At 41.9% G+C, this 144,179-nt stretch overlaps 1 protein-coding gene and 1 non-coding gene across 2 annotated transcripts; one reads left to right on the top strand and one right to left on the bottom strand.

The window, feature by feature from the left end:
* The first annotated feature begins 32,240 nt into the window (after nucleotides 1-32,240).
* On the top strand, nucleotides 32,241-32,315 carry Trnat-ugu. Its single transcript has one exon. It is a non-coding gene; the product is annotated as a tRNA-Thr (tRNA).
* Nucleotides 32,316-37,786: 5,471 nt separating this feature from the next.
* Nucleotides 37,787-126,058, bottom strand: LOC124619455. The gene is made up of 7 exons (XM_047145851.1): nucleotides 125,951-126,058; nucleotides 99,477-99,575; nucleotides 84,298-84,404; nucleotides 72,249-72,424; nucleotides 60,589-60,911; nucleotides 50,370-50,423; nucleotides 37,787-38,945 (listed from the first exon to the last, which is right to left on the bottom strand). The coding sequence occupies exons 2-7, from the start codon at nucleotides 99,561-99,563 to the stop codon at nucleotides 38,874-38,876; spliced, it is 819 nt and encodes a 272-aa protein (XP_047001807.1). The 5' UTR covers nucleotides 99,564-99,575; nucleotides 125,951-126,058; the 3' UTR covers nucleotides 37,787-38,873.
* Between the last annotated feature and the right edge of the window lie 18,121 nt (nucleotides 126,059-144,179).

Genomic DNA, 144,179 nt, shown 5'->3' with positions numbered 1-144,179 from the left:
TCCCCCAGGAAATAGCGAGATATTCATATTCTAACATGATAATCCGTCACACCTAGGAAAATGGCGGGAAAAATGCACTTGTCTTTATTATTTAACCTGTTTCAAGCATGTGTGTTCGCCACTGAGTCTGGACTCCAACTGGCTTAATTGATATCGTCGCCACCAGGAAGCGCCACCGTTATGTCAGATCATGACGCAAGTACAGTCATTCAAGATGGCTGCACGTGGTGTGTTCACCGCGAGCTCCAGACCCCAACTGGCTTAGTTCATATCGGTGCCACCAGAGGGCGCTCTCCTGATGACAGATCATGACGGAAGTTCAGTCATTCAAGATGGCTGCACCCGATGTATCCACCACGAGCTCCAGAGCTCAAGTGGTTTAGTTCATATTGTCAACACCAGAGGATGCCACCGCGATATTGGGTGATGACGCAAGATCGTGTGCTCTCTCTCGCGCGTGCGCTATAATCGGACACGCGCCTCGCCACCGGCTCTCGGTCAGAGTCTGTGTTCAGTGATACATATACTCCATCACTAAATAAATTGCTCCCAAATAAATAAAGTACACTCCTTCCCCTCTCCATCAGCCTAGTGCAGGCTGAGTCCTTATACCACCGCCCCTAGGAAGAGGTAGCAGTCTGGCGACTTAGGTTGGTGGTGCTGAGCTTCGTTTACAGCAATTTTCTTATGTTGGTAGCGAAAGTGCAAGTGAACTTTCTTTACTGCCAGAATTCAAGCTGGAGCCAGTTCCTAGGAAGAGGTGGCGGTCTGGACCTTGAAAAGTAGTTGAAACTAGGTAGTTGAACACCTTTTCATACCTGTATGACGTCGAATGACGTGGCCAATAGGAGTGCCGAATTCTAGGGGTGAGGGGTGCTGGGTCGTGAATGAACACTGCGCTGATAGTGGGAAAATGTGGAACTTCTCATTTCATCGTTGAATAGTGAAATTGTAAATTTAATTATTGAATATGATTAAAATTGAAATCTAATTAAGTACTTAGGTAATTGATAGGTTAGATGCGCAATGTGGGTGTTACTTTAGTTAGTATGTTTACAAAAGACTATGTCCTACGTGTGTATGGAGGTGGTGGTCGTGGGTGTGTGACCTAAGTGGTCGGATGCCTGTGTCTGGTTATAAGGTGCACACGCGCGAGAGAGCAGACAATCTTGCGTCATCACCCGACATCGCGGTGGCATCCTCTGGTGTTGACGATATGAACTAAACCACTTGAGCTCTGGAGCTCGTGGTGGATACGTCGGTTGCAGCCATGTTGAATAGCTGAACTTGCGTCATGATCTGACATCAGGAGAGCGCCCTCTGGTGGCATCGATATGAACTAAGCCAGTTGGGGTCTGGAGCTCGCGGTGAACACACCACGTGCAGCCATCTTGAATAACTGGTCTTGTGTCATAATCTGATGTCACAGTGGCGCTCTCTGGTGGTGACGATATCAAGTAAGCCAGTTGGAGTCCAGACTCAGTAGCGAACACACATGGTTGAAACTGGTTAAATAATAAAGGCAAGTGCATTTTCCCGCCATTTTCCTAGGTGTGACGGATTATCATGTTGGAACTTGAACTTCTCACCATTTTTCTGGGGCAGGGGGCGTGGCACTTTCCTGCCAAAATTCATACCTCCTGCCAAAATCTGCCATCTTGAATGACGTCACGGCCGCCATCTTGGATAACGCTGCTTTGTGCTAGAAACGGTGTAGTTCCAATACTCATATCCTCTTGAGACCTGATGACTGATGTGATGGAGATAGAGTTTTCTGTTCTGCCATCAAATTGTCAGCTTTTGCCCTCACAATACTTGTGGTCCATTTGATTGGACGGTATGGTGCAGCCATCTGGCAATCTCTTGGCGCCAAGTTGTTGACGACGTGTTACAATGGAAGGTTAGTACTCCTTCGCTATTGTGTGTTTTTCGAAAGTTATTTCATGAAAATATGTACCTGCATGTTTCTTTACTTATGGTTACAAAATAATAATGTCCACTGTAAGGGACGCTGTGACTTACTGCTACATCGTAGGGATCAGTGGGGATTATAGCCGCAAATATACATTTCTTGTTTTGCTTGTTGCAAAATGGCATTATCGGACGCTTTAGTATTTCTTTTTTGCAAGCAAAGTAGGTACTATCTTAATGCAGTCATTTTCCAGAACAATAATGAAGTAATGGTTACCAAGAACAGTCCATCTGACAGCAGACAAAGTGCTTGCAAATCATGAATGTGGATCGTTGACCAGATGGTAAGACTAATTTCTATTGTAAGAGATGGTCAGAGAAAGATGGGGGATTCATTCAGGTTCCCCGTCCAGAAGTAATCAACTACTAAAATAAAAAAAAAGATGGTAGAATGAAGAAAAACCAGTCCAAAGTTCCAAATTTTACGCTTTTATTGATGACTAGTATATACATGTACCCGCTGTAATTGTTCGTTGCACTTTTTTCATATCTTTATCAATGCAATTTTCGACTATGTTTCGATGATCTGAAAATAGGTCTCGGCGCGCAACTAGGCATCGAGTGAATAAAAGAGGAAAATTTGCACTTTGGGCTGTTTTTCCGTTCTACTGATTAACGGAAGTTGCTGATCCACAGCTACTCCAGCATGCTGAAAGATAGTATGAAATTGGGTGCCATAGTCCTGATTGACAGGCTCATGGGTTTTTAAAGTATCTGCACTGGAAACAGAAACTGGACTGTAAAACTGTTTTCCCTTTATAGATCTGGGAATTCTGAGTCAAAGAAGAGTATCCTTCAGTATCTCGATTTCAAACTAAGAATTGCAGAGTGTTTGCTAAGTTGCCAGGAGGAACAACGTTCTAATGAAGAAGATGAGGACTGGACTCCTGACAGGCGAAGACTGTTGTCCTTAAAATCGCGTTCAGATACTGTTGCCCACTTGTCAGAAATATTTGAGCTGAAAAATAGCATGAGATTCAGAGCGCTGGCTGCACGAAGAAATCAAAACAAAGTGCCAAAGCTGTTCAGCTTTCCTCTAACATCGCAGAAGATCTGTTTCTCTACCATCAGAAATAAAATTGTCACAGTTTATGTCCTTTTTTAAAAAAATCGTAAGCGGAATATGATACAAGTGATATCTGCCTAACAAGACTGTACTCGTAGTTTGTTAAGTAAATTATCAATAAAGTACTTTTTTAGATTTTTCGTTATCTTTCTAATGCTTACTTATAGGTCACCATGACCCAGCGTCCATTGTGTGGACACTCCTGAATAGCATGACTGTTTTTTTTACATTATAAGGTTTTTCTGATTTCCCTTTCCCTATCTGCTGTTTGACGGTACGTAAGATCAGTTTAAAACAAATTCATGATGACTGCCGCCAGGCTTCGGGAGACTACAGAGCTGTTCCCATTATGTTTAGCTTCCGAGGACAGAGCCTGTTATCAAGAACTCGAGAACTTAGTGTGAGGTAATGCAATACTCAAAGATAAAAGAACTTTGTACACAAAGAATATTTGATTATCTCATCCCAGAATGTGTGTGGTACTCTCGAGACAGAAACTATTTTGTAGAGTCACACTTCTCACATTTTTTCACTGAATGTTCGATAGTATACTTTTGATGTGTATAAATATGTGGTAAATGATGTATAACTTGATCAAAGAATATATGAAGTGACTGGTGGTTTGCTTGTACATGCTACTGAATCACCCCTAGTGACTCATATTTCTTCTGAAAATGGAAAGTTGTAGTTGCAAGTACTTCTAATGACAACGTTGCACATGTGACGCTATACCTTTCCATCTTTGTCGTACACACACACACACACACACACACACACACACACACACACACACACATTATAAGGTGAAAGGGTAATTTTTAACACCTAACTTAATTTTTATGTCGAGAACTCAATTCTACTATTCAAACCGATGAATTTGATTCCCCAAAAGCCACACTTTGCTTAGAGACAAGTTATTTGCATAGTACAGAGAATAATTAATTCATGCATGGCTCATATGAACTCGATACTAACAAAATCAACCTAATTTGGGTGCTGATAGACAAGTGGCACTTCTGTAGTAGTGGACTGAAGTGTAAGCGAGGCTTCGCAGCCCACCCGGGCACAGCGACACGGAACTCAACTTAGGAAAGCCAAAAGCCAGTGACCTATGGCCAGGGGAGATCACATGGGGAAGCGACGCATGGACCGCCACTGGCATTTTTGGCCGAGAAAACTGCATAACGCTGAGTCACCGTTGGACGAATCTTCTGACGCACACCTGAGCTAAAGTAAACAACTTCACGCAGCACGGGATTCGATTGGCATTGCCGCGGAGTTGTATAGGCTGGCGGCATGACGTCAGCGTGCGCTTGGATCATGAGCTATAAATAGCTGCTGACGCAACCTCGCGCATTCATTATATGAATAGCATCATTCTAGAATGGGTCGCCGTCGCAGACGTATGCTGGTCTATAAAGATTTGTTGAATATTTCTGGCACTTTTGGTTCCGTTCCAGCGCCAGGTACCAGTAAGAAGGTATCCAATCTGAAGAAGATTGCGAGTATATCTGTATTGTCAGGTCCTAAATACTTTTTAGGTCTAAAATTGAATTTTTCTATTGGTAAATCATCTGAATCTAGTAGTATAGGTAATGGTTGGATTACATTCGCTGCTGTTGTTTGTCATGATGCTTCTAGGACTGGATTGGAAAGTTTTACATCTCGTAAAGTTTTGGCATTTCGTACTGTACATTTGTCCGAAATTATTGTTATTAATGAAGGTTCTTATTTAGTAAAAAAATGGGTCAAATGGCTCTGAGCACTATGGGACTTAACATCAATGGTCATCAGTCCCCTAGAACTTAGAACTACTTAAACCTAACTAACCTAAGGACAGCACACAACACCCAGCCATCACGAGGCAGAGAAAATCCCTGACCCCGCCGGGAATCGAACCCAGTAACCCGGGCGTGGGAAGCGAGAACGCTACCGCACGACCACGAGATGCGGGCTCTTATTTAGTACCTTATGGTTCATTGCCTCTTAATTGTAGGTCTAGGCGTAAGATTAATTCCGACGAAAAAATTTATATTTGGTCAAAAATAAGTGGTACATCTAATATGGAAGATTGTAAATTTGTTGGTGATTGTATGGTCTATTATCATTAATAAAAACTACACATTGATCTCAAAGGAGAACATAGCCCTCCCATTTACACGGAAACGTAAGAACACAGAAAGTTCGTCATCGGACTTGACATAAACAATATTCATGTGACAGTCACATGTAAAGGGCGCGAGACCCACACCTACTCTGCAAAACAAAAAGGTTCACAAGGCGTCGATACGTCCGCCGCCGACACACGCCACACACTATCACGGCCGCCCTTATCGCCGCAGTCTGCACATGGTTAATACTGCGTTGCTCAGGCCCTAAGTGTGGGAGTCACGAGAGTGTGTTCACTTCAGATGTGTTCTAGACTGGAAATTATTTGCGTAGTTTTTTTTTTCATTACCTCGTGTCCATGTTAGCCACATACTGCGCGTGTGTTCTTGGCTTTTAAATCAGAGAAAGCCATTCGGCAGATAGACGATACTGTCCAACCACAATAGAACAGTCAGTGTCAAGTCAATTGTGTGGTTTTATAACACTATAGTGTGACATTTTTCGGGTGTTTTTTGTGTTCAGTGAGCTTGAAATTAAATTAGTATTTGTTTTTCTCTCGAGGGTCCGCTAGTGCAGAATTGTTTTGGTAAATTTTCTTGGGTTTATCTTGCTTGATGTTAGGTTCATTAAGATTTTCTTGTGTTATTTACGGGCTCTTCCTAACTACATATGATTTTCCTTTATCGCCAAAAAAGCAACCTGAACACACTGTGTGCAATGAATATTATAATAAAAATATTTAATACAAATAGTAGTTTGTTTGATTGATCTAAAGTAGAGGTTCCCACTACCTCTTTTACATATTTTACGTCATGTATAACAGCTATTATTCTGATGTCTAAACTTCACTGTGTTTGGGATTTCCTTACCTGGCAGGCCCTGGGTTCACAGGCACTTTGAACTTGTCAGAGCTACCTGTGCGTGGTAAGTGGTAAGAACAGGTAATGTCAAACGGGGCGAGTACGTTAGAACACACAAACACACACACACACGGATAATTATTGATTGGCGACTCCATAGAGTGTTCAGTTATTGTGATCGTTTCATAGCTTTGCTTACTGATAATAACTTGATACCAGTGCCTATGAGTTTAATTTGTACACCACAGCACTGAAGATGGTCACTATGTGATTGAAAATCGATTTTGCTGTCAATAAACCATCAATATTACGGCCAACGCTGATCTTCTTTCCAGTAAACACACGGATAAACTCTTGTTCCCTCGGCAGAACACTACAGCTGCCATCAGCAAAACGAATGGAGTCAAATGACGTCAAATTTTGTATAGAACAATAGTTTCGACGATGTTCGTCTATATTTTTTTGTGATTTAAAAAGAACTCAAGTGAATGCATTGCAGAGAACGCTTTTACGTGGCAAGATAATGAACGAGCGTTATTTCAGAAATCAAAACAAAAGTAGGTCTTTCTGTAATACAGGATGCATTTGTTTGTACTGCGCTGACACCGATCGAAGTCTTCTCCAACTTTTTTTTGTACAGTCCGTATGGCATTGTACAGAAAACTGGAACATGGGATGAAGGTTTTGTACCCTTGATAGACGACTGTACATCTGTTACTGTGCGACTGTACGCTCCATATAGTTAATAATCCTTAAATCTCAATTCAGTAGGCTTGACTTTGATTTTCCATCTGTCTAACGAAATTCAGAGTAATTTCGTGTTTCTTTGTTCAGTAAGCTACAGGAGATGTGTCTATGTCTGTATCAAAATCGAAGGTATCTTTGTTTCACGTAATTGCCTTGTTGACGAAACATGCAGTCGTTCCCCTTGCCAAAAAGCGATGTGGTACTACATAAAATTTCTTTCTCTTCTATGTAACTGTAATAACAATAGTGGAAGTATTAACATGAAAGTCAAATGGGTGCAATGGCGTTATAATAGCTTCTTGTTATTCAGATAACTATCTTAACATAAATGTACATTAATCGTGAAATTTGTAGGTCTTCTAAGAATAATGCACTGGCAAGTTACTTACTGTTCGTTACCTACGGTTCGTTTGGGTACGATGGTGCTTTGAACAAGTGCAAGACATACAGACAGACATGTTACTTAAAGTAAATTTCCTTACGAAAGTGTCTTAAATGTTTTTCACGAAACTTTCTTATCCTCAATGCCGTTCATAAATCTTCCGAAAAGTGTGACATACTGGTGTAACGGATATTAACGTTGATATATCCTACATGACCGTGGATTTCAAACGCCGCATGAAAGGAATTTCAGACGCCATAGAGAATTTTGAAAAGAGAATATATCACTACACAAATTTCGTTTAAATGACTACAAACAGAGACAAGTTTCACTCGGTGAAAGATTTTAAATTCACACACACACACACACACACACACACACACACACACACACACACACACACACACACACACACACACACGTATGCACACTATCATAATCACACTTATTTCCTGTGCTATGGTGTCAGGGATTAACAGAAGCGTCCAGAATGTGAAAGTGCAAAGTATGTGTAGCTGACGCTGCACACAGAACCCTTGAAACGTCCAACACATGATTCTGGAAGCAACAATATGGCTGCTGATTTTTATCGAGTGTATTTCTTTATGTGTTACTTAGATAAGAATGTGAATCATTATCTCTTTGTCTAGTGATGCAGCCCCCACATATCCTATTAAAGAAAATAACTACCAACAAATTATTTGCTTATCACTGAAACGAAAATTGAAATGTTAGTGTATCTTCATCCTTCCAATGACGGGTGAGTAGATTTTCCTACAATGTGATTTTGTGAAGGTCAATAACAATCGAGATATAGAGCCCATCGAAAGAGTTGATTTGCAGTACTGAGTTCTGCTGTTTAGAAAGTATCACACTTTTCTTAATGTTACAGCCAAGGAAACAGTCACAGCATTGACAATAGGTGAGAATAGTTAGGAAGCAAATAGCTGCTGAACGAAATACCATCATGTTTACCGTAGGTCTTCAGACAAAGAAAGGAAAAGTACCCGTCCCGTTTCTAAATAATTATTCATGAACATCACGTACAAACAAGGAAATAAAACAGGGAGATTACGTAAGCTGTCGATATGTACATAAGCACAGTTTGTGCGGACGTTAAGAAATTTGTTCGCTCGTTTTTTTTTGTTATCTTATTTAATAATTCCGAGTGGTTTGATGCCGTACCTTCTCTCTCACGCTAAAACAATTTATTGCTGGATAAAGGGATTTGTGGAAAGGGAAGGAAGAGTTATTATTGTCATGCAAGGAAATTAATTATTTGTTTACTTATTATTTGTTTGTGTTTCTGTATTAAAAAACAATAACCCCCCCCCTTTTCAGAAGTGTCTGATGCAGCTGCAAAGTATCATAACAAATTTAAATATGGAGAAATATTGCATTACCTTCTCTGTCTACATGTATCAGTCTTGTGTACAGTGCAAAATTTAAATTCTTGTACCAAAGAACTGAGTTGAACCATCAGATTGTTAGTGATAGCGAAGGCAGACCCTTATAAACACATATAATAATGAAGCGGTGAAAGGGCGCTTTCCATAACTTCCAAATCAGAGAGGGACTAGCATGATAATTTCTACACTATTATTCTTTAAGGTAGAAATTATAAAATTCACGTTATCCACAGAAGTCCTTCTCGACTTCGGCCTACCATTATCAGGAGACGAAAGAGTTCTTCTTTTGGGGAAAACATCATGGCCTGAGTGTCATAGCCAGAAGCACTACCAAGAATACACCGGAACTTCTTATGCACAGTAAGTGAGCTCTGGAAGTCGGAATGTCAGACGACACCCTCAAGAATGTTATCCTGCTTCAGCCAAGAGAATTTCAGAAATACCTGATGTGTATTTTGTTGCAGCTTCTCTAGTTCTTTCTATTCTGTGTAATTGGGTGCTTGGTGTGTGTTACGTATATATATTATCCAAAACTATGTCCTGGGTTCGACGTCACTTCCACAATCTCATACACACACACACACACACACACACACACACACACACACACACACACACACACACATACACACAAAATTTCATGTCTTCTCTTACTCTTTCTCTCTCCCACATTTGGCATATTCGTCGTCTTGTATCACATATGTAAAATTAAATTTTTTATACATTTGCAAGAAATTTTTTACCGTTTACTTACACTTTTATGACTGTCCTTCCCTGTTATACACATCCTCATTTACACATATTTGTTGTGTTTTTAGATTGCCTTAATGTTTTATGCAAATTCCATTTTAATCATATCCTACGTTTCCGCTTCATTATTCTGTGTTTCTGTCTGTTTACCTTACTCTCGTCCTATATCTTCTCGGATATATTACCAATTCAGGTTTGTTCTAATTTTGAATACAAATTCATTTGTGTTTGTCTCAGGTTTGCAATTCACTCTCTGTAACACATCTGTCTGCTCATACCACGTTCATTCATTCAGTTATTCATAGTTATTTTATGAAGACGCCAAAGTAACATGCCCGATAAGAAATCGCATGTGTATGCACGAACATAACAATTTGTGTTTTCTTAGGCAGATATCCTGTGTGTTAATCTCTCTCCTCCCCGTTTCCATCACATTCGCAATTATAAGTTCATTACAGTGACGTGAAGTACCTAATTTTTATGTGGACCCTCTCCCTCTCCTCCCGATCTTTCTCTCTCACCCATACAAAAATGCTCATAGAAGTATTTTTCCAATCTTCCACTCTTCCTTTCAGTTCAATAGAACTTCATTATTAAGAATTTCGACCCGTTTCTCTCTTCCTGTTTCATTCCCTACTTCCCATTCTTAAGGAATTTTCGCATATTTACACTGTACAGGCTGAAAGTGTGCGTCAAACACATTAAAGCTGTCTTGTTCTCGCCTTTTTCTCAGGTGACTACTAAATACCACATATTTACTCACAGTATGTGATTTTCATGACGTACTTCGTTTCCTTGAAGTCGCAGTCTCTCTTTTTATCTTGTGAATATACGCACGTTTATCTGCTACCGGAGTAACTCCTTTAATACACAGTTTCACTGATGTTGAGTCGGTCATTTTAATTCTCTTGTGTCCTGAGTGTCATTCCTCATTGAGGTGCATTTGTTTTGCAGCTGATATTTCACAATTCGCCTCCATGTTAATATCACATCATGTTAGTGACAAAACTGAAAATTTAGTTAAAATATGAATATTAAGAATTTAACATTGAATAATGCTTTTTAAGAGAGTTTAGTAACTCGGATAAAACTCGTATGAGCATGAAAAAGTGTAAAGTTGGTGCACATGACTATCTAAGGCATTGCCATTGTCTGACATTGGACTGCATAGTGTTAACTTGTATGAACCTCACTATTTGTTGAACCTTGAGACAATAGTTCTCGTAGTATACACAAAATTCCTAAAGCGTTTATGTGTATAAAGTCACTATTATACCTACGAACTCCTGTGTGAGGCAGATGATCAGCCAGCAACAAAGAATTAGCAGACCGTATGAGAATGCCTACTCTATGCTAATGAATGTATGACTGCTGTAGAGAAGACTAAAGAGAGGAAAGTCAGGTCACACCTGGACTAATTTCCTGGAACGAGTTCACGAGGAAAATCCCTGAGAGCACCTGAGAGTCAAGTCCTCAAACTTACAGGTCCATGACAGCCACATAAAGATACATGAGTAGCTACAGTTTTGTGCGGGCTCTATTTTCAACTAACAACTAAATTTCTAGAATTTATCTATCTGATGTTTGCCACAGAAATTACTGAATCACTAGCATTGGCTTTGATGCAACTTCTGTGACTGCCTCATCTGTCATCTCCGTTGTGCATTTCTCTCAAATGTATTTCTCTTCTATTGCATTTCTACATCTGCTCTCCCTCGCCCACTTGTTCGCTCACTCACTCACAGATCCAGTATCTCTATCCCTATAACGTTTTTGACGTTGAAATGAACCCTTTCAGTCTTATAAGCCAAAATTCGATCCTATATGCACCGATTTTGTGCACTCAGTTTCTCACTGAGCCTACTTTTACTGTGCACAACTCGTAACTTTTGGCCCAGTTCTTCTTCACTCTTATATTCGATCAGTATCCAAGAGGAATTTTTTTGCTCCTTGGATGAAAGGTTTTTTTCATGAGTTTTCGCTTTGAGATTACACTTTTTATCTTCCATCCATCCCAGTCTAACTACTAAATTGTTTCGTTTGAACATATGTTCTCAACATTTATGCTGCATTTAACTTTTTAAATGTTTACCTCCACAATGTCACTTTAAATTGACTTATTTCTTTCCTCTCATTTGAGAGATGGTATAAAAATCAAATGAAGATTGTAGATGAGTCGACGTAATTCGATCCCTGACAGGTGCTGGGCTTGGCAGCTTTGCAGGCCTATCTCAGCCAATAACGTAACGAGTTTCCGTAAACGTCTCTATAGCAACACTTCAGAGTTGTCACAGCTCTATAGATGGCTACTGTTTTCTCCTGCAACCTTTAGGGCTTAGCAGTTGAAAGTTGGCAACAGCGCTGAGAACTGTCAGGAATCTTCTTACGCCAATTCGACTATGGTAGGTATTACATGTAAAATGCGGTTGCGTCTGAATGACAGAAGCGTACTTATTCAAACACAGCAGAGGACAGTAACAATTTTTGGCGTAGTAAAATATCTGTCGTACCATGTTTAACCGGCACATTCTCAGGCGGGATATTATTGAACTGCACCGAGACTTTCGAAATATGGTGCCATAAATTCAGTGGAAGGTAACAAAGCTTGGAAAAATTGTTTGCAGTGCGCTATATTTCAAGGTACGAATTTCAATATGATTCACTGAATGTTAGTTGAGAATAGTGCCACGTGTTATTAACCAGATGAACAGAGTTTGTCATATGACATAATGCGAGCACACTTCTTCGGAGAGCATTTTTTGTGTGTTAATTTGTTGTATCATGATGACATATTTGTGATTGTAATGTAACAAATTAGGAGTGGAACTGCTGCACGTCATCCACTCGGAGTTTGATTCTATGGTTATTTATGGTACGGCTATTTGGAATTCATCGTTGCAGATCATCTTAGATGTCAAGAATTGAACATCCTTGGACTCGGCTGAGTAATTACTTTTATATTGAGAAATGCCATTTTCTTGATTTATAGTTCTTAACGTAGTACTTGCATTTACTTACTACTAACTAGCTCTGGTTTCGTATGGGTAGCCCTAAGTATCTATGATTGGACGACTTCTCTGGCTTAGAGGCAATGAATTATAAGCACAAACATTTTTCGTGAATCAGTATACCTCTCAGTGCAAACCATATAAGGATCTCTATAGTAGTTCCTGAGAATAGCCTCCACATGCAAACAGAAAAACGCAGCGTGGGACTTTAATTTATAATATGTATATATGAGTTTTCAATTTGGGAATTCTGTTAGGATATACGATTGTGTTGATGAATCTCCAGTTGCGACTGTAGTTACCCAAGTGTTTCTCATTTTCAGATGCATTGCGCTCCGATATTTCGCAGTGTGATGAGTAGCAGATTTGCAATTGATAATGAAATAGATATTCCCAGCAAGGAATGTTGTGTCATTAGCTACCGTGTGATGCGTATATTCTGGTGGCATCTGTAAACAAAGGCTAATATTTATAACACCGATTTTGAGATACAATGCAGTTACTGGTACTGATCCACGTGACAACAGCAGCAAAGAACCACTATATTGGTGAGATATGTGCTAGGAAAGAATTGTGATATAGCACGAAAAATTTTACTAATTGTACTAACAAAACAAAATTAGAGAGTAATACTGTCCTTACCAGGCAATACATGCGTTTGTCCTTTTTTAACATTCTCCAGTCGAGCCTCAGTGACTGCTGCCCAGGATTCATACACTTTTCCGACTTCTTTATGTGGCTCCTGTTTATAAGGCGAAGGATTCAAGCAGATCACCGTGCGTTTCGGAAATACTGGCATTGGTTTCAAAACCTTTATCGTCAATTTTGGAACCTGATTCTTCAAGCAGCCTTAGAAGTACTTCATCAGCCAAACTGAGTCCCATTTTACGATAAACTTTTGATATCGAGATAACTTCGAAAGCTCGCTGCAACAACGAATGTTATGGAAGTGATTCCGCCTGTAACATGTTTTTGAAGTTACGCACTTTGTAGAAGCAAGGACGTCCATTTAGCGGCTCTCCAAAGTACTAAAAGAGCGGAAAACTGATTTCATGCTATCAGTAATCGAAAATACTGCGCCTCCAGGTAACAACCACGACATATGCGCTCATAAATTCTTCGAGGGCCGACAGTTAGCTAAATCACAATGCACATATAGTCTCTTCGTGCTGCGACATAAATTCATTAATCATGTTAGGAGCATAAAGATAAAAAAAGACCATACCCTAAAAATCTTCAATGCAGATCTCCAGCACATTCCATTCTGAGCTGATAGTAAAGAAAAATCTGGAAAAATCAGTAAGGTGTCAAGTACTGCAATGGCGGTACCTCGCAGCGGACTCTCGGTAGCGGTACCTAGCACCAGTCTGGTGCCGCAGCTGGGTGGTCATTCTCCACTAGAGGACAATGTCATAGTTTTCGCAGCGCCAGGTGACTTTAATTCGTTATAATTCGGCCATTTTACACAAACTGTTTATGAACTGTGTACACAAACACTCCTCATGTATCAGTCTATCTCTTGGTGATAGCCGCACTGAAGTGCCTACAGTAGTTTCTGAGATTAGCCCAAACGTACAGAAAGCAGCCATGTGGTGGACTTTAATTTATATAAGTATATCGAATAGACAGAAGAAATCCTTTCCCAAGGTGGCTTCTGTCAACTCCCACTCCCAGATGATGCCCTCTCTCCCTCCTGTCAACACTGATCCTCATCTCCCTCTCCTTTCCTCTGTCCTTTCTCTGGGCTCCATATCTCCCACCCCCCTTAGTCCTGTTTTTCCCCACCTACCCTCTCTCTGCCTTACCCCCCTCCCCCTGAGTCCTTTTGCATTCCCCTCCTCTGCCTTTCCCCACTCCCTCTCGCGTCTGCCCCCCCCCCCTTTATGAGTCCTCGTCCTCCGTCAGCTCCTTCCCCCTCCCCCTCACTTCGTCTTTCCTCTCCTTCCCCTTTTCTTTCCCATCATCTGTCCAGGTTCTCCCCTGTCTGCCTTCGGCTGTGGTGTGTCATATTTGTGCTAACTTTGTAGTACAGTGTTCAAGTGAGTGTTCAGTGTTGTGCGTCTTTTTAAAGTCTTGCGAACAGAAATCACGCTGTCGCTGGGTGTGATTTTTATATCTATTGCGAGCAGAAACCAGACTGTCACCATGTTTTTTAACTGTCTGTCTATTATTTTACCTGTCTGCTTCCTGTGTATTTTATTAGCATCACCAACCCTTTGTTTTATGTTTTAAGTTCCACAATTTTCCGCCATTTTACCATTTAAGTCACCGATTTTATCGCCTGCTTTTAGTGTTTATTATCTTCATTTTTTTCTGTAGGATGAAGAACGGCGTAGTAAGCTGCTGCCAGCAGGCCCCCTTTGGGGGGAATCGAAACTCAATAAAGGAAAAAAAACAGAAAAAGGAGAATAAGAAGAAGAAGAAGAAGAAGAAGAAGAGGAGGAGGAGGAGGAGGAGGAACACATATGTATATCCGAAGGAACATTGCATCGAAATATATAGACACTGTAAAAATACAGACACTGCCCTACCGTATTTTATACCAAAGCAAGGCAGTCTGACGAGCAAAAATGACAGCTCTCCCTGAGTGGCAATAGTACGAATTGTATGCGAACACTATGGGTCGTAGACGCTAGAACATACGGAAGTTTGAGTCTGGCCGTGAGTCTTGCACGGATAGCCAAAGTAGTTAAGACGAGCGTTCGCATAAGGCGCGAATAGTGTGTTCGAGTCCATGTCAGGTACAAATTTTCATATATTGCTAGTAAATCGTACAGCCAGTGTACAATGGAATTCGAAATTTTGCGAATGCATTTCACAATTTAATACGGCTGTCAATCGTTAACAATGTGTGTTCCTTCTGACATGCATTCATGTCCGATGGTACATTGCATCGATCTGCACATACACTATAAAAGACGACACTGTTCCACCGTAATTTACATATGTTACATGAACTATTATACCGTGTATACTGACAGTAAATATACACACTGCACAATGAACAGTTTTCTATAGTAATTTCGTGTTGGACGCGTTTCCCGAAAGGGAACCATCCCCAGCGTTCTTTAACAGCTTAAACTAACGGTTATGTTTCTCTATGCTCCGTCCTTTCCGCAACATTCGTTACAGGGTGTCACGCTTCCTGGGCATTCCTGCAGCAGTGGTACCTTACCTGGCTTCTCCAGCTTGAACATACAACTCTCAACGGCAGCCGCGGCTCCCTTTCCAGCCTTATGATTTTACATTGGGCAGGTGTGTCTCCTCTCCCTCGCCTTAAGGAGGTAAATAAATTCATAAAACTTTGTCAGCATGACCAGGAAAGATTCAGAATTCACATTCATAGCAGTGGAAGTTCTAAAACATAACGAAGTAATTTTTTTACGTGTGATATTTCATCATTTTTTCACTTACTAATGGCGGCATTTGCAGCAATAGGCACACTTTTCTTCATAAGTGAGAGAGATTCTTCGATGAATTTTGCACAACATATAAACCATACTTAAAGGTGTATGAAACTCTAGAATTTTTCAAATCTATTAAAAACTGTGGTAAAAATTGAGGTGATTAACTATAAAATTTGTGTTTTGTTCTAAACATGAAGTTTAAAATATAACAGTTAATTCGTTTTTTCATCAATTAAATAAATTCTAGAGTTTGATACACCTGTGAGTGTGGTATGTATCCTGTGCAAAATTCATCGAAGAATCTCTCTAGCTTATGAAGAAAAGTGTACCTATAGCACGTAAAAAAATTTATTTTGTTATGTTTTCGAACTTCCACTGCAATGGGTGTGAATCCTAAATCCTTCCTGGTGATGCTGACAAAGTTTTATGAATTTATTTGTAAAAGTATAGACACTGGAAATTAAAATGTCCTGAGATGCCTCTCCTGTTCCAAGTCGACCCGTTTGACGTCCTACCCCCCTTAAACATTCCGCGAATAGGATGTCTCTGGTCGTCACTCTATTATAAAGTACTTAGCACTTAGTAAAAAGCGGATGCAGTGGGGAGAAGTGAATAATAAACAATCATTGCGCACGCAGATTTAAAAGTTGAACATTCAGAATGCCATGACTGTGTACTAACAAACCAATGGGCTAAACATTCGCATGGGATCGACTGGTTGGGCCGATGTTTTGCAAGGATGAATTTTTCCTTAAAATATGAGGTCATATTGGTGATGTTCTCTTGTAAGTCAAACGTAAACTACTCTATAACAAAATAAGTTCGTCTAAGCACTTAGCAGATTGGTGTACCTCCTAAACATCTCCTAAAAAAATTTCTCACTTATGATTCCTGCATGTAATATGTCCTGTTGTTCACACTTCAGAATTTTACAGATTGCAGTGACTCCTTGCAGCAGCGTCTTTGCTGTTGCGTATTTGACCGGTAGCCTTCTGCTTGACAAAATGCTCAGATATAATGTTAAAAAATATATCGGCTCAACTACTTGTTTATAGTGTAAAACACTAAGATTGACGCGTTTCGGAAGTTAAGCTTCCATCATCAGAATACTAAAAAGTAAAAGAATCTGTTAAAACTCGCTAAATTGCACCAGGCACAATAAAATTGATAATAAAATTAAAACATCGTCACTACTTCCCTTGTTGCAGCCGTGTTTTCCAAGGAGCATCTCCACATAGTCGTCAAAATATAAAAAACTCTAAAATGGTGTCGCCTATGGTGTTCAACACATGGCTCTCTCCTCTATCGTCGTAAACCGCCCGTGCGTCTTCGTTGATACCACACACCACGTAGCCAAACACGACACTGAAACGCGAGTGAGCTCACGCGCAAGTAAACAAGGAAGTCACAGAGATGCCTTTACAAACAGATAACGTATACATGTTCGAAGGACCTCATGAAATGATGGTATCCTACTAATTAATAAACATGTAGTTACTAAAAGAAACCATTGAAATGTTTGAAAAAGTTATTTGTATCGCCAGTTAGCTGTTCATTCAGTGTGTTCTCATTATCCACGTTATCTGTTTGTATAGACATCTCTGTGACTTCCTTGTTTACTTGCAACGACACGTACAGTGTCTTTCCATGTGCTCCGCTCTAGTGATGCTACGAACATTTTTGGCATCGCAATTCAGGACAATGTACTTTGCATCAACGCCAGTGACTATGCAGACAGTGTTGCCGCACTATGCGATGATTTTGCTGAACTCTTTTTCTGGTGGCCTTGGTGGTGCCACGGACTTTGCAACGCATGTTGTAGTTATAGACAGTGCCAAGCCTATTTTCCGGCGCACAAGAGTGGTACCACAGGCACTGAGCGATGCCGTAGCTGCTGAACTTAAGCATTTGCAAGACAGTGGTGTGATTGAACCTGTTTCTGCTTACCCATTGGCTTCACCTATAGTCTGTGTGAAGAAACCAAACGATCGTCTCCGTATTTGTGCCGACTTTAAGTCTACAGTAAATCACCAGACAGTGGTACTTATGCTTCCCTTACCGCGTACTGAAGATATTTTTGATAAGCTTGGTGAAAATTCTTTTCCACGATTGACTTGCGGGACGCATACTTCCAAATTCAGTTCGACGAACAGTCGCAGCGCTATTTTGTGATCAACACCCACATTGGACTGTTCAAGTTTCGCCGCCTTCTGTTCGGTTGTGTTTCGGCTGCTGCTATTTTTCAGTCTTACTTGCAGAAATTGTGTGTCACTGTCCCTGGTTGCTCTAATTATCTGGGCGATATAGTTGTGTTGGGTGGAACCCCTGACGAAAATTTGCAGAATTTGCGTGCCTTATTTACTGTACTTTCGTAGGCAGGACTCAAGTGCAACAGAGAAAAGTGCAAATTTTTCAAACTGAGATTCAGTATTTAGGACCTATGGTTAACGGACAGGGTATCCACCCCTCGCTGTCACATCTCAGTGCGATGAGAGACTTGCCAGCACCCAGGAATTTGGAAGAATTTCAGTTTGTGTTGTGCAAAATTACATATTATATTCGGTTTATACCAAATGCAGCGCAGATTGAAGCGCCTTTGCATCGCCTTCGGCGTAAGAACGTTCCTTTTGTTTGGTCTTCGGAATGTGACACTGCTTTTTTTAAGCTGAAATTTGCTTTGTTGGGTGATTGCTGATTGATTCCTTTTGATCCCTCCAAACCAATTTTGGCTGTCGATGCATCTTCTCACGGCATCAGAGCGGTTCTCTCGCACCGCATTTATTCTGTCGATCGCCCGATCGCTTTCGCATCTAAGTTACTCAATTTTGCCCAGCAAAACTATTCTCAAATCGAGAAAGAAGCTTTAGCCATTGTATACGGAGTGACAGTTTCATGATTTTTTGTACGGCCGCAAGTTCTATTTGGTCACCGAACATAAGCCTTTGACGTCATTGTTCCACCCGTCAAAGCCAGTTCCAGCTCGTACAGTACAAAAGTTGCCTCGTTGGTCTTTGTTTTCGTCTAACTAAAATTACGAAATTTTTGTTTTGGACTACGGCCCAGCATGGCAATGCTGATGGTTTGTCTCGTCTACCTATGGGTCCTGACGAAGTGTTTGATTCTTCCGAATTATCATGCATGTTTATTGATTGGCAAGATAAGGAATTAGCTGATGGTTTTCCGGTGGATTTTCGTCGCATTGCTGCCACGACAGCTGACGATGCTTCTCTGCAGATTCTTTTTCAGTATATTCGTACTCAATGGCCTCCATCTGCTATGCAGATTCGTGATCCACTTCGTTACTTTGCGCAACGTCACAACTTGTCTGTACATCACGGTGTTACCTTGTTACGAACTGACAATGATCAGTTTCGTGTGGTTGTACCTCGTTCGTTACAGTCGGAAACCCTCCGATTGCTGCATACTGGTCATTGGGGTATAGTGCGGATGAAGCAATTAGCGCGTCGTCACTGCACTTCGGTCGGCATTGATAAACACATTGAGAATTTGCTTGCTAATTGTCGCTCTTGCGCGGAGCGTCAATGTGCTTCCCGCCAGGGCTTCTTTGCGTGACCGACTCCTACTGCGCCTTGGCAGTGCATTCATATTGATTTTGCGGGTCCTTTCTGGGACACCTGCTGGTTGATAGTTATTGATGCGTAAAGCAACTTCCCTTTTGTTGTGCTATGTCTGCTACTACATCTGCCAGTACTGTTCGGGCTTTGACATGTTTTCTGCATTGAGGGCCTTCCTGAAGTTATTGTCTCCAACAATGGCCCCCAATTTGAAGCGTTCTGTGCTACTAATGGCATTCGCCATCTGATCTCAGCCTGTAACGCCGGAAATGCATATCCTCCTATTTCCATCTATTGTACTATTATTTTTTTTTCCTTGTTTTGTTACCTCAAGATATGACGTTTCTGTCTCTTTATATATTGTAATTGTTTTACTGTTTGTATATATATATTTATGCACTCATGTCGATGTATAATTGGTTTGTTTCGTAAATATTATTTGTATTTTTACGCTGGGTCTTGCCTAGGGAAAACTGCTATCGAACGATTACATCGATGGGTCGTGTGAAGAATCAAAGTGTGTAGGATCTTTGGTAGTGTTAACTCTGCCGCGTGGGGCGCGGGCAGAGAGAGGCTGGCTGGAGTAGCGAGTGGAGCAGGTGTGTTGTGTGACGCTCCCGCGAGTTGCCGCGCTTTCGGGGTTTGGCAGCATGTAATTGCGCTCGACTCGCGATGATAGTTTCTGACATGGTGTCGCGGACGGGAAGCATTAGCTGGCGCACATTAAGAGCCCGTTTCGCCTGGTGACCGTGTCGAGAAGAAGGCGCGCCAACATCCAGCTTCTGCAACTGCGACGGCCGACAATGAGTGACTGTCGCCACCTCCTCGATCGACGGCTTCAAACCTTCAATCAACCAACAAGGAAGACTAAAAGCACGTAAAGTTTCAGAACTGTATGGCAGACCTCAGCTTTTCAAATTGTTCCATTTGCCTCGCAAAACTACAGCAACTTAGCATGAACCTTTGTTGCTCATTGTCCCAATTGCATTGCCAAGCAGGGTCCCTTCCTTTTCCGAAATGAGCCCGAGGGTCGTTGAAATTCAAACGCCAGCATCATTCGATTTCACTGCTTTAATTTCAAAGTTCAGCTGGCTACAATATATAGATTGCACAAGCACAAATTAAGAGTGCGAGTTTTGTTACCATATTTTAGTTACCTGTGACTGCAGCTCAGCTTGGTACGTACTAAATTTTACTACTGTTAATTGTTCAGAATCATTTAATTCAAGTTCAAAGTTAATTCTCTTATTTCTAAATTGCGTAGATTCAAGTAGCTTTTGAAATGATTGTTGAGGTAGTCCAAGACTAACCTTATTTTACTGAATGTCAATGTGCTTCAGAAAGAAAGCTCACTATTAACTTCAGTCTCTAAATTAACTTTCGATTTTCCAGTTTTATTAATTCTTTTGCTAAATTAAGTCAGAGTGTAGCGAAATTTATTACTTCTGACAAACTTTCAGTTTTCACACTACACGTGTCAACCTTCAGTTGCCACGCTTCTAGTGCTAATTATATGTGTAATAACCTTTCTTTTTCAGTTATTATAGTAATTGTCCATAGGACTGGCGACCGTAATTTCCCCCAAATCTCAAATATCTAATTACCGCTAGTTGATTGTTAACGTAACGGCCGCACATTTACTTTCTTTATTAACTTTATCCCTATTTCAAAATTAGTTTCCACCAGTTTCACTTGCATTTTTCCTTTCATTTGGATGTAACCCTTTCCTCCCTCTTTACCGACAGATTAACTTCGGTGACGATTGCTTTTCCCAAATTTCCATTAGGTACACGCGGTTTAATTTTTCACTGTCATTAAGGTCGATAAGTCAGGGGGAGGTTACACGTGGCGACCGTGACAGGACAATCTTCGGATTTGAGGTTGTTCTGGACACGAATTTTGTATGTTGCAAATCTCGTAACGAAGTACTGGTTACGTACAGGCCGTTACGTCAGCGAGAATAAGTAGTGGGAGTAATCCTAATTATATTTGAGATTTGGCATTTATATTGAAAATTATTAAAATGAGTGAAGGCAACAATTACCAAAATTTGGTAGACTTGGATACGGAACAATCGGTCGAACAGTGGGAACGCGCACCGCGGTACCCATTGATCAGGGGCAGGCGGCGAACATGAAAGACGCGACCGCCGAAACGCAACAAAGAGCAGAAATGGAATTCCAAACTTTAGAAAATGTTTCGGAATCGGAAGTGAAAATCAAATCTGAATCCCTTGATGACGAATACGGGGGGAAAATTAAAGAGGAAGCCGCTGCGGAAGTAAAACCGGTAGTTTCCGGGAATTTAACTGATTTATTGAATGTTTTGATTAACGAAATCAAGAGTCAATCGGCCAAGCAAGAAGATCAGGCTGCCAAGCAAGAAGCTCAGTCTGAAAAATTTGAACGGATGCTAGACAATCAGAAAAAAGCTATTAACGTTGTTATCAACAATGTTGGAGTTGTTAACACAAAAGTTGATAAAATCAAGGAAGATATTGTTGTAATTAATACCGAAATCGGTAATCTTAAACAGGAAATGATAGGCGTTCAGGCGGAAATTGCGAGCATAAATACTCGTTTTAATTCTGAAATTAGCAGAATCGAGAAAAGTGTAGGAGAATCAGTTGCTCCGATCAACGAGAATAAGGTGACGGAACAAATTCAATTAGTGAAAAAAGAGGATCAAAAGAAGGTGGAAACTTTAAAGGCTTTAGTTTCCGAAGTAGGTACCAAAGTGACGAAGCAGGCTAATACCTGCGAAGAGAAAAAAAGGGAAGTAGAAACGCTTGCGACAACCACTTGCCAAGTAATTACGAGAGTGTCGGAATTAGAAAAGAAGCTTGACGAAAGACAGAGCTATGTGCCAATCTATGCACATAGTTCGGAATTGTTGACGAAAGAGGAGCGGTTCGACCCCTTGAAAAAAGGCGGTATACACGCGACGGATTACATTAAGAATTGTGAAAGAGTTTTACCCAGATCATGGACTGATGAGAGAAAAATTAATGCGATTATTGATGTGTTGGCTGGTGATGCCAAGCGTTGGGGCTTAAACCTCAACATTACGAACCTGACTTTTTGACGAATTTAAAAATTTGTTTCTGGCTGAATACTGGTCAGAGCAAAAACAGCAAAGTGTCTGGCGCGAATTTGTCGTATCGAGGCCTTTCGATGCGAATTCGCGCGGTTCGATGAAGGAGTTTTGTGAGGGCTGGATCCGCAAGTTGGAATATTTGCGTGACCGCCGCTCGGAATCCGAAATAGTCTGGGAACTCTACAAGAAGCTTCCAGATGATACAAAACGATACGTAGGAAGCAATTACAGGACAATCAATGATTTCCTGGAAAGAGTGGAGGACGAGGACAATTGGCGCAATAATCGCGACAGTGGCAGAGGCCGTGGTAACAACAACGGGTACCACAGCAACCACAACAACGATAACCATGGGAATAATGCATACCGCAACCATGGCAGCAATAACAATAATGGTTCGGATCGTAATAACAATCGGTACAATACAAATAATAACAGGAATGACGGAAACCAGTATCATACTAACGTGATACGGGCTTCACAGAATAGTAATAACGCCAGAGGGTGTGATCAGCCGCCTCAGCAGCATCCGGGGACCGTATCTGCTGGGACGAGACAGGGAAACCATTAGCCGCGCCTGTGAGGGGCCGACCGGGCGTGGAGAAATTTTGGCGGCCCAATAACAGGAGAAAACCCAGGTGTCGTCGTTATGAAAATTCCGTGTGGAATAATCAACGGCGGGAGAGTGTGCCAGTGTTAAGAGAAAGGAGTGCGCCCACAAGTAGTAGATCAGCTGTATACACGGCAGTAGAAAATACATTCACTGTCAGTGAGAACAATTTAAGTAGTGTTCCGGAAATCGATTATAAAGTGGCAGCTGTAATACCCACAGCGGAACTGGAGATTGAGTTTAAGAATGATTCGCAATTGTTGAGAGAAGATCAGATGTCGGATAACACGTCCGTCATCGAGCGAGGGGATGCAGAGAGGGATGAGGTCTGGTTAAGGCAGTTCGGTCGCTTATACGACGAACTAAGAGATTATAGGGGCCTGTACGGGAGAAGTATTTATGGAGAGCGCGGGCAGAATTTTCCGCGTCTCGTCCCACAGAAAGATAGTATTTGTGAAGTGATGGAAAGTTCTGGCCCTAACCGGCAGACTTTACCAGAAATAGTTGATGTTAATGGGGAGCACGAGCAAGATTCGTCGTGTTTCGTCCCGCAGGAGTTAGATGTTGAAGTAGTAACGGAAAGTTCTGGCCCTAACCGGCAGACTTTACCGAAAGTTATAGTGGTAGAAGCAGCCGACCCATCCGACACAAACCTCCAGTTTAAACATTGCGAGAGTATTAAGGAGAAAGTTTACGAAAATTTTAGTGATAGCCGGACACAATTGGTAGAAAAGCACATAGATTACAGCGTGTATGAGGTTAGAGCTGACATTATACAGTCAGACGATAGCAGTGTTGGTTGCGCAGATCCAGAGGAAGTAATTTCAGATGCTACTGGGCACATTCCTCCAGGTAGATTGGCAGATGAGATCAATCTGACCAAAGTGGAATCAACGAAGGTGACAATTAGTGAATTGATAGCAAAGCAACACTCACTAGTTGACGAGTTACAGGAAAAGGTTTCGGTATTGGAGGCGAAGCTAGAGACTAAGCCTCAGGGCAAACGTGTTGAAATTAAAACTGTAAGTGAACAGAGGCTGAAAAAGCCGCCAGATAAGCCGGATTTGGGATCAAAGCCGGATGGTTTTTTTCTGGAATGACTTGGATATAGACGAGGATTTACTGTGGGAAAATAAAGAAACAGTCGAGGATAAGTGTAGACGGGTAGTAGTGTCTGTTAATATGCACGACCTACAACTAAACGTGTTGATTGACACTGGTGCAGAATTGAGTGTTGTATCTGGGAAAATATTTGAGTTACTGAAAGATAGACCTGGCATCGTAGTTATGCCAGTAACAGGAGTGAAAATTATCGGTGCTACTGGGAAGGCCAGTAAACCGGTCACAAAACAGATTTTTGTCCACTTCGAGATATGTGGGGCACGATTTGAACAAGAGTTTGTCGTCGTGCCAGACTTAACTACGGAAGTAATTATCGGGTTAGATTGGCTATTAAAGTACCGTGCAGTGATTAATTGCGAAAGCAAAACTTTGACATGTACGTCACAAGATACAACAATAGTAGTTAGTTTTGACGAGGTAGGAGACGGTGTGCATAGGCAATACCAGCCTATACACATTGTTAACTGGCCAGATGCTATTGACATAGGAATGAATTTGAACTGCCGTAACGTGAGGAATCTCGGCATTGACAAAAGTGTAGAAAGTGAATTGGAAGAGATAATCAAATTCCCTCCACGGATTGACATTAGTATTGGTGTGAAAAAAGATCGTTTGCGAGAAGTAATGAAGCTAAAAGCCGATGCTCGCATACGTCGTCATGACGCTAAAGCCCGTTTTGCTAAGTTTGCAATCGGAGACTTAGTACTTGTAAAAGCTCATGAGAAATCGAGCGAGATAGACCATGAAATCTCTAAATTTAAGTTTGTTTATAATGGACCATATAAAGTCATTGGTATACCTCACACAAATACTTATTGCTTAGAGTGTCCAAGCTCTGGAAAACTATTAGGTATACGGAACATTGTAGACTTTAAATTGTACCGACCTAGGATCGATTAATACCACACAATGGGTAATTTATACAGTATGTAAGAGTGTAAGATTTAACGATTTGCTAGATTGCCATGCTTTTGACTGACCTTGGTCATTAAAGAAGTTGTAATTAATAAGTAATTGATTTTGATTAATCAATTTAATTTTAATCAATTTAATCATGATCTAATCAACTGAAAAATCCAAGCTGCTAGTTTAAGTTTTCAGCTGAGTCACAGTAGATTAAGGAATGTAAATATGATTTTGTAACTTGCTGTAAGATTTAATGAATGTGTGTTTTATTAGTCATTGCCGATGTACTTAGACGCTGTTTTAAGTTTCAGGCTAGTACATGCGTGTGATGATGGACAGTGTTGAGTTATCCAATGTGATAGTATTAAGGGACTCCTTGAGATTACTCGGGAGTGAGTTTTTCCTAAAGAATTCAGTGAAACGGACGTTCTGGAAATGCCGTTACGCAGGCGAGTGAGATCAAGCGTGCCGCACAGGCGGGCGCAACAATACTGGCGAGGCAGAGCCGCTGTCGGCTCTTGTGCCGCTGTCGGCTCTTGTGCCGCTGTCGGCATTCTTTGTACTTGCGAGTACGGAAGGCGGAATTGTTTTTCTTCCTGGACAGCTGAAAGAATTCTGCTGTTAATATTTATGTTTTTGTCGATCTGCTGTACATTATTTTCTTGTTTAGCGTTAAATAGATTCTCGTGACGAGAATATTAATTATGAAAAGGTTATATAAAATGTGTAGTCTATTTAATTATTTATTTGGGTATTTTGATCTACCTGTTTTTATGACCATGCACTTTAATTAATTTTATAAATAGTATTCCATTTATCATAGTGTTACGAATTTTAATGATTTTGGAATAGCTAAACCATTTTCTATATTTTCTATGAATTTTAATATGTTGTCAACCTGTTTTATTTTGTGCAAGATGACAAAGTGGAATAAGATTAGGAGTGTCTCCACTCAATTATTATGGTCTAAAAATTGATTTATGGTTAATTAGACGAATGCTAAATTTTGTTGATGTTTTGAGCATATGCATTTCCGCTGTTTCTTTTTTGGGACATTTTCTGAGTCTGTTTACGTTACACGAGCATCCTCAGACAATGTGGGGCACGTGTAACGCCGGAAATGCATATCCTCCTATTTCCATCTATTGTACTATTATTTTTTTTCCTTGTTTTGTTACCTCAAGATATGACGTTTCTGTCTCTTTATATATTGTAATTGTTTTACTGTTTGTATATATATATTTATGCACTCATGTCGATGTATAATTGGTTTGTTTCGTAAATATTATTTGTATTTTTACGCTGGGTCTTGCCTAGGGAAAACTGCTATCGAACGATTACATCGATGGGTCGTGTGAAGAATCAAAGTGTGTAGGATCTTTGGTAGTGTTAACTCTGCCGCGTGGGGCGCGGGCAGAGAGAGGCTGGCTGGAGTAGCGAGTGGAGCAGGTGTGTTGTGTGACGCTCCCGCGAGTTGCCGCGCTTTCGGGGTTTGGCAGCATGTAATTGCGCTCGACTCGCGATGATAGTTTCTGACATGGTGTCGCGGACGGGAAGCATTAGCTGGCGCACATTAAGAGCCCGTTTCGCCTGGTGACCGTGTCGAGAAGAAGGCGCGCCAACATCCAGCTTCTGCAACTGCGACGGCCGACAATGAGTGACTGTCGCCACCTCCTCGATCGACGGCTTCAAACCTTCAATCAACCAACGAGGAAGACTAAAACCACGTAAAGTTTCAGAACTGTATGGCAGACCTCAGCTTTTCAAATTGTTCCATTTGCCTCGCAAAACTACAGCAACTTAGCATGAACCTTTGTTGCTCATTGTCCCAATTGCATTGCCAAGCAGGGTCCCTTCCTTTTCCGAAATGAGCCCGAGGGTCGTTGAAATTCAAACGCCAGCATCATTCGATTTCACTGCTTTAATTTCAAAGTTCAGCTGGCTACAATATATAGATTGCACAAGCACAAATTAAGAGTGCGAGTTTTGTTACCGTATTTTAGTTACCTGTGGCTGCAGCTCAGCTTGGTACGTACTAAATTTTACTACTGTTAATTGTTCAAAATTATTTAATTCAAGTTCAAAGTTAATTCTCTTATTTCTAAATTGCGTAGATTCAAGTAGCTTTTGAAATGATTGTTGAGGTAGTCCAAGACTAACCTTATTTTACTGAATGTCGATGTGCTTCAGAAAGAAAGCTCACTATTAACTTCAGTCACTAAATTAACTTTCGATTTTCCAGTTTTATTAATTCTTTTGCTAAATTAAGTCAGAGTGTAGCGAAATTTATTACTTCTGACAAACTTTCAGTTTCACACAACACGTGTCAACCTTCAGTTGCCACGCTTCTAGTGCTAATTATATGTGTAATAACCTTTCTTTTTCAGTTATTATAGTAATTGTCCATAGGACTGGCGACCGTAATTTCCCCCAAATCTCAAATATCTAATTACCGCTAGTTGATTGTTAACGTAACGGCCGCACATTTACTTTCTTTATTAACTTTATCCCTATTTCAAAATTAGTTTCCACCAGTTTCACTTGCATTTTTCCTTTCATTTGGATGTAACCCTTTCCTCCCTCTTTACCGACAGATTAACTTCGGTGACGATTGCTTTTCCCAAATTTCCATTAGGTACACGCGGTTTAATTTTTCACTGTCATTAAGGTCGATAAGTGAGGGGGAGGTTACAAGCCCCGTTCCACCCCCAGTCGAACGCTGAGGCTGAATGCTTTGTGCGTACATTTAAATCGCAGACGAGCAATTTTCGTGCCACGCACTCTCACGAGTGCGCACTATGGACTTTCCTTGCTTCATATCGCTCCCAGCTGCGCGGCACCTGTTCCCCAATGGAATTACTGCGTGGCTGCGCCCATAGGTCGCTCCTGCAGCTATTGCATCCGCCGCGGCGCGATCCCACTGCTCCGCCTCGTTTTGGCTTGGCGCCGCGGGATTTGGCGTTGTATCGCGTTTTCTCTGACAGGCAGGGCTGGGAACAGGGGCGCATTCTTCGCCATCTTGGCCGTGCCTTATTTGTCATTTCTGGTCCCTCTGGCACTGTCAAGCGACATCGGAACCAGATCCGTTTGTGCTGTCCTCGGTTTTTTGCCTCTGGTTGTTTTCTGGCAGAATTGGAAGCTTCGTGGCTCCACCACCTCAGCCCACGACTCCACCAACGGCGCCTCCGACTCTCTCGCCTCCTCCACGGGCGCTCCTGCCGTCGCCGCCGCTGCCGGTCGGGTCTCCTGCACCGGACGAGCGCCTGGCTCCGCCACCACGGCCCCACCTCCGGTCGCCGCCGCCACCGCCACCGCCGCGTTGCTCCGCGAAGCCGGAACCGATGGACACTGAGGCTGCCGCCGTCGCCCATGGAGGTCGTTGCTCCACCTCCTCATCCGAGCATACCCAGTGGCGGCCCTGCGCAGGATTCCCATGGGGCGTTTTCCTCGTCCCCTTCCGAGCAATTCGGGGTTGCGGATGGGCAGCAGTCCCTGGCAGTTCCGCTGTCCTCCCCCTCAGTTGCGCCGCCCCTGAGTCTTTCCACCCGCCGTCGGAAGCCCTAGTCGACAATGGTGCGCCGTTTCAGATGGGAGGTAAGTGGTATCGATAGCTACGATGCCATGACTTAGGTACAAGTTCTTAGGTTGGCACTAGACACCGACACCGCCGACAGCGCCCTCCAGCTGGCGCTGTGCGGCTCTATGAGCGCAGCTCCAGATTCTACCCGTTTGATTCCGAGTAGACGACCAAGCAACATTGTTCCTGAATGAGATTTTCACTCTGCAGCGGAGTGTGTTCTGATATGAAACTTCCTGGCAGATTAAAACTGTGTGCCGGACCGAGACTCGAACTCGGGATCTTTGCCTTTCGCGGGAAAGTGCACTACCAACTGAGCTACCCAAGCGCGACTCACGCCCCGTCCCCACAGCTTTACTTCTGCCAGTACCTCGTCTCCTACCTTCCAAACTTAACAGAAGCTCTCCTGCGAACCTTGCAGAACTAGCACTCCTGAAAGAAAGGATATTGCCGAGACATGGCTTAGCCACAGCCTGGGGGATGTTTCCAGAATGAGATTTTTACTCTGCAGCGGAGTGTGCGCTGATATGAAATTTCCTGTCAGATTAAAACTGTCTGCCGGACCGAGGCTCGAACTCGGGACCTTTGCCTTTCGCGGGCAAGTGCTCTCTCTGTAAGCTTCGCAGGAGAGCTTCTGTAGAGTTTGGAAGGTAGGAGACGAGGTACTGGCAGAAGTAAAGCTGTGAGGACGGGGCGTGCGTCGTGCTTGGGTAGCTCAGTTGCTAGAGCACTTGCCCGCGAAAGGCAAAGGTCTTGAGTTCGAGTCTCGGTCTGGCACACAGTTTTAATCTGCCAGGAAGTTTCAACATTATTCCTATTACATAGTGGGCGAGCCACTACAGGGTTTGCCTGTGGTAGATTTGATACATCTGTCTTCGCACCTACGGGCTCATATTTACCAGAAGTTGCGTGTATGTCATTTACTAATATTCTCTATTAAATGTAGTTTTACGTTAAAAGTAGTATCGAGATTTTTATCTCACCTGCTTCTACTCGCTATCTACATTCAGCCTACCCTTCAGTTTACAGGAGCAGACCCACGTGCCGCCTTCCAGGCAGGATACAAAATGAGATTCTATGGCATATGTCTAGTAAACAAATATTTTTGAAACTTCCTGGCAGATTAAAACGCCTGCTGGACCGAGACTCGAACTCGGGACCTCTCCTGGTAGAGTACATGCACGTGAAAGGAAGTTTCATATCAGTGCATCTTCCACTGTAGAATGAAAATTTCTTTTTATAAATATTTTTAGCTTGAAATTGTTTTCAGGGAAATTGTATTTTCCTATCTCGTAGTTCTTACTACAACATAGGCGAAAAGAAAATAGAAAAGCAATCATAGTTTGACCATTTAGAGAGCAAATCGGAGAGGAACCCACTTCCAAATAGTTTATAATAATTTAAGATTTTTTCTGTTTGTTAATCATAATACCTAATATATACTGCCCAACCAATTTCCGTCAAATTATGAGCACAGTCGTGTGCTCACCTGAATACTGTTAATATTCCAGGAGCCTTAAATGACTTAAAGGTACAAAATCTGCTTCCACTTAGCTCGTTGCTTACCTGCGTCTTCTCCATTTACCAATTCCGCTAAATGACACTTTACATCACCATGACAAAATATTGTTATAACCTCGATACCTTGAACTGAGTGAATGTTTGGGATCCTTTCGTGAGGTCTTCTGATGCTATAGCGTCGATAATGATTCAGCAGATAACTCATGGACTTGTGTTAACTAGTATCTTATTTTCTGAGTTGATCCATTATAAATTATTCTGAAAGCCTGTGTCTGTGAAAAAAAATAGGTTTGCTTATGAGTAACTCATCTGAAACAAGTCACGATTTTCTTTATTTTATTTTTCGCACGACGCGTTTTGGAAAATGATTCCCGTTTTCAAGTGCGCTTTTTGTGTTTGTTATGTCATTCCTATGTGATGTTGTCGATGTGTGAGATTCTGCTTCATTTTGTTGACTAAGTTTCCTTATGGTCCATTTGTGCAGAGTATCACACACACTAAACATCACACACAACTTGTGCACTTTTAAACATCGAAAACATTTTTCATAAACAAAACAGTGACACAGGTGTTCTTACAAGAAATCAACAGAGATGACATTATAGGTCTTCCACAAAATATATGTTTTTGAACAGAGGTTATTTACCTTACCAATTTGGATCATAATTTACTGATGTCAGTTTTACAATTGTGCTTATTTCTATGTGTTACTATTTTCATTTAAGTATACTATCGAAACATCTGAAGAATTCACTGATTCGATTTCAAGTTTTCATTTAATATTTTATCTTCATATTTTCTGTAGTGTGAATATATCTCCAGTTCTTCTAGTAAATCCATTTTATGTCCTTTATTTAGTCAGTGGAGTACTTTCACATTTTGCTCCATTTTTCCAAATGGGTGTCCTGTATTGTGCACATGTGTTACTATGGCTGATGTGTGTGTGTAGCCTTTCATCTGCTCTGTGTATCTGGTGTTGAAATTTCGGACAGTTTGTCCTAGGTAGAACATGGAGCATTCGTGGCATGTGACTTGTATATTCCAGAGTCTGAGTATGGATCATGCTTACACTTTATATTGTGAATTAGTTTTTGTTGTGGTTTATTAAAGGTCAGACACCCAATTTTTACTTCATGATTTTTTTAAATATTTGCAATCTTCTGAATACAATGCCAATGTATGGGATACTAGGTATACATTTGTTTTTCTCGTTTTCTTCTGTGGTGCAGTTTGTACCTAGGCCTTTCTTCACTTTGTCTAGAATTGTGTCAACCATGGAAGCATAGTACCAATTGGCAACTGCAATCTTCTTCACTGTGTTTATTTCTTGTTGCATGTTTTCTTGGTTCAGTGGTATTTGAATTGCCCTATTTGGCATTGACTTGTATGCTGCCTGTTTATGGAATTTGGGTGACATGCAGTTGCAGGGATTGTGGTGTCAGTCATTGTGTTTTTCCTATGAATTTTGAATGTGCATGTGTTGTTGCGTCTTGTAATATTTAGGTGCAGAAAGTTGATGCTTTTATTTTGCTCATGTTCCACTGTAAATTCAATTTTCTCATGTAGATTACTGAAGTAATTTAGAATGTCTGATGTCTTAGGCATCCCCTTTCACTAACGGTAGTGTCATCTACATATCTCGTATAAAATGCAATTTTCTTTTGGCAAGGTTCTCGGCTGTTAAATAATTTTTGTTCTAAGTGATTTATGTATACGTCAGCTATTGTACCAGATATACATGATCCCATTGCTAGCCCATCTGGTTGTTTATATATGTTGCCATTGCTCATCATACTCATTACTCGTGGCAGATTAATCTACCAAGTCCCGTACGAGTTCGGGCATAGCGTGTACGTTCGCACACAAGAAGGTCAATGGCCGGGAAGCCATATTTTAACTATATATGACGGTAGTATCTGTTCCTGAAAGAACAGTTACCGTGAATGACCTTGCAGCTTTGCTAGAAATGAAATAATAATTAAATGGACACCCTAGCTGCAAACAGGCGTTGATGTACTTCATCTATTAGGCGCACTATGAATGTAGTGGTGTGGACACGTTGGGAATGTGGATCTCACGGGGAGCGTGCAAGGGATAAGTCCCTGCAGACGCACTGTCCTTTGCGCCCGCGGTGGCTCAGATGGATAGAGCGTCTGTCATGTAAGCAGGAGATCCCGGGTTCGAGTCCCGGCCGGGGCACACATTTTCAATATGTCCCCAATGAAGTACATCAACGCCTGTTTGCAGCTAGCGTGTCTATTTAATTATCATTTCATTTCTAGCAAAGCTGCAAGGTCATCCACGGTAACTGTTCTTTCAGGAACAGATACTACCGTCATATATAATGAATACTTTTCTACTCAACGATGAATTACCCCAGAATATGATGCCATACGAAAGCAGTGAATGAAAGTAGGCATAGTAAGCTAATTTACTGAGATTATCACCAAACTTTGCAATAACCCTAATAGCATACGTAGCTGAACTCAGACGTTTCAGCACAACATCAATGTGTTGCTTCCAGTTTAGCCTCTCATCAGTGGACACACCTAAAAATTTTGAAAATTCTACCTTAGCTACAGACTTCTGTTCAAAGTCTATATTTATTACTGGAGTTGTGCCATTTACTGTACAGAACTGTATATACTGTGTTTTATCAAAATTTAAAGAGAGTCTGTTTGCTGAGAACCACTTAATAATTTTGTGAAAAACATCATTTACAATTACACCACTTAGTTCTTGGTTTTTGGATGTTATTAGTATACTTGTATCATCAGCAAAAAGAGCTAACTTTGGATCTTTATCAGTGCGGAATGGTAAGTCATTAATGTATATCAAGATCAGTGAAGGACCTAAGCCCGAACCCTGTGGGACCGTGTACTTGATAGCACCCCAGTTTGAGGAATCATCTTTTGTTTTAACATTACATGAACCATTACTTCAACTTTCTGCATTTTCCAGTTAAGTATGGGTTAAACCATTTGTGCACTGCCCTCCTCAAACCATAATGATTTAGCTTATCTAAAAGAATTCCATGATTTACACATATATCCCTGACAGTACCACGACTCGAGCCTCGGTCCTCCACATGGCAGCCAGCTACATTGGCAACCGACCTTCGAATGCGGAGAGAAAGCGAGGATTATTTTAATTTGTTTGCTGGAAAATCTGACTCTGTGAACTGATGCAGCATAGTACACTTTTCCAGAGCCAGAGAGGGAACTTATTTCAACGTACAACGAATACATTCCTGTGTCCAGTGACAAGATACCCTCAGTGTATGACGTAAAGGCAGTGAAAGGAACTGCAAATGAACTGCTTGATACTTACTCTGATCATTACAACGTAGATCTCTCAAGCAACATTATCTTCGACGATAACAGATAAATTGTTTGACCAGTGTGATGTGTACAGAATTTTGAGCACAAAATTACTCTCTATGAGTGAGTAACAAAAAGTTAGGTGACAAAAGTCTTTGGATAGCGCTATGCACATGTACAGAGGGCGGTAGTACCGCGTGCAGATGGTATAAATCAGGGGTCTCCAAACTTTTTAGTACGCGGGCCACATTGACTCCTCCACGAAGTCATAAGGGCCAAGATCTACCTAGTGAAATTAAAGCAGCCTAGCACTCCATGATCACCGTAATGTAAGGCTAAAGGAAAGATGAAATCGCAAAAATCTAAGGTTGTGGGAATACCTAGTACTGAAACGAACTAAGATTTTTATTTAATTACATAATTTTGATTGGTGGACGTACCTGACCGAAATTCTGCCGTATTTTATTCTGGCGAATTTCACCAACAAAAAGGTATGTCACTGCACGTTCCTCACGAAAGCGTCCTGCGAAGTTAACGAAATCTCAAAATCATTGTTAGCAACACTATTACTGCAAGATGTAACAGAGGTAGTGTATGTCAACGCATTGTTATTTCAAGCGGCGCAGCAATAAGTTTAGTTATGTAGTTTTGTAGCAAGTAACAGAGCCAGAGCATATATTTGGTAGTTCTGTTGCGTGATTGTGTCTATGTTGCGAGTGTCTCACGAGTTTTTTAGTGTTTTATGCTCTGTACTAGTAGGTGAGACGACGAAGTGTGGGACAATTCAAAGGTTGAATTCGAAGAGATAAGGAAAATCTGAAAATCGAAACACGTATAGCACGACTTGAGTATTTTTTCACTGTATTTTTTAGTGGAACTACAGTGTAATTGTGAGTATTTAATTTAGTAATTAAAGTACCTTAAAATAAATTCATTGCAGTTTGTTTAGGCAGACTACTCCCTAGTTTTATTAGCATTAAATAGCACAATTTTATTTTCAGGTTACAGTCTTTTGTGGAGTTCTGTACAAAAAATGGAAAAGAAACGAAAGGTTGACAGTGAATGTAGAATTTTTAAAGAGCAGTGGGGATGTCAATATTTCGTGGTGGCGTCATGCAACAAACCAATTATTTGGATAGCCACAAGTTTAACCATGACCTTCCGCTTTGTGAAGATAGAGCTCCGACAATGTCGCGGTGTATTGGTTGCGATAGGCCTCGAAACTCAATTGTTGGCGGAATAGGTACCACCTCAAATATTTGGCGGGCCGGATACCGGGGATGTCCGGCCAGCTGACGCGGCCCGGTTTGCCGGCCCTCGCGGGCCAGTTTCGGCCCGCGGGCCGTAGTTTGGAGATCCCTGGTATAAATGATGGTGCTTTGGCGAAGCTGTCATTTGTAACTTAGGTGATTCATGTGAAAAGGTTTCCGTAGTGTTGTCGCTGTGAAGAGACAATCAACACTGCGCGAAATAACCGCATAAATCAATGTGGGACGTCCGACGAACGTATCCGTCGGACAGTGCGGTGAAATATGGCGTTAATGTGCTACGGCAGCAGACGACCGACGCGATTTCTTTTGCTGACAGTATGACGTCACCTACAGCGCCACTCCTAGGCTCGGGACCATATCAGTTGGACCACAGACGACTGGAAAACCGTGGATTGGTCAGATGAATCCCGATTTCAGTTGATAAGAGCTGATGATAGGGTCGGAGTGTGGCGCATACCCCACGAAGCTATGGACCCAAGTTGTCAAGAATGCGCTGTGAAAGCTGGTGGTGGCTCCTTAATACTATGGTACATGTTTACGTGGAATCGACTGGCTCCTCTGGTGCAACTTAACCGATCATTGACTGGTTGTATTCGGCTGCTTCTAGATCATTCATGGTCTTCATGTGCCCAAGCAACGATGTCATGTCACCCAACCACAATTGTTCGCAACTTGTTTGGAGAACATTCTGGACAATTCGATCGAGTGATTTCTCCGCCAGATCGCTCGCCATCAATCCCATCGAGTATTTATGTCGCATGATCGAGAGGCCAATTCGTGCACAACATCCTTCACTGTAACACTTTCGTAGTTACGTACGGCTATAGAGACAGCATGGCTCAATATCTCTTCGTAGGACTTCCAACGACTTGTTGACCATCTAGTTGCTGCACGACGCCATAAAGGAGGTGCGAGCACGGTGTTAAGAGGTAACCCAAGACTCTTGTCACGTCATTGTAGCTACACAAAAATGAAAGTAAAAGTGAAATGTCTCTCTAAATGTGTTCTTTTTCAAGTTCACTTAAAGTTGCACATTGCTTTCCACATAAAATCCTCTAACCATACCGCACCGACAAGGCACAAACTCGTTTAGGAGTTTCCTGAAATTCGGTAACGTGTTGCTATAATCACCGTTCTGTCAGACAGTGGAAAGACAGTTGACAGAATAGTTGCAGATTTATCGCAGGTGCCGGCCGCTGTGGCCGAGCGGTTCTAGGCGCTTCAGGCTAGAACCGCGCGACCACTACGGTCGCAGGTTCGAATCCTGCCTCGGGCATGGATGTGTGTGATGTCCTTAGGTTAGTTAGGTTTAAGTAGTTTTAAGTTCTAGGGGCCTGAGGACCTCAGATGTTAAGTCCCATAGTGCTCAGAGCCATTTGAACAATTTTTATCGCAGGTATGATTTATAGTTTATGTCAGTACATAGGTGTCGAAGTTCCATGCGGCTTTTCGCGGGTGATGCTGTAGTATACAGAGAAGTTGCAGCATTAGAAAATTGCAGCGAAATGCAAGAAGATTTGCAGCGGATAGACACTTGGTGCAGGGAGTGGCAACTGACCCTTAACATAGACAAATGTAATGTATTGCGAATACATAGAAAGAAGGATCCTTTATTGTATGATTATATGATAGCGGAACAAACACTGGTAGCAGTTACTTCCGTAAAATATCTGGGAGTATGCGTGAGGAACTATATGAAGTGGAATGATCATATAAAATTAATTGTTGGGAAACGGGTACCAGGTTGAGATTCATTGGGAGAGACCTTAGAAAATGTAGTCCATCAACAAAGGAGGTGGCTTACAAAACACTCGTTCGACCTATACTTGAGTATTGCTCATCAGTGTGGGATCCGTACCAGATCGGGTTGACGGAGGAGATAGAGAAGATCCAAAGAAGAGCGGCGCGTTTCGTCACAGGGTTATTTGGTAAGCGTGATAGCGTTACGGAGATGTTTAGCAAACTCAAGTGGCAGACTCTGCAAGAGAGGCGCTCTGTATCGCGGTGTAGCTTGCTATCCAGGTTTCGAGAGCGTACGTTTCTGGATGAAGTATCGAATATATTGCTTCCCCCTACTTATACCTCCCGAGGAGATCACGAATGTAAAATTAGAGTGATTCGAGCGCGCACGGAGGCTTTCCGGAAGTCGTTCTTCCCGCGAACCATACGCGACTGGAACAGGAAAGGGAGGTAATGACAGTGTCACGTAAAGTGCCCTCGGCCACACACCGTTGGGTGGCTTGCGGAGTATAAATGTAGATGTAGATGTATTATGACGATAGTTTACAACAAGTATAATATATTTTGTAGTCGCACAGTGTTGCTATTGTGGTGTACATTTGCGATGGGTTTAGAGGGGTGGGGAAAGAGAAAGATAGCTCGAAACATTAGAGTACAGCGATCCATGGTGGCACTGCCTTCAGTAATGTATGCCAGGTGGAGTTAGTTATTTGATCATTACACTGGTTGCTCTACTGGATGGATAATTTAGCAGTTTTCTGCCTTTCTTCATCTCACATCAACGGTATTTCAGGAAGTCCTTCCTATACAACAGCCTTTGATTTCTGTGTAGGAAGACATCAGGGTATTGTCTCCTGTTTCTGCCTACAGAAATGTTTCCTGAAGTTTGTCCTAACTGAAATAAATTCACCAACATTTACACACTGTGACATTGTGAATAGGAAAATGAACCCTAGAGCTCATAATAATGGTGGATTAAACTTTAATTTAGTTCCATATCATCTGAATACCTTAATTCCTGTAGGTGCAGCAATAATTATTGTTGCTGATGTGAAGTATGCTCGTGTGTCAACATCTATTTTTCTCTCTACAATAAACCTAGAGAATATACTTTTCGTTTTGGTTGTAACTGATAGTGACGTCTAAATTCCTCTTGTCTTTGTCCATTATATCAATTTGCATAGATCTAAGCACTGGGTACTGTAATGGATGTAGTACTGTGTGGTCTTGTAGCCTTATGTAGAAATATTTTACGTCTTTGGTAATCAGGAACCGAATAGGCAGGAACTAGATAAAGGAAAACTGATAAATAAATGGAAAGGGACATTAAAGGACTAAATATTTGAAGAAATTATTAATGTTAACTTTTGTAACACTCACTACACTTATTTCTTTCTTTGGAATGAATACGTTGGCCTGTGCTTTTTCTTTCTTAGGTACATAGTTTATGAAATTTCTAATACATGATTATGTGAAGTTTATGTGATAACAGGCCAAACTGCTGAGTCGTTGTGTGTATATGTAAGTTAAAACAGCTACAAACTATGAGAACTCCAGGCTGGAATATCAGCAACGTAAGGAAATGGTAGATTGCTAAGTACTGTAAAGATGACACCTTCTGGTCCGAGCTGCCAGAGATGGTGGTCGTGTGTGGCTGACATGTGCTTGCTAGTGTGAATGAATGTGTGCGTGTTTCTCTTTCTTTTTCTGACTAATGCTGAGGCCTAAAGTTAATGTGTAAGTGTCTTTTAACTCTGCCTGTCTGCAACTTAACGTGTCATCTTTACGGTAAGTAGCAATCTGTCTTTTCCTTATACTGTTAAGAAAAAGCTACAGGTGGCAATAACATCTTTCCAGATAAATATAACAATTCTGTAGGGATTCCAGTTGATATGTGACGGTTCACTAGCTCTTATGTCACTGAAAATGACTGATAATTCAACACTGTCATAATGGTTGAACGACTGATAAAATATAGTAATCGGGGAGTTCATTATGTTGCAGATATGTATCGTTGGCAAAAGGTTTGTTTGTTGTGTTACTGATGGATCAGCAGCTTTCATGTTGGACGCCGGCCATACTGGAGTCTTGGAGTCTTGAAAGGCCTAGGTTTTGGCGCTGAATGAAGTTAGAGTATGAATGTGAGAAGGGTACTGTTATTACGTGTCTGAGCACGCAGCTTTTGCGTGTACGCCTAGGAATGTACGTATTCAATTCCGGATAAAAATAGCAGTGGTTGAGCGTACAGTGTGACTCATGTAAGATTTGTCGGTGTGAGAAGAGTCGCCTCTGGGCGGTCGCTCGGCCTCAGAGCCGCACAACTCGCCCCCTGACGCGGCCCTGCCAGCTCTGAGATCCGACTGGCGTGGGAGAGTAGCGCGGATCTGCTATGGACCGCATGCTATTCCAGTCTGCGGTGCAGGTGATCAGTAAAGGACGTTGTTCCCCTTTTTCGCAGCCACAGGCAGCCGCTCTCCATGCAGAAATGGATTCTCGTCCTGTAATAGTAAAAAGTGTGACAATTAACGACTACAGATTACACTCAAAAGCCCACAAACCGGTTGGTGGAGTGCACGACCAGATGCGTCGCCACCTGTGAAGAACCCGGTCACAACATGGGCAGAATATTTCATTTACTTTGTTCACTGTAATTGAAGTAAAGTGTATGTGAATTCTAAAGACTGTGTTCTAAAGACATACCTCCAATGTGTGCAACAGCTTCAAACATCTGGCTACTTAAAAAAAATAATTTACACTACTGGCCATTAACACTGCTACACCACTAAGATGACGTGCTACAGACGCAAAATTTAACCGACAGGAAGAAGATGCTGTGATATGCAAATGATTAGCTTTTCAGAGCATTCACACAAGATTGGCGTGACATGCACAACGTGCTGACATGAGGAAAGTTGGCAACCGATTTCTCATACACAAACAGCAGTTGACCAGCGTTTCCTGGTCAAACGTTGTTGTGATGCCTCGTGTAAGGAGGAAAAATGCGTACCATCATGTTTCCGACTTTGATAAAGGTCGGATGTAGCCTATCGTGATTGTGGTTTATCGTATCGCGACACTGCTGCTTGCGTTGGTCGAGATCCATGACTGTTAGCAGAATATGGAATTGGTGGGTTCCGGAGGGTAATACGGAACGCCGTCCTGGATCCCAACGGCCTCGTATCACTAGCAGTCGGGATGACGGGCATCTTATCCGCATGGCTGTAACGGATCGTGCAGCCACGTCTCGATCCCTGAGTCAACAGATGGGGACGTTTGCAAGACAACAACCATCTGCACGAACAGTTCGACGAAGTTTGCAGCAGTATTGAGACCATGGCTGCGGTTACCCTTGACGCTGCATCACAGACAAGAGCGCCTGCGATGGTGTACTCAACGACGAACCTGGGTGCACGAATGGAAAAAAGTCATTTTTTCGGATGAATCCAGGTTCTGTTTATAGCATCATGATGGTCGCATCCGTGTTTGGCGACATCGCGGTGAACGCACATTGGAAGAGCGTATTCTTTATCGCCATACTGGCGTATCATCCGGCGTGATGGTATGGGGTGCCATTAGTAACACGTTTCGGTCACCTCTTGTTCACATTGACGGCACTTTGAACAGTGGACGTTACATTTCAGATGTGTTACGACCCGTGACTCTACCCTTCATTCGATCCCTGCGAAACCCTACATTCCAGCAGGATAATGCACGACCACATGTTGCAGGTCCTCTACGGGCCTTTCTGGATACAGAAAATGTTCGACTGCTGTCCTGGCCAGCACAATATCCAGGTCTCTCACCAATTGAAAACGTCTGGTCAATGGTGGCCGAGCAACTGGCTCGTCACAATGCGCCCGTCAATACTCTTGATGAACTGCGGTATCGTGTTGAGGCTGCATGGGCAGCTGTACCTGTACACGCCATCCAAGCTCTGTTTGACTCAATGCCCATGCGTATCAAGGCCGTTATTACGGCCAGAGGTGGTTTTTTTGGGTACTGATTCCTCAGGATCTATGCACCCAAATTGCGTGAAAATGTAATCACATGTCAATTCTAGTATAGTATATTTGTCCAATGAATACCCGTTTATCATCTGCTTTTCTTCTCGGTGTAGCAATTTTAATGTTTACTAGACAATTACTTCTGTTTTAGTCCATACTACTTTCTCTCAAAATATGGAAAGCAAAGAGCTTACAGTAGAAAGGATTTGTTTCACAGCATATAAGATTAAGTGCTCATAATTCTAAAGGTATGCGTTTTAGACTCCATGTTTACTAGACATTTTTGCTTCGAAAGGGTTGTTTCTGTCATATACCTGATTACTGACCATTCCTCCTCTGAAAATTATATTGCAAATAGATTTAGCAGTAAAGAAGTAGAAAATTAAAACGTCATACTTGATGTTGAAGTTTGGCTACAGGAACAGCGGAAAAATAGTAAGCGATAAACTTTTTGCCTCTCATAATTTTGCAAGGGGGCGTCAGCTAAAAAAAGTTCTGTAGGGACTTGAAATTATGTGTATAGTTTGTTTAAAGTCGCTAAGTGCTCTCTTTCTCAAATATTGGATGAATGAAGTCCAGCATCTGTGTGCTGCCAGATGTGGTGCATGTGGATAAACACAGATTTTTCTAAGTGTAATACTTGTCTTATTGCGTTAAAACTTTTAATATGACATTATACCTCTAAACGAGTAGGTTATTTACAGCATTTTTAATTTTTAAATTCGATCTATAACTATACGAAATATTGAAAAATCAAATTTTTGTTGCCCCTAAGCTCAAGTGGTACCGGGTTTTGGGTGCAAGGTTGAGGATTAAAGTATCTCGCCGTCTGTGACCATATCGGCTTACAGCTCAACGTGTGTGCTCTGCAGGAAACCTGCCTTGTCGCGCAGGCACCCTTCCTCGGAGATTGTTTACGCACCTCACTAGTACATCATATGTTGTGGACAAGGTATTGTCTACAGACTATCTGTTGACAACTTGACAAGCTAAATGCTAGCAGACGTCACCAGGGGCAGTCTCATCTTTCGTACAACGACGGCACTGCTATCGAGGGAACTAGATTGCATCCACGGGTCACATGTCCACCAAGCGCACGCAGGTACTCCTTCACCCGCTGCTTACTCGAGTCGTGGCTGGAGTTCCAGCAAGCAGTAAAGAAGTAGAAAATTAAAACGTCATACAGCTCCGGACCAGATGCCTGCCGTGTCCCTCGGCCCATCAGTCGGAACTTACGCCGAGCCAAGCCTGGAGCTCCCATCTGCACCAAAGGCACTAACGACGTTCCTACACCCGCGATGGTACTTCACCAAGAGACTGGTACTGCTACAGCTACAGGGCAACTTTCTGTTAATACCACAACAAAATGGCGGCGTTTGGAGTTGTGCCGTAACTAAGAAGCAAGGACTGCTGATGAATGACGACGCAGTGTATTTAGCGATGAGTCACGGATCTATCTACCACTAATAGGTAGGCTGTCTGTGGCTGAGGGAATTCCAACGGCAAAACCGCCCGTCACATACATCCATCGGCCTCAGGTGTTAACTCTCATGTGGCAGTACACTGTCGCCATTTTTCAACAGAACAGTGGTAGTCTCCACATGGCACGTTGTCTCCTTGAAATACCTGTACGATTTTCAGATACTTCAGTGGTCACAAAGATCGCCATATCTGTCCCAGACAGAACATGTGTGGGACCAGCTCGGACGTCAACTCTGCCCCAGTGCCACAGTTGAGGATATTAAGGATCAATTACAGTAGCTGTGGACCAGTTTGCCTCAGGATACAACGGCTTTATGACACCCTTCCCAGCCGAGTCACTGTGTGGATCCAGGACAGAGGGGATGGAACGTCATATTGGTAAGTGTGCTCATAGTGCCAAGTTCTCGATTTTGTAATCACTGAAATACCGTCACATACCGTGTCAACTCGTCAAGTTTGATTTAGTTTCTTACACTCCTTCAGGACGCTTCAGTTTTTTTCACACGGTATACATACGTGTCTTCTTCAATCATCTGTTGGCTGACTCATTTTAATTGGCCCGCCGTAAATCCCTCTGTGGAGCCAAGCTCTTCATCTCAGTACTTGCACCCTAACTCCTCACTTATACGTGTTCTGATATCTGCCTTCCCCTACAATTTTTGCCCTTTGTAGTACCATTTTGTATATAAGGAAAGATTAGAAACTGAATTTCTCATTTTGAAATAAGATTTCAGCATTTTTGTTTGTTTGTTTGTTGATCGTGTTATGTCTCAGCTAAGAAAAGACACGTCTATCAACACATGGTGGAACTCTACAGTAGACTGTTGTCTGTCGAAACTGTAGTTTTTAGTTGTCGACTAAATCACACTAAGTCACACGGAGGGCATTCTACGTCCTTGGCAGGACTGCCAAAGCTGCACCCTACTCTGCTCCCTCCGGAACTACCTTTTCGCAATTTTTTCTACATTTTTTACAATTTGGTAAGTAGGTATAGACAAATATGAAGATTTAAGAAATGAACTATACTGACGAAAAGTTTAGTATATAACAAACTAAACGTATCATTGTATTAAATAATATACAAACTGCATAATTTGGCAGTTTCACAAATTTATGAGTTGTTGTTAATAAGTTACTGTTCATTGGTTTTACTATAATCCACAATAAACAAGATTTTGTTTGCTTCTTTCAAATTACTAACAATGCATAAATAATAAGGAACTCCTCTGGATTATTCTGCCACGAAAATGTTGACGTTGATGAGATCTTTCTGGGATCACATTATTAACAACTCTATGAAAATTAGAATGTATGCTTAGAAAAGGTTTTTGTTTGTCGTTATGGTGGCTTCAATCTGGATAAGACGTGGGAAGTCTCTTCACGAACATTAACGTCTAGCAAGTCAGTTTTTCTCTCTATTCATTATTTTCAGTCCTTGCCTCTGAAAGTAAACCGTGCTTTTCGACTAGTGAGCCACTGAAGAAACGGGGACTTCTCAGCCGAATGCTAGGCGAGCCCCGGTAGTGAGGCATAGTGAGCCCCAAATCGGAATATTTGGCAGGGTATTTACAGTGGCGGCCTTTGCCCTACAACCAAAGAAAACTTCCCAGAAACTTTATTCAAAACCGGAAGATGGTGCTCATTTCAGATTTCGATCTGGGAAAATAAATCCCAAACAAAAAGTGTGAAAGCCTAATGTATGTATACATATACTAGCGAGACCGGCAATGCTTTAAAATTACTAAGTATATATGAGAACTGCATATACATCCTCAACTTCTCCCGTCCTCCCTCATACTTAATCCATCTCCTTCTTCCTTTCCCCCCCCCTTTCCCCCGCTCTGTGCACGACCTGCTGCCCTCTGTCTGTTTCCACTTCACATCCCTTTCTCCGCACCTCCTCTCCATCCATTTCCTACCACCACATACGTTCATTTCCTCCGCCCTTCCTCTCTCCCCATCTCCTCTTCTCCCCTCTCTTTGACCTTGAACCTTTTTTTAATTGCAATGACAAAGGAAACCTTGACTGGTAACTGAAGTTGCTTAACATAAATGGGTAAGTCCGTTGGGTTCGTTTGTATGTCGCGTGAGAGAGAGAGAGAGAGAGAGAGAGAGAGAGAGAGACAGAGATCTGGAACCCCTGGATCGGTGGGCATAGTAACTTCAGTGAAAATATTTCGAATAGTTTTTATCTGCGAAAGGGTACGGATCTGAAGTTTCACACAATTCAGATTCCATGGTAGTACTCTAATCATAAATTGATAATTCATAAACTCAACTTTCTCGTTTTCTGTAAAGCCGACTGCGAGGAAGAAAAAAAAGGAACAAGACATTGTAGTGTATACAATAATGGGAAAGAACATATTCATGGGAGAAACAATTTATCTAACGGTTTACATGCTCTGCTATTGTAGTTACAGCCATTGTTTATTACTGTATAGTGTAAAAATTTAAAATAAATCGACCAAGAACTTTGAGATTTTTGTTAACAAATTTTTTCACAAATTGCAACACCTTCTAAGCTTTCAATGGTAATGAAGGCCCTATAAGCATGATCTTGTCCGAATGCACTTCTGACTAAAAAGCGATTCTGGTAGCTAGAGTCCAAAGTTTTTGTTAACTATGCCTTTGCATTCCTGTGGAGATCTTTCCATAGCAACTTTCATCCTCTAACCAATTTTCATAAGTTTAACTTCAATAATTTTTTAATGTAATGAAATATTTTCTTAAAAATTTTCATCACCTATTGCACTGTCTTAGGGGCTGAATTTCCAGAAACTCTGAAACACGTATTTGTTTATTGTAATCTAAAAGTCCCCCCCCCCCCATTAACCATGGACCTTGCCGTTGGTGGGGAGGCTTGCGTGCCTCAGCGATCCAGATAGCCGTACCGTAGGTGCAACCACAACGGAGGGGTATCTGTTGAGAGGCCAGACAAACGTGTGGTTCCTGAAGAGGGGCAGCAGCCTTTTCAGTAGTTGCAGGGGCAACAGTCTGGATGATTGACTGATCTGGCCTTGTAGCAGTAACCAAAACGGCCTTGCTGTGCTGGTACCGCGTACGGCTGAAAGCAAGGGGAAACTACAGCCGTAATTTTTCCCGAGGGCATGCAGCTTTACTGTATGGTTAAATGATGATGGCGTCCTCTTGGGTAAAATATTCCGGAGGTAAAATATTCCACCATTTGGATCTCCGGGCGGGGACTACTCAAGAGGATGTCGTTATCAGGAGAAAGAAAACTGGCGTTCTACGGATCTGAGCGTGGAATGTCAGATCCCTTAATCGGGCAGGTAGGTTAGAAAATTTAAAAAGGGAAATGGATAGGTTAAAGTCAGATATAGTGGGAATTAGTGAAGTTCAGTGGCAGGAGGAACACGACTTTTGGTCAGGTGAATACAGGGTTATAAATACAAAATCAAATAAGGGTAATGCAGGAGTAGGTTTAATAACGAATAGGAAAATAGGAATGCGGGTAAGCTACTACAAACAGCATAGTGAACGCATTATTGTGGCCAAGATAGACACGAAGCCCATGCCTACTACAGTAGTACAAGTTTATATGCCAACTAGCTCTGCAGATGACGAAGAAATTGAAGAAATGTATGAAGAGCTAAAAGAAATTATTCAGATAGTGAAGGGAGACGAAAATTTAATAGTCATGGGTGAGTGGAATTCGTCAGTAGGAAAAGGGAGAGAAGGAAACATAGTAGATGAATATGGATTGGGGGTAAGAAATGAAAGAGGAAGCCGCCTGGTAGAATTTTGTACAGAGCACAACTTAATCATAGCTAACAGAAGAAATATTGAATTAAATTGATGAAATGAGAAAATAAAAAATGCCGTAAATGAAGCAGGCAAAAAGGAATACAAACGTCTCAAAAATGAGATCGGCAGGAAGCGCAAAATGGCTAAGCAGGGATGGCTAGAGGACAAATGTAAGGATGTTGAGGCTTATCTCACTAGGGTTAAGATAGATACTTCCTACAGGAATATTAAAGAGACCTTTGGAGAAAAGAGAGCCACTTGTATGAATATCAAGACCTCAGATGGAAACTCAATTCTAAGCAAAGAAGGGAAAGCAGAAAGGTGGAAGGAGTATATAGAGGGTCTATACAAGGGCGATGTACTTGAGGACAATATTATGGAAATGGAAGAAGATGTAGATGAAGATGAAATGGGAGATACGATACTGCGTGAAGAGTTTGACAGAGCACTGAAAGACCTGAGTCGAAACAAGGCCCCGGGAGTAGACAACATTCCATTGGAACTACTGACGGCCTTGGGAGAGCCAGTCCCGACAAAACTGTACCATCTGGTGAGCAAGATGTATGAGACCGGCGAAATACCGTTAGACTTCAAGAAGAATGTAATATTTCCAATCCCAAAGAAAGCAGGTGTTGACAGATGTGAAATTACGGAACTATCATTTTAATAAGTCACGGCTGCAAAATACTAACGCCAATTCTTTACAGACGAATGGAAAAACTGGTAGAAGCCGACCTCGGGGAAGATCAGTTTGGATTCCGTAGAAATATCGGAACACGTGAGGCAATACTGACCATACGACTTATCTTAGAAGCTAGATCAAGGAAAGGCAAACATACGTTTCTAGCATTTGTATACTTAGAGAAAGCTTTTGACAATGTTGACTGGAATACTCTTTCAAATTCTGAAGGTGGCAGGGGTAAAATACAGGGAGCGAAAAGCTATTTACAATTTGTACAGAAACCAGATGGCAGTTATAAGAGTCGAGGGACATTAAAGGGAAGCAGTGGTTGGGAAGGGAGTGAGACAGGGTTGTAGCTTCTTCCCGATGTTATTCAATCTCTATATTGAGGAAGCAGTGAAGGAAACAAAAGAAAAATTCGGAGTAGGTATTAAAATCCATGGAGAAGAAATAAAAACTTTGAGGTTCGCTGATGACATTGTAATTCTGTCAAAGACAACAAAGGACTTGGAAGAGCATTTGAATGGAATGGATAGTGTCTTGAAAGAAGGATATAAGGTGAACATCAACATAAGCAAAACGAGGATAATGGAATGTAGTCGAATTAAGCCGGGTGACGCTGAGGGAATTAGTTTAGGAAATGAGACGCTTCAAGTGGTAAAAGAGTTTTGCTATTTGGGGAGCAAAATAACTGATGATGGTCGCAGTAGAGTGGATATAAAATGTAGACTGGCAATGGCAAGGAAAGAATTTCTGAAGAAGAGAAATTTGTCAACTTAGAGAATAGATTTATGTGTCAGGAAGTCGTTTCTGAAAGTATTTGTATGGAGTGTAGCCATGTATGGTAGTGAAACATGGACGATAAATAGTTTAGACAAGAAGAGAATAGAAGCTTTAGAAATGTGATGCTACAGAAGAGTGCTGAAGATTAGATGGGTAGATCACATAACTAACGAGGAAGTATTGAAGAGGATTGGGGAGAAGAGAAGTTTGTGGCACAACTTGACTAGAAGAAGGGATCGGTTGGTAGGACATGTTCTGAGGCATCAAGGGACCACCAATTTAGTATTGTAGGGCGGCGTGGAGGGTAAAAATCGTAGAGGGAGACCAAGAGATGAATACACTAAGCAGATTCAGACGGATGTAGGTTGCAGTAGGTACTGGGAGATGAAGAAGCTTGCACAGGATAGAGTAGCATGGAGAGCTGCATCAAACCAGTCTCAGGACTGAAGACCACAACAACAACAACAACAACAACAATCTAAAAGTCAATGTCGGTGTTCATAATGAAGCTTTAAAATACTGCAGTAGTTCCTTAATAATGATATATTTTCAAGAAACGCTTTCACCCACTATTTCACTGCTGAAACATGTATTTATTTATTTCTGATCGAGAAACCAAATACCAGTTTTCATAAGTTTAGCTTCGGATTTGCTTTAATATCGGCTTTTTCTAAACACCCTTTATCCCATATATTACCTTGTACGGTTGGAGTTTCGAAAAATTCTTTCTTAAGCGGCGCCTACATTATAAGAGCCACACCTTCTCCAAATTTGAAGTTTCTGTCCTCAGTGGTTTGGGCTAGGTTGTAGAGATTTACATATTATATACAGGGCATGGGGGATATAGCTGTTGTTTCTATTGGTGACTGCGACTGTGTAACAAATAACATTACATTAGTACTTACTTCTTTTTATGACGAATAACTGTAGCTATAAATACAAGTATGTTTTTAGGTTGGTTAGTTCCTTCAAGAATAAGTGTCAAGAACAAGCCATTAATGCTTATTCTCTTCTGGACAGCAGGTTAGGTGTTGAAACGTGGATGCATGGATGCAAAACGGTTAGACTATATTGACAGGTATGGTATACCTAGTGGTGCAGTTGCGACTGTACAGGGAACATCGGATAGTGAGTTAGGTGACATATTTGTGGGAAGACACATTGCAGTGGGTTCGTACTAGTGTACCAATAATCGTAATATCTATATTGACACCCCTAACACCCTGTATATTTAAAAATATCTTCCTTATGTGTGTTTATTATAGTATCCTCTAAAATTTCAAGTGAATCGCTCAGGAAATTTTCGCGATATTTGATAACAACTTTTCCCAGTTATATATCAAGTGTATTACCATATAAAGACACCACATTGTTTAACGTTGTTACCAAAAATGAATCTACCGGTATATTAAAAAATTTGCATCCTACGTTCTTCTGGATGGTTAATAGACCACTGCGTAAAAATTTGAAGAAAATCGGTCAATTACTTATCCAGATTGTTGCTAACAACATTAAACAACAACTTGTATTTACATAGTATACAGGGTGGTCCATTGATCGTGATTGGGCCAAATATCTCACGAAATAAGCGTCAAACGAAAAAAAGTTGAGGGATATTTGCTATCGTGATCCACCGACAACGGCTGACAACATGCGTCAGCGCATTGTGAATGCATGTGCGAACATTACGGAACGCGAACAACTCGCTGTTGAGAGGAATGTCGTTACGCGTATTGCCAAATGCATTAAGGTTGACGAACATCATTTTGAGCATTTATTGCTTTAATGTGGTATTTACAGGTAATCATGCTGTAGCAGCATGCGTTCTCAGAAATGATGTTCACAAACGTACATGTATCACATTGGAATAACCGAAATAAAATGTTCAAACGTACCTACGTTCTGTACTTTAATGTAAAAAACCTGTCTGTTACCAACTGTTGGTCTCAAATTGTGAGCAATTTGTTTGTGACTATTACAGCGCCATCTATCACAAAGCGAAAAAAGTGGTCCAACTAAAACATTCATATTTCTATACGTACTACACGAATATGTCATAAAAAATGGGGGTTCCTATTTTAAAATACGCAGCTGATACCCGTTTGACCTATGGCAGCGCCATCTAACGGGCCAACCATAGCGCCATCTGGTTTCCCCCTCCAAGCTAGACGAGTTTCGTTCTTTGTAGTTTTTTCGTTTGATGCTTATTTCGTGAGATATTTGGCCCGGTCACTATCAATGTAGCACCTTGTATAGACATGTTTATGTTTATACAAGGTAAAGTTGTATTCTGTCAGCCTGGTCATTGAATTTTAACTTCACAGGTTCGCATTTCCACTCTTACACATATGAAAGCGGTCCTCAAGCTGAACAATATTCAACAAAGGGCACTGCACCGCTGTACTGATATTTGATGCAAACATAGTGACGTGAAATCTCCAGTCCCAAAGCTCACTTAAAGATGCCTGCTCGATTTTCAGCCGAAATATCGTGGCAAGAAGTCGACAACACCAGTCTGAAATATCGAAATATCATGGAATACTCATTACGCTGGGTACTTCAGGGTACGTCTATTCCATTTCCACGCAGCGTTCTAGGTATTGAAAGTTTAGTGAACATTAGTGTACTGTCTCCAAAAAACTGTAAGAAACTGAAATGATTGTGTATTTTCTTTAAAATTGGAGGTAATATGAAGAATTTTGAAACATGTTTGAAAAGGAGGAGAAGACTTTGGAGACAAACAAGGTGTGAAATAAAACTATCCGACCTGGCCATCAAGACTACTGAACGCTGATTGGTCGCCGTGTAACGACCTGTCAAATGAGTCATTAGTCGCGGCGAAGGGGCATGTGGTCAGCACGCCGCCCTTTCAGCCACTGTCGGCTTTTTGATCTTGAAGCCCTACTTTTGATTCGAGTAGCTCAGTAAGTGGAGCCTTCAGGCTGGTAGCACCTAGCCTAATCCTTTCACCAAGAACAAAATCACTGTCACTATCGGGAATCGAACGGATGTCCCCCTCCTTAGAGACACACTGTCTGCTAATCTATGGAGGCGAACTAAACATGGGGAGTGATGAAGAAAAGCAAAAACTTCGTAAGAATTTTAATTCCTTAAAACTTGGCTTTGTTCAGTTTGTAGCATTAGTTAAATTTTTCGATTCCCATGATTAAGAATATAACAGTACGTAAATTACACGGCATGCTTACCTTTTCAATGTGGTACTTCTTAGCGACCAGCGTCGGATGACGGTCTTCCACCCCCTGAAAAACGTAAACAGCGAGTCAGCTTACAAATCTCTTAAGTAATTAAAGGAGGACAGTAGAAGTTCACCACATGTCGGGTTTTCTTGCAGAAGAACAAAGAACCGATTCTCAAATATTCTGGCATCTTCACTATTAACTCCGAAAATAATTTTTAATTGTACGTGTCCTCATAAGGGAAAACATACTTACCATGAATGTAAGATGCAAAAACGAGCCTCTGACTATTCTGGAGAAGTTACATGTATGTCACACTCAAACGAACTGGATGCAATCTACTTTGTCCAAGGTGTGGTAAATACATTACTGACCAGTCAAATTGCTACACCAAGAAGATAACGTGCTACAGACGCGAAATTTTACTGACAGGAAGAAGATGCTGTGATATGCAAATGATTAGCTTTTCAGAGCATTCACACAAGTTTGGCGCCGGTGGCGACACCTACAACGTGCTGACATGAGGAAAGTTTCCAACCGATTTCTCATATACAAAAAGCAATTGACCGGCGTTGCCTGTTGAAACGTTGTTGTGATGCCTCGTGTAAGGAGGAGAAATGCGTACCATCACGTTTCCGACGTTGATAAATGTCGGATTGTAGCCTATCGCGATTGCGTTTTATCGTATCGCGACATTGCTGCTCGCGTTGGTCGAGATCCAATGACTGTTAGCAGAATATGGAATTGGTGGGTTCAGGAGGGTAATACGGAACGCCGTGCTGGATCCCAACGGCCTCGTATCACTAGCAGTCGAGATGACAGGCATCTTATCCGCATGGCTGTAACAGATCGTTCAGCCACGTCTCTATCCCTGAGTCAACAGATGGGGACGTTTGCAAGACAACAACCATCTGCACGAACAGTTCGACGACGTTTGCAGCAGCATGGACTCAGCTCGGAGACAATGGCTGCGGTTACCCTTGACGCTGCATCCCAGACAGGAGCGCCTGCAATGGTGTACTCAACGACGAACCTGGGTGCACGAGTGGAAAAAAGTCATTTTTTCGGATGAATCCAGGTTCTGTTTACAGCATCATGATGGTCGCATCCATGTTTGGCGACATCGCGGTGAACGCACATTGGAAGCGTGTAGTCGTCATCGCCATACTGGCGTATCACCCGGCGTGATGGTATGGGGTTACATTGGTTACACGTCTCGGGGACCTCTTGTTCGCATTGGCGGCACTTTGAACAGTGAACGTTACATTTCAGATGTGTTACGACCCGTGGCTCTACCCTTGATTCGGTCCCTGCGAAATCCTACATTTCAGCAGTATAATGCACGACCACATGTTGCAGGTCCTGTATGGGCCTTTCTGGATACAGAAAATGTTCGACTGCTGCCCTCACCAACGCATTCTCCAGATCTCTCACCAATTGAAAACGTCTGGTCAATGGTGGCCGAGCAACTGGCTGGTCACAATACGCCAGTCACTACTCTTGATGAACTGTGGTATCGTGTTGAAGCTGCGTGGGCAGCTGTACCTGTACATGCCATCCAAGCTCTGTTTGACTCAATGCCCATGCGTATCAAGGCCGTTATTACGGCCAGAGGTGGTTGTTCTGGGCACTGATTTCTCAGGATCTATGCACCCAAATTGCGTGAAAATGTAATCACATGTCATTTCTAGTATAATATATTTGTCCAATGAATACCCATTTATCATCTGCATTTCTTCTTGGTGTAGCAATTTTAATAGCCAGTAGTGAACATTTGGCGTCAGGTTGTTCAGATACGTAGTTTCATTGCACAAAATATTGTCGCCAGGTTGGTCCAGATACGTAGTCTCATCGTACAAAATATTGTATAACGATCAATTCGTCGTTCAGAGTGCGCTTTAGATTATGTAGAAGTAGTTCCAGGTATTAAAAACATCGTACAGCGACGACTGCATAACTATTTCTTTATTTAAAATCACCTGATTTTGCAGACTTTGCTGTCATCTTCATATTTTACAAAATCTTTGTGTTTTGAAACGCGTGCACGGAGCGAGGTGGCGCAGTGGTCATCAACCTGAACTCCCATTCGGGAGGACGACGGTTCAAGCTGTCGTCCTACCGTCCTGATTTAGGTTGTCCGTGATTTGTCTAAACCGCTTCAGGCATGGTTCCCATGAAAGGAAACTGCCGATGTCATTCCCCATCCTTCCCTAATCGACTGTGCCAATGACTTCGTTGTTTGGTCGTCTTGCCCAAATCAGTCAAGCAACCAACCGAGTTCATTTTAAGTTCGACCTCAGGCCAAGTTGTCATGCGGATAAAATACAGTTCTAACAACTTGGCGTCTGATCCAACTTAGAATGAACACGTTTCATAATAAAAAAAAATTAAGACCTAAGGACGATAGCAAAGTCTCCCGAAAGCGATTGTTTTAAGTAAAGGGATATTTATGGGTTCTTAGTTTTAGATTGTTTTTAGCAAGTATGACAGATGGATGACAGTATCGCAGAAACAGCCATAGTGCTTGGACGTTCCCATGACAACACTGTGAATGAATTGCTGCGATTCATTGCTCTATTCTCGCGGGAGTTCCGTCGTATCTACAAAAAATGCTGTACTACTCGCCGCCAAGTAACTGGAAGTAAAAAGATGCTAATTGATACATGCCAGAGACGAATATAAAGGGTTGTCAGTGGCAATTCGATTCAAACTGTTTTAGTGGATGAATGTCTAATTCAACCAGTTTTGAATGAGAACTACATGCAGTGGACACTTGGAGGCGGCTGTCTCCCAAGAGCCCATTTCTCAAACATACAGAGATACAGGAGTTGGAAAAAAAGATGGGAACACCACGAGAAATGCACTATTGAACATAAGTACAGATGCTGGCCAAGTCTGGATGTTGCACTGTTGTACCTGACTGCGAAAGACACCGATAAAAAGTTCTCAATACCTTACAAATGTCAAAAGTGGTCAGTACAGTTTCTGTATAGTTTTAAGTGCATTATGTTGACGCTACGTGGAGTCGAACGTGGGCAAATTGTTAGTACTCGTATGGTGGGTGCTTCCGTAACCAAGGCAACCGAAGTGTTTGGTGTTCAAAGAGACAGCGCTTCACAGATTTATATCGCATACATGGAAAACAGAAAAAATATCCACCGCTACGTCACAACGCGGGCGAAAGCGTTTGTTGAGTCATCGAGATGGTCGTTGGAGAGGATTGCGACAAAAAATGAGAGGAAGATAAGTGCAAGAGTAAATGCACACTAGCGACCCCTAGCAGCACCCAAACATCACGAGGGGAGCTCCCCAAGTAGAGATCTGCAGGGCGAGATGGAATTAGAAAACCAATCAGTGACGCAAATGCCTCTAAAAGGAAAACGTGGTGTCGAAGGTATAAAGCTTGAATACTGGAATAATGGAAGAAAGTCATTTGATCGGTTGAGTTTTGTTTCACATTGGTTCGAACTTCTGGCCGAGTTTACATCCCAAGAGTGAAACACGCGGTGGGTAGTTCGGTGATGAATTGGGTAGCCATATCGTGGTATTGCATGGGCTCTATGAGCACTATGCAAAGCAGACAAGAAGTAATACACGTGGTACTGAGACTACTGAATTTTGTTGTGACAGTGTAACTTGATGATAAAGTTCAAGCAGTTCCTGAATATTGAATTACTTTAATAACATGGTGACGTGAGTGAACTGCTTACTAATCCCTGTGCCTAATTTTAAACACGCTAGAGTGGTGTGTGACTTTACATGTGCGTGCAGGATGTACATTAACACTTAATTATCATGTGCAGCATTGTGTACGAAATTTTCAGGCTAGTCAGCAGTCGATAAATATTTTACCTAAGGAATGTGTTCAATGACTTTTCAAGGGAATTTAGGGGGCAATACTAGTTGATTAGGGATGCTGACACAAGAGTGATGTCGACCAGAGAAGTATCATACCCGCAGGAAGCAGGAGGTGTACTGTGCAAGAAAAGATGGAAACATTTGTAACAAGACTGTCACATATTGCTCAAGACTTTGTTTCATCTCTGTTACGATTACTTGCTATCGTTTATTGTGTGAAATTGCTACTTTCGCTTGGAACGGAGAATTATTGAATTCCTCGCAGGAAGGGAGTGAGTCTGGAATGCTCAGCAATGTACTGTTTGGTCGGGAAAAGGTTTTCACGGCGTCTCAAAATCAAGTAATGGAGGCCTTCTAGGAGGCGCCAAGTTTTCGTAGAAAGGTCCTGTCTCCCAGCATGTTATAGTGGTCAGTTCTTGCTGCCTGTTGCAACAGACATGGTTCCGCCGATCGTCACAGTATTCCCCTGTGGGTACTTGAGCATGAAATTTGCTTTTTTGTCTGCACATAAAAAAGAGCCGCTTATTGGCAATATCATGAGCGCTCATTGCTTTCCGTATGATTTAAGGACTGATAATTAAATCATGACCGTACGCTGTCGACAGGCGTTGATATACATCAACGGGGACAGTTGAAAATGTATGCCCCGACCGGGACTCGAACCCGGGATCTCCTGCTTACATGGCATACGCTCTATCCATATTTTTTTCTTTCTTTTTCAATATAGTTCATCGCGTTCGGTCTGGGTGGACGTCACAAGACATTCGTTCAAGTTGATCGTTGATTCCTTTACTCAGCTTTTTTTTTATTAAGAGGGCAAGCAGCCCGCTGACCGAACATGCTGAGCTGCTGTGCCGGCATCCATCTGAGCCACCGAGGGAACAGAGGATAGTGCGACTGCAGGGATTTATCTCTTGCACGCTCCCCGTGAGACCCACATTCCCATAGATTTTAGGACTGTCGAATCGCTCCAGTGACCAGGGAGAGACTGTTCGGTAGCAACATAATGAATCGTTATACACTTCCTATACGGTTTGAGTGGGAAGTTTCTATTGAACTTCCCTGTGTTCATATGGGTAAAGGCACAGTCTCGTTCGTCACATTGACAGCAGCATGCAGATTAGATTAGATTAGATTAGTTTTCATTCCATAGATCCGTGCTGAGAAGATCCTCGTGGATGTGGAACATCTCCTTTTTTTTTTAAACTGAAATAACAATTCTAATAGTATGAATATATACAATACATCATTTGCTTCTATTAAAAAGTTCGTCAATGGAGTAGAAGCAGTTGGCCACTAGTCAGTCTTTCAGGCTCCTTTTAAACTGATCTTTATTTGTAACTAAATTTTTTACGTTTACTGGCAAATTATTGAAGATGAGTGTTCCTGAGTTGTGGACCCCTTTTTGAACTAAAGTAAGTGCTTTTAAGTCCTTGTGCAAATCATTTTTGTTCCTGGTATTGTATGTATGAACTGAGCTGTTTGTTGGAAAAAGAGGTATATTATTTAGGACAAATTTCATTAATGAGTAAATATATTGAGAGGCTGTAGTTAGTATACCCAGTTCTTTGAAGAGGTTTCTACAGGACGTCCGTGAATTTACTCCACAAATAATACGTATTACACGCTTTTGGACTCCGAAAACTTTTGTTTCACTTGAAGAGTTACCCCAAAATATTATACCATATGACATTATGGAATGAAAGTAGGCAAAGTATGCAAGCTTTTTCATTTTTATGTCGCCTATGTCTGCTAACACTCGAATTGCAAATACAGATTTGTTAAGGCGTTTCTGCAGTTCTGTGGTGTGCTCTTCCCAACTGAATTTATTATCAAGTTGTAATCCCAGGAATTTAAGACTGTCAACCTCTTCTATCTGCTCTTCTTCGTATTTTACGCATATGCTGGGTGGAAACCTCTTACAGGTTCTGAATTGCATATAGTGAGTCTTTTCGAAGTTTAATGTCAGTGAGTTGGCTTTAAACCATTTATTAATATCCATGAAAATATCATTAGCAGATCTTTCTAGAACTACACTTGAAATACTATTTATTGCAATACTTGTGTCATCTGCAAACAAAACGAACTCTGCTTCTGGCAGTGTAACTGATGAGAGATCATTAATGTAAAGCAATGGCCCTAAGATGGATCCCTGTAGGACACCACATGTAATTTCTTCCCATTCTGATGATGACTGATGACTTAATTCACTAGTCCCTTGCACTGACACCCTTTGTTTCCTGTTAGTGAGGTATGACTTGAACCATTTTGCAAAATGACACCATAGAATTCTAATTTACTTAAAAGGATGTTGTGGTTCACACAATCAAATGCCTTTGACAAATCACAGAAAATACCTGCGGCTTGTAATTTGTTATTTAATGAATTAAGTACATTTTCACTGTAGGTGTAAATAGCCTTCTCGATATCAGAACCCCTCAGAAATCCAAACTGTGTTCTTGATAATATGTTATTTGTGGTCAGATGGTTGAGCAGCTGCCTGTACATTAAATTTTCTAAAATTTTTGAGAATGCTGGCAAAAGTGAAATCGGTCTGTAGTTTGATGGTATCTCTTTATCCCCTTTCTTGAATAGAGGCTTAACATCTGCATATTTTAGACAGTCAGGAAATGTCCCAGTTATAATTGACTGGTTACACAAGTAATTTAGAATTGTACTAAACTCACAAGAACATGCCTTAATTAACTTTGTTGATATTTCATCGTACCCACTAGAATGCTTTGTTTTTAAAGATTTTATTATGAACGTTATTTCTTTTGGTGAAGTGAGTGATATATTCATGTACTTGAAGCTATTTGTGAAGGCTAGTTTCAGATATTCAAGGGCATTATTTATTGATCCTGAAAGTCCCATTCTATCAGTAACGGGTATAAAGTACTTGTTAAATAGATTTACCACACTATGCCCATCAGTTACTAATGTGTCATCTACCATTAGTGCTATTTGCTCCTGTTCCTTTCTGGTTCTACCAGTCTGCTCTTTCACTATATCCCATATTGTTTTTATTTTGTTCCCTGACATTGCTGTCTTCTTCTCGTAGTGCATTTGTTTAGACGTCTGAATTACTTTTTTTAATGTTTTACAGTATTCCTTGTATTTAGCTAAATCATCAGCATTGGAGCTATTCTTGGTCGACAGATACATTTTCCTTTTTGTTTTACAAGAAATCTGCAGTAAACCCTCTAAGTGGAGTTCGGCAATTGTGGAGAGTCCAGGAGAGAATTTGGATTTGGTATCTTTTCGCTTCCCAGTTCTTGTCTGCTCCTGACTGGAAAATATGTCTACTTACTTAGATACTTGGAAAATGTCCTGCTCAGGCTATAGCGTAATACATCCTCTGAGCACATCATAGTTAACGACTCCTGTTAAACATCTTGTATGTTCAGTGTATTTGTATTTAATATTTACTTTATTTATCTTGATTTTGGAAGCTAACCAGTTGTGAAAGCCTAATTGTATTTTCTTCCTGCAATCTTCCAGTTAAATGCAAATCCTAAAGTGCTTTTTGAGTTTAGCTTACTCAAATTTAGAAACATTTCTCTGAGCTATTTTGTTGTCAACTAGACTACTGGAGATGAAAGTTTTGTTTTCACGATTTTGAGTTACATTTTGAGATCCCTAATTCCTAAGACTTCCCCATGTTTGCGTGATTCTTAAATAAGGCATTTAAACAGCTGTAATTTTAGGATGTTGCTTCAGTGTGATTAGTTTCCGTTGTGAGTGAAGGCGAAGCACATGTTAAATGCAGAGGTGATAACGAGTGGATTGTGCTCACCTGTTCTACAGCAGGATTAACTTGTGGACAATTTGTCTAGCCTTATTTCGACCTCTTCTACGTCTGATGTTATTACATTATTAATGTTAACTGCTTCATGCAACCTGTGATGGAAAATTTTCATAAGTTTCGTTGAATTTCAGCATGAACTTAATCACAGCTTATTATGTTTTGTTTCACTGGTGGTGGTCCTGCATAACTCGCTTCTCTTTGTGATAGGCGCTTAATGTTTCATTGCGAAGCCTTTCCAGGTAGTATTTATGGCAAGCCCTTTTGCCAGTATAAACTTACAAACAAACACGTCATTTTCACATTATTTACTAGTAATGTGAGGACGGATGAAGAACTGGTGCTCACAGGCGGTGAAACAGTTGTGAAGAAATGTAGGCGGAGAGTGAGCAAGTGTTTAATATTCACACGCAGTATCGAAGGGCACAAAGTCAGTGTGTGCCAGCGAAGTACAGAACGACAGTGCGGTTATTCGCAAACGGACAACCTGAATTATTGTATTTGCATGGACAGAAACTGTCAAGAGCAACACTTCAGAGTAGAGAGAGAATTATGAGTGGAGTTAAAACGTAGACAAAGTGAGTTACCTGTCGAATCACACAAGAATTTACGCGTATTTGAATACAGAAATAATACTCTGGAAATGTTGTGTGAAGGAAAGTTATGTTTTTATTAGATTTGTGTCACGTAGAGTAAAGGATAGAAAAATGAATTTTGCAGCATCATGTAAATCGCTAACTAAGTTTATTGGAAGAATATTATGTTTCCTGATCTAATCGAATTTTTTGCTGATGATGATTCCACAGTACAGTAGCTTCTCTTCCCTGTCAACTCATCACTGCAAGGGCATGAGCTTGTGCCGTCATCTTCCCATTCGGCCATCATCCTTCGATGCTGCAGCATGACAATACACTTGTGAACTGTGGGCTTATGCCATCATGATGCTGGTTTTCCCGTCCGGTCCTTTTACTGAATGTAGTAGTGCAATCAGTTGCGGAGAAATTCTGGTACTGGATATTCAATCACATACAATACCAACTCCTCTTCAACTTAACAAAGCAGTGAGATAAAAACACTGATTCACCAGAAAAAAATCTTCCGTCTCACCATCCGACGGCAGTGTAACGTCCCCAGGTGGCGAACTTTTTCAATTATACAGTGATATCAAGAAAAGACATAAATGGAGCAGCCATCAGCTCCGACGTTAATAATGTTCAACTTATAAAAAAAACTTTCATTTCTGCCTAACGGCACATCTTGTCATGGGGGAGCCTCCGCAGAGACGTCCACCGCATGAGCGTCTTGGGAAGTGAGTCCAGAGGTGGTTTGCCGTTGCCTTCCACTGATGATAATGAAATGATAATGAGGACAACCCAGCACCCAGTCCCTGAGCGGAGAAAAATTTCCGACCCAGCCGGGAACTGAACCCGGGCCCCTTGGGGTGACAAGCCGCCGCGCTGACCACTCAGCTATTTTTTTTAATCTCGTTTTGTTCACTTTTGTTCGTTGCATCTGATTGGGGCGGACGTCTTAAGACATCCGTTTAAGTTCGTTGTTGATCCATTAACTCAGTTTTTTTATTACACAGGGCAGCTAACCCTCTGGCCGAACACGCTGAGCTACCGTGCCGGCAAGCCATTGGGGTGGACAGTGTTTAAAGCTGATTAAAAATTTCTCTGTTTTTTTTTTTTTTTAGGGGAAAGGACGAGTTTCATACATCGCACTCAGGTATTTTGCTTGTTGTGGTAATTGTTATTGTAAACAGAGTGATCCGTGTGTTTTAGCACTAGTCGATATACGGTTATTGTCAAGAAGCACTTCTCATGTTTCAAATGTACTAGGCGATTGTATAAAAATTTTATATATTAAATACAAACAAGAGGGATCAAGACCTAAATGAAATCCTGTAGTTTTAAATTTTTAGCAACAGCAAAAAGCAGAGACTGATAGAATGTTTCCCGCCAAGAATAAAGTGACAACGAGACAAGAGGTTAACCATTAATTACAATTAATAAAATATTCCGATCCAGTGTGTGAATCGCACAGTCAACAAAGCTACGAACCCCCATGAAAAGTCCCCTGCAGATGGGGACGAAACGTCGGGTTTTGAGGCGAAGTCCCTTAGACCACGGCATAATAGCCCGGAGTATTTTATTAACTGTGACAATTCCAGCCGTGAAAGTTTACAAAAAAATGGTTCAAATGGCTCTGAGCACTATGGGACTCAACTGCTAAGGTCATTAGTCCCCTAGAACTTAGAACCAGTTAAACCTAACTAACCTAAGGACATTACAAACATCCATGCCCGAGGCAGGATTCGAACCTGCGACCGTAGCGGTCTTGCGGTTCCAGACTGCAGCGCCTTTAACCGCACGGCCACTTCGGCCGGCGAAAGTTTACATTTTACAATAATTAATTTACAGCGAAGTTCGATCGACCTCACGTAGAACAGGAATCCAGCGCCCCAATAGCGAGGAACACGACGCATGTTTGGCAGTAAGAGCCGAGTGATTTTGGACACCACATACTTTAGTGAGGCCGGCCGACGCAGCAGCGAGCACTCACCGCGAACTGCTGCACGAAGCGGTCGAGGTCGGAGCCGTCGCGGCTGCCGCGCTGGTCGCCGCCCCTGTTGCCGCCCCCGCCGCCGCCCCCGGAGCTCGACGAGGAGGACGGGCAGTCGAACATGTGCTCCGTGTCGCACATGCAGTCCTGCTCGGCCTGGAAGCGGCGCGAGAAGCCGGCCGTGTTCTCGAAGGAGGAGATGCAGCCGTCTTCAGCGCCGTGCCCCACCGGGCACGGGTTGGGCGGGTTGCAGTACGACGGCAGCGCCGCGTCCGTCTTCACCTGCGGGGGCCGCCCGGACTCAGCGGATTCGCCAGAGCCTCCTGCCGGCAGGAGGTGCGGCACTGTTAGCCAGCTGTGGTGGCGAACCACAGAGGTCGGACAAAAAGACAGAAAGAACGCGACAAACGCTTGCCGGTACATAAACGACTCCTCTGCGCGATAACAATGGAGGTACTATCGACGACAGTGCTGCCTAAGCAGAGCCTTCCGAAATTCCTTCACCAAAGAAGACGAAGTAAATATTAAAGAATTCGAATCAAGAACAGCTGCAAACATGAGTAACATAGAAATACACTCCTGGAAATGGAAAAAAGAACACATTGACACCGGTGTGTCAGACCCACCATACTTGCTCCGGACACTGCGAGAGGGCTGTACAAGCAATGATCACACGCACGGCACAGCGGACACACCAGGAACCGCGGTGTTGGCCGTCGAATGGCGCTAGCTGCGCAGCATTTGTGCACCGCCGACGTCAGTGTCAGCCAGTTTGCCGTGGCATACGAAGCTCCATCGCAGTCTTTAACACTGGTAGCATGCCACGACAGCGTGGACGTGAACCGTATGTGCAGTTGACGGACTTTGAGCGAGGGTGTATAGTGGGCATGCGGGAGGCCGGGTGGACGTACCGCCGAATTGCTCAACACGTGGGGCGTGAGGTCTCCACAGTACATCGATGTTGTCGCCAGTGGTCGGCGGAAGGTGCACGTGCCCGTCGACCTGGGACCGGACCGCAGCGACGCACGGATGCACGCCAAGACCGTAGGATCCTACGCAGTGCCGTAGGGGACCGCACCGCCACTTCCCAGCAAATTAGGGACACTGTTGCTCCTGGGGTATCGGCGAGGACCATTCGCAACCGTCTCCATGAAGCTGGGCTACGGTCCCGCACACCGTTAGGCCGTCTTTCGCTCACGCCCCAACATCGTGCAGCCCGCCTCCAGTGGTGTCGCGACAGGCGTGAATGGAGGGACGAATGGAGACGTGTCGTCTTCAGCGATGAGAGTCGCTTCTGCCTTGGTGCCAATGATGGTCGTATGCGTGTTTGGCGCCGTGCAGGTGAGCGCCACAATCAGGACTGCATACGACCGAGGCACACAGGCCAACACCCGGCATCATGGTGCGGGGAGCGATCTCCTACACTGGCCGTACACCACTGGTGATCGTCGAGGGGACACTGAATAGTGCACGGTACATCCAAACCGTCATCGAACCCATCGTTCTACCATTCCTAGACCGGCAAGGGAACTTGCTGTTCCAACAGGACAATGCACGTCCGCATGTATCCCGTGCCACCCAACGTGCTCTAGAAGGTGTAAGTCAACTACCCTGGCCAGCAAGATCTCCGGATCTGTCCCCCATTGAGCATGTTTGGGACTGGATGAAGCGTCGTCTCACGCGGTCTGCACGTCCAGCACGAACGCTGGTCCAACTGAGGCGCCAGGTGGAAATGGCATGGCAAGCCGTTCCACAGGACTACATCCAGCATCTCTACGATCGTCTCCATGGGAGAATAGCAGCCTGCATTGCTGCGAAAGGTGGATACACACTGTACTAGTGCCGACATTGTGCATGCTCTGTTGCCTGTGTCTATGTGCCTGTGGTTCTGTCAGTGTGATCATGTGATGTATCTGACCCCAGGAATGTGTCAATAAAGTTTCCCCTTCCTGGGACAATGAATTCACGGTGTTCTTATTTCAATTTCCAGGAGTGTAGTTATCCTCAGAGGAGTGAAGCAACTTGAATCACTTAACAAAAGCAAATCTTCCGATCCAGACTGTACACCAGTTAGGTTCCTTTCAGAGTACGTTCATAAAATAGTTCCATACTCAACAATCATACACAACCGTTCGCTCGACGGAAGATACGTACCCAAAGACTGGAACGTTGGACAGTTCACACCAGTATTCAAAGAAGGTAGTAGGAGTCATCTACTATATTACAGGCCCATATCACTAGCGTCCATATGCAGCAGGAAAGTAGTAGACCTAGTTTTAAGATAATAAGACGGCTAATAATTTTATGTAATGTATTTTAAATGGTGATTAAGTGGATGACATGTACTAGACAGTCAACGATTCCCACACCGAGTATAGATAATGTGATTTTACATACTACTCTACTGGCCATTAAAATAGCTACACCAAGAAGAAATGCAGATGATAAACAGGTATTAATTGGACAAATGTATTATAGTAGAACTGACATGTGATTACGTTTTCACGCAATTTAGGTGCATAGATCCAGAGAAATCAGTCCCCAGAACAACCACCTATGGCCGTAATAACGGCCTTGATACGCCTGAGTCAAACAGAGCTTCGATCGCTTGTGTAGTTACAGCTGCCCATGCAGCTTCAACGCGATACCACAGTTCATCAGGTGTAGTGACTGGCGTACTGTGACGAGCCAATTGCTCGGCCACCATTGACCAAACGTTTTCAATTGGTGAAAGATCTAGAGAATGTGCTGGACAGGGCAGCAGCCCAACATTTTCTGTATCCAGAAAGACCCGTACAGGACCTGCAACAAGCGGTCCTGTATTTTCCTGCTGAAATGTAGGGTTTCGCAGGGATCGAATGAAGGGTAGAGCCACTGGTCGTAACACATCTGAAATGTAACGTCCACTGTTCAAAGGGCCGTCAATGCGAACAAGAGGTGACAGAGACCTGTAACCAATGGCACGCCGTACCATCACGCTTGGTGATACGCCAGTACGACGATGACGAATACACGCTTTCAACGTGCGTTCACCGCGATGTCGCCAAACACGGATGCGACCATCATGATGCTGTAAATAGAACCTGGATTCATCCGAAAAAATGACGTTTTGCCATTCGTGCACCCAGATTCGTCGTTGAGTACACTATCGCAGGCGCTCCTGTCTGTGATGCAGCGTCAAGGGTAACCGCAGCCATGGTCTCCGAGCTGATAGTGCATGCTGCTGCAAACGTCGTTGAACTATTAGTGCAGATGGTTGTTGTCTTGCAAACCTCCACATTTTCTGGCTCAAGGATCGAGACGTCGCTGCACGATCCGTTACAGCCATGAGGATAAGATGCCTGTCATCTCGACTGCTAGTGATACAAGGCCGTTGGGATCCAGGACGGCGTTCCGTATTACTCTCCTGAACCCACCGATTCCATATTCTGCTAACAGTCATTGGATCTCGACCAACGCGAGCAGCAATGTCGCGATACGATAAACCGCAATCGCGATTGGCTACGATCCAACCTTCATCAAAGTCGGAAACGTGAAGGTACGCATTTCTCCTCCTTACACGAGGCATCACAACAACGTTTCACCAGGCAATGCCGGTCAACTGCTGTTTGTGTATGAGACATCAGTTGGAAACTTTCCTCATGTCAGCACGTTGTAGATGTCGCCGCCGGCGCCAACCTTGTGTGAATGCTCTGAAAACCTAATCATTTGCATATCACAACATCTTCTTCCTGTCGCTTAAATTTAGCGTCCGTAGCACGTCATCTTCGTGGTGTAGCAATTTTAATGGCCAGTAGTGTACATTTTCTAAAGAGACGGGTTTAAAGCCGTCGAAACCATGATCAAGGTTTAATAAACCTGTATTGTGCAACTGTTTGACTGTTATTTTTAATCCACTGAAGCTGCTGCATGTACAATTGCTGCAGCCCAGCCATGTTCAAAATCTTTAACTTTGTGATATGTTTTGGAGACAATGATGTGTCACTGCTGTCCATCTTCACCATCATTACCTGAACTTGCAGGAAGAATGGTGTAAGATTCCCTTTAAAACCATACGGAACCTGTATTAACACATTCCGAGGCGACTGGAAGCTGTTTTGATTGCCAACGGTCTTCCTGTAGGTAATCTGTTGTGTTTTTGTTGATTTCATACTTTTATCAACCCCCTGTACGTCAAACATACAGAATAATAGTCTAACATTTATCAAACTCCATGGAGTTATTCATTGTATGATGACTTTTAAAACATCAACTACCATTTCATTGGAACTGATGACCATCATGAACATCAGTATGAAACGTGAAAACAAGATCACGAATGGATTCTTTTATTCATTATGACATGAAAGAAAATAGCCTCCAAATGTCATCTTGAAGACTTTCTTTCCACACCTGAAGCACGTGTTGTGCCAGTTAGTAAAGATTGCATGCTGGAGGTCGGTATGAAAGTATGCACCTTCCCAGCACAAGACAGATATGGTCGATGGGTGACAAGCCAGAGCAACAGGCAGATTAATTGAGAATATATACATTGCTCAAGTTATTTGTAGTGTGATCTGAAGTGCAAAGTCTTGCATAATCCTGCTGAAATGTCCCATTTGGTTCAAACGGCTCTAAGCAATATGGGACTTAACATCTGAGGTCATCAGTCCCCTAGACTTAGAACTACTTAAACCTAACTAACCTCAGGACAACACACACATCCATGCCCGAGGCAGGATTCGAACCTGCGACCGTAGCAGCAGCGCGGTTCCGCACTGAAGCACCTAGAACCGCTAGGCCACAACGGTCGGCTATCCCATTTGATATCCTGTGTGCATTATCATGCTGGAATATGCCATTTGGCACCCTGGTCATGACATGACAGCAGCATTTCCGCATTGGTAGACATTTAGCTGCCTTTCAGAAATTGCCAAATCAGTCTTATTGGCGTATCCAATGGCTTCAATGACTCCAGGTGTAGATGTGTGAGTCTCGAGAATTGTTGCTTCCTGTGACCTTTCACCAGTTGGGGCATGTTGTCGTTGATCTGACCTCTACAAACAGAATGGAGACTCATCACTGAGCATCTCAGAAGGCTCTCAATCTCCCAATGGACTCTGGCCTTAGGCCACGCAAGTCCTCGGTGTCTCGGGTATGTGGTATGGTGGCAGTGGCAAACAGTCAGTGCTAAGAGTCTTTAGTTATGTCACATTGGGAAGGCATTGTGCATTGATGGAAAGTTATTCTATGTCGCTGAACAGAATTCAGCTTTGCATTTTCATGTTACAGGTGATCATCTGCAAGTTTGTAGAACTTTGTTCATTGCCCATGCTTTAACCATTTAGAGTGTTTTGGCCTCCTCCTAAAAGTGATGAGTTTTATTAGACTTATATTAATTTGGTTCGTTACTGAGCTGGTTGCTGTTCAAAAACTACGTTTTATTTTCATAAATGTGTAACGCTCCTTTTAAAGCTTTTGTGTGTTTTCCATGTTATCAAGTTATCTGAAGTGGCCTGAGTTTATCGAAATTATACTCTTGATTAATAAACTTAAATTTGGAATAATTGGCCCATTAGCTTATCATAGCAAATGTTGACTTATTGTTTGCTATTGGACGATTATTGCTAGAGAGTGCATTGCCTTTTCAAGCAAGATAAATACTGATTATCCTTATGGCGCTATTAAATGACGCCGTGTATATTTGATTTAAAGTTAGGTTATAAAGTTTTTGCCATTGTGTTACAATCCAGAGGTCAGAGTGTGTTGCAGGCTTGTGAGTCAATTATGTTTGTTGTTACATATATTTTCGTTTCTAATTTGGGATGTTTCTTGTGCCAACCTGTGATCAGACTGTTCATGATATGGTTGACAGCCACTGTTATCATAATGTGGGGCCATGTAATAGCACTTGTAACTTCGATTTTTGGTCACAACTATTTACTTGATGTAAAATGTTGTAATAAAGTGTAGTGAATTTCAAATTGTTGCCTCTGGTTAATGTTCTTCCTATGGACTCCCGAAATTGGACGTAATTTTGTCCTTTCTCTGGTGTTTATGATTGTTCTTGGGTTGTATTTAATTTGTTTGAAAGTTAATCTTACATTAATATATACAGGGTGATTCATCTGCTCCTACTGCTGGGTTTTATGCAACCCACAACGCCTTCAAATAAAACGCAAACTATTATTTCCTCAGAATAAACGAAAATAATCTTTATGTAGGAAATTTAATGTAGTCATATTTTGTACTGTGGTACAGTTTCGCTAGAGGCCGTAGTTTTCGAATTATTCAAGGAAAACGCACAGAAGTGTCCTTTAAAATGCGTTTTTCTAGAGTAACTAGAAAACAGTAGCCTCCAGTGAAAACATATCACAGTAGAAAATTTAAATAAATTAAATTTCGTACCAAAAAGGTGCTACTCATATTCTCTGTAAGACTTATAGTCTGCACATAGCGAGCAAGAGAATATAGAAATATCACATGTGGGTTTTGAAAGAGTTGTGGGTTGCATAAAACCCAGCGGTAGGAGCGGTTGACTCACCCAGTATGTATATACAGGTCAGTCACAAAGAAGTTTCACATTTTTATGTTCTATTTTTGCTTGTGAATTAGAGGACACCCAGCTTCCACAAATCTCTTTCCAATGGTTCGTGCTGACACAATTACTTGTAACCTCTGTCTTGATTTCAGTTGTTGACTGTTTGTTAAGACCAGTCGATCAACTGTATGATCTTATCATGGTGTAGTCCTTCTGGAAGAACCCATGCTTTCCTTGGCATACTGTTATCCTGACTCCAGTTCGTCACGTTCATTTTCCAGTCACTGCATTATAGGCAACTAACTGAGGGATCTGTCAGTATGATGCTCTCATGTGCCACACGCTAATGTGTCAAGTCCGAAAAATGGCTATAATCCGCATTGGTATCTTCAGGCCATGCTGTGTTGCCATCTCCACCTGAAAAGTTCGAAAAACTTTAGACACACCCAAAAGCCTTTGTATATTCCCATCATTCTTCAAATGCAGGAACGACATATTCTGTAGTTGAAATAAGCGTCCATAGAGATTAAATTTAAATTAGCATTATCACCAATCTTGAAATTACTGGAATTTCACTTTGGTAGTGTTCGGTCAAGGCGTTCATGGTGTAACACACTCCAGTGACGTCAGTCAAAAAGGCGTTTTTTTTCTTTGATTAATTTGACCTCGTTACTTGTACGTTTTCAGCTACTCACATCCTATTTTCTATTGCTGTATGGATTTCAAAGCAAAAATTCCGCATACACTTCCTGCCCATTAAAATTGCTACACCACGAAGATGACGTGCTACAGAGTCGAAATTTAACCGACAGGAAGATGATGCTGTGATATGCAACTGATTAGCGTTTCAGAGCATTCATACAAGGTTGGCGCCAGTGGCGACACCTAAAACGTGCTGACATGAGGAAAGTTTCCAACCGATTTCTCATACACAAACAGCAGTTGACCGGCGTTGCCTGGTGAAACGTTGTGATGCCTCGTGTAAGGAGGAAAAACGCATACCATCACGTTTCCGACTTTGATAAAGGTCGGATTGTAGGCTATTGCGATTGCGGTTTATCGTATCGCGACAATGCTGCTCGCGTTTATCGAGATTCGATGACTGTTAGCAGAATATGGAATTGGTGGGTTCAGGAGGGTAATATGGAACGCCGTGCTGGATCCCAACGGCCTCGTATCACAAGCAGTCTGGATGAGAGGCATCTTATCTGCATGGCTGTAACTGATCGTGCAGCCACGTCTCGATCCCTGACTCAACAGACGGGGACGTTTGCAAGACAACAACCATCTGCACGAACTGTTCGACGAAGTTTGCAGCAGCATGGACTATCAGCTCGGAGACCATGGCTGCGGTTACCTTTGACGCTGCATCCCAGACAGGAGCGCCTGTGATGGTGTACTCGACGACGAACCTAGGTGCACGAATGGCAAAACGTCATGTTTTCGGATGAATCCAGGTTCTTTTTACAGCATCATGATGGTCGCCTCCGTGTTTGGAGACATCGCGGTGAACGCACATCGGAAGCGTGTATTCCTCGTCGCCATACTGGCGTATCACCTGACGTGATGGTATGGGGTGCCACTGCTTACACGTCTCGGTCACCTCTTGTTCGCATTGACGGCACTTTGAACAGTGGACGTTACATTTCAGATGTATTACGAACGGTGGCTCTACCCTTCATTCGATTCCTGCGAAACCCTACATTTCAGCAGGATAATGCACGACCACATGTTGCAGGTCCTGTACGGGCCTTTCTGGATACAGAAAATGTTTGATTGCTGCCCTCGCCAGCACATTCTCTAGATCTCTCACCAATTGAAAACGTTTGGTCAATGGTGGCCGAGCAACTGGCTCGTCACAGTACGCCAGTCACTATTCCTGATGAACTGTGGTATGGTGTTGAAGCTGCATGGGCAGCTGTACCTGTACACTCCTTTGCAAGCTCAGTTTGACTCAATGCCTAGGCGTATCAAGGCTGTTATTACGGACAGAGGTGGTTGTATTGGGTACTGATTTCTCAGGATCTATGCACCCAAACTGCGTGAAAATGTAATCAATTCTGGTATGGTATGGTATGTTTTGGGGGAGGAGACCAAACAGCGAGGTCATCGGTCTCGTCGAATTAGGGAAGAAAGTCGGCCGTGCCCTTTCAAAGGAACCATCCCGGCATTTGCCTGGAGCGGTTTTAGGGAAATCAGGGAAAACCTGAATCAGGATGGCCGGACGCGGGATTGAACCGTCGTCCTCCTGAATGCGAGTCTAGTGCGCTAACCACTGCGCCACCTCGCTCGGTCGTAATCAATTACATGTTAGTTCTAGTATAATATATTTGTCCAATGAATACCTGTTTGTCGTCGCCATTTCTTCTTGGTGTACCTAATTTAATGGCCAGTAGTGTATTTACCTTCCTACAAATGCCGCTTTTACTACCTCATCACTCCTACAGTATGTGCAAAATCCACTATTCGGTTGTCGCCCCTCTAAGTTCAAATCGCAGAATGCGGATGGGACAATACAGACAAATTTCATCTCTATACAATGACTCACCTCTTCCAACAAAACATAACCGATGCCCCTCTCCGAGAGAACCTAATCTGCCTGATATCCGCCCTATCAGCTCTGTTTCATCCCTATCCCACCCCAAATTAAGGCTTTCCTTCTCTCCCCACCTTTCCCTTATTCCTTACTCTTTTTTATAATGGCCTAGTAGTCAACGCAGCTCTATTTCGTTCTGCCTCCTTATTATCCACCCCATATCTCTTCTCATCTGAAACTAGGATTCGCCTGATCCACTGTGCGAAAGCCACAATTATTAATTTACGCAGCCTCTAATCATCCCTCTTATAAATCAGTCCTTCTCCTAGGCAGATTCCCTCTTTATCATTGAATATATAGTGCTTCATTTCAATGCCTTCCCGGTTTATGCATCACCTTTTAATCTGAAAAGGAGGGAAAGTCTGTAGTTATATTTTAACACTGACCATGGAAGCAAAATTTTAATATATTTCTAGTCATGTAAATTATTTACCTTTATAATAGTTTTGTATCTATTTGCGTGTTTTAACACCAGTAAGTTGAAGAGAAGACTGTGTTTACTACTGACAGCCCACCCCGCTGAGCATATGTAGCGAGGGAATGAAACAATAAATAAAAAAGTATGATTGCACCATGAGGTTATTCCTTTGTATCCTTAGAATAATGCCGATATCTCTCTCACAATTCAAAACTCCATATGCCACTGTGTGATAAATCTTCTGATTTTCAGCCCGTCCATTGTTAACAATCGCTTACCTTGCAGAAAAAATAAGTGGAGTTCCATACTGTATCTACAACATAAAAGAATAATAATAATAATAATAATAATAATAATAATAATGATGTTCTGACAGCTAAGTACGACGAATCAAATATTCACAGTTAGATGACACGGCTGTGGTGGTACTACATGATGGTTAAATATATGGAAAAAGCTATTGCGTTCGCAATTTTCATAAGGAATTAATATACTATGCAGCTTTTTAGTTAATCATGATGCTGACATGTCCACACAACTTTCAAATCCCCAACTAATGCGCAAGATTAACCTAAAACCATCAGAAGAACGAATCTAAAAGCAAAATGAAATATAGAACGAAATGCAATCTCGTTATTCAATTGCCACATCTAGTACATGGTCTCAGGAACACTTAAGGGGCTCCGGAACGCCCTATACTTACAATGTTAAAATAACGCTTATAAATTACATCTTTCCTCACAAAGTATTTGAGGTAGGAAGTTGAACTTTTTACAGATTATTTATTGGAATATGGGCTACAACTTAACACAGGGATTTTACAAAATTTTAGTTCAGTTATTAAAGATGATTTTTTTTCAATTGTAGTGAAAATTCACAACATTTTTTTTGCAATTTTTTATTTATATATTAAAAAATATACAGTTTTTTGGAAAAAGGCTGTGTTAAATTATGCAGAAGGTACTGTGTAACATTTACTGAAAGTTTGAAACAATTATGTTTGGAAGATCCTTAGAAAACATGTAATTAGTATGAGAAAATAAAAGTTTTGGGAATCGAGCGACAAAGATTGGATTAACTTTTTAGTGCATTCCAGGTCCATAGGATGGATTATCTTCATCCTCTGCAAACTCCTCCTCCAGCTTCCTCTTGTTCCTCCTCCTGTTTACTCTTGCTTGTATTTCTAGACTCTTTACAGCCCTGTCTGCAGCCCGAAGGCTTTCCTTGTCTAAAGCAAGCATCGCTCGTTGTTGTGTTCGTAGATTTTGCAGTTACTGCAACGCTGTTCCAAAAGGTGGTCATGTATGAACACTTATCACATTTCAGTTGTATTTCACTAGCAAGTCCTACGTGCTTTATTATGGAGAGTTCCAGACCAACTTCACTACAATGAATACATCTTACACAGTTTGAAAAAATTCCTTTGAGAACCGACATATCAAATATTTCATTCACATCCGATTCGCCCATAAAACATTCATAGTTTTCACTCATTGAACCAAGCTTCTTCTGTGAAGTATTTTCTTTCCCACTTTGACTGCTATGGGCAGGTGTACTTGAGAGGCTAGGTTCACTCACTTGGTTATCGTCTTTATTGTTTACAGTAATAACACATACCTTTGGCTTTCCAACATTTCTCCTTTTCTTAAAAGCCTTCAGAGGATTTCTAATAACTTTACTTTTACTCATTATTATACTTCAACAAAACAGAGACTCAAGAAACAGAATTAATTACGAATATTTTCGAGATAACGACAGAGTAAATAAACATGAAACAATCGACAATCACACCAGCGATATATATTGAACCATCACAGGTTAGCCACAACACATACTTTATCTCACATCACTAAAATGTACCTGATAACACGGACGTTAATAATAACACCATTTGACAGCAGTTTAACAGCGCCACAGTGGGTCACGCCCATGTAGAACACATTTAAAAAAAAATTTAAAAATAGTTGTAGTCTTCGGAATTGAATAAATTATATATCTAGTAAAAGGTAATAGTCTGCAGATTCAGAAAACGCAAAAAGTAAAAATTGAACTTTTCATGATTTTGAGCCTTTCCGGAGCCCCTTAATAAATATCGGCAATTTAGTACGCCAATCGCTGCTGCTCACCTGCTACGTACTGGTGGCCCCAAAGTGTACTGTGCTGCAAGTACTCCTGGTCACGGATGCTGGGGCTGGGGTTATTGGCCAGGTCTGCGAAGTGTTCGTAGTCCAGTGGGAACTGCGACTCCTCACCGTCCAGGTCCTTGACCGCGCGCCCCGACATCAGCGCCCCCAGGGACATCCTATGGAGTAAAGCTTTGTAGTGTTTTACATGGTACTAACACAAAACTACCGAACTATCAGTTTAATGAGTCACAGCTGCAAAATACTAACGCGAATTCTTTACAGACGAATGGAGAAACTGGTAGAAGCCGACCTCGGGGGAAATCAGTTTGGATTCCGTAGAAATGTTGGAACACGTGAGGCACTACTGACCTTACGACTTACCTTAGAAAATAGACTAAGGAAAGGCAAACCTACTTTTCTAGCATTTGTAGACTTAGAGAAAGCTTTTGACAATGTTGACTGGAATAATCCCTTTCAATTTCTAAAGGTGACAGGGATAAGATACAGGGAGCGAAAGGCTATTTATAATTTGTACAGAAACCAGATGGCAGAGTCGAGGGGCATGAAAGGGAAGGAGTATTTGGGAAGGGAGTGAGACAGGGTTGTAGCCTCTCCCCGATGTTATTCAATCTGTATATTCAGCAACGAGTAAAGAAAACAAAATAAAAATTCGGAGTAGGTATTAAAATCCATGGAGAAGAGATAAAAACTTGAGGTTCGCCGATGACATTGTAATTCTATCAGAGACAGCAAAGGACTTGGAAGAGCAGTTGAACGGAATGGACAGCGTCTTGAAAGGAGGATATAAGATGAACATTAACAAAAGCATAATCAGGATAATGGAATACAGTCGAACTAAATTGGGTGATGCTGCGGGAATTAGATTAGGAAGTGAGACGCTTAAAGTAGTAAAAGAGTTTTGCTATTTGGGGAGCAAAATAACTGATGGTCGAAGTAGAGAGGATGTAAAATGTAGACTGGTAATGGCAAGGAAAGCGTTTCTGAAGAAGAGAAATTTGTTAACATCGAGTATAGATTTAAGTGTCAGGAAGTCGTTTCTGAAAGTATCTGTATGGAGTGTAGCCATGCATGGAAGTGAAACATGGACGATAAATAGTTTGGACAAGAAGTGAATAGAAGCTTTCGAAATGTGGTGCTACAGAAGAATGCTGAACGTTAGATGGTTAGATCACATAAGAAATGAGGAGGTATAGAACAGAATTGCGGAAAAGACTAGTTTGTGGCACAACTTGACAAGAAGGAACTTGTTGGTAGGACATTTTCTGAGGCATCAAGGGATCACAAATTTAGCATTGGAGGGCAGCGTGGAGGGTAAAAATCGTAGAAGGAGGCCAAGAGATGAATACACTAAGCAGATTCAGAAGGATGTAGGTTGCAGTAAGTAATGGAAGAAGAAAATTGCACAGGATAGAGTAGCATGGAGAGCTGCATCAAACCAGTCTCAGGACTGAAAACAACAACAACACAAAACTTTAACCGTGGTAGTCTGGGGGGGGGGGGGTAGGGAGTGTCTTCGACTCGACTTTTAATCGGGTCGTATGGTGGGCGACAGTCAGGTTGGTACCCCACCATTGTCCAGGGTATCTCCAGACAGATCTTTAGTCAGGAATGTCATTGACTGAGGTAGCATTCATCGATGAGTCCTACTTCTAACTGACTAGCGAAGACGTGTCTGGAGACGCCTCAGACATCTGGGTTGTGATGGTTTGGGGTGCCATTTTATTTCGAAGTAGAACCACTATTTGTTTTCAAGCGAGGCACCTTTACAGCACAGAGATGCATCTAATCTATGCCATGTTTTGTTAGCCTTCATAGCTAAGCCATATTGGGCTTACATTTCAGAAAGCTATTGCTCGCCTGCACACGGCGAGAGTTTCTACTGCTTGTCTTCATCTATGCCAAACCATTCCTTGGCCAGTAAAATCGCCGAATCTCTCCTCAATCGAGAACGTTGGGAGCATTGTGGCAGGGCCCTCCAATCAACTCGGAATTCTGGCGAACTGACGTGACAGTTCTTTACAATTTGGCACAGCATCCTTCAGGAGGACATCCAACAACTACTTACACAAGACCCAGAAATGGACCGTCACGGTGTCGACTCTCTGAATTTGTCAAGCTCTTTGCCTTGAATAAATCATCCACTCCTAATGAAATTGTAATCATTTGTTTGTCTTTACGTGTATCCCCCCCCCCCCCTTCCCCATGAACCATGGACCTTGCCATTGGTGGGGAGGCTTGCGTGCCTCAGCGTTACAGATGGCTGCAACTACAAATGAGGGGTATCTGTTGAGAGGTCAGACAAACATGTGGTTCCTGAAGAGGGGCAAGCAGTAAAGGAAACAAAAGAAAAATTCGGAGTAGATATTAAAATCAATGGAGAAGAAATAAAAAGTTTGAGGTTCGCCAATGACATTGTAATTCTGTCAGACAGCAAAGGACTTGGAAGAGCAGTTGAACGGAATGGACAGTGTCTTGAAAGGAGGATATAAGATGAACATCAGCAAAAGCAAAACGAGGATAAAGGAATGTAGTCGAATTAAGTCGGGTGATGCCGAGGGAATTAGATTAGGAAATGAGACACTTAATATAGTAGATACGTTTCGGTATTTGGGGAGCAAAATAACTGATGATGGTCGAAGTAGAGAGGATATAAAATGTAGACTGGCAATGGCAAGGAAAGCGTTTCTGAAGAAGTGAAATTTGTTAACATCGAGTATAGATTTGTGTCAGGAAGTCGTTTCTGAAAGTATTTGTATGGAAGTGAAACATAGACGATAAATAGTTTGGACAAGAAGAGAATAGAAGCTTTCGAAATGTGGTGCTACAGAAGTACGCTGAAGATTAGATGGGTAGATCACATAACTAATGAGGAGATATTGAATAGAATTGGGGAGAAGAGGAGTTTGTGGCACAACTTGACAAGAAGAAGGGACTGGTTGGTAGGACATTTTCTGAGATATCAAGGGATCACAAATTTAGCATCCCATTTTGATAATTCCTTGGTGGTGCGTCGCTTTTTGCCTTAGAGTGTATCCTATGTAAGGAGTCCCCTCATTCTGCCGATGGTTTCCTCAGACTGGAGGATCTTATTGAATTAAATGTACCATCATGCCTTTTTAGCGCAAAGCGCCCTTAAGGGCAGAAAAACCATCGCTAATCAAGGCCATGTTGATGCAGAAGTCAATGAAAAATCACTGCATTAAAGGCACTTGTTTAACCATGAAAAGTGGTCTGTAACTGAAAAAAAGTTGGTGGTTATCCCGCCATTGCTAAAAGATTCCTGTTTAGCCCCGATGCGCATCTCCGGGAGAAGACTGCTTAAGAGGAGATGTCTGAGTGCGAGCTGGAGCGTGAAATATCAGAATATGAGTTGCATACATGAAATGTTAACTTACACTGTGTAGTGTAGTGTAATACATTATGCCACCTAGCAACAATGCATGTGCAAGCACGATGGATATTCCCACCATCTGATAAAGTGAGAGGACCCATTAAAATTCAATTAATTCTTTTATTTATTTATTTACTCGTCAAGTTCCGTAGGACCAAGTTGAGGATCAAATCTCCAAGGCCATGGAACGTGTCAGCACATGAAATTACAATATAAAAGTAATAACAGATAAAATTAAAATTTTTATGAACCTGAAAAAAGTCAATCCATAAGTTAAGTAAATGCAATCAGCAATACAACAAGAATCACTTCTCGACAGAATAGGAGTGACCCATGAGGAAACTCTTGAGTTTCGATTTGAAAGAGCGTGGATTACTGCTAAGATTTTTGAATTCGAGTGGTAGCTTATTGAAAATGGATGCAGCAGTATACTGCACACCTTTCTGCACAAGAGTGAAGGAAGTCCGATCCAAATGCAGGTTTGATTTCCGCCGGGTATTAACTGAGTCAAAGCTGTTTATTCTTGGGAATAAGCTAATATTGTTAAGAAGAACTGACGGTAAGGAATGAATATATTGATAGGCCAATGTCAAAATACTCACACTCATGAACAGGGGTCGACAAGAGGTTCGTGAAATTACACCACTTATTGCCCGAAACTCCCGTTTCTGAGCCAAAAATATACATTTAGAATGGGAAGAGTTACCCCAAAATATAATACCATACGACATAAGTGAATGAAAATAAGCAAAACAGACTAATTTTCGTGTCGAACGAATAGCGTTCAAATATTAAAAATTGCAGCATTAAGTCTCTGAACAAGATCCTGATCGTGGGCTTTCCACGACAATTTGCTATCTATCTGAACACCTAGAGATTTGAAATGTTTAGTTTCACTTATAATATGCCCATTCTGTGAAATTAAAACGTCAGGTTTTATGAATTGTGTGTTAGAAACTATAAAAACTGAGTCTTACTGTGATTTAGCATTAGTTTATTTCCTACAAGCCATGAACTTAGGTCATGAACTGCACTATTTGAAACCGAGCCAATGTTGTACACAACATCCTTTACCACCAAGCTACTGTCATCGGCAGACATAAATATTTTAGAGTTACTCATATCATTTATATAAATAAGGAACAATAGTGGCGTCATCACTGAGCCCTGGGGCAACCCACACATGACTGTACCCCACTCAGATCCCACATCTCAGGCATTCTCAACAATGTGAATAATGACCCTTGGCTGTCTGTTGCTAAAGTAAGAGGTGAACCAATTGCGAGCTACTCCCTGTGTTCGGTAATGGTCCAACTTCTGGAGCAATATTTTGTGATCAACACAATCAAATGCCTTAGTTAAATAAAAAAATATGCCTAGAGTTTGAAACCTTTTGTTTAACCCATGCAGTACCTCACAGAGAAAAGAGAATATAGCATCTTCGTTCGTTAAACGACTACTAAAGCCGAACGGTACATTTGATAGCAAATCGTGTAATATAAAATGATCAATTATCCTTACATACACATCCTTTTCAATAACTTTAGCAAACAATGATGGCATAGAAATAGGTCTAAAATTATCTCCATTATCCCTTTCTCTCTTTTTATAAAGAGGGTTACTACTAAGTACTTTAATCCTTCAGGGAAGTGACCATTCCTAAAGGAAAAATTAAAAATTTGGCTAAATATAGGGCTAACATGTGCACCACAGTACATTAATATTCTGCTAACCACTCCATCGTAACCATGAGAGACCTTAGTCTTCAGTGATTTAATTATTGACTCAGTCTCCCCCTTGACTGTATCACAGAGGAGTATTTCAGACATCAATGTCGGAAAGGCATTTGCCAAGAAAGTTATATGATTCCCCATAGAAACTAAATTTTTACTTAATTCAACAGCAATGCTCAGAAAATGATTGTTAAATACTGTACATATATCTGCTATGCTATTATATTTGCATACCACATACTCTTAGGGTTCCTAATAACATTTTCAGCACCTTACAGTCTTGTTTGTAATGGGCTACTGTAGCTTGACTGTGACTACATCTAAGATATTGATATAATTTCCGCTTTGTTCTAGACGATATCTTTATCACACTAGTCAGCCACCCAGGCTGCCTGCTACTGCTATTACCCCGTTTAGAACGTTCTAATGGAAAGCAACTCTTAAAGAGCACGAGAAATGTGTTAAGGAAAGCTTTATATTTATCATCTATGTTATCGGCACTATAAACATTGTGACAATCTTGTTCCTTGACAAGGTTTAAAATACTATCTACTGCTGTTGGATTAACTTTCATACATAATTTGTAATTATATGTGACTTTTTTTTGACTACAAAAGTCTTTTAGTGTGAAAATTTCTGCATCATGGTCTGAAAGGCCATTCACCCTTTTACTAACAGAATGCCCATCTAATAAAGAAGGACGAATAAAAATATTGTCTATGGCTGTGCTACAGTTCCCCTGCATCCTAGTCGGAGTAAACACAGTCTGCATCAGATCATATGAATTTATGAGATCTACCTATATCCTTTTTCTTGCACCAACATATACAAAATTTATATTGAAGTCACCACACATAACTAATTTCTGGTACTTCCTACAAAGTGAATCAGGAACTCTCTCTAGTTTGAGCAGAAATGCTCTGAAGTCAGAGTTAGGGGACCTATAAACAACAACAATTAGAAGTTAAGTTTCACTAAATTCATCTGCCCCTGCACAACATTGAAATATCTGTTCAGCGCAGTGCCGTGATACGTTTATGGACTCAAATGTAATAATGTTTTAGCTTTGTCTTCAAATTACGTGTTGATTGATATAGGTTAAGTCCTAATTGGCCCAGTACTTCAAAAGTCAATTTAATTAAAGGCTGATTAAATCATATCAAATGAATTTTCTGCGACATTTAGACACCTCCACAGGCTTGCTTGATAACAGCACTCCTGGCTTGGGAAGAGATTATAATATTCTTATGACTGATTTAATTAATATAGAATTGAAATAATGTGGCATATTGCTGAAAGGTCAAGGTAACAGTTAGTTTGAATTTTAGTCCTTCTTCACCGTCGCAATATTTATGTGAATACAGACTCGAAAGTTTTCTGTATTGAAATAAATATAAAAATATGTGGTAAGATCGGAGTGGAGAAAAAGCAAGAGCAGTGTAGGATGCGTAATCAAAACGTAACGGCAATTTTGTAATTCACCGGGTTTTATTAGATTGACGAGATTTTTCGTTGTATCTGTGCAGTGTTACCTATATCGGATATTTCGTCTGTTCTTCTGTGTTATGTCTATCGGATATTTAGTCTGTTCTTAGCTATCAAAAAGTTACATGTGTTTAGGTGCAGTGCACGATATTTTATTCTGTACAGTGACGTCAAAAATAATCTGAAATGCCTGTAAGGCTGTTGTAGGGTAGGCTGCGTTGAGAAATAATGCAAAAAAAAATTTGACACGTTGCGCCGTTTCTGATTTACTTAGCACTGAAGTTAGGCAAAAGGCCGTAGCGCGCGCAATTTCATTTGACCCATCAGTTAGAAGCAGTGTCAGTTGTTCTCATTCTCATAGCGTAGATGATAGGGCACGGGATTGCTCAGCCTTTGGCTCGTGTTCGATACTTACTACCATCCTACTTTGAATTTTTGGTATCGCTATCTAGTTCGGTTTTAGGAAATCAAACGATGAACACGTTCGGCAGCACAGTTTCTACCGGGCTGCTTGAATTTGAGCGCGCAAGGTCCTGATTGCCTAACTTCGATGCTAATCGACTGGGAAATAGCACAACGTACGCCCGCATCTCGTGGTCGTGCGGTAGCGTTCTCGCTTCCCACGCCCGGGTTCCCGGGTTCGATTCCCGGCGGGGTCAGGGACTTTCTCTGCCTCGAGATGGCTGGGTGTGTGCTGTCCTTAGGTTAGTTTGGTTTAAGTAGTTATAAGTTCTAGGGGACTGATGACCATAGATGTTAAGTCCCATAGTGCTCAGAGCCATTTTTTTTTTTTTGCACAACGTACTGCTTTCTTTTTTAAAGTAATCATCAGCACAAACTACCCTGTACCATGCTTACAAGATTGTCAGTCTGTTTCTGACCATTCTGTATAAATATTAATCACGCAGTTAGTATAAAATTGTTCGATAAGAACGGAATAGAGAGCAACAAAGTTTTAGAAACGCAAAATATTGCTTTTGGTGACCCTGCAATAAATGAACAAATGGCTTACGAGTGGTATGAGAGTTTATAAACAGGTCCTTGCAGATGACTAGCGGCCTGATGGTCGCAGCACATCTTAACCAAGGAAATCGAGAAAAAACTGAAAGAAATGATTATGAAAGATCGGAAAATCAAAGTCAGAGAAGTCGTCAATCGTGTTGGTATATAAATTTTTTCTTTTCAGAATTTTTGGGTATTTAACGTTTGGGTACTCAAATTGTTCCGAAACTGATGAATTTCTAACAAAAATAGCGGTGAATGCCAATTGTTCAAGAGTTGCAGTGTGAAAAATGATGCAGAACTACTGAAAAGTGTCATAACAGCTGATGAAACGTGGTTTTACGAATTTGATTTCGAAACTAAGGCTCAGTCCCGCTAGTGAAAGCATTCTTGATCGACAAGACAGGAAAAAACTCGACAAATACCGTCAAATATGAAAGTAATGGACGTTGTTTTCTTTAATTTTAACGGTAAAGTACACAAACTGCTCTTACCACAACCTTGAAAGATCAATAAGGAGTACCACTTACACATTCAACGCCTCCTACGAGAAACAATGCGAAAAAAAAACAGCTGGATTTGTATCGAAAAAAAAATCATTGGTTCTGCTCCACTATAATACACCTGCTTCGAAATCATTCCTTGTTCGTGACGCTTTGTTGAAAGACAGTAATGAAGTGCTATCCCATCGTTCATATTCATGGAAATGGCCCTGTGTGATTTTTTTCTGTTCCAAATCATAAAAAGCCTCAAAATACCATCATTTTATAAACATTTTTTACACTCTGCAGCTCCCTCTAGTACAATGGAAGTTATTCATTGATGTCTTAATAGACGTCCTATCATTCTGTTCCTTCTTCTCTTCAGCACTTTCCATAGACTCCTCTCCTCGCCGATTCTGCGGAGAACTTCCTCATTGCATACCTTACCTGTTAATCTAATTTTCAACATTCTTCTGTGGCACCACATCTCAAATGTTGTTATTCTCTTGTGTTCCGGTTTTGCCACAGTGCATGTTTCACTACCATGTAGTACTGTGTTCCAAACGGACGATCTCAGAAATTTCTTCCTCAAATTGAGGCCTATGGTTGATGTTAACAGACTCCTCCTGGCTGGGAACGCCCTCTTTGCCAGTGCTACTCTGCTTTTGATGTCTTCCTTGCTCTGTCGGTCATGGGTTATTTTGCTGCCTAGATACCAGAATTCCTTAACTTCATCTACTTTATGGTCCCCAATCCTGATGTTAAGTTATTCTCATTTCATCTACTTCATATTACTTTTGTCTTTCTTCGATTTACTCACAATCCATATTCTGTACTAGACTGTATTAGACTCTTCATTCCATTCAGCATTTACTGTAATTCTTCTTCACATTCACCGAGAATAGCAACGTCATCAGCGAATCTTATCTTCCACTCTTGAAATTTTCTTTTATTTCCCTCATTTCTTCTTCGATGTATAGACTGAACAGTAAAGGTGAAAGACTACAACCCTGTCTTACACCTTTTTTAATGCGAGCGTTTCGTTTTCGGTCTTCCGCTCTTATTATTCCCTCTTGGTTATTGCAGAGATTGTAAATTACCCGTCTTTCCATGTAGCTTACATCTATGTTTCTCAGAATTTCGAACATTTTTCACAATCTGACATTATCGAACGCTTCTTCCAGGTCGACAAATCCTATGAACGTGGCTTGGTGCCATTATTAACCGCAACGTCAGAAGTGCCTCTCCGGCGCCCTTACCTCTCCTAAAGCCAAACTGATCGTCATCTAACACATTTTCAATTTTCTATTCCATTCTTTTATAAATTATTCTTGTCAGCAGCTTCGATGCATGAGCTATCAAGCTGATTGCGCAACAATTCCTGCACTTGTCAGCTCTCACAGTCTTCGGAATTGTGTGGGTGATATCTTTCCGAAAGTCAGATGCTATATCGCAGTCTCATACATTCTGAACACCAGCTTGGAATATTATATATCCCTTCTGCCTTATTTGGTCCTAAGTCTTTCAACGCTCTTTTAAATTCTGATTCTAATACTAGATCCCCCAGCTCTTCTATATCGACTCCTGTTTCTTCTTCTCAGACATATTTTCCCCCCTCATAGAGGCTTTCAATGTGTTCTTCCCACCTATCAACTCTCTCCTCTGTATTTAACAGTGGAATTCCCATTGCTCTCCTAATGTTACCATCCTTGCTTTTAATTTCACCGAAGACTGTTCTCACTTTGCTGTTTCAGTCGTTTCGACATTCGTTTCTTCACATTTTTCACACAGCCTTTACGGTTTAGCTTCCCTGTACTTCCCTTTACTTAATTCCTGTGTGCTTGTATTTCTGTATTCCTGAATTTCCATGAATATTTTTGTACTTCCTTCTTTCATCGACCAGTTGAAGTACTTCTTGTGTTACCCATGCCTTCTTCGCAGTTACCTTCTTTGTACCTATGTTTTTCTTTATAACTTCTGCCCTTTTTAGAGATGTCCGCTGGTTTTCAACTGAGCTGCGACTGAACTGTTCCTTACCGCAGTATCTATAGCATCAGAGAACTTCAAGTGTATTTCAGCATCCCACTTCTTTGTGCATTTGTTCTGCCTGTCTAGTGTCTTCTGTCTGCTCTTCATCACTACTAAATTGTAACCTGAGACTATACCTGCTCCTCGGTACGCCTTACAATCCAGTATCTGATTACAGGAGCTCTGCCTGACCATGATGTAATCCATCTGTAACCTTTATTGTATGTCGGGACCTTATCCAAGTACACTATTTCCTCTTGTGATTGTGGAACAGAGTATCCGCTATCAGTAGCTGAAATTTATTGCTGAACTCAATTAGTCTTTCTCCTCTCTCTCATTCCTACTACCAAGCTCACATTCTCCCGTAACGCTTACTTGTAATCATTTCCCTACAACCGCAGTCCAATCCTCCCTTTGCGTACTGAACTAAAAAAAAAAAAAAGTTCAAATGTGTGTGAAATCTTATGGGACTTAACTGCTAAGGTCATCAGTCCCTAAACTTACAGACTACTTAACCTAAATTATCCTAAGGACAAACACACACACCCATGCCCGAGGGAGGACTCGAACCTCCGTCGGGACCAGTCACACAGTCCATGACTGCAGCGCCATAGACCGCTCGGCTAATCCCACACGGCCGTACTGAACTACCTGTTCGATATCCTCATATACTTTCTCTGTCTCTTCATCTTCAGTTTGCGTCGTCAGAGTGTGTAGCTGAACGATCATTGTCGGTAGCGGGTTTCCGTCGATTCGGATGAGAACGAACTTATCACTGAAGTGGTCACAGTACCTCACTCTCTGCCCCACCCCTATTTACAACGAATCCTACCCCCGTTATGCCATTTTCTGCTGCTGTTGAGATTACGTTATACTCATCTGACGAGAAATCCTGTTCATTTTATCTCACTGATCCATACTATATCTAGAATGCGCCTTAGCATTTCCCTTTACAGATTTTCTAGCTTCCCTACCACGTTAAAACCTATGACATTCCACACCCCGACACGTTTTCGCTAGTTACTCAGTTTTCCTAGTGGTCACCTCCCCATTGAAAGACCTCTCCCGAAGATCTGAATGTGGGACTAGTCTGCGATCTTTTGTCAGTGGAGAGATCATCAAACCATTTGTTCAATTACCGGCCACATATCCTGTGGGTAAACTGTATGTGTCTTTAATGCAGTGGTTTCCATTACCTTCTGTTTCTTCATGCTGTTGATCATTACCTTTTCTTTTGCCTTTATTGACAGTTTCCCATCCCAAGGACAACAGAGTGCCCTGAAACTCTATCCGCTCCTTCGCCCTGTTTGACACCGCCATCGGCTGAATGAGGGTGAATTCTCATGCCGGAAGTCTTCGGCTGCCGTTGCTAATGACTTTATGCAAAGTTTGAGCAGTGGCGGGATGTGAGCCGGGGGTGTGTGGGCTATTTATTACTAATCAAGGAGGCTACCCCTAGACCACGCGTAAAAATAAGACTAAAACCGCACCGTTAAGTGCTAAAAGTTGCCCCAGAGATGGAATTCCAAAAGTGTTTCTGGGTTTGGTGGAAGAGTTAGCATTGTTCAAAATGGTTCTAAATGGCTCTAAGCACTATGGGACTTAACATCTGAGGTCATCAGCCCCATAGACTATGAACTACGTAAACCTGACTAACCTAAGGACATCACACACATCCATGTCCGAAGCAGGATTCGAACCTGCGATCGTAGCAGCCGCGTGGTTCTAGACTGAAGCGCCTAGAACCGCTCGGCCACAATGGCCGGCTTATAATATTCAATGGTGACTATTTCGAAGAGGACAACGTTGATGCAGATGAATAAATAAATTATTTTCAGCAAACAAAAATTAACTTTATTTCTTAGAGCACATCTCGTATATGCCGTGTTGGACAAATGGGTACTCACCTGTTGGTATCGGGGAAGTCGATGTAGGCAGCGTCTGCCGCGTCCGCGAGATCCTTACCCATGCGATCCACCACCTCCCTCAGAAGCACATCAGGGAGGAGTGCCTCCTGCGAACAAACAGAAAACACTTTGTGGTGGACATCACTCAACGTAGAGGGGTGTTTATTTTGAACATCGCTAACGATCTAGAAGCTGTAGTAAATTTATGAAATTTAATCGCAGTGTCGGATTCTTTCTGAAATTAACTGAATTAAGTGTGAAGATATTATCTACTGTTAAGAATGACTGGGACTCGAATCCATATTTCCCGCTTGTCGCGAGCGATCACTTCAGCCACTTTGGCTTCCGGAGCACGCTACCAGAACCGACCCAAACTTCAGTATATCATAGTGTCTACGATCCCATCGATCGCAACTTTACTTGGATTTCCACCACATGCTTTCAAGGAGATAAATGAAATGGTTCAAATAGCCCTGAGCACTACGGGACTTAACTTCTGAGGTCATCAGTCACCTAGAACTGAGAACTACTTAAACCTAACTATCCTAAGGACATGACACACATCCATGCCCGAGGCAGGATTCGAACCTGCGACCGTAGTGGTCTCGCGGTTCGAGACTGTAGCGCCTAGAACCTCTCGTCCACCCCGACCGGCTCAAGGATACAAACGTAGTTAACCTTAGTATTACGATTATTGTTATTCCTATTGAAGTTTGTAAAACTTGTTTTTAACAATGTCGGAAGAAAAAGACATTGGTGACGATCTTGAAACTGTGCTAAATTACGGATGTTCCTGTTTCGAGTCCCGGGCCGCCACAAATCCTCATATGCCACCAACTAGTCATATCAGGAAGATTCTGCAGCTGCGAGTTAATATCACAATTAAATGTGTTATGTATTACCCACCAGAGTAAAATAAAAATTTAGTATCATGAAGCAATGGCTTCACATGGATTAACTTTTATTCACACAGATAAGCTTGACATTGGCGGCCGAAGACTTCCGGCATAGGAAGTCACCCTCGCTCTGACAACGGCCCTGTCAAAGAGGGCGAAGGAGCGGACAGAGTTTCAGGGGCACTCTCCTGCATTTGGGTTGGGGAACACCCCCTAAAGGCGGAAGAATCAGCAATGATCAACGGCATGAAGATGCAGAAGACAATGGAAACCACTGAATTAAAGATACGTAACGTGTATCCACATGACATGTGGCCTATATTTGAAAAGTGTCATGATAATTACTCCATTGGCAAAAGATTCCGAAATAGTTCACCATTCGGATTTCTGGGAGGGGACTACCAAGGGGAAGGTGAGCATGAGAAAAAGGATGAACAACCAATGAAAGGATGACGTTCGAATCGGGGCGTGAAATGTCAGATGCTTGAACGTGGTAGGGATGCTAGAAAATCTGAAAAGGGAAATGCAAAGGCTCAGTCTAGATATAGTATGGGTCAGTGAGGTGAAATGGAAAGAAGACCAGGATTTCTGGTCAGATGAGTATGCTGTAATATCAACACTAGTAGAAAATGGTATTACGGGAGCAGAATTCATTATGAATAGGAAGGTAGGGCAGAGAGTGTGTTATTGTGAACACTTCAGTGATAGGGCTATTCTTATCAGAATTGAAAGCAAGCCAACACCGAAAATGATAGTTCAGATTTACATGCCGACGTCACAAGCTGAATATGAAGAGATAGAGTATATGAGGATATTGAAAGACTAGTACAATACGCAAAGGGAGATGAAAATGTAATAGTCATGGGGGACTGGAATGCAGTTGTAGAGGAAGGAGTAGAGAAAAAGGTTACAGGAGAATGTAGGCTTGGAACAAGGAATGAGAGAGGAGAAAGTCTAACTGAGTTATGTAATAAATTTAAACTAGAAATACCGAATACTCTGTTCAAGAATCACAAGAGGAGGGTGGTATACTTGGCAAAGGCCAGGTGATACGAAATATTTCAGTTAGATTACATCATAGTCACACAGAGATTCCGAAAGCATATTCTGGATTGTAAGGCGTACCCAGGAGCAGATATAGACTCAGATCACAATGTACTAGTGATGAAGAGTAGGCTGGAGTGTAAGAAATTAGTCAGGAAGAATCAATATGCTAAGAATGAGATACGGAAGTACTAAGGAATGATGAGATACACTTCAAGTTCTCTAAGGCTGTAGATAGAGCAATAAACAATATTCCAGTACGTAGTACAGTTGAAGAGGAATGGGAGTTATTAAAAAGGACAACCACAGAAGGTGGAAAGAAAAACAGAGATACAAAGAAGGTAAGTGTAAAGAAACCAAGGATAACAGAAGAAATACTTCAGCTGATCGATGAAAGAAAGAAGTACAAAAATGTTCAGGGAAATTCAGGAATACAGCAATACAAGTCGCTGAGGAAAGAAATAAATAGGAATTGCAGGGAAGCTAAGACGAAATGGCTACATGAAAAATGTGAAGAAATCGAAAAAGAAATGATAGTCGGAAGGATTGACTCAGCATATAGGAAAGTCAAATTAACCTTCGGGGAAATTAAAAACTAGAGTGGTAACATAAAGAGTGCAATGGGAGTTCCATTGCTTAATGCAGAGTGGAGAGCAGATAGGTGGAAAGAGTACATTGAAGACCTCTACGAGGGGAAGATTTGTCTCATATCGTTCAAATGGATCTAAGCACTATGGGACTTAACATCTGAGGTCATCAGCCCCCTAGACTTAGAACTACTTAAACCTAACTAACCTAAGGACATCACACACATTTATGCCCGAGGCAGGATACGAAGCTGCGACCGTAGCAGCAGCGCGGTTCCAGACTGAAGCGCCTAGAACCACTCGGCCACAGCAGCCGCCTGTCTGATATGATAGAAGAAGAAACAGAAGTCGAATTGGAAGGGATAGGGGATCCAGTATTAGAATCAGAATTTAAGAGGCCTTTGGAAGAGTTAAGATCAAATAACGAAGAAGGGATCGATAACATTCCACCAAAATTTCTAAAATCCTTAGGGGAAGTGGCAACAAAACGACTATTCACGTTGGTGTGTAGTATGTCTCAGTTTGGCAATATACAGTCTGACTTTCGCAAAAATATCATCCACACAATTCCGAAGACTGCAAGAGCTGACAAGTGCGAGAATTATCGCACAGGCACCTTAACACCTCATGCATAAAAGTTGCAGACAAGAAAAATATACAGAAGAATGGAAACGAAAATTGAAGATGAAGAGGTGTTCAAATGACGATCGGTTTGGCTTTAGGAAACGCCCTAAAGGCACCAGGGAGGCAATTCTGACATTGCGGTTGATAATGGATGCCACACTAAAGTGAAATCAAGACAGGGTCCTAGGATTTGTTGACCTAGAAAAAACATTCGACAATGATGCAAGATGTTCGAAATTCTGAGAAAAATTGGGGTAAGCTATAAGGAGAGGCGAGCAATACAGAATATGTATAAGAGCCGAGACGGAATAATAAGAGTGGACGAGCAAGAACGAAGTGTTCGGATTAAAACGCGTGTAAGACAGGGATGTAGCCTTTCACCCCTATTGTTCAATCTGAACATCAATAAGCAGTGATGGAAATAAAAGAAAGGTTCAGGAGTGGAATTAAAATTCAAGGTGAAATGGTATCAATGAAACGATTGGGTGATGATATTGCTATCGTGAGTGAAAGTGAAGGAGAATTACATGATCTGCTGAATGGAATGGACAGTCTAATGACCACAGAGTATGGACTGAGTGTAAAACGAAGAAAGACGAAGGTAATGAGAAGTAGCAGAAATGAGAACAGCAAGAGAGTTAACATCAGGATTGATGGTCACGAAATAGAAGTTAAGGAAGTCTGCTACCTAGGCAGCAAAATAACCAATGACGGGCGGAGCAAAGAGCACATCAAAACCAGACTAGCACTAGCGAAAAGGGCATTCCTGGCCGAGAGAAGTCACTGGTATCAAACATAGGCCTTAATTTGAGGAAGAAATTTCTAAGAATATAAGTCTGGAGCACAGCATTGTATGGTAGTGAAACATGAACTGCGGGAAAACCGGAACAGGACAGAATCAAAGCATTTGAGATTTACTGCTACAGCCGAATACTGAAAATTAGGTGGGCTGATAAGGAATGTGGAGGTTGTGCGCAGAATCGGAGAGGAAAGGAATATGTGGAAATCACTGGCAAGGAGAAGGGACAGGATGACAGGACATCTGTTGAGACATCAGGAACTGATCTCCATGGTACTACAGGGAGCTGTAGAGAGAAAATACGCTTCCGTTGTCATATGTACTGTTATTTCATCTAACTTCCATTGTCAGTCGTCAAGCACGAGAGTGAAAGCAAATTTTGATGTGACGAACAATTGGGGACGAGGGAATGTCCGTGTTCTGGTACTGATAAATTTCGAGCAGGTCGTTGTAATTACGTAGTACTGTTCCCGCGGCTGCGACGGTGCAGTGCGCTACGTGCCTTTGGTCGGTGACTCCTAATGGCCAAGGCAATCTCAGCCGGTATGTGCCGTCGTGAATCACGTCAGCAGGCTGCTTCTTAATTTGAATAAACTCTCATAAAAGAAAATGTCTGCCTAGATGTAGTGTGAGTGACATTATACTGAGTGCACTATCCGAAAATTACCTCGAGCAATTAAACAGAGAACCGACTCGTGGAGATAACATATTGGACCTACTGATAACAAACAGACCCGAACTTTTCGAATCTGTATGTACAGAACAGGGAATCAGTGATCATAAGGCCGTTGCAGCATCCCTGAATATGGAAGTTAATAGGAATATAAAAAAAGGGAGGAAGGTTTATCTGTTTAGCAAGAGTAATAGAAGGCAGATTTCAGACTACCTAAAAGATCAAAACGAAAATTTCTGTTCCGACACTGACAATGTTGAGTGTTTATGGAAAAAGTTCAAGGCAATCGTAAAATGCGTTTTAGACAGGTACGTGCCGAGTAAAACTGTGAGGGACGGGAAAAACCCACCGTGGTACAACAACAAAGTTAGGAAACTACTGCGAAAGCAAAGAGAGCTCCACTCCAAGTTTAAACGCAGCCAAAACCTCTCAGACAAACAGAAGCTAAACGATGTCAAAGTTAGCGTAAGGAGGGCTATGCGTGAAGCGTTTAGTGAATTCGAAAGTAAACTTCTATGTACCGACTTGACAGAAAATCCTAGGAAGTTCTGGTCTTACGTTAAATCAGTAAGTGGCTCGAAACAGCATATCCAGACACTCCGGGATGATGATGGCATTGAAACAGAGGATGACACGCGTAAAGCTGAAATACTAAACACCTTTTTCCAAAGCTGTTTCACAGAGGAAGACCGCACTGCAGTTCCTTCTCTAAATCCTCGCACAAACGAAAAAATGGCTGACCTCGAAATAAGTGTCCAAGGAATAGAAAAGCAACTGGAATCACTCAATAGAGGAAAGTCCACTGGACCTGACGGGATACCAATTCGATTCTACACAGAGTACGCGAAAGAACTTGCCCCCCTTCTAACAGCCGTGTACCGCAAGTCTCTAGAGGAACGGAAGGTTCCAAATGATTGGAAAAGAGCACAGATAGTCCCAGTCTTCAAGAAGGGTCGTCGAGCAGATGCGCAAAACTATAGACCTATATCTCTTACGTCGATCTCTTGTAGAATTTTAGAACATGTTTTTTGCTCGCGTATCATGTCATTTCTGGAAACCCAGAATCTACTATGTAGGAATCAACATGGATTCCGGAAACAGCGATAGTGTGAGACCCAACTCGCCTTATTTGTTCATGAGACCCAGAAAATATTAGATACAGGCTCCCAGGTAGATGCTATTTTTCTTGACTTCCGGAAGGCGTTCGATACAGTTCCGCACTGTCGCCTGATAAGCAAAGTAAGAGCCTACGGAATATCAGACCAGCTGTGTGGCTGGATTGAGGAGTTTTTGGCAAACAGAACACAGCATGTTGTTATCAATGGAGAGACGTCTACAGACGTTAAAGTAACCTCTGGCGTGCCACAGGGGAGTGTTATGGGACCATTGCTTTTCACAATATATATAAATGACTTAGTAGATAGTGTCGGAAGTTCCATGCGGCTTTTCGCGGATGATGCTGTAGTATACAGAGAAGTTGCTGCATTAGAAAATTGTAGCGAAATACAGGAAGATCTGCAGCGGATAGGCACTTAGTGCAGGGAGTGGCAACTGACCCTTAACATAGACAAATGTAATGTATTGCGAATACATAGAAAGAAGGATCCTTTATTGTATGATTATATGATAGCGGAACAAACACTGGTAGCAGTTACTTCTGTAAAATATCTGGGAGTATGCGTACGGAACGATTTGAAGTGGAATGATCATATAAAACTAATTGTTGGTAAGGCGGGTACCAGGTTGAGATTCATTGGGAGAGTGCTTAGAAAATGTAGTCCATCAACAAAGGAGGTGGCTTACAAAACACTCGTTCGACCTATACTTGAGTATTGCTCATCAGTGTGGGATCCGTACCAGGTCGGGTTGACGGAGGAGATAGAGAAGATCCAAAGAAGAGCGGCGCGTTTCGTCACAGGGTTATTTGGTAACCGTGATAGCGTTACGGAGATGTTTAATAAACTCAAGTGGCAGACTCTGCAAGAGAGGCGCTCTGCATCGCGGTGTAGCTTGCTCGCCAGGTTTCGAGAGGGTGCGTTTCTGGATGAGGTATCGAATATATTGCTTCCCCCTACTTATACTTCCCGAGGAGATCACGAATGTAAAATTAGAGAGATTAGAGCGCGCACGGAGGCTTTCAGACAGTCGTTCTTCCCGCGAACCATACGCGACTGGAACAGGAAAGGGAGGTAATGACAGTGGCACGTAAAGTGCCCTCCGCCACACACCGTTGGGTGGCTTGCGGAGTATCAATGTAGATGTAGATGTAGATGTAGATTTATTTCTGAAACTCGTTTTCCACAAGCGCCAACGTAATGCGTATTCGACACAATTTGTTAAAGTTCCATATTATGTTATGAATTATAAGCATGTATCTTATGTGGCCACAGAAATTGTATTTTTATCTTATTATGTAACGTCTGATGACGGGTAGAATGCCTGACGCCTTTCAAGGCCAGTCGAGATGCGAAATATCTGGTCACAGTTGTAATACACTACTGGCCATTAACATTGCTACACCAAGAAGAAATTCATTGGACAAATATATTATACTAGAACTGACATGTGATTACATTTTCACGCAATTTGGGTGCATAGATCCTGAGAAATCAGTACTCAGAACAACCACCTCTGGCCGTAATAACAGCCTTGATACGCATGGGCATTGAGTCAAACAGAGCTTGGATGGCATGTACAGGTACAGCTGCCCATGCAGCTTCAACACGATACCACAGTTCATCAGGATTAGTGACTGGCGTATTGTGACGAGCCAGTTGCTCGGCCACCATTGACCAGACGTTTTCAATTGGTGAGAGATCTGGAGAATGTGCTAGCCAGGGCAGCAATCGAATATTTTCTGTATCCAGAAAGGCCCGTAGAGGACCTGCAACAAGCGGTCGTGCATTATCCTGCTGAAATGTAGGGTTTCGCAGGAATCGAATGAAGGGTAGAGCCACGGGTCATAACTCATCTGAAATGTAACGTCCACTGTTCAAAGTGCCATCAATGCGAACAAGAGGTGGCAGAGACGTGTAACCAATGGCACCCCATACCATCACGCCGGGTGAAACACCAGTATGGCGATGACGAATACACGCTTCCAACGTGCGTTCACCGCGATGTCGCCAAACATGGATGCGACCATCATGATGCTGTAAACAGAACCTGGATTCATCCGAAAAAATGACGTTTTTCCATTCGTGCACCCAGGTTCGTCGTTGAGTACAGCATTTCAGGCGCTCCTGTCTGGGATGCAGCGTCAAGGGTAACCGCAGCCATGGTCTCCGAGCAGATAGTCCATCCTGCTGCAAACGTCGTCGAACTGTTCGTGCAGGTGGTTGTTGTCTTGCAAACGTTCCCATCTGTTGACTCAGGGATCGAGACGTGACTGCACCATTCGTTACAGCCATGCGTATAAGATGCCTGTCATCTTGACTGCTAGTGATACGAGGCCGTTGGGATCCAGCACGGCGTTCCGTATTACCCTCCTGAACCCACCAATTCCATATTCTGCTAACAGTCATTAGATCTCGACCAACGCGAGCAGCAATGTCACGATACGATAAACCGCAATCGCGATAAGCTACAATCCGACCTTTATCAAAGTCCGAAACGTGATGGTACGCATTTTTCCTCCTTACACGAGGCATCACAACAACGCTTCACCAGGCAAAGCCGGTCAACTACTGTTTGTGTATGAGAAATCGGTTGTCAACTTCCCTCATGTCAGCACGTTGTAGGTGTCTCCACCGGCGCCAACCCTGTGTGAATGCACTGAGAAGCTAATCATTTGCCTATCACAGCATCTTCTTCCCGTCGGTTAAATTTCGCGTCAGTAGCACGTCATCTTCGTGGTGTAGCAATTTTAATGGCCAGTAGTGTATGATCAGAGCAACGGTCACGTATAGCATGAAGGTGACACATCTCCTTCGTTTTTTTTTTTGTTTTTTTTTCTGTGAATTTGATCGTGAATTTGTGGGAAAAGGTATTTTATCCCGAGTCTTGCTGAAAAGAGGCCTCAAAATAATGTGTTTTCCGTAAACCTCGCAGCGAGTGCGAAACTCGAAAGCAGTCAACAGATGCAGAACTTTTAGAGTCGCCATAATGCATTTTTTGTTGGGTATAATTTTCTTATTATGACAGTACTCTCTTTCACGGCAATAGCGAATTACAAATATCTAGCCGCTTTTCTCCGAACATGTCGCGATTTACAAAGGTCCAAGGGCTGAGTCATTCTGTTGGGCGAAATGGTGGAACGTGGCGTGCTTGTTTCTGTCAGTACTGGTTGTTTTAAACAGTTGCGTAAGACTCTTAAATTGGAAATTTGCAGTAAGTTCCTATGCGACCAAATTGCTGAGGTCAACGTTCCCTACCCCGCGCGGCGTAATGCATGGTCTGTACGCTTCCTCGTCGTGGAATGATAGCATGCCGTTATTACATCGTGTGGGATCACCTAACAAACGTTTTTCACTTACTATAAATATCAAACGCTGTATTATGTCGCAAGCACAATGTTATGTACTAACGAATGGATTCTCTCTGACAGCCATTGCAGTATCTTCTTTTAGGCTCCTCTAGTTACTATGTAGTTCTGCAAATTGCTCATTGAATCGATAGCAGACATGTCAGATGCCACGTTTACAGTTAATCTTTGGCACTACCATCAGCTATTGTTGCGAATGGTTTCTTGTTTGGCCTTCTCTGCCTACTACGCAGCCCCCAAATTGTGCTCAAAGTCGACAATAGACGTGCCTGTGTCACATTTACAGTTTAATTTCTCCACTACAAAATACCTTCAAATAGTCAATGAAAATAAAGATTAGGGGTTTATGTATTGTCCACAACGAGATTTTTAGTGACGAGGCACATTTTAGGACTGGATTTGAATACGGCAGAAAATCGACCGTTTCTTTACAAAACGACTCTCTTTATATTTTCATGATTTAGGGAAACGAAGGAAAACGTTTCTTTCGATGAAGTGGACATGAGCCATGACTATTTCGACTGCACGTCGAGCGTCATATCACTGCGCCACCCCTTGGGTTAAATGGTCCAGAATTGTAAACCCTATCGCTTATGAACTACTGTATTATTGCTATTGAGCATCATGGAGAGATTGCTGGGCAACCTGAGAAAAATTCTGGGATTGTTCAAATACGATAGCTCATCTTACAGGCTTCGCTGGATCACTATCAGAAGTTGGATGATGCTCTTGAGCCATTCTGCTCAACAGATGTTCCCCCACGCGCCACGAAGACTGGGGTTAAGGCAGTGCACGACACCTCAATACCTCCAGTAGCTGACGTTCTCCTCAACATTGTGAAACGCATAAACGAACATTACTGCCCTCAAGACCGCACGTGTTCCATCACTAGACTCAGTGGTGATGGTCCTAACTGCCGCTCTGTGTGCAACATATGTACTGCCATGTGAAGCAGTCGATTTACGATCCATAATAGCTGTGAATCCTTATACCGCTCAGTAAAGAGACCATGAGAGATTCAATGCAATGATTTATAACCCCTCTCCGCCCCCCCCCCCCCTCTCCCTGTCACATCCAGGTTCACACCCCTCACAATCCCCAACCCAGTCAATGAATGACCTCTTACCTATGACGGAATAACGAAAGAAAGAAGCCTGACACCATTGACTAAGTTCTGTTCTCCACTTTACCGATATTACAGATAACTTCACCACTCGTTCCCTAATGTGGTCTCTATTCCCTCTAATGTGCAAACGATGCTTCTCGTTGCGCAGTTCTTACTGTGACTGACTGGCTAGTTATGATTAAAAAAAAGTAGGGATGCGGTTAGAACACACGCCCTAACGCTGGTAGCGGATGCAAATATTGTGCTCCCGGTGTCTATCTCCGTGGTCCACAGAAACTCTCCCCACTGTGTCAGTTGAGGTCCAGACGTTGAGTGTGTCCTCTACCGGATCTACACAATGAATAGCTTTTAGGGAGAGTGACCAAGTAGAACGAAAGCTGCGAAGTTCGGACCAAGTTCGGAGTCTGCTATCACGATGACTAAGCAGAAATTAAAAACCGCCGCAGTCTTGCTGCCGAATCACCAAGTTTTGCTCTCTGTGGCTCACCACCTGTGCTCGGAGCACTGTACCCGTTCCTTCCCTCGACTAATCGCTGGGCAGACAAGAGACGCAGCTTACAAGAAAAATTATTTGCAGTTAAGTTTAATCTCTGATAGCATGTGCAAGAGAAAAGACTCAATAAGATTCGCCCTCGCCTAAGGCACAAAGGGCAACCAAAAACCACCCCTCCAGTAACACCCTGGAGCCAAGCTCCCTGTTCATCAAAACTGCAGCCAAATACCATGCACGCTATTATGTGTTGCTTACCTGATCTCCAGATTCTGGAGAAGATGTCATCAGGCCTGAAACCTCTTCTGCGTGAATTCTTCCGACTCGGGTCACACTCAAAAACAACCTTAATTTGCACCGACTCGTCCGATCTCCATTACTGAAACCCAGCTTCACCCCTGTGCATTGTGGGTGATTGCGTCTAAAAGAAGGGATGAGCTGTCGGTGTCACTGTGCACAAACAGGACCATCACCTGTGCTGCCTTCGTGACGCAGTCGTCCACTCCCACAGTTACTTAATCCGACTTCACGGCACCTAGCCGCGTACCTGCTTGGCATGACTTGAAAGCCGTTTGCTAGACAGGTGTATTATGTAGTGAATGTATTAAGCAGGGGCCTAGAAACGACGGAGAGGCTTCGTCCAGCCGTAGCCCTCAGTGGTTCAGAATCCCACAACAGGCCGCGGCAGTCCACCCGCCCCACCGCCGCCCACTGTACCCAGGGGCCCCCACGGTAAAGTCTCATACTAGACGAATGTAACCCCAAATGTTTGCGAGGTAGAATAATTATGGTGTACACATACGTGGAAACGGTGTTTGCTCAGCAATCGCTGACACAGTGTAACTGAGGCGGAGTAAGGGGAATCAGCCAGCATTCAACCGAGCGAATTCTTGCCGAGGACCGGCTCGCCTTCCTGCTCGGGAAGCAGCAGCGAAAGCAAAGAGAGCTTCACTCTAAGTTTAAACGCAGCCAAAACCTCTCAGACAAACAGAAGCTAAACGATGTCAAAGTTAGCGTAAGGAGGGCTATGCGTGAAGCGTTCAGTGAATTCGAAAGTAAAATTCTATGTACCGACTTGACAGAAAATCCTAGGAAGTTCTGGTCTTACGTTAAATCAGTAAGTGGCTCGAAACAGCATATCGAGACACTCCGGGATGATGATCGCATTGAAACAGAGGATGACACGCGTAAAGCTGAAATACTAAACACCTTTTTCCAAAGCTGTTTCCTGAGGAAGACCGCACTGCTGTTCCTTCTCTAAATCCTCGCACAAACGAAAAAATGGCTGACATCGAAATAAGTGTCCAAAGAATAGAAAAGCAACTGGAATCACTCAACAGAGGAAAGTCCACTGGACCTGACGGGATACCAATTCGATTCTACACAGAGTACGCGAAAGAACTTGCCCCCCTTCTAACAGCCGTGTACCGCAAGTATCTAGAGGAACGGAAGGTTCCAAATGATTGGAAAAGAGCACAGGTAGTCCCATTCTTCAAGAAGGGTCGTCGAGCAGATGCGCAAAACTATAGACCTATATCTCTGACGTCGATCTGTTGTAGAATTTTAGAACATGTTTTTTGCTCGAGTATCATGTCGTTTTTGGAAACCCAGAATCCACTATGTAGGAATCAACATGGATTCCGGAAACAGCGATCGTGTGAGACCCAACTCGCTTTATTTGTTCATGAGACCCAGAAAATATTAGATACAGGCTCCCAGGTAGATGCTATTTTTCTTGACTTCCGGAAGGGGTTCGATACAGTTCCACACTGTCGCCTGATAAACAAAGTAAGAGCCTACGGAATATCAGACCAGCTGTGTGTTTTTAGCAAACAGAACACAGCATGTTGTTATCAATGGAGAGACGTCTACAGACGTTAAAGTAACCTCTGGCGTGCCACAGGGGAGTGTTACGGGACCATTGCTTTTCACAATATATATAAATGACTTAGTAGATAGTGTCGGAAGTCCCATGCGGCTTTTCGCGGATGATGCTGTAGTATACAGAGAGGTTGCAGCATTAGAAAATTGTAGCGAAATGCAGGAAGATCTGCAGCGGATAGTCACTTGGTGAAGGGAGTGGTAACTGACTCTTAACATAGACAAATGTAATGTATTGCGAATACATAGAAAGAAGGATCCTTTATTGTATGATTATATGATAGCGGAACAAACACTGGTAGCAGTTACTTCTGTAAAATATCTGGGAGTATGCGTGCGGAACGATTTGAAGTGCAATGATCATATAAAATTAATTATTGGTAAGGCGGGTACCAGGTTGAGATTCATTGGGAGAGTCCTTAGAAAATGTAGTCCATTAACAAAGGAGGTAGCTTACAAAACACTCGTTCGACCTATACTTGAGTATTGCTCATCAGTGTGGGATCCGTACCAGATCGGGTTGACGGAGGAGATAGAGAAGATCCAAAGAAGAGCGGCGCGTTTCGTCACAGGTTTATTTGGTAACCGTGATAGCGTTACGGAGATGTTTAACAAACTCAAGTAGCAGACTCTGCAAGAGAGGCGCTCTGCATCGCGGTGTAGCTTGCTCGCCAGGTTTCGAGAGGGTGCGTTTCTGGATGAGGTATCGAATATATTGCTTCCCCCTACTTATACCTCCCGAGGAGATCATGAATGTAAAATTTGAGAGAGTCGAGCGCGCACGGAGGCTTTCAGACAGTCGTTCTTCCCGCGAACCATACGCGACTGGAACAGGAAAGGGAGGTAATGACAGTGGCACGTATAGTGCCCTCCGCCACACACCGTTGGGTGGCTTGCGGAGTATAAATGTAGATGTAGATGTAGATGTTAGACCGCGAGGCTAGCCGGTCGTGCTGCTAGACAGAGATTCACGAGTTCGGTTTTGGTTACATTCTCTTCGGTTGAGAAGATACAGTTTCTTAGTATCCTCCCAACGAACTGCAGACTGTTCTTTGGTCAAATCTTTTCTATACAGGCTTATGACCTATACTCTTTTCCAGTCACGTAGTACCTTCATTTACTGAAAGAATCTACGTAAATTATGCTAAATTAATTATGGTAAAATGTGTAGAAAGTCACTCGCAAATTCTGTGAAGAACTCGTCAGCTTCTCCATCTGGCCTGTTCAAGACGACTGGCAATTATTATCATATCACTCATCTTAGCAGCTATACGGCAACATTCCTTGATCTTCTCTTTAAAAGAAACATTTGACGACAGACTCCATTACATGGCTTTTCTGTGGCTGTTGTAATTGCATGTCCTGCCTCATTTTAAGTGTCTGCACACGGAATTTTATCGTTGCACCTATTACTCGGTTTATAGTTAAACTTCTTCTTCCTCTGCTTTTATGAGCTCACTGGACCATGTCAGTCAATCATTTTCTGGTCATATGTCTCAATAGGTTTTCTTTCGGAATTGCCAAGTACCTTCTTATTTGTTCTGATCTTTGTCGTTCATCATCTGAAACACCTTTCTTTTCTTTCTCACTTGCCAATTTTTGGTTTGAATCTTATATTTATGTTTATTCAGTTTCTTTAAGATTTCTGTTTTGTTTTGCAAATTCTAGCTTATTCATATCCTCTCTGATTCCCTTTATCCATCCTAAGTTTTGTTTTATGTTGCAAAGTTTCTATAGTTTTTCTTGATAATGTGGTTTGTGATGACTTCAGAATTTGACAAAAAAAGTAGAGAACCTTTTTTTCCATATGGTACCTGCAATGAGCTCCACTCCGCTGTATACCACTTCTTTGGCACTATCTGCCATTGTCCACCTTTTTGATATTTCTTATTTAAGCATTTTGTAGCTACTCTTCTCTCTGCTTTTAGGATTTTGTCGATTCTGTTATCCTCAATGTCTTTGAAAAGAATTTCACTTCAGTATGTCGCTTGTGGTTGAACCACCGTCTTGAAATGTTTCAATTTAGTTTTGATTGACAGAAATTTTATTTTGTACGTGGACTGTGTTAATTTTGGAGCTTTTGTCATTTTGATAGTTCTTTTGTGCCAAACAGGTTTCTCATCCAGGCTGTACTTCATAATTTCTCTTAGGTGTTTAAACTGTTTCACTATTTCTACTTTCCTGTTATTTAGTGTTATCTGCTTGATTAGTAGTGGATCTATCGTATTTTTTGTGCTATATTTTGTATTCTTGTTGGTTGATTTCTGGCTTCTTCAATGTATAAGGTATCAACGTTAAACTATATAAAAAGAATAAATTGTTCTAGGGTTTCCAGCCGTAACAGTGGTTAAAATACGATGAGCTTTCTAACAAGCACTCCCTGGCCATTTTCAGCTGAAATGACATAACCAAGGTGTGCTAGTTGAAAGTTTATGGCACTTTAACCACTTGATGCTGCTGGAAACTCAAGAACATTTTACTCGATGTTACCACCTCGAGAGCGTGCATTCTCACACACAAAAAAAGACCTACAAATAGCGATCTACTTTCCTCCAGACTGTGTGCTGCAGACGTACCTTGGGAGGGTGTTGTATGAAGGCGTTTGTACTCCCAAAAGCGATGAGCGCTGCTCCCAGGAACAGCGGAAGCGTTCCACGTAACATGGCTGTGATGCGCTGAAACACACACAAGCAGTTGTAAAAGCCGTTGGTAGGGCTGCATAAGGTGTGTATATCTCTCTACCTTATTACAGAATATTTCACAGTGTGGAAGGGAACTATGAGGGATAATCAAATGAAAGCGAGACACACGGGAAAAATCTAAGTAAACTGTTCATTATTTCAAAAGTGATAGCGAGAACTTTTAATTCATTTACCCTGCTTGAGACAAGACGGTCAATTCTTCATGGGAAAATGTTTGCGGTTGCATACGGAATCATGGTTGTGCCCAAGCGCGCAATCCTTTTTCTGACACAATCGACAGCCACGAATGTCTTTCTTGAGGGCTCAAAAATATGGAAAAATCGTGGGAAGAGATGGGGACTGTATGAAATATATGTACGGACTTCTGAACCAAACTACTGCAGCTTAATCGAAATAACAGGGACGCCAGTTCCGGCAGAGTCACTATGATCTTTTTCCTTGGCAGCTAGAACACGCTTTTCATTGATTTTCAGGAACACGGCGTCACAGTTAGTGCAGAGTGGAACCTGGACTCTTTGCAAAAATTGAAGCGTGGCCTGAAGTCCAAAAGACCAGGAATGTTGACGGGCGGCATCATTCTGTTGCAGGATATTGTCTGCCTACATGTGACCTAGGTTCTCTCGATTATGGTGCACGAGGGTCTCTGAGAAACCCTTACACCATCTCCGTACCGTCATTATCTCTCCTCATACGATATCCATATTTTTGGAGCCCCGAAGAAAGACATTCTTGGCTGTATATTTGTTTCAAGTGCACACCTGGGTATAATCATGATTTCGTTGTATAACGAACCAGATTAATGGGGATCTTTGGTCAATAGTAGATTAAGATAGCTAGACTGTTTGACGAAATTTACGTCTCCATCCTTTTCTCAACTACTGTTTACTTAAATTGTAAGTCTGAAGCACAAGAGGCGATCCTATGGGACCGGTGTATTGTATGGAAATATTATTAAAACCTCACACTTTGCAGACTTTATTTTTCTTTTACATTTTAAAGAAGTTAATTATCCCCCCCATGAACCATTCGGATCTCTGGGCGGGGCCTACTCAGGAGGACGTCGTTATCAAGAGTGAATTTAGATTCAGAAGGATGTAGGTTGCAGTAGGTACTGGAAGATGAAGGAGCTTGCACAGGATAGATTAGCATGGGAGCTGCATCAAACCAGTCTCAGGACTGAAAACCACAACAACAACAACAACAACAATTATGCTATAATTTCCATTTGTTGTATTTGATCATAAATGACATACATTTTCCACTTTACAACATTTGGTTACGAAACTTCTTATAACATTTTATTATCAATTAAATCAAAAGCTGTTATAATTTCTTTTTCACAAAAAAGTCATATAAAAGAAAATATACAATGTTTATTATTTTGGCAACGTGGCTTACAAAAAATGGCTCCGAGCACTATGGGACTTAACTTCTGAAGTCATCAGTCCCCTAGAACTTAGAACTACCTAAAGCTAACTAAACCTAAGGACAGCGCTGCACACATCCATGCCCGAGGCAGGATTCGAACCTGCGACCGTAGCGGTCGCACGGTTCCGGACTGAAGCGCCTAGAACCGCTCTGCCACTCCTGCCGGCCCGTGGCTTACACCGTAATTTTCGCAAAACTCTATTTAAAAATTATATACCGCAATGTGTAATTATTTATTTTGTAAATTTTGCTAATTTTAAGAGGTGTGTCCTGTTTGTAACTATTCAAGCATATATGCCATAAAATATGTATGAATGTTAATTTGCCGCGCGGTGTAGCCGGGCATAGGTATTGTACTTAGTGTAAGTTAGTTTAAGTTAGATTAAGTAGTGTGTAAGCTTAGGGACCAATGACCTCAGCAGTTTGATCCCATAAGATCTTACCACACATTTTCAAATTTTTCTAAATGCTAATTTGACCAAGTACTGGTTCTGGAACAGCCTAGAACTTATTTCTGTAATATATCGTTTGTCATACACTCCAAAAGCAATTTATTCTTTGCACGGGCTCATGTGAGACAGTCTTTGTTTGGAAATGGTTCAAATAGTTCAAATGGCTCTAAGCACTATGGGACTTAACATCTGAGGTCGTCAGTCCCCTTACTTAAACTACTTAAACCTAACTAACCTAGAACCGCTCGGCCACAGCGGCAGGGCGAATTTGTATGTTAGTCTTTGTGCTACGGACAGAAAGTGAGCCAAGTGCGACTTTTTACGTTGAAACAGTAATTTGTTTTGAAAATGCATTCGGAATGTTTTACGAATTTGTTGACTGGCAAGAGAACTCTCGGATCGATCATGAATTCAGTTTTCCAATTGTATTTAGAAGCTTTACGTGCCATTGTGATTAGGGTGGTGAAAGCATTCGATTACTCTGTTTATCTACTATCAGAATTTAAAACGTACTATAAAGGCACATTTGCATGCCGAGCGTGAGTTTCCGCGGAAACGCGAAACACTAATTAAATAAATAATCAGTGACAAATAAATAAAGCCTATGGCACACAACTGCAGCGCTGTGTCGCTGATAAAACAAAAGCACAATTACGTTACTCTTATGTTTGATTAAGAAAGGGAGAGCTCTGGTTGAAGTGGTGCGAGAAGCACGTATTTTTTTATTGTCTGGCACACCGCCATATTTCATGTTATAGAAGAATACTGCGAGTTGCAACCACACTAGGCACTCGATTCTGTAAAGAATTTATATTTATAAAAGTAAGTAGGATTATGAACTGTAGGCTTATTCATTGAATATATCTGATTTAACTAAGTGTGTAACTTTTTTATGTTTAGTAGACAATCACCTCTGTACAACGTATTGGCATGGCTGGGAAATTATTATACTATTGAGATTTAGATTATGAGTCCGCACCTACCGCAGCAGTCTTTGGAAACGATTTAATTACGAAGTCCGATTATTTCAGTTTTATTTCACGGTCAACTACGAGTAACATTGCCTTTACGAAAAAGCCATTGTCAAGCGTCTGATACCGAATAATTAAACGTCCACGTTCCAGATAAGCAAATACAATTGCAATCACAATCACCATCATACAGATAGAATAATCAATATCAAAATAACAATATATTTCTATTTATTTATTTTATTTATTTTATAGTACCTGCTTCTTCAACAATACTCATGACACAGTATACAGACAGACAAAAGGCACATTTGGGAAAGTAATATCAGAAAGACATTCTTGAGCTGCAAAATCAAATACCACTTGAATCACAGTCTTGAATTCAGCAACATGTGTTGTATTATTGTACCCAGCTGTTTGCCAGGAATAATGAAGCTTAGGATGATACATTGAAGTAGACAGCTGGTTGTGAATAACAAAATGCATTTCCATTAAGAAAATTCAGTTCCCTTATTTAGTGTAGAAGTCACTGCAGAGAGTCCATGTAGAGTCTGTTATGCTGATTTAGTGCCCGTTGCTTCGCTCGCTTAGACTGTACGGGCTGCACATTCTTTGTTTTTCTTTAATCGAATTTTTATGTTGTTATGCCCATTTCTCATGTGTAAATCTACACACAGTGTAAAACCACACATCAATTGTCGTAGTTATAGCTTCAAAATTACCTTAATAGAGATATTTTCAAAAAACATTTCATCCCTTATTTCAACCTAATAGTGCTGGAATTTCGAAAAATCCGCTCTTAAACGATGCCTACAGTATAAGATAAACACCCTCTCCAAATTTCAAAGTACTATTCTTAGTGGTTTGGGCTGGGAGGTGATGAGTTAGTCGGTCAGTCAGCACACTTCATACAAATATTGCAAAAAGAAGTATATGTCCAAGAGGCTTACACAATTTTTTTGGTGGTATGATCATAAATTATAAATCATTTATTATTGTTGTGTGCTTCTGACCACTGCAAGAATTACATAGTAGTATAGAGTTCAGGTTATCTGCGACATTGTCATTACCAACAGTCACGAAAAAGTATTTTAAACGGTCTTTTCCCATTTTCCTATTTATGATGGCATCCAAATGTATGTTCGGTCGAAGATTGTCTTCAACAGCCTTTCTAACATTCTGGACGAAAGTTTTGTGTTGAAGACAAATATACAGTATCTTTGCTATGTGTCCACTCATCGAAAGTCCGAGAACTACTTTATACCAGTGAGTTGTGTGTATACTGGACCGAGGCAACTGTTAATTTTTACCTCTTTTTGGATTATATAGTGACAGAAGCTAGTTCATAACTAAATCCACTTTGATCAGTGTTCCAAATGTATGGCTGCTATATCTGGACTCTGGCAGTTTTCTGGTTTACTTCTTAGACGAAACGGGTCCCGGACTAACGAATATCTTGTTGGTCTTCCTGTACATATCCGGCTGTCATGAAAACAGTGATGTGTCTATGGCACATCTTGCATTTTTCTTGAGACGTGTTATGAAAGCTGCAGAACATTTGAACTTTGTGTGAAAAATTTCTCTTGCTTTTTGCACAGCCGAAATTTGCAGACGCCAGTAATGGATACATTTTCCTTCATTCTTTGCCATGTCAGATTGGGATAGAATACATTTCATCTCCAGTTCTTTGATTGCCTTGTTCTCTCGAAATGGATGTTCATTACGTCTTTTTTCTCCACATTCAGGTTTCTGAATAATCAGATCCACCATAACGACCGCGGAAGTGTCACCATCCTATCCTACACCGTCTTCCTTTGGATAACGCATTCGTAACTTGGATGTGACAATGTTTAAACCGTGCCAAACATTAATGGTTTCGTTCATTTTCGCTGTATATGATACTGACACACACATACTAGATACGTCAACTTCTTGCCGCGGGAAGGGATTGAGCGGTGTGTTAAGCTCACTGCAAGTGGTGTTGGGTACAAACCAAGAGCAACACAATGAGACACCGTCACTGGTGTAATTCGAAATGTGAGAAGTACCTGTCTACAGATGCTTAACTTCGAATTCCCGTTCGAGCCGAAAGACATCCCTTGTGAGGGCAGTGCTCAGCATGAAGGTTGTGTAGGCACCAAAGAAGACACTCTTTAGCGATATGCAGAAAACTGATGCATAAATTTGGTTGTTTTACCAAGACTGGATGGAAAATAAAAAAAGTGGTGAAAATGTGAATAAGTATCTTCACTAACGTTCGACAAAACCTAGAACTTTACATAACTCCCTAGATGAAGACGAAGAAGAAGAAGAAGAAGAAGAATACACAAATACTAGGGTGCTCTCGGAACGGAATAGGAAAAAAAAGTGCTAACATCACTGAAACTCTTTTTTTATTTTTCAATGTAGTCTCCTTGTAGATTAATGCTCTTGGTCCAATGATGTTCCAACGCCTTGATCTCATCTCGAATATGTGTTTCCTCCAGGTCTGCAAAATAGTTGTGAACTCCATCTATCAATTCTTCGTTTGAAGTGAATCTTCGCACACCAAGAAAAATTTTCAGTGTTGGGAAATATGGAAGCCTGACGGAGCCACATGAGGTGAATAAGGCGGGCGCGGCAATAGTTCGTGGAATTTTGCCATGGCGATGCCACATGTGTGTGGGTGCGCATTGTCTTGATGGAAGATGACTTTCTTCCTTGCTGAAGCTGGCCTTTTTTCGCGTATCTTTTGTTGCAATTTGTCCAGGAGGTTAGCATAGTATTTCTCTGGTAACTGTTTGCCCAGTGGGGAGATCATCTACAAACAGAATCCCCTTCGCATCCCAGAACACTGATGCCATGACCTTTCCCGCCGAAGGAATCGTCTTTGCTTTCTTTGGTGGCGGAGAATCAGCGTGTTTCCACTGCTTTGACTGTTGTTTAGTCTCATCTATGTTTAGTTTCATCTATGGTCACAAATCGGCGCAGAAAATCTTGTTCGTTTCTCCAAAAATGGGCCAACATTGTTCCGATATGTCCGTTCTCATGCGTTTTTGCTCCAGCGTCAAGAGTCGCGGCACCCAGCTTGCAGACGATTTTTGATTTCTAATTCTTCAGTTAAAACGTGATATATCCTTTCCTATGACATCTGGCAAGCGTGAGCAATTTCACGCAATTTCAATCGGCAATCCTCCATGACCATTTTGTGCACTTTTGCAATGATTTCTGGAGTAATGACACATCTTGGCCGATCACTGCGCGGATCATCATCTAAGCTCTTCAGTTGTCATCAAGAGGCTGGGTTCAGCCCGTTCCATCCCTTCCACCAAGAAAAATCCCTGTCGGTACCGGAAACTGAACCCGGGACGTCAGCTTACGGCTCAGAACCAAAACGCTCTCACAGTTTGACTAGAAACTAGGGCGACCGCGTAAACTGAGGCAGAAACATGACCAATATCTTAGTGAGCAAGTTTACTGTGTTGACGGGTACAAGGAGGCAAGTGTCAGTTGGCATGTTATCTGACTTTTGTATTTTTAGATTACATTCGGGAGGACTACTCTTCAAATCCGCGTCTGAACATTGTGATTTAGAGTTTATGTGATCTCCCTAAAGTGTTCCAGGCAAATGCCGGGATAGTTCGTTTGAAAGGGAACGGCCAATTATCTTCCCCATCCTTGCAACAATCCAAGCCCGTGCTCTGTCTCTAATGGCCTCGTCGTCGATGGGACGCTAAACCCTAATCTTCCTTCCTTCCTGCCGACCGCTGTGGCCGAGCGGTTCTAATCGCTTCAATCTGGAACCACGCGACCGCTACGGTAGCAGGTTCGAATCATGCCACGGGCATGGATGTGTGTGATGTCCTTATGTTAGTTAGGTTTAAGTAGTTCTAAGTCTACGGGACTGATGACCTCAGATGTTAAGTGCCATCGTGCTCAGAGCCATTTGAACCATCCTTTCTTTTGTTGCTTTGTATTGTTACAGCGAAAGTTACATAAATACTAAATGAATCAGGTGCAAATTATCGGAAATGAGTGTTAAGGCTTACGTGACAAACAACTTACGTGCCTTGAGTTTCATCTCAGAAAGTTTATTAGAGCTAGGAAATTCAAGTGTTGGAAAATTCACTGGCTGACAGGCTCACATCCTTAAGTGTGTTTCCATCCCAGATTGTCCAAACATTCGTCGAAGTCACAGACAATCGATTTCGAAATCACAGTGCTTTTCGCTATACAAATTAGCCCGTTACTACACGTACGAATTAAGCTGTTAGGATGAAATGACGTGATTTTCGGCCCTCTAAACTTTTATGCTAACCAGACTAAGCTCAGAATCAATTCTCGTTAAATACATATGCCTGTAAGATGTCTCAGTTATTTCCAATAAATCTGTCCCTCCACCATAAGCAAATATGATCACAGACAGTAAAGATGTCGGAGTAAAATTGAACCGTGTCGATGTATTGAATTTGCTAGATCGGAGTCCAGCTGTAGCGTTTCGAGTGATTTTCAAAGACGCAAGCTACGCAGGTGGTGTATATAATCGATATTGAGTGTTGTAGAGGGGGAACAAAGGGGACTGAGTCGGTGAGCGGAATTGAGGACAGAGCGCTGTGACAATCTTTTATGGTAAGCAGACTATGCTCAAAATCAGTTCTCGTTAAATACATATGTCTTTAAGATATCTCAGATACTTCCAATGAATCTGTTCCTCCACAATAACTCATGGTACTTACACTTCAAGTACCATTGGCGCTAGCGGAAAGCTACACTGAAAAGCCACAAAAACTCGTACAGCTGCCAAATATTGTGTAGGGCCCCCGTGAGCACGCAGAAGTGCCGCAGTACACCCTGGCATGGGCTCGACTAGTGTCTGAAGTAGTGCTGGAGGGAACTGACACCATGAATCCTGTAGGGCTGACCATAAATCCGTAAGAGTACGAGTGGGTGGAGATCTCTTCTGAACAGCATGTAGCAAGGCATCCAAGATATGCTCAATAATGTCCATGTCTGGGTCGTTTGGTGGCCAGCGGAAGCGTTTAAACTCAGAAGAATGTTCCTGAAGTCATTCTCTAGTAATTCTGGACCTGTGAGGTGTCGCATTGACCTGCTGGAATTGCCAATGTCCGTCGGAATGCGCAATGGACATGAACAGATGCAGGTGATCAGAAAGGATCCTTACGTACGTGTCACCTGTCAGAGTCGTATCTAGATATATCAGGGGTCCAAACTGCATACAATTAAGAGCCTCCACCTGCTGGAAAAGTCCCCCGCTGACATGCAGGGTGCATGGATTCATGAGGTTGTCCCGATACCCGTACACGTCCATCCGCTCGATACTGTTTGAAACGAGATTCGTCCGACCAGGCAACATATTTCCAGTCGTCAACAGACCAACGTCGGTGTTCACGGGCCCAGGCAAGGCGTAAAGCTTTATATCGTGTAGTCATCAAGGATACACAACTGGGCCTTCGCTCCGAAAGCCCGTATCAATGATGATTCACTGAATGGTTCGCACGCTGACACTTTTTGTTGGCCCAGTATTGAATTCTGCAGCAATCTCAGGAAGGGTTGCGTTTCTGTCAGGTTGAATGATTCTGTTCAGTCGTCATTGGTCCCGACTTGCATGATCTTTTTCCGGCCGAACCTATGTCAGATATTTGATGTTTCACCGGATTCCTGATATCCACCGTACCCTCGTGAAATGATCGTACGGCAAAATCCCCACTTCATGGCTACCTTGGAGATACTGTGTCCCATCGCTCCTGCGCCAACTATAACATCACGTTCAGACTCACTTAAATCTTGATAACCTGCCATTGTAGCAGCAGTAACCGATCTAACAACAGCGCCATACACTTGTTGTCTTATACAGACGTTGCCGACAGCAGCGTCGTATTCTGATTGTTTGCACGTGTCTGTATGTCAACAGGCAGAATACGGTGCTGCGTTCGGCGACGTCTACATATTGAATGCGCATGCCTGTATCAGTTTCTTTGGCGCTTCAGTGTACATTCTTATTAAAACAGATATTCATAGATAAAACTCGGTATTCTGATTTCTCACACGTCCCGTACGTCGATATTTCAGCATGGACACAAATTGCTGAGTAACTCTTCCAACAACACCACACGCTGAACTCCAGAACGTGTAACAGATCAAATAAGTGTACTGTAGGACAAAAAGAAATGCTGCATTGCCCAGGCGCAGCGTTGGACGTAAAAGGTACTTGTAAATCCTTACAGCAACAACAAACTGATAGGAGGTAAGTGGCACCTATCGTTCAGTGAGGGCGGCAGGCCAACTGTACCCTATCAAACGGTCTTTTTTCAGTTTTCGTAGCAGTTTGGCAACAGTCAACCAACAGGAACAAAATTTGCTTGGAGACGTCACATATCATTGTAGACACAGAGGAATTACAGACAATGGCTGCGAGTGCGCATTGATCGAAATCAATGGGGAAGTCGAGAATTTGTGCCGGACTGGACTTCGAACCTGGGTCTCGCGCTTGCTAGGCAGGCAGCTCACCACTATGCCACCCAGACGTAGAGGTAAAATGGTTAAAATGGCTGTGAACAGTATGGGACTTAACATCTAAGGTCATCAGTCTCCTATAACTTAGAACTACTTAAACCAAGCTAAGGACATCACACACATCCATGCTCGAGGCAGGATTCGAACCTGCGACCGTAGCGGTCGTGCGGTTCCAGACTGAAGCGCCTAGAACCGCTCGGCCACCCCGGCCGGCCGTAGTGGTCATCGCAGGTACATGCCTCCCATCGGACCCAAATTCTCGACATACCCATACACTGCTAATGTAGTGCCCCTTGCCCTTTATTCTCAGTACTCATGCACACCAGGCTCGAAGTCTTACGAGAATTTGTGAAATATCGGGAGTAATGAGAATAATGGGCAAGGGGCACTAGGTCAGCAGTGTGTGGATAAGTTGAGAATCTGGGTCTTACAGGAGGATTGCTAGGGTAGTATGTGCAGTTGCGATGACAACTGTGACCGGATGGAACAGAGGTCACTGCAAGTGTCTAGTGAGCGGAGGACCTAGGTTCGAATCCCGGTCCGGCACAAATGTTTCAAGATGGTACCACAGAAGTCAACGGAGAAACGTAAGCAATTTACAGACACACATCCTAATCGCATTTCTCAATCCGAGACTGATAACATCTTACATATTCATTCACTGCTGCCTGCCATTCTTGTGCCAAACTTTATCTTAGTGTACCATCTACATTCAACATCTTCAAGTATTAAATGGTTATATTCGAATCTTTGCCTTCCCCTGCAGCTTTTCCTCTGCACAGCTGCCTCTAGTACCATGAGAGTAGCTTCTTTTCCTTTCTTATGGTCAGCGTTTTCACTGTATTTCTTTTCTCACTGATTCTGCGGAGAAAGTCGTCAATTCTTAATCATCAGTCCACATACTTAAGCTATCTGCTGCAGTACGACATTTAAAATCTTATTCTCCGATTTTCCCACATTGTACTGTGCTCCAAATGCACATTCTCAAAAATTTCTTACTCAAATGAAGGCCTACTTTTGATACCAGCTGACTTCTGTGGGAGACAAATGCTGTCTTTTCCTTCGGTAGTCTTGGTCTGCTTGCTTTATCTGTCATGCATTATTTTGCTTCAAAGGGGGTCAGAGATCTTGGCTTTACCTGTGATTCCGAATATCGATCTTAAGTAATTTCTGCGGATATATTCGGGACCCATGTTGGGTTTGATGTAGATGGTTATTTTGTTTCAGGTAAACCATAATATCTTAACTAAAAATTTGCGGCTCGCCAGTGCAAGATTTGAGATAAAAATACAGTCTTAGCTGCGGAGATTTATATTTTCAAATTTGAATGACGTGCTTCGCCTGTGATAGGCATATTCAGATTACCGTGACTAGTTTCTATAATCTGAAGATGCCTACCGCAGAGGAAACGTGCCATTTAAATCTGAAAATATAATTTTTTTCATCTTAAAAAATTGTAGTAGCATTTCGTCAAAAATATATACATATAAACGATATAGGATAAGTTCAGCTTCCTTTTTATTCAGGAGTATGACTTGTCTCTTCGAATCATGGGAACACATTTCTGCTCAAGGAATCTGTGCTAAATTGCATAAAAGTATGTAGCCACTGCACTAGAAAATTTTGTATAGAACTGAATAGGTACACTGTCACACACTGGGGTCTTCCTTAGATTACGTTTACATTGCTTTCCACCAACATAACTTATTATCTTATCACTCATTGGTTCGTTATCTCTGAACACTCAGTTTAGGATTATGTACTATTTCTATGATTTTGTCTTTCAAGATACAGCGTACACTATCATCTGTGAAAGTACTACCATACAAGCGACATCCCGGATGAAAGCAAACTAATGGGTGTGTGGAGCAGTGTCAGTGATGCAGAGAGGTTGTGTAATCGTTGACGCGGTGGTGCCCTCTTTTGCGTCGAGAAGAAGAATAATATTTCTTCGAATTCGTTCAGTCAAGAACCTTCCAAGAATTTGCTTGGCCTGGTTTAATTTATCGGAAACAGGATCAGCTTGTGAATGACTTTGGACAAGACCAATTGATTGATCTCCAGAGATTAATGAAAAAATAATTGAACCAACACCATCTAAACCGGCCAACTATCATCATTCCTAAAATAAGTAAAATGGATTTACTATACAGTGACATTTGGGCAGCTGTATAAATGGAAGGTACGACTAATGGATCACGCAGTCTTGTCGTAACAAGACTTGATTTCATCCTTTTGGCTGTAAGGGGCATTCACGGCGATGGTGTGTAATGGTTCTGCAGTCATCAGCGCTGACGCTTCGACTTCATCTTCTGATGACTGGAGTCGTGGTACATACACAAGAAGACGAGCTATTGCCAAACAGTATTTACAAAACATCGTTCTTGTGGAACACTTGAAACACAACTTGCTCTGTATTCTCACGAAGTGATGATTGTTATCGTCAGGGGATATCAAACTGATTCAATATCTTTAGACTTCTATAAGGCTTTTCAAACCGTTCTACACAAATGAAATCTAATGAAACTACGTGCTTACAGAGTATCGTCTAAGCTGTGCAACTTAATTCTTGATTTACTCTCAGAAAGGCCACAGATTGAAGTAATTGACGGAAACTCATCGAGTATAAGAGAAGTGATTCCGGCGTTCCCAAACGAAGAGTTATAGGCCCTCTGCTGTTCCTTATCTATCTATTTAAACCAATTATGAGACAATCTCAGCAGTCCAAAAAAACGGTTCAAATGGCTCTGAGCACTATGGGACTTAACATCTGAGGTCATCAGTCCCCTAGAACTTGGAACTACTTAAACCTAACTAACCTAAGGACGTCACACACATCCATGCCCGAGGCAGGATTCGAACCTATGACCGTAGCGGTCGCGCGGTTCCACACTGACGCGCCTAGAACCGCTCGGCCACACTGGCCGGCCTCAGCAGTCCTTTTGGATTGTTTGCGTATGTTGCTGTCATTTACTGTTTGAGGAGGTCAAAAGGCAAAACGATTTAGACAAGATATCTGTATGATACGAAAAGTGAGAACTGACTGACTAATGAAAAAACTGAAGTCATCCACATGAGTACCAAAAAGAATCCGTTACATCACAAGTCTAAAGGCTGAATATTCAATTAAATACTTAGGGATTACAGTCAAGAATAACTTAAACTGGCAGGATAACATAGAAAATGTTACACTGAAAGTGAACCAAAGATGGCGTTTTATTGGCAGAACACTCGCAAGATCCAACACTCCTACACTTGTTAGTCCTTTTCCGGAGTGTTTCCGGCTGGTATGGGATCCGCTTCAGATAGGAATGGAGGAGATAGAGAAAGTCCGTACAAGGGCAGCTCGTTTTGCATTATCGCAAAATAGGGAAGAAAGTGTGTCACGGATATGATGTGCTTGTTGGGGTCGCAATCACTAAAACATAGGCTTTTTCATTGCAGTATCGTATCACAGTTTTGTCCTCCCAATGTCAAAACATTTTATTGGTTGCCACGTATATAGGGAGAAATGATCATTGTAATAAAATAAGAGAAATAAGAGCTCGAACGGAGAGATTTGTGTGTTCGTTTCTCCCGCACGTTATTGACGAGTGCAAGGATAGAGACATAACTTGAAGGTGGTTCCTTGAATCTTCTGCCATGTATTTAACTGTGAATTACAGAGTACATCGGACTTCATTGTACAAAAGAACAAAAAATAAATGCTCTAGGCTGCAAATAGCACAATGCCGTCGGACTGCAGTGGCTTAGACCATTGTTTTCGGACCTCTCTTGTTTCGATCTATTCTAGTGTTGCCCTAGTACGTGTTAGACGCTACTGACGCGCTGCATTCTGGCAGTCCAGTCCGTACTTGGAAGCGTCACAGCGCTCAAACGCCACGTGTGAGTGTCCTCAGGACACAGGACAATATTGACAACTGGGGCGTCAGGAATATTTTAGAGATAGATTTGCTGCTACTCTTTGGACGGCTACTTGCTCATCATCTTTAACAAATACTATGAGTAACTTAGATGACTCATACAAGTCCCCTAAGTGGAGGTTCTCTAAGTACATACCCAGAATCACTCTGATTCCGCGCTGCAGAGTTTAGAGACTCTTACTGCACACTTCTAGGCTTCACGGGATACTTTATTCTCTGAGCTAAAAATCATACACTGATGTGTAAGCATGAATCACATTTGTCAGCAGTTACCTAACCTATACATAAAGAAACCTGAGGTGGAGGCATATGCAGTAGTTGGGAGTACTTGTAGGCTAAGTTTAGAACTATAAACTTGAAGAGATGGATTAATTTGCTATCCTGGAAGTAGGACAGATATACAAGGTAGATGCAAGAAAGACTTAGTACCAAAGTTTCCTATAAAGAGAATCACCTACTATCATACAGAAATCTGAATACTGAGGACGGAAATAAGATTCCTGAAAAGTTACCTTTAGAGCACAGTTTTGTACGTGCCCGAAATTTTGATTATGGGGAACAGAAAAGTGAAACGCAGTGTTACGGGAGAATGTTGAAGATCCAATGGTTGGCTCGAGTGAGTAATGAAGACCTCTTGGATTAAATCAACGAAGAAAAAATGGAGAAACTCTATTAAAGAACTAATGAAACGAAGGCATGTAGTGATTGGGCACAAATTACTAAATGAGTTGTTTATGAAAACAATAGCTGAAGCGTCGAGGGAATGTTTAAATTTGACGGGAAGATGGCCGACCAAGTGGGATGCAACAGTTGTACTGGAGCGAATACTGGAAAGTAACAGGAATGGTGGGCTGTATCAAACCAGCCTTAGCGTTTATGACCAAAATATAGATCTAATCTGTAATATAAACTTCATTTTAGTCATATGTTTACGTGTATGACAAATCATTATTGCCTTTCCGGGAGTGAAAGAGTGGAGCTGAAAGTCTTATCGCTGCCTCTGTATTTGCTAGATTTTACACTATAGGAAAACTGCTTGCAATAACCTCCTGGTGCAATGAAATGGCGTATTCCCCACCTAGTTTTCCCGTCGACATCTGTCCAACTTGAATGGTGTGCTGGTCGATGCACTAACACTGGCACAGTTCCGTAGAAACGATAAAATGTCCATGATCACATGTTCTTGTCTGTAAAACTTTCTTGATCGTGTTGTGTATGACGTCAAAATGTGAGAAAATAATTGTGACGAGTCAGGATTCTTAGGTGTCGTAGGAAAGGTCTGGTTACTTTGATGGTCGCCACGATATTCTCATCCCCGCAGCTGTGAAAAAGAGGCTGTCTCAGGACTTTTATACGAGCAGGAAAAAGAGCAGTGGCTGAAAGCAACGCGAATTTAATAGTCACAACCATTTTACAACGCAGGCTTACATCTGATATTTGGACAAATAATTGTTTTGCAAATGACATCTCTGTATCGTCTTAGAAATAGTAACACGAGTATATAGTGTAAATATAACATCTTCACATTTGGATATTCTCTGATTTGCTTGAATTTTGTTTTCAGATGTGCTGTCAGACGAAAAGTGTCTAAACACGTCTGCTCACACAGTTCTTAAAATTACGTAATCACTGCAGGAAACAGGAAGTAATTTATCTGTTTTGTCTTGATTTTGTAAAAATTGTAGACGCAATGTGCCTCCTTGTAAATACACCTATTCTATCTTAACATGACCATCTAAAAATGATGTAGACCGATGAAGCATATAAGAGGAGCTCCCAGTGCTCGAAATGCATGTCATCATCATCATCATCATCATCATTATCATCATTGGCGCAACAGCCACCTGTGAGCCTCTGCAGAAGATTATTCAATCCTTCCCTGATTATTGCACACATTTGGAATTCCAGTTTTACTGATGTCCACTTTGACATCTTTGACACTTTGATAGCTTAGCTTTGGTCATCCGACTCTCCTCATTTCTTCAGTACTACGCTAAATATCTTCTCAATCATTCAGTCGTTTGCTCTCAGTACATGTTCTACCCATTTAATCCTAATGTAGCTGCTAACATCTAGTTAACATCATAGTTAAATCTCGTCCTCCAGACACCAGTTCCTTCCACTAGCCCAAGAATTTATTGAAAGATCTTTCTTTAAAATATACCCATTTGCTTTTCATCAATTGTTTTAGTGTTCATGTTTCAGAACAGTGTGTTAGCACCGGCTTTACCAAAATATTATCCATCATAACTTTAATTGATTTAAAAATGGACACTAACAGTCTCGACAGCAAAAACATTTATTTTGTGGTAACAGGTTTCGAGCAGTGTTCGACCATTTTCCGAACAGCTCTGAAATCCTCTTCTGCTGGATGGCGGATATCGATATGACTAGAATGTATCCATGGGAATCATTAGCGTCACTTAACCATCATCTCTACTGTGGTACAATCTACGAGTTTGCGATAGATCCCCGCAGATGGCTGTTGGGGTTCTCACAACCGATTATGATTGGTTTTCTCTTTTACATATATTTTTGTCACAGATTGACGAAATACTGTTTGTAGCAGTTACTTTACATAACGTAATGCAACTATTCATTCATTTGTTGTTAGCTTTCGTGTGACCATTCTGTATATATCTTATTGCAATAACTGTTTTATGTCCTGTATGCCTGTCGCTGATGTAATTCGGTATGCAGTTGGCTGAGCATCGCGTATTTAAGCAACAGCTCCATTGCTCTCCTTAGTAGTTGACGTTCGTAGTGTCATAACAGCCACTTCATTCACAGCCACTGACTATCATCATGTGGATGACTTCTTATTTTAATATTTATCAGTATTTTATGCGTTCTGCTATTTTTAGGCATCTCTCTAAATCTGTTCTATGTTCACGTTTCAGTATTAGGTCTAAAATGGTCAAAACAAACCCAACCGGTTATCACAATTTTTTTTTTGTGCTCGAGACTTTGTGCTGATATTTAAAGCACTTTTTTCAAGGCCGCTGTTCTCGAGGAGAAAGTCTATATTAAACAGAAGGCAGGATAATGCGTCTCCCTGCCTTATTTAATATTTTGTGGTCACAGCACCTGATATAATATTCTGTATTTTGATTCCGGATATTTTACACGGAGTTTTTCCTAAGAGAGTCAGTTTATCAGGGATGCCTAGCTCTTCCACTGCTGTTTATAGCTCCTTTCTGTCAATACTGTCGTAGGTGATCTGAAGTCGATAAAGAGGTGACGTGTAACAATCCCAAACCCTTTGTATGTTTTTCGTATTTACCGTATCGTGAAGGTCCGATAAACCGATCTTCGTTGACGAAACCCACATTGAAAGTCACCAATATCATTTTCTACATAGCGTGTAAGCCTACAACAAAGGATGTTGCAGAATATTTTATATGCTGTAAATAATAGGTAAATAACCCTGCAGTTAGAACACACCATAATATTGTGTTTTTCTGTTGAGCGTACGATTCCTAAGTTTCTATCGTCAGGGATACTTTCACTAATCCAAATCTTAATCACAACCTTGTAGAAACATATCACAAATTCCTTTCCTATATTATCAATGAGTGCTACTTCTATGAGATCCGTTTGTGCATCCTTATTATTCTTTAGCTTCTTGATGGCTGCCTTCACTTCCTTAGAAGTTGTACTGGTTCCTCTGTTTCTGAGATCCTTGTGTTTACAGAGGGTAAGATTTTTTGGTTCTTAGCCGCACAATGATTCAACTGTTGGTCAGAATGCATAGTGTACTGAAATAAAAATAGCGACATGTGACTGAAGATGCTTATCTTCTTTTTTTACGAAAGTAATACAGTCGCGGCAACAATTGTAACGGCAGCTGATAATTTAAATTTGGCGTTCACTGCTTTCATCATTACAAAGGGTGTGGGGCTGATGAGTCTGTGCTAATCTTCTTCCGTTTATCATTTTTGACAATGTAGAAGGCATTTATTCACCTTCTCATGGAAATGAGGTCATTTGACACACAAACACTTAGAGAACTGCGCTAGAAGTTCAGTGCTACCTTTAATCTGAACATGTTATGACTAACGTTTCTTACTTACAGGTAACGTGAAAGCCGATAACATTAATACAAGCCGAAAGCATTAGGATCGTCCTGTTATCAGGAGAGAGGAGCACTCGTGTTATCGAGGAGGATTCCACTCAACGTCAACCACACATATTACTCATCACCTAGAGTGCGTTGGCGTCACCAAACGCCAAATTCTATGCTTGCTATGTTTGAGACATGCTGAAAGCTGAACGGTCGAAATGGATAGGGCCGAAGCAACATTAACTGCTGCTCTGTCGTCGTCCAGAGCCCCCAGAAATAAGTAGTGTACTGAAATAAAACTCACGATTTGTGACTGGAGGAGTTTTTTTCTTTTTTACGAAAATAGTGCAGTCGTGGTACGAACACTGACAGCAGTGGACAAACTTAGGTGTAGCTTTACAGCTTGCGTGATTACACAGATCGGAAAATGCATCGCATCTCGCACGAAACTGAGGTCAGACGTACACCGGTAATGGGAATTTTGGCCATACATAAATGTCATATTTACAAAATGCAAATTTTACGATACATAACTGAGGAGGATACAGATCGTTGAGCTTGCAGAATGGGTGACAAGCAAGCTAGATGAAATCCGTTGTTTCTCCTATGACGTACTGATTACGGATAAAGGTAGTTCTTATGTGAACAGAAAAGTAAATGAAGAAAAACGCAGGTACTCGTCAGAAGTCAACCGTCACTGGATGGAATCATAGAAGGCAGCTGGGCATCTAAAATAATGGTTAGATGTTGAACATGGGGTTCTCGTATTGTTGGACCCTTCTTCATTCGGTGCACATCAACAGCAGCCTGTTATCTGCAGTTGTTACGAGATGTGCTGCCATGGATGCTACCTAAGACGGGACATCTCCTTCCTCCAGAACAATCCCCCCCCCCCCCCTCTACCCCGCCACCTTATCACGAACTACTTGTTCAATCATACGTGGATTGTGTTGTAGAGGTCCAGTGGAATGGCTGCCACCTTCCCCCGATTTAATTCCGCTATGTATCTATCTGTGGGACTATGTGGAATCAGGGAGCGGACTGTTGATGCATATGATCGAATTGCAGTGTTGGTTAAAGTCCATGCGGAATGGTTGAAGCTGATAACAACCTTATATGCAGCACATCCAGCAACGTTTATGTTTGCCTTGTTATGTACAAAATGTGCCATCACTCAATAATGTAACGAAGAAGCTACGATCAAATTAAATACGCGATTATTTTTCTCATGTAATCTTCTATCTGACACGTCACGTAGTCCCCTTCCATTTGAAAATTATGATTTGTATCCTAGATGGCGGATTTGAAGATGGGCACGATATTGGTGACATAGCCTCACAGACATCTTGCTTCCATCTCTCGCCTCATTCCCCTCTTCCTATGCCCTCATCTCATATTACTTGACTTAAAATTGATTTTGATCCGACTACCTTTTGTTCAGGAGGGAGGTTACGCTCCTTTGAAGCTAATCTGGAACATCATTCCGTGATGATGCTACAAACTTCCAGGTATGATGGAGAAGGGCAAGTCTATTAATCTAAGAGATCATGGTGCGAAAAATAGATAGGTGAAAGTTATAAGAAAACATCATTTTCATATCAGACAGTGTAATACGTCTACCGGAAATGTTGTTGCTAAGATTGTAGGGTAAGAAACTTCCAGAGGTGGTAGTAAGGACAAAAACATGGAAAAAAGTCTAGTAAACAAGGGCTCCAAAATGCATAACTTAAGAACTATAAACACTCGTTCGTCTTCGACATTGTGAAAAACATCTCTTCTGCTGAGCAAGTCTCCACAGCTCTTAAGGTACGCATCTTACAGCCCATATTTGCAATAATTTCTTTTTGTTTTGGAAACTAAAGAGAGATATATGTTTTGATCCATACTACCACCTCTGGACGTCGCCCGCCCTACAGTCTTGTAGTCGGTACATGTATATCATTGTTAAAGATTTCAGAATGATTTTAGCTTAGAATTTTCGACACGGGCGTTTCCGGACCGGTCGTTTTCGGATCAGGGTCCCTTAGACTGATACTCTCACCCTTCTCCCTCATTCCTGAAGTTTGTAAAATTATCACGTTATCGTTCTGTATACTTTGTTAAAGTCAATAACTATAGGTTTCTTGGTGCTAAAAGCTATTAGATCCTTTGTTTGAGCCTGAAGTAGACGTCGACTGCGAACTGACACTCACATCAATTGTTCAACTGCAGAGTAAAATTTAGTTTCTTACAATGCATATTGCGCGGGGGGGGGGGGGGGGGGGAGGGACGGGAAGACTGCCCTTAATAGTCTGAAGAATCGGCCATGATCAACGTGACGAGAAAGCTGAAGGCAAAGGAAACCAGTGCATTAAAGACAAACAATGTGTATCATGAGAACATGTGGCCTGAACTGAAACAAATGTGTTATTATGATCTCTCCATTGGCAAAAGATTCAAATTAGTTCCCCACTCGGATCTGCAGGAAGGGTCTGCAAGTGGGAGGTGGCCACATGAAAAGATGGAATATCCAGCGACGGGGTAACATTCTACGAATCACGGCAGTTGAAATATTTTAATTGACTGATTAGAGAAAAGTCAGCAACACGGCAATGGAATGCAGGGCAGCCAAGGCGAAATGGCAGCATAGAAAATGTGAAGAAATCGGAAAAGAAATGATCGTCCAGAATACTGATACGGCAGAAAGGAAAGTCAGACAACCTTTGCGGAAATCAAAAGCAAGGATGGTTACATTAAGAGTGCAATGGGAATTCCGTTTTTAAACACAGAAGAGAGAGCAGATAGGTGGAAAGAGTACAATGAAGTCCTGTATGAGGGAGACGGCTTATGTGATGACGATCCAGAAGAAGAAAATAGGGATGACAAAGGGGATCCAGTATTAGAGTCATGATTTACAGGAACTGTGGAAGACTTGACATCAAATAAGACGTAAGGGATAGATGACACTTCCGTCGGAATTTCGAAAATCGTTGAGGGAAGTCACAACCAAACGAATATTAAAGTATGTGTGTAGAATTTATGACACTAGCGACATGGAGTCAGACTTGTGGAAAAATATCATCTACACAATTCCGAACCTATCGTACAATCAGCTTAACAGCTCATGCATCTGAATACACAAAAGAATAAAAACGAAATTTGAGGATTTGTTTGATGACGATCAGTTTGTCTTTAGAAGAAGTAAAGGCAGCTTTGACGTCGCGCTTGATAATCGAAACAAGGTAGAAGAAAAATCTGTGGGAACTGTGAAACAACTTATTTGAAGTACAGGGTGATTCAAAAAGAATACCACAACTTTAAAAATGTGTATTTAATGAAAGAAACATAATATAACCTTCTGTTATACATCATTACAAAGAGTATTTAAAAAGGTTTTTTTTTCACTCAAAAACAAGTTCAGAGATGTTCAATATGGCCCCCTCCAGACACACGAGCAATATCAACCCGATACTCCAACTCGTTCCACACTCTCTGTAGCATATCTGGCGTAACAGTTTGGATAGCTGCTGTTATTTCTCGTTACAAATCATCAATTGTGGCTGGGAGAGGTGGCCGAAACACCATATCCTTAACATACCCCCATAAAAATCGCAGGGGGTAAGATCAGGGCTTCTTGGAGGCCAGTGATGAAGTGCTCTGTCACGGGCTGCCTGGCGGCCGATCCATCGCCTCGGGTAGTTGACGTTCAGGTAGTTACGGACAGATAAGTGCCAATGTGGTGGCGCTCCATCCTGCTGAAATATGAATTGTTGTGTTTCTTGTTCGAGCTGAGGGAACAGCCAATTCTCTAACATCTCCAGATACTGTAGTCCAGTTACAGTAGCACCTTCGAAGAAAAAGGGACCAAAAACTTTATTGGCTGAAATGGCACAGAAAACGTTCACCTTAGGCGAGTCACGTTCATACTGAGTTGTTTCCCGCAGATTCTCAGTGCCCCATATACAGACATTGTGACGGTTGACTTTCCCGTTAGTGTGGAAAGTTGCTTCATCACTAAACACAATCTGTGAAACGAAAGATTCATCTGTTTCCATTTGAGCAAGTCAACAGCGCCTCAAGCGAACAAATGTACAACTAAATGAAACTTTATAGCTCCGTTAATTCGCCGACAGATAGTGCTTAGCTCTGCCTTTTGTCGTTGCAGAGTTTTAAATTCCTAAAGTTGTGGTATTCTTTTTGAATCACCCTGTATAATACAGATTTAAAGCTGCGTTATAGTTTCCTAAACGAATGTGCGTTTAAAAGAAAAGACACTGCTAGAAGTGAAGGAATGACATAAAACTTGGCAACTGAGCGGTAACAAGACAATAAAAGAAGAGTTACACTTGCTGGTTGTTGAAACTTGAATGTAATGTAGACGCTGAAACGTTGTTTAAACATACCATAAAATATATGCAAACTTTGCAATAGAGGTAGCTGCCAGCCTATCGTTGTTGCAAACGAACTTGTTAGGGAAATATTAAATTTTAGTTTACAATTCCAACTGTTCAGAGTATCAGTTACACATTCATACTACTGTCCTTTCGATCGAAGAATTTTATATCGACGTTATACGTGACAATCGTCCAGCCGATATCGTCAACTTTGTACTGTCTCATTTTGTAGGTAGGTACAGCAAGATTCAAAATTACAATGAAGAAAATGTAGGAACAAGGACTACAAAAAGCTGTTTAAAAGACGGAGAAATCTGTAGAATAGCTGCTCTAGGTCTTTTTGCTTCCCAAGTGGCGTCTGCTTACTCCCTCTTCACCCTCCCATTTCACCCCCCACTCCCGTCCACCGCCTACTGTCGCCATTAATTATTTCATCCTTCCTGAACCCTGAATTATAATATGTTATTCAGATGGATATTTCAACAATTCTTGAGGAAAAGAATGACAGATTAGTGACAAATTAAGAAAGTGATACATTAGTTAGAAGTATGAAAAATAATTATAAATAATAAGTTGCTTATGCATGCCATCAGAAAGTATAGTAGTAAGGTTCATAGCCAGGTTGACATTTTATCGGGGCTCAAAAATTCATTTAGAACTGTGCAGTTTTACGAGTCTGGGTTCACTGTACTTTTCAGTCAAAATAAAATAAAGTAAAATAAAAATGAAGTAGCTGCTGAACTCAACAGGGTTTGACCCCATGAACGTGGTTACGAGAAAATGATATGCTAACTATTTAGCCATAAACAGTGGCAATAATCATGTTATCATTAATTCAGTTTGCTAGAAATTTATACTAAACTAGTGAACTTGGCAATGATTCGTAATTGCTAAATATGTATGGGAATCGACTATACAACATAATCTGCTTCTATTCACCCGTTCCCTCCTCTTCTCCCCTCTCTCCCCCTCTCTTCGCCCATCACCACCCTCTCTGTCCATCCTCTCATAACCCAACTCTCTGTCCATCTCCTCCTTCCCCTACTCTGTCCATATCCTCATCTCCCTTCTCTATGACCTTGACCTTTGTTTGTTGTCATTGCCAACGAATTCCTGACTGGGAATTGAAGTCGCATAGAATGAATGGATAAACCATATACGGGGTATGACAGACGTTCCTTGCTCCTGGATCTGTGAGGATAGTAGCTTCAGTGACAATATTTCGCATAGTTTTAATCTGTGAAAGAATAGGATTACAAAGTTTCGTACGATTCAGATTCCGTAGTAGTATTATAATCATAAGCCGAAAAGTCATAAACACAACTTTCCCATTTCCTATTAAAACCGACAGCGCGGAACAGAATAAAACAGCGCATAGTCGTGTATACAATTTTTGTTTAAAATTTTATATGAAGAAAACAGTATGTGTGGTAGAACCAATATGTCTAATGTCTAAATGCCCTCGACGCAAGAAAAAAGAAAAATACCCATTGTCCTTCCGAACGTTTGTTAAAGTATCGTGCAAAAGTTTGAAGCAAATCGAGCAAGAAATTTTAAAGATTTTTGGTAATAACGTTAAACAACGATTTGTCTTGAAATGCAAATTAAGATCGCTACTTTGGAGTGAGAAAATGTAATAATTGCTTTCAGTATGTACAGTACTTTCAATATGTATTTGGTATTTTTTGTTTTTAATGGGAAACATTCTCCTAACGTACGTTGATCCGCTGGCTCTTTGGTGCTTAGGTGGGCCCAAGAAAAATTATTTTCTGTTGTATTGGAAGGGACCGAAGAAAAAACTAACGTAAGGCAACAAATCAACAATGTGAAAATTAGCAGAATTATTGGCCCAAATTTCATGACATGTCCATGTACACCATCTCCCCCCCCCTCCTACCCCCGCTCACCCCTGCTCACTCCCCCCCCCCCCCCCTCCACCGAATTTCGTGTCTCCAGACGGCTGCCTAAACTGGCCCTGGGTACAGTTAAACTGTCCTAGGCTGAGAAGTAGAAACTTTGTAGGAGTTGATATAGACTACGATTAGTAAACCAGGTTAAGCCTGACGTTGACTGTAACGGATGGTAAGAGATGAAAACACTGGCACATCACAGGAAGCAAAGACCACTCGTAAGACTCATAAGAAAAAAAGCGAAAGGGAAAAGAAGAAGAAAGGTTATTTCTTGGTGATAATAGCCGAAAACAAAACATTAATTTGTAATACACTACTAAAACAGACTTTTCCATGTGTATGACGTTAGCTGGGACTTGGACTTCATGCATCCACCCATGCTCCCCCCCACCCGCCCGCCCGCCCTTCCACCCGCCCACCCATCCACACACACACACACCCACACACACACACACACACAGACACACACACGACACAGGCCAGCTTGGCAACAGCAGAACAGACAGCGATCAATAGGCGGATGGACCCACCCAGCTGCTGGCCTGTATAAAGCACCTGGCGCACAGCAGTTGGGGCGGACACGACTATCGTAAACTTTAATTATTTTCCATTGAAAATGTGAGATCACAGAATAATAATTTGGAGTTATACAATTTATAGATGAGCAACTGTACCACAGGCTTTGAAAACACAGGCGTGTCAAATTAATTGTTACATGTACAATAATATTAATACGATTATAACACAACCATAAAAGAAAAAGGTGTTTTACTACATGGTAGCGTTATTTAAACTGTTCAATATACGACAAACTTGTGGCATATTTCTGAGGTAATTTTTATGTCTTTTTACAGTGGAAAGAAATAATGTTTATTTGTTTTCTAACAATGGGCTGCCGAACACTAATGCCGTTTTTACAGTAACAATAGACAGGCTCCCCATAAACTTATTATATGCAACGTAATTGCTATAGGCGAACAGGAGAGTTCAATTTTTTGTGAGATACCTGTTAAGATGTTAGCGAAAAGCTATTCTCTAACAACGTGTCTGACACAGTGTTGTACATTACCTTCTGCAGCATAATTTAAATAAAATATTACGAATGATATACGGAATGCAAATATCACACAGTGCTGGAAGTATATAAATAACTTTATATTTCCCCTAGCTATTAGTCCAAGTAGACCATTATTCGATTAATATACGGATGAACCAAGTTTTTCATACAAGTAGTGAGACGCTAACTTCCCATTCCGCAGTAAGTGGAAAATCGTTTGTCAGTATATCCTTTTATATGTTATTTTCATTTAACTCACCCCATTTGAGCGTGATGTACTTCTTCAAAACAACGTAGTACGAAATTATTTTGAAAAACTGGCTTTTTTTCTGATTTTAAAATTAGAAATCACACATTATCGTTAACACGTATTCCGATTGCAAAATGTCGTTGGCTGTCATTGAAGTCCTGTATATCCCTGGTTGGTGGAAGACAAATCATAGCAAGTTACAGTTTTCTAAGGAGGCGAGTTCAGTAAAAGTGGAAATACCAAGGAGAAGGTACACCGATACAACTGGCTGTTGCCCACGAAAGCCTCAACAGGTTTGTCCCTGTATAACTTCTGGTTACGCCCTTCAACTTGTGTCACAAAATATCTAATGAAGAGTCACAACAATAGCATTCGCACAGCTCCATAGTTGGCACTCCCACATATAAATTTTGATACTTTTATTTGTTAACTGTAGCTTTCACACAATTTATAAGACTCATTTATTATGTGACACCTGTAAGTTCCCTTTAATTGTGCTGTGTTTTACAACTTGAATAGCTTTACATCTCATTGTATTCAGTAATGTCTACTGATCTTCATTATATGCACTCAAGTCGCTTCTGACTCGGACAACGAAATAATTGTGCGATGGGATGCCAGTCATTCGGAAAGGACACACAATATTCACGGGACCTTCACTCCAGCAAACATGAACTATACTTTGAACCTGCCAATATCTCACGTCAATAACAAAGTGGAAACAGGTAGAATAAAACACTCACAATTGAAAACAATAAACACTATTCACAATGAACAATGTAAATCGTAGTGGTTGCTTATTTTAACGTCAGAAAGTCAGCGAGAGCCTATGACCACCAACGTAAGTATGATGTGAATACACAGATAGTAAGATAAATTTAAAAAATATATAAAAATTCTACAAAAAGAAAGAATTTAAGTAATATCCTGGCATACAATATCTACAACACAAAATTCCGAATTCAAGCTCGATATGTCTCCAGTGAAATTCCGTGCGCCCTCTATTCAATTGTTAACTGACCCAGCTTCTGGCATTCCCTCTCCCATGCCCCCTCTCCCCCCTCCCCCCAACCCCTTCCACGCCTGTTCCCGTTGCCAATTCACAGATTTGTCACCGATCGTGACCCATCTTAGCAAATTGCTCCCCACTCTGTTAATTGCAACGAACGAATAGTAGTATCAACACAACGCACTCCTCATGTCGAATGGAACGTCAAAATTGTCCACTAGAGATGCTGTTCATTGGACAGCACATGAAGAAGACCTTGAACACAGTCGTGTATCGATTTCACCGGTGACAATACGTACGAACGGCCTGAGACAGAGCGCTGTGCGATTTGCAAAGCTGCCAGCGCAGGTTCTACTTGGAGACGGCTGTCTCCAGTCCGCGCAGCGCAGGGCAACGTACCTGTGGGAGAGCCTTTCTGCAGTCGGGCCGCCCGGGAGATGTATTCGCCGGCGCAACCAGTGGCAGAAAGAGGGTTCACTCGCTGCCAACACGACGGGCGTCTGGTATTGATCGGCTTCGTCCGAAGCCACTGCGCATGCCCGGCACCTGCCGTCGCGCTCTCCACTCCTCTTTCGCCTATAGTTTCGTTCCCTTCTGTTCCCCCTGTAGCGCATTTCCTTTCTCCCTCATTCGCCCACCCGCTCGAATCTGTGACCCGGATCTAGTACAAGTATCTTATCGTCTGCGCACAGGGTTAGCGCGTTATGGAAAGATCAGTACCGCCGTACTTCTTCCGCCACCGTTCTGGAGTGCGACTTATGGCGCTATACTTTTTTGTGGTAGTGTTTTGATATAAAGTGAGGAACGACTAGCACGTACGTGACAAATCAAACGATAGCTCCACCAGGGTGGTATCACAATCTCAATACTGTCCAAGAAGAAACAAACGAGACTTCTATGGCTTTGATTAGAAATGAAACGCGACCACCCGCTTGTCGCTTGGACACGAATTGGTATATGGTCAAAAATGTATGAAAAATATACGGAGATTGTCATTTAATAATCAATCAGGGACTGTTTATAGCCATTTTCGGTGTCAAATGGGTACATATGCTTATACTACCCTTTTCCTTTTCTCGTAAAAATCGCTTTTACGGTTATGAATCTGAATTATGTACTTGATAGGATTACATTAGATTAGATTAGATTAGATTAGTTTTTCGTTCCATAGATCCGTGCTGAGGAGGTCCTCGTGGATGTAGAACATGTCTTTTTTTTTAAGCTGAAATAACATTACTAATAGTATGAGTATATACAATATATCATTTGTTTCTATTAAAAAATTCGTCAATGGAGTAGGAGTTGGCCACTAGTAAGTCTTTCAGGCTCGTTTTAAACCGATCTTTATTTGTAACTAAATTTTTTATATTTGCTGGCAAATTATTGAAGATGAGTGTTCCTGAGTAGTGGACCCCTTTTTGAACTAAAGTAAGTACTTTTAAGTCCTTGTGCGGATCATTTTTGTTCCTGGTATTGTATGTATGAACTGATCTGTTTGTTGGAAAAAGAGATATATTATTTAGCACAAATTTCATTCAGGAGTAAATATACTGAGTTAGTATACCCAGTTCTTTGAAGAGGTTTCTACAAGGCGTCCATGAATTTACTCCACAAATAATACGTATTACACGCTTTTGGACTCCGTAAACTTTTGTTTGACTTGAAGAGTTACCCCAAAATATTATACCATATGACATTATGAAATGAAAGTAGGCAAAGTATGGAAGCTTTTTCATTTTTATGTCGCCTATGTCTGCTAACACTCAAATTGCAAATACAGATTTGTTAAGGTGTTTCTGCAGTTCTGTGGTGTGCTCCTCCCAACTGAATTTATTATCAAGTTGTAATCCCAGGAATTTAAAACTGTCAACCTCTTCTATCTGCTCCTCTTCATACTTCATGCATATGCTGGGTGGAAACCTTTTACAGGTTCCTAATTGCATATAGTGAGTCTTTTCGAGGTTTAATGTCAGTGAGTTGGCTGAATCCATTTATTAATATCCATGAAAATATCATGAGCAGATCTTTCTAGAACTACACTCGACATACTATTTATTGCAATACTTGTGTCATCTGCAAACAAAACGAACTCTGCTTCTGGCAGTGTAACTGGTGAGAGATCATTAATGTACTCAAGAATAAGCAATGGCCCTAAGATGGATCCTTGTGGGACACCACGTGTAATTTCGTCCCATTCTGATGATAACTGGTGACTTAATTCGCTAGTCGCTTGTACTGACATCCCTCGTTTCCTGTTAGCGAGGTATGACTTGAACCATTTTTCAGCACTGCCCATGACACCATAGAATTCTAATTTAAATAAAAGGATGTTGTCGTTCACACAATCAAATGCCTTTGACAAATCACAGAAAATACTTGCTGCTTGTAAATGGTTATTTAATGAATTACGTGCATTTTCAATGTAGGTGTAAATAGCCTTCTCGATATCAGAGCCCTTCAGAAATCCATACTGTGTTCTTAATAATATGTTATTTGTGGTCAGATGGTTGAGAAGCTGCCTGTACATTACTTTTTCTAAAATTTTTGAGAATGTTGGCAAAAGTGAAATCGGTCTATAGTTTAATGGTATCTCTTTATCAACTTTATTGAATAGAGGCTTAACATCTGCATATTTTAGCCAGTCAGGAAATGTCCCACTTGTAATTGACTGGTAACACAAGTAACTTAGAATTGTACTAAACTCACAAGAGCATGCCTTAATTAACTTTGTTGATATTTCATCGTAACCACTAGAATGCTTTTGTTTTTAAAGATTTTATTGTGGAAGTTCTTTCTTTTGATGAACTGAGTGACATATTCATGCACATGAAGCTATTTGTAAAGGCTAGTTTCAGATATTTAAGGGCATTATTTACTGATCCTGACAATCTCATTCTACCAGTAACGGATAAAAAGTACTTGTTAAATAGATTTGCCACACTGTGCCTATCGGTTACTAAAGTGTCATCTACCCTTAATGCTATCTGCTCCTGTTACTTTCTGGTTCTACCAGTCTCCTCTTTCACTATATCCCTTATTGTTTTTATTTTATTCCCTGACATTGCTATCTTCTTCTCGTAGTGCATTTGTTTAGATGTCTAATTAATTTTTTTAAATATTTTACAGTATTCCTTGTATTTAGCTAAATCATCAGCATTGGAGCTATTCTTTATCGACAGATACATTTTCCTTTTTAACACACTGCTAACATAGTACATGCTTAATATGTCAGGAATCAGAACCAAGTTCGAAAAAGAATGATAATGTGTGTAAAATTTTTACTTATCTTCGTTGCAGTGGCAAATTTCAGGCTTGCCGTCCTTTTCTCTAGAGGTAAATCAGACATCCTAAGTTTTTGATTTCATAGTTAAAACGCTTCTTCGCCGTTTCACAGCACATTTATGGTTGTTGCCGTAGCAGCGAAAATGTGCAGGAAACACTGTTTTATGCTGTACAGAGCTGCTTCGCTTGGGTGCCTTTTTCATGATAACAAAAACTCACAAAGAACTAATGCAAAGTAAACACAATAAGCGCGAATACTCACTACCACCTACAGACTGAGACAAGAAACACACGCTTGGCACGCAGCCTACGACACGTTATAGGCTTGACGACAAATAAACAGCGTCTGATTTGGCGCGGATTCGTATATGAACATGGTACATTCCAGAAGCGGTAATTAGTGAAATTAATAATTACATAAACTTACAGTTTTTAACCAGCGAACAATTTAAACAAAACAGTGTCTCTTGATGTTTATGGAAATATGAGGATAAAAGTAGTGACACAGACTGCTTCAAATAATAATGAAACATAAATTTTACAATTTTTATCATCCACTTGTAAAAGACAGTAGGTGTTTAGCTTTTCTACAATCTGAATGAATTTATGAAAAGTTAAATACAGTTTTGAAACATAACAATAATTTTCTTTCTTTATGGAAAAAATTTTGAAAGATAAGATTTCGCAAATGCGCCAAAGTGTAGCGTAACTATTTCAGAAACACGAGTTTCATATTTTACAGCAAAAAATCAGAATAAACATCACCAAAAAGAAAATGGTATAGAAAAATTCAGGAAGGGGCTATTACTCGTTGTTTGTTGTTGCACACGAAAATTGTTTGGATTAGTAGAGCGACGGCTCTTAAATAACAAAGCGTCATTTAATCATTCAAAAATGGTAATAAACATGCTTTTGTAAGCAACTAATTTCCAATGGTTGTAAAGGAATGAAACTTTAGTATTTGGCGACGTAAGAGCATGACTTCAGAGGTTCTTTGTATAAATGCGTGTAGTGTGCGGTAAGATACGGCCTGGTTCTCCCCGTCGGCTCACGTGTTACTGTTGTGTCCCGTCGCGTGACCTAGAAAGGTAACATGGGACGCAAGAAAACTTACATAACGTTCGAGCAGCGACAACTTGTCATCTTTCACCATGCGAAGGGTTGCAGTCACAGGGATATTGCCAGTATCCTGAATGTGCCCAGAAGTACGTCTGGAGATTGTGAAGACGATTTGAGGATCGTATAGTATTAGCACCTCGAAACAGGCAATCAAGGAAGTTACACTACAGGCATTTAAAATTGCTACACCACGAAGATGACGTGCTACAGACGCGAAATTTAACCGACAGGAAGAAGATGCTGTGATATACAAATGATTAGCTTTCCAGAGCATTCACACAAGGCTGGCGCCGGTGGCAACCCCTATAACGTGCTGACATGAAGAAATTTTCCATCCGATTTCTCATACTCAAACAGCAGTTGACGGGCGTTGCCTGGTGAAACGTTACTGTGATGCCTCGTGTAAGGAGGAGAAATGCGTACCATCACGTTTACGACTTTGATAAAGGTCGGATTGTAGCTTATCGCGATTGCAGTTTATCGTATCGCGACATTGCTGCTCGCGTTGGTCGAGATCCAATGACTGTTAGCAGAATATGGAATTGGTGGGTTCAGGAGGGTAATACGGAACGCCGTGCTGGATCCCAACGGCCTCGTATCACTAGCAGTCGAGATGACAGGCATCTTATCCGCATGGCTGTAACGGGTCGTGCAGCCACGTCTCGATCCCTGAGTCAACAGATGGGGACGTTTGCAAGACAACAACCATCTGCACGAACAGTTCGACGACGTTTGCAGCAGCATGGACTATCAGCTCGGAGACCATGGCTGCAGTTACCCTTGACGCTGCGTCAGACAGGAGCGCCTGCAATGATGTACTCAACGACGAACCTGGGTGCACGAATGGTAAAACGTCCCTTTTTCGGATGAATCCAGGTTCTGTTTAGAGCATCATGATGGTCGCATCCGTGTTTAGCGACATCGCGGTGAACGCACATTGGGAAGCGAGTATTCGCCATCGCATACTGGCGTATCACCCGGCTTGATGCTATGGGGTGCCATTGGTTACACGTCTCGGTCACCTCTTGTTCGCATTGACGGCACTTTGAACAGTGGACGTTACATTTCAGATGTGTTACGACGAGTGGCTCTACCCTTCATTCGATCCCTGCGAAACCCTACATTTCAGCAGGATAATGCACGACCGCATGTTGCAGGTCCTGTAGGGGCCTTTCTGGATACAGAAAATGTTCGACTGCTGCCCTGGCCAGCACATTCTCCAGATCTCTCACCAGTTGAAAACGTCTGGTCAATGGTGGCCTTGCAACTGGCTCGTCACAGTACGCTAGTCACTACTCTTGGTGAACTGTGGTATCATGTTGAAGCTGCATGGGCAGCTGTACCTGTACACGCCATCCAAGCTCTGTTTAACTCAGTGCCCAGGCGTATCAAGGCCGTTATTATGGCCAGAGGCGGTTGTTCTGGGTACTGGTATCTCAGGATCTATGCACCCAAATTGCGTGTCAGTTCTAGTATAATATATTTATTTATCATCTGCATTTCTTCTTGGTGTAGCAATTTTAATGACAATTACTGTAAATGAAAGAGAAAGGCGATTAATCTATACAAAGATAAAGCGCTATCCTTCATTAAATGTACCTTACATTCCAGTCCGGCTACCAGAAGAACGTCGCAAGTATGTGATCAAACAGGGTTATCAGAGAACGAAAGTTCAAGAGAAAGAGCCAAGTAAAAAGTCATCTGTTTACAAAGCGACCCAAGGCAAAAGCTCCAATTCGTATGTTAGCAAAGCATCAAAGTGACATTTGCTGATGAAACCAGACTGAAAGATATTTTCACTAGACAGAAGAAATGATGTTACGAAATATGTGCTAAACATTTGAAACAAATTTCACATGGATCCAAAAAATAAGGAGATCAGATGTATATTTTACCTAAATAATGACCTGAATCACCTATTATACTTTGTAAAACAAGTATTCACAGCTAGTCGGACACCACTTCAGTTGCCATTTCTGAAACCCTTAGAAATTTTATGGGAATTACTCCATAGAAAGGTGAGAAAAACTACAATCAATTTGAAAGAAAATCAGAAAAAGAAGCTGGAGGAAGAATAGGAATTTTCCTGAATGCACAGCAAAATTCGTTGGTAATATGTAACACGTAACAACTTTCTAAAGCTGTTATAAACACAAGGTATGTTCCACGAAGTACAGAGGTCGGTGTTATTCCTATACTCAAAAATAATCATGTTGTGACCAAATAATAAAAACACTGCGTGTTAATCTGTGAAATATTACTGACGAAAATATTAATTTTCTGTTTTGCATAAGAACTTAATCGTCGTAGACTAAAAACGTAAGAAATAAAGAGGTGATCGGGTATTATTGACAGCCTCTGTAAGTATTTGTGTGACAACAATTACAAATATGCGCCTATAAAACAACAATATGTGACAGAAATTTGAGTAAGTAGCAGAAAAATCATTATTACCTTCACAATATTGGGTTGTACGAGGGACGTTAGGTAAGTATTCAACACTTTTCTTTTTTCAGAAAGCAGGTTTGTTTTATTCAGGCTTCCAACTCTCCATATTATTCCCCACCCTTTTTCCTACAAAATTACATTTTTCAAACTTAATATCAGTTCAGAGTGAAGCCCTCACGCCACCTTCCTGGGAGGCCCTGTATGGCCGCATGGTATCACTCTACTGCCGGCCGATGTGAACGCGCGGTTCTAGGCGTTACAATCTGGAATCACGCTACCGCTACGGTCGCAGGTTCGAATCTTGCCTCGGGCTTAAATGTGTGTGACGTCCTTAGGTTAGTTAGGTTTAAGTAGTTCTAAGTTATAGGGGATTGATGACCTCAGAAGTTAAGTCCCATAGTGCTCAGCGCCATTCGAACCATTCTTGATACCACTCTACTGGTTGACATCGGGACTAACGCCTTGCTGCGTCAATAACCTCCCCATCATCCACGTTCTGTTTCCTGCGGAGGGCATTGTTCATTGGGGCAGAAAGGTGGAAGTTGCGAGCTGTTAGGGTGTACGAGGAAGAACAGCTGGTAGACGAGTGTGTCGACACTACCAACAGAGGAGTACAGTTGAGCAACGAGGTATTGACTGTAAAGCGTCGATCACCTCGAATGAGAGTGTCCGCACTTTATAACGCTGCAGGAGTTACACCTATGTGCGGCCTGCCGAAACTTGGGAGATCAAACAGGTTTGCGGGAACTTGTTGCGATGAAGACAGACGCCTCGCCCAACGACTCATCGTGCTTTTGTTCACTGCCAGGTCTCCGTAGGTATACTGCAAGCACCTATGAATATCTGGGACGCTCAAGTTTTCCGTCAAAAGAAAGTCATTGACAGGTCTCTGATGCGAACGGACCTCCGATACAGACGGCATTTTGATGGCTACGTATCGCAGCACCACCTATTGGAAAGTCTTGGAGCTGAAATGGCTGAAGTGGGAATTTTCCACGATGTCTCACAACAGATTCCGCATTTTTTGAACGGAAACTGGCGAGTAAGAAAATGTGTCGCATTATGTATTGAGGGCCCTCGTAGTAGCTGGTGAACACAATCCTCAGCTTGTCAGGCATAAAAGAGTGACTACTGTCCCAAAACAAAAACTTTATAACGTGAAAAAGTGATTTCCACACCATCTGTTGAGAGCCTTGCACATTTACATGAAGCCAGTTGTTTTACAGTGAATCCAGCAGGAAGTTTCACTGTTCAACGCAGCAGCAACAGTAATCGTATTTATAATATTTAAACAGTGATTTAGTCAAAGGGCTTTTTTACAATTATGTGCACTTTTACATCCGTAGCAAGGAATTTATTAACATCGTGTATACTGTTAGTCAAAAGAAAATGAGAACATCAACACTAGAAAAGACAGTCCACATTTACTCGTCCTGCGCAACAAACAAAAGACGAAGATACAGTGAATTATCTTAAGATTGCTCACTCGGCTCTTCTCTTTTTAATATATGTGACCCGTCTATTAAGAGCGTAGCGTTGCAGCGAATATCATTACGACACAATGATTCTACGGATTCACTCAAAAGATGAAGAATCCATCTGATGCAGAATATTATGACATAATCCTGAACTCAGACGGAATGGGATAATGCCAACAGAATGGCCCCTCCATGTCAAAAAGTATGGATTCCGAAAACAATGGTTCAGCGAAGCCCACCTTGCACATTTCTCATGTGATGTCCTGACAGCCATGGATGAAGACTGTGGAATAGGTGCAGTATTCCTTGACTTCCGGAAAGCATTTGAATCAGTTCCACAACTACGCTTATTATCGAAAGCACGATCGTATGGGGTAGCAAGAGAAATTTGTTATTGCACTGAGCATTCCTTGGCAGGGAGGAGGCCGAATATTATTTTGGAAGGCATCACAGATCACAGTTGCAGAATAATTTCGAGTGTGACATACGGATGTGTATTAGTGAGACAAGTCGGACAAGTGTCATTAGTTAAGATTTCGAAGTGGTGGTAATATCGAAAATTTGTTTTAAACATTTAGAAGTTTAAAATTTTGCACTACACGAAACCTAAAATGCATAGTATCTACTATTAATAATTCACAACTGGAATGAGTCAATCCATATAAATGCTTGAGTGTGACAATTCGTAGGGATTTGAAGTGGAACAGGCACGAACAATAAGTCGTAGGTGAAGCAGAGGCAGATCACCAAGGCAGGTAAACAAGGCTAGCACTTACCTTTAAGATGTAACTGTGCAATAAAGCATAGATTTTTGTCTTGAACGAATCGATAAGTCCGTGCTAGGTTTCGGTGACATCTGGCTCCAGAAATCTGCTCACAGGTCAGGAGCACTCCTTCAACAACGTGCGCAGAACAGGGAGCACCGAAGCACTTACGCCTGTACCAGCCGTGTACTTTGCCGTGTGATCTGCGACGGATCGCCGTCGATCCTGATTTACTCAAAGTAGCATTTCTTACCGTGGAATTAAACTATAGAGTAAACTGCCCAACGGGATGAAAAAGATTACTGAAGTACATCTTTTCAGGAAGGTAGCTACAACATACTTTATAAGTAATAATTACTAAACAATTAAAGATTACTGAGAGGACTCAGAGCAAGAATTAATAACGAAATGGGACAAACTACAATAATCACAATATAATGCTTTTAAATGCGAATCTGCGAAGATCGACATTGTATGATAGTAATCTCACTCTCCTGAGTTCAAAATCTAACTCGTCAGGGATGATGCTGACTCAGTTTTCAAGACAGATTGAAAGGAGGACCTGCAGGCGTAGATATTCGTGATCCTGGATTCACCATCGTACGTCTACAGCGTGTGAAGCGGTACAGTTGAAAACTATGCTTTTATTATAAGCTATGTGGACTAATTGTGTGTGATCAAGAGAATATTGTACAATACGCACCATCTAAATGTGACAGAGCAGTTGTTAAGGCAGTAACTTCGTATCCGGGAGGATGGAGTATGGTCTGTCCTGTCAACCTGGCTCCGCTTCTCCGCGTTTTTTTTTCTTTTTTTTCCTTTATTGGATTTCGAGTCCCCCCCCAGAGGGAGGGAGGAGGGGGGGGTGGCAGCAGCACAATACGCCGCTCTACATCTTACAGAAAAGTTAAAAAACAGAATTAGGAGATATCAGAACAATAAAAGCGAGCGATAAAACGGTGACTGGTAAAAACTGAAACATGGCGAAAAAGTTGCGAAGAAAATACAAAACCAAAAGGTCGGTGATGCTGATTAAAACACATAGTAAATAGACAAAACACTGCATTACAGAGTATGATGGCATTTGGGGGGGGGGGGGGGAGGACTCGAACAGAGGCGAAACAGGGGGGGAGCCGATGGAGGGAGAGGACACAGAAAATGGGCAGGCGGGACAGACGTGGGAAGGATTGGAGAAGGCAGTGGAGGGGAAAGAAAAAGGACAGAGGATAGGAGGGGGAGAGAGAAAGGAGTCAAAGAGAAGGTAGGCGGGGAAAACACAGGATGGAAGGTGGGAGAGGCTTTTCCGTGGGTTTCCTAAACCATTTATGGCAAATATCGGGATGACTTCTTCACCAGGCTGTGTACGAACACCTCTCCTACCCTCATAAACGTATATATTCTAAGTGTGTGCATACTGGAGCTGTTTATTTTCATTTTATTGATTCTACGAGAGGCTTTCAACAAGTAATGCAAGACATTTAACCTCTCGGCCAGTTTCGGTTGAAAAAGTGTTGAGCTTGTTTGGGACGTCATGGATTATTCCTGCTTGAGCCACTTTAATTTCATGAGGTTCCGAAAAATGGTAGCGCTATACGTAGACTTCAACATCGCGTCTGTAACGAAGGTGCATTCCAAGCAGAGAGCTGTCGTTGAGTTTCGTTTCGTGTAAAACTGCAGCGTCACTAATGTTCATATGCACGTTAGAAGGACGATCGTTACAGGCGATGAAACATGGGCTCATCACTTCGAACCGGAAATAAAAAGGCAATCCATAGAGTGGCGCCACACAGCCCTCTGAAGAATAAAGCCGCACCCTCAGTCGGTTAAGTCATGGTGACGATCTTATGAGACTCTAAAGGGGTTATTCCATATGATGTGCTCCTTCATGGGACAACGATCAGCTCTGAACATTGCATTAGCAAGAAGAAATTGAAGAAACCACTGCAGCGGGTTCGTCGCCACAAAAATGCTAACGAACTTTTTCTCCATGACAATCATGACAACGCAAATCTTCGGACGAGTCTGCGCACCCGAGAGGAGTTCGCAATAATTCATTGGATTGTTCTTCTACATCCATCCCACTGCCTGGATCTCGCGCTTTACGACTTCCATTTCTTTGGCTCAATGAAGGATGCAGAACGTGGATGATGGGGAGGTGCTTGATGGAGCAAGACGTTGGTTCCGACGTCGACCAGTAGAATGGTACTACGCGGGCACACACGTAATTTCAGTAAGGTGACGTAAGGGCGTCGCGTTGAACGGAGATTATGTTGAAACACGGGGTTTTGTAACCGAAAAAGTAGGGGAATACTATGGTGTATTGGAAACCTGAATGAAACCAACCTGCTTTCAGAAAAAAAAGGTGTTGCATTACTTACTGAACACTCCTCGTAATTTAGTTGTAATTTATAACACGCTTACCATAATGAGTGTAATGAAAAATATATATATAGAATGCCTGGTGATGAGTAATCTCGCTAAGTTAGATATATCAATAAATAAAAATAAATGACATAACTGTGATTTAATAAGTTTGGTAAAAAAAAGCAGGAAAATATGTTTGATTTGTAAACAGCTCACCTTACATCTCGACATATTCTCCTTTGAGGGATATACACTTTGTCCAGCGATCCTCCAGCTTTTTTATCCCATTGGAAGTCCGATCCTTTGACCTTCGCCACTGTCGCCGCTGATGCGTTGGATGGTGCATTATCCTTTTGAGAGACTACTTTTATATGTGCCAACCTTGGTATTTTTTGCAGAACCATGAATAAAACCAACCCGTTTTCAGAAAAACTGTGCATTACTTACTGACACCCCTCATATATCATTGTGTGATGATACCTGGATGAATAAATAAAGAAATAAGTAAACAGAACCGGCAAGCCTTCCGACCTCCACGTTCTACGATGAGGCATGGACGAACAATTTCCATAAATTATGGGCTTGTGGTTTGTGGAAACCTTCTAGCATTTGAGATATGTTCCAGTGGACTGAAATCAGGTGAATTTTGTGGCCGAGACATCAACATGAGTTCACCGTCATGCTCCTGTAACCACTGTAGCACGATTCTGGCTTTATGATAAAGTTTTTTCATCCTTCTTGAAGAGGTCATCACCGTCTGGGAAAACATAAGGAATGAAGGAATGGAGATGGTCCACCATAGAATAACACTGTTACCAGTGGTCCAAATCCATAGCCTGGTGCATGTTTCGAGCAAACGTTCACCTGGATAAGTGCGTATCTGAGCACGACCATCGATCTGGTTAGCAAGATACGTGACTCATCCGACCCTGTTAAACGTTTCCAGTGATTGACAGTCCAAACTCGATGGATGATCTGGTTCTCACAGCAGATGTAACTGACGATGTCGCCGGGCCAACGAGGGAAGAGGTGCGGGTCGTCTGTCGCAGAGTCTCATGTTCAACAATGTGCCCAGAAAGAAGTTCTCTGAAACAGTTGTCCTTGCACCAACATTGTACTCTGTAGTCAGATTTGCCACAGAATGCTGTCTGTCCAGCTTTACAGAACATGGAAACCTCTGACCTCCACATTCTGTGAATACGCTTAGACGTCCAGTACCTGTAGCTTCATCGTCTTTAACTTCCAAAGATGCTCATGACAGTGGTACATGAACAACCAACCAGCTTCGCCGTTTTAGAGATGCTGGCTCCCTTTATCGATGTCGCTCACGTCAGTGGATTTCTTCATTTGCGGTCCATATCGCCGCTAGACTTATAAACACGCTCCAGTGACATTAGTGTGACCACCACCTACGTTGGACGTCAATTACAATAGCGGCTCACAGACGCAGGTAGCAGCACTAGCGCTGGACGGTACATGAAGCGCGTGGACGCGGAAAACAGCGCACTCATTGTAATGTGGAAACGGAGTGATTTATCTGACGTCCGAAAGGGCATTATCATTGGCTTTCCAGCCAAGCGTGGAAGCATTTCCGAAACTGCTAAGTTTGTAGACTGTTCGCTGGTCACCGTGGTTAACATATACCGTGCAGAGCAAAATGGCGCAATCCAAAACCGGTGTCTTGGCGACAGTGGTGCACCACGGTCAGGGGTGAACGACGGCTTCAGAGATGTGTAGAGGCGAATAGACGTACGACTGTTGAGTAACTGACCACCCAGATGAACCAAGTGGCTACCAACGTCGCAGCTTATGCAGGAGCCTTGCTCATATACCCTTGCTGATTGATGTTCATCTGCGACGAAGGCTGGAATTCGCACTCCTGTACCTCAACTGGACATCCACTTAGAGACGACAGGTGGCCTTTTAAGATGAAACACGTTTTACGCTCTTATGCTCCATCGATCAGGTGGTCGTTGGGGCGTGTGCAGTGTGAAATGTATGAAAGCAAACGCCTCCCAACAATCGACGGGCCAAGGCCAGAGGAGAGAGAGCCTGATGGCCTAAAGAATGTTTTAGAGTCATTCCCTGTGTGATCTCGTCATTTTGGAAGGCACAATAGATCAACACAAGTAAGCATCTACCCTTGAGAATCATGTACACACCTACTTCCAGTCTGTTTGTCCTGGGCACGATGGCATCTACCAGCAGGGCAGAGAATGCAACGTGTCACGCAGCTCGTTGTGTACGTGCGTGGTTCAGAGAGCAACCGAATGAGTTGACCGTATTCCCCTAGCCAGTAACTCTCTGGGTTTAAACCCAGTAGAGAATCTGTGGGACCACCTTGATCGGGTTATTCACATCATGATTCGTCGACCGAGAAACCCAGTTAGCTGGTTACGGCACCTGTGTTGGTATAGCTCCACACTCCTGTCGCTACCTCACAGAGCCTCAGTGACTCTTTCCTGCATGTCTCGCAGTGGTTCGCACTACAAAAGTTGGTTATTCAGGCATTTGAGGGATGGTCACGTTAATGGGACAGGACAGTCTACCAAGTTTACCACGTCACCTGCCAGATACGCCACCAGGCGGCATTGTGCCTCGCAGTGCGCAGTGATGATAATGTTTTACCTCATCAATGTAGATTGCTTCAAGAATGCGTTTAAGTTTTGGTAAATAATAACTCGTTTAAAACTTGCCAGTCTACTGGTTACACAGTGTTGATAATTCAGAGACTTGCGGTTCTATAGTCTTTAGATTCGTTAAACTTGAAACACTGATTGCATAGAATGTGAAACTACTGTCACTTTACTTATTTTTATCACAGAATGTTCCCTGATAAAGACAACTCAAACTTAACCTATTCATTTATTACCCACAATATTCAAGCCCAACGGAATCTGACTGCTATACATTGACAATATGGCTACAAATAATGAACACAGAAGAATGGTCCTGAGTTTCAAGAAATCCTAACAATAAACCATACTTTTTCATAAGTCATTTACCTCACAGAAAATCTTCATAACACGAACTACTGCAATTACAGCAAGCGGCAACTACAGCCAACTAAATGAAAAGTTCTAACTACTATAGACTCTAACAACTAGGAGGCATATGGTTAGGAAAAGAAAGATTTTGTTTAAGAGCAAACAATGTATTTGGAATACTTTACTTGATTCATGTGACATCCAGTTCCAAAAATTATATTGTTGTCAATAATTCCACTACCCAACACAGAGTCTCCACTAAGATAATCATGTCCATACACTTCCCTATACACTCGCTAACTGCTTGTCCGTCCAACCACAGTATCTCTTGCCGAGGGCGCAGAGCGCTGTCACTGATATTAATATAGTCTATAGCGCTGCTAACATACAAACAGGCTACTTACAAATGCCATAGTTTTCTGTAAAACTATGCCTTTATGTGCAATCGATGTGATATGACATTATCTTCATGGGTATCAGAGATATCTCCGTACTGAAAAAATATTCTCGGATTATTAGCGGTGTCATGGAGTGGTGTTGTCGCAACGTTTCGACGAGTTTCCTACTCGTCAACTTCAGGAAGAGTGTCTGATTTATGTCCAGTCCATTCCTTTACAGCTTTTGTGGTGCAGATTTCCCTACTGAGGATCCAACAAGTGCGCCAGTAGCATGCTTTCGGACGAGAATTCGCTGCTAATGGTGACACCCCTTGAAGTTCCCCATTCCCATCGGGGTGGGATCCAATCCGAGCGTCGAGTCACGTCTGTTCCGTCCGCAGCTTCCTCCACTTTCACATCAGAGTGTTCCTGACGTATTTTTGGTAGCACCACATCCCATATATAACCAGCAGACCACAAACGCACTGCGACGGTGCTGTTACAGTCAGATAACTAACGGTAGAGGGCTGAGATGTTACTACTGGTTCTGGCATAGGTGGAGGAGGATCATATACCAGCTGTGACAAGGAAGGCCATCTCACTTCTTTACAACTCAGTACTGTAGAAGGAAATGGTCAGAATGCTGTTCGCCACAGCACTGATACTGCGAAGGCTTTCTGGCCTCCCAAAAACACACAAAGTGAAAGTTGGATTATGTCCAATAATGAACATTATAAATTCACTTGGCGCAGCCAAATACTTGGCATAACTACTAAAAACTCAATAATTCGAAAGTGTGTGGAAAGAGCTTCAGGAGACATATTTGAACAAAGATGATCTCCTAGCTTCGACATCACGTCACTCTTCACATGGGTATCACTAGAAGATTCCTTGGTCTTCTAGAGTGTCACAGCTATAGCGACACTGTGAAACTGTTCTGATAACCGTTCATCACCATCCACTTGGAATTTCGCGGAAAGCTCTGTGACTAGAGAGACAGAGCCACTATGGGACGTAACAAAATGGCTCTGAGCACTATACGACTTAACTTCTGAGGTCATCAGTCGCCTAGAACTTAGAACTAATTAAACCTAACTAACCTAAGGACATCACACACATCCATGCCCGAGGCAGGATTCGAACCTGCGACCGTAGCGGCCGCTCGGCTCCAGACTGTAGCGCCTAGAGCCGCACGTCCACTACGGCCGGCGGGACGTAACATCTGAGGTTATCAGTCCCCTAGAACTTAGAACTACTTAAACCTAACTAACCTAAGGACATCATACACATCCATGCCCGAGGCAGGATTCGAACCTGCGACCGTAGCGATAGCGCGGTTCCAGTCTGAAGCGCCTAGAACCGCTCGGCCACACAGGCAGGCAATAACGTACAGTTGGAGCCCAGCCACTGCTTTACATTTGAATAAATGTCGGCTGAAGACTTCCGTCATAAGAAGTCACCCGCCTACCCAAAAGACGGGAGACTGCCCCAAAAGGCGGAAGATTCAGCAATGAATAACAACATGAGCTTACCGAAGACACATAATGTTCATCCACAGGAAATATGGCCTGTAACTGAAAAAGCGTCGTAATATTCTCTCCACTGACAAAACATTCAAGTTAGTCCTCTACACGGATCTGTGGGAGGGAATTATCAAGGGAGAGGTGACCATGAGAAAAAGACAGAATAACCGACAAAGTGATAAATTCAACGAGAAAGCCAGTTTGAACGTAGGAGGAAAACTAGAAAATATGAAAAGGGAAACGCAGATCCTCAATCTGGGTATAGTGAAATGGATAGGATTTCTAGTGAGACGAATATGAAGTAATATTAACAGCAGCAGAAAATGCTATAATGGGAGTAAGATTTGTTACGAATAGAAGAGTAGGGCAAAGAGTGAGCTACTGTGAACAGTTATTATCAGATTCGACAGCAAACCACCGACTACAACAATAGTTCAGATATTCATTCCGACGTAGCAAACAGGATATTAAGGGACACACAAAGTTCTACAATAAATTTCAGATGGTAACAGCGAATACTCTGCTCAAGAGTTATACGAAGGGGAGGTATGCTTGGAAAAGACCCAGAGATATGGGAAGATTCCAATTGTATTACGAAATGGTCAGACAGATATTACGAACTCAGATATTGGATTCTAAGGCGTACCCAGGAGCAGATATGTACTTGGATGACAGTTTAGTGCCGACCGTTGTGGCCGAGTGGTTCCAGGCGCTTCAGTCCGGAACCCGCGCTGCTGCTAAGGTCGCAGGTTCGAATCCAGCCTCGGGCGTGGATGTGTGTGATGTCCTTAGGTTTAAGTAATTCTAAGTCTAGGGAACTGATCACCTCAGATGTTAAGTGCCATAGTGCTCAGAGCCATATGAACCATTTTTGACAGTTTAGTAATGATGAAGAGTAGACCGAAGTTTAAGAGACTCAAAATTGTTCTGACTTTCGTGGCCACTTGTTGACAAATTACGTGCTGGCTATTGTCACAGGTGCTGTGCCCGATGTTTGATAAGTTTTGTGACCTTTGGCCAATCACTTAGTTGTGGCCCTAAAAAGGGCTTGTACATGAATGTTTCCGGTGCGAAAGGAAATGGGAAAAAAAGATTTGCAGAATCTTTACCCCCTGATCATGATGAAAATTGGCCAGTCTGGAAGTCCTTGAATAGGCTGAGGTCAGGAGTGGACAGATCACGGGTCAACCTGAAAAAAAGAGATACATTGAAAAAAACAAAACTCAATGTGACTGCGGGAAGAATGACTGCGGGAAGAACAGACTGTTAAAGATATGCTTCAGTATCGATTGTGTCCAGCCACCTGCACAGAAGATGACCTTCACCAGGCAATGGCAAATGCTGAAAGTGCACTGGAAGTGGCCAAATTTTGATCAATGATTATATAAACTGTGTTGATCTGTGAACAATTGCATGAACTGTGTTTTATGTATGTTTCTGACACGAGAATAATAATAATAATAATAATAATAATAATGCCAGCCACTCGTGCTAGCGAAATGTTAGAAAAATAATCAAACAAAATTCAGCCGACGAATCCAAGACAGAAGCCAACAAGGCAACTTGTGGAGTGGAAGAAAGTGGGATACTGAAGTACTGAGAAAAGATGAGAGACTTTTTAGTTCGGTAAGGTTGTGGATACTGCGGTAGTGATTACCACAGTAGGCAGTTCTGTTGAAGAGGAGTGGACATCGCTAAAAAATTGCAACCACACATGCTTCAGAACTAAACATAAGTGCAATTCCGAAGAAACCTCGAGAAACAGAAGAAATATTTCAATTGATTGATGATAGAAGGAAGTACAAAAATATTCAGGGAAAGGCAGGAATAGAGCAGTATGAACCACTCAGGAATGAAATAAATAGGAAGTGCAGCGCAGCCAAAACCAAATGGCTGCTGGAAAAATGTTAGGAAATAGAAGAAGAAATGATCGTCGAAAGTACTGACTCAGCGTATAGAAAAGCCAAAACAACCCGCGAAAAAATTAAGAGCAAGGGTGGTAACATTAATAGTCTAATGCGAACTGCACTTTTAAACGCAGAGGAAAGAGCGGATACGTGGAAAGAGTACATTGAAGGTCTCTATGAGGTGGGGAACTTGGCTGACGATGTGACTGAAGAAGAAACTGGAGTCGGTATGGAAGACCCAGGAGATCCAGTATTAGTGTCAGAATTTATCTTTGGGAGACTTGAGATCAAATAAGCTAGAAGGAATAGATAACATCCCATCGGAATTTCTAAAGTGATTTGAGGAAGTGGCAACCAAACAACAATTCAAGTTGGTGAG

The sequence above is a fragment of the Schistocerca americana genome, chromosome 6 (genome assembly GCF_021461395.2).
Source record: "Schistocerca americana isolate TAMUIC-IGC-003095 chromosome 6, iqSchAmer2.1, whole genome shotgun sequence".
Taxonomy (NCBI): domain Eukaryota; kingdom Metazoa; phylum Arthropoda; class Insecta; order Orthoptera; family Acrididae; genus Schistocerca; species Schistocerca americana.
Note: the sequence above shows the minus strand (reverse complement) of the source record. Positions and strands in the feature narration are given on the sequence as shown.

Bases quoted from the DNA above. Each gene is read 5' to 3' on its own strand.
- LOC124619455 (XM_047145851.1), bottom strand. From the start codon at position 99,563: ATGTTACGTGGAACGCTTCCGCTGTTCCTGGGAGCAGCGCTCATCGCT. The intron at 84,405-99,476 runs GTACGTCTGCAG...GTTTGTTCGCAG, and splicing joins TCATACAACACCCTCCCAAG to GAGGCACTCCTCCCTGATGT. The intron at 50,424-60,588 runs GTGAGTGCTCGC...TACGTTTTTCAG, and splicing joins GCTTCGTGCAGCAGTTCGCG to GGGGTGGAAGACCGTCATCC.